Here is a 144,179-nt window from a genome sequence, read left to right on the forward strand (position 1 = left end):
CAGTGATAGGTGACCCCCATCTCCCCTCCTGCAGTGATAGGTGACCCCCATCTCCCCTCCTGCAGTGATAGGTGACCCCCATCTCCCCTCCTGCAGTGATAGGTGACCCCCATCTCCCCTCCTGCAGTGATAGGTGACCCCCATCTCCCTCCTGCAGTGATAGGTGACTCCCATCTCCCCTCCTGCAGTGATAGGTGACCCCCATCTCCCCTCCTGCAGTGATAGGTGACCCCCATCTCCCCTCCTGCAGTGATAGGTGACCCCAGAGTGTACGTTACTGGTGGTGGTGGTGGGGGGGGACTCCACTAAAGGTCTCATTTCATATTCCTACATCTTATCCACAAAAGATATTGCGGGTGTGTGGTGCGGAGCCCAGGATGCGGGTGTGCGGTGCGGAGCCCAGGATGCGGGTGTGCGGTGCGGAGCCCAGGATGCGGGTGTGTGGTGCGGAGCCCAGGATGCGGGTGTGTGGTGCGGAGCCCAGGATGCGGGTGTGTGTGCGGAGCCCAGGATGCGGGTGTGCGGTGTGGAGCCCAGGATGCGGGTGTGTGATGTGGAGCCCAGGATGCGGGTGTGTGGTGCGGAGCCCAGATGCGGGTGTGTGGTGCGGAGCCCAGGATGCGGGTGTGTGGTGCGGAGCCCAGGATGCGGGTGTGTGGTGCGGAGCCCAGGATGCGGGTGTGTGGTGCGGAGCCCAGGATGCGGGTGTGTGGTGCGGAGCCCAGGATGCGGGTGTGTGGTGCGGAGCCCAGGATGCGGGTGTGTGGTGCGGAGCCCAGGATGCGGGTGTGTGGTGCGGAGCCCAGGATGCGGGTGTGCGGTGTGGAGCCCAGGATGCGGGTGTGTGATGTGGAGCCCAGGATGCGGGTGTGTGGTGCGGAGCCCAGGATGCGGGTGTGTGGTGCGGAGCCCAGGATGCGGGTGTGTGGTGCGGAGCCCAGGATGCGGGTGTGTGGTGCGGAGCCCAGGATGCGGGTGTGTGGTGCGGAGCCCAGGATGCGGGTGTGTGGTGCGGAGCCCAGGATGCGGGTGTGTGGTGCGGAGCCCAGGATGCGGGGGTGTGGTGCGGAGCCCAGGATGCGGGGGTGTGGTGCGGAGCCCAGGATGCGGGTGTGTGGTGCGGAGCCCAGGATGCGGGTGTGTGTGGCGGAGCCCAGGATGCGGGTGTGTGGTGCGGAGCCCAGGATGCGGGTGTGTGGTGCGGAGCCCAGATGCGGGTGTGTGGTGCGGAGCCCAGGATGCGGGTGTGTGGTGCGGAGCCCAGGATGCGGGTGTGTGGTGCGGAGCCCAGGATGCGGGTGTGTGGTGCGGAGCCCAGGATGCGGGTGTGTGGTGCGGAGCCCAGGATGCGGGTGTGTGGTGCGGAGCCCAGGATGCGGGTGTGTGGTGCGGAGCCCAGGATGCGGGTGTGTGGTGCGGAGCCCAGGATGCGGGTGTGTGGTGCGGAGCCCAGGATGCGGGTGTGTGGTGCGGAGCCCAGGATGCGGGTGTGTGGTGCGGAGCCCAGGATGCGGGTGTGTGGTGCGGAGCCCAGGATGCGGGTGTGTGGTGCGGAGCCCAGGATGCGGGTGTGTGGTGCGGAGCCCAGGGATGCGGGTGTGTGGTGCGGAGCCCAGGATGCGGGTGTGTGGTGCGGAGCCCAGGATGCGGGTGTGCGGTGCGGAGCCCAGGATGCGGGTGTGCGGTGCGGAGCCCAGGATGCGGGTGTGCGGTGCGGAGCCCAGGATGCGGGTGTGCGGTGCGGAGCCCAGGATGCGGGTGTGTGGTGCGGAGCCCAGGATGCGGGTGTGTGGTGCGGAGCCCAGGATGCGGGTGTGTGGTGCGGAGCCCAGGATGCGGGTGTGTGGTGCGGAGCCCAGGATGCGGGTGTGTGGTGCGGAGCCCAGGATGCGGGTGTGCGGTGCGGAGCCCAGGATGCGGGTGTGCGGTGCGGAGCCCAGGATGCGGGTGTGCGGTGCGGAGCCCAGGATGCGGGTGTGCGGTGCGGAGCCCAGGATGCGGGTGTGCGGTGCGGAGCCCAGGATGCGGGTGTGCGGTGCGGAGCCCAGGATGCGGGTGTGTGGTGCGGAGCCCAGGATGCGGGTGTGTGGTGCGGAGCCCAGGATGCGGGTGTGTGGTGCGGAGCCCAGGATGCGGGTGTGTGGTGCGGAGCCCAGGATGCGGGTGTGTGGTGCGGAGCCCAGGATGCGGGTGTGCGGTGCGGAGCCCAGGATGCGGGTGTGCGGTGCGGAGCCCAGGATGCGGGTGTGTGATGTGGAGCCTAGGATGCGGGTGTGTGGTGCGGAGCCCAGGATGCGGGTGTGTGGTGCGGAGCCCAGGATGCGGGTGTGTGGTGCGGAGCCCAGGATGCGGGTGTGTGGTGCGGAGCCCAGGATGCGGGTGTGTGGTGCGGAGCCCAGGATGCGGGTGTGTGATGTGGAGCCCAGGATGCGGGTGTGTGGTGCGGAGCCCAGGATGCGGGTGTGTGGTGCGGAGCCCAGGATGCGGGTGTGTGGTGCGGAGCCCAGGATGCGGGTGTGTGGTGCGGAGCCCAGGATGCGGGTGTGTGGTGCGGAGCCCAGGATGCGGGTGTGTGGTGCGGGGCCCAGGATGCGGGTGTGTGGTGCGGGGCCCAGGATGCGGGTGTGTGGTGCGGGGCCCAGGATGCGGGTGTGCGGCGCGGGGCCCAGGATGCCCCCTGCCCCTGGTTCCCCCTGCTATGACCTTTCCCTAGTGCAGGGTATTTATACATTGTATCTCCTTGTGATTATGAGGTTTATGGATCTTGACCTCGCGTGACCTCTGTATATTAACCACTTCTGTCACTTAGCTAAAGATTTCGGAACGGAAGCAAAACGATCGCTTCTCTCACCGAATCTGATGGAAATCCAGCTTGAAGTGCCATTAGTCCTCCTCCTCGCAGGGGCTCCGCCTGCTGATTAGTCCTCCTCACAGGGGCTCCGCCTGCTGATTAGTCCTCCTCCTCGCAGGGGCTCCGCCTGCTGATTAGTCCTCCTCACAGGGGCTCCGCCTGCTGATTAGTCCTCCTCCTCACAGGGGCTCTGCCTGCTGATTAGTCCTCCTCCTCACAGGGGCTCCGCCTGCTGATTAGTCCTCCTCCTCACAGGGGCTCCGCCTGCTGATTAGTCCTCCTCCTCGCAGGGGCTCCGCCTGCTGATTAGTCCTCCTCACAGGGGCTCCGCCTGCTGATTAGTCCTCCTCCTCACAGGGGCTCTGCCTGCTGATTAGTCCTCCTCCTCACAGGGGCTCCGCCTGCTGATTAGTCCTCCTCCTCACAGGGGCTCTGCCTGCTGATTAGTCCTCCTCCTCACAGGGGCTCCGCCTGCTGATTAGTCCTCCTCACAGGGGCTCCGCCTGCTGATTAGTCCTCCTCCTCACAGGGGCTCCGCCTGCTGATTAGTCCTCCTCCTCACAGGGGCTCCGCCTGCTGATTAGTCCTCCTCCTCACAGGGGCTCCGCCTGCTGATTAGTCCTCCTCACAGGAGCTCCACCTGCTTATTAGTCCTCCTCACAGGGGCTCCGCCTGCTGATTAGTCCTCCTCACAGGGGCTCCACCTGCTGATTAGTCCTCCTCCTCACAGGGGCTCCGCCTGCTGATTAGTCCTCCTCCTCACAGGGGCTCCGCCTGCTGATTAGTCCTCCTCCTCACAGGGGCTCCGCCTGCTGATTAGTCCTCCTCACAGGAGCTCCACCTGCTTATTAGTCCTCCTCACAGGGGCTCCGCCTGCTGATTAGTCCTCCTCCTCACAGGGGCTCCGCCTGCTGATTAGTCCTCCTCCTCACAGGGGCTCCGCCTGCTGATTAGTCCTCCTCCTCACAGGGGCTCCACCTGCTGATTAGTCCTCCTCCTCACAGGGGCTCCGCCTGCTGATTAGTCCTCCTCCTCGCAGGGGCTCCGCCTGCTGATTAGTCCTCCTCCTCGCAGGGGCTCCACCTGTGATTAGTCCTCCTCCTCACAGGGGCTCCGCCTGCTGATTAGTCCTCCTCCTCACAGGGGCTCCACCTGCTGATTAGTCCTCCTACTCGCAGGGGCTCCGCCTGCTGATTAGTCCTCCTCCTCGCAGGGGCTCCGCCTGCTGATTAGTCCTCCTCCTCGCAGGGGCTCCACCTGTGATTAGTCCTCCTACTCGCAGGGGCTTCACCTGTGATTAGTCCTCCTACTCGCAGGGGCTCCGCCTGCTGATTAGTCCTCCTCACAGGGGCTCCGCCTGCTGATTAGTCCTCCTCACAGGGGCTCCGCCTGCTGATTAGTCCTCCTCACAGGGGCTTCGCCTGCTGATTAGTCCTCCTCCTCGCAGGGGCTCCTCCTGTGATTAGTCCTCCTCGCAGGGGCTCCGCCTGCTGATTAGTCCTCCTCACAGGGGCTTCACCTGCTGATTAGTCCTCCTCCTCACAGGGGCTCCGCCTGCTGATTAGTCCTCCTCCTCGCAGGGGCTCCGCCTGCTGATTAGTCCTCCTCACAGGGGCTCCGCCTGCTGATTAGTCCTCCTCACAGGGGCTTCACCTGCTGATTAGTCCTCCTCCTCGCAGGGGCTCCGCCTGCTGATTAGTCCTCCTCCTCGCAGGGGCTCCGCCTGCTGATTAGTCCTCCTCCTCGCAGGGGCTCCGCCTGCTGATTAGTCCTCCTCCTCGCAGGGGCTCCGCCTGCTGATTAGTCCTCCTCCTCGCAGGGGCTCCGCCTGCTGATTAGTCCTCCTCCTCGCAGGGGCTCCGCCTGCTGATTAGTCCTCCTCCTCGCAGGGGCTCCGCCTGCTGATTAGTCCTCCTCCTCGCAGGGGCTCCACCTGTGATTGGTCCTCCTCCTCACAGGGGCTCCGCCTGCTGATTAGTCCTCCTCACAGGGGCTCCGCCTGCTGATTAGTCCTCCTCACAGGGGCTTCGCCTGCCGATTAGTCCTCCTCCTCACAGGGGCTTCACCTGCTGATTAGTCCTCCTCCTCGCAGGGGCTCCGCCTGCTGATTAGTCCTCCTCCTCGCAGGGGCTCCGCCTGCTGATTAGTCCTCCTCCTCGCAGGGGCTCCGCCTGCTGATTGGTCCTCCTCCTCGCAGGGGCTCCGCCTGCTGATTAGTCCTCCTCCTCGCAGGGGCTCCGCCTGCTGATTAGTCCTCCTCACAGGGGCTTCACCTGCTGATTAGTCCTCCTCCTCGCAGGGGCTCCGCCTGCTGATTAGTCCTCCTCCTCGCAGGGGCTCCGCCTGCTGATTAGTCCTCCTCCTCGCAGGGGCTCCGCCTGCTGATTAGTCCTCCTCCTCACAGGGGCTCCGCCTGCTGATTAGTCCTCCTCCTCGCAGGGGCTCCGCCTGCTGATTAGTCCTCCTCCTCGCAGGGGCTCCGCCTGCTGATTAGTCCTCCTCACAGGGGCTTCACCTGCTGATTAGTCCTCCTCACAGGGGCTCCGCCTGCTGATTAGTCCTCCTCCTCGCAGGGGCTCCGCCTGCTGATTAGTCCTCCTCCTCGCAGGGGCTCCGCCTGCTGATTGGTCCTCCTCCTCGCAGGGGCTCCGCCTGCTGATTGGTCCTCCTCCTCGCAGGGGCTCCGCCTGCTGATTAGTCCTCCTCCTCGCAGGGGCTCCGCCTGCTGATTAGTCCTCCTCACAGGGGCTTCACCTGCTGATTAGTCCTCCTCCTCGCAGGGGCTCCGCCTGCTGATTAGTCCTCCTCCTCGCAGGGGCTCCGCCTGTGATTGGTCCTCCTCCTCGCAGGGGCTCCACCTGTGGTCTTGTGGTAGGATTCCCCTGCCCCGGGCCGCTGGTCGTACGTCTGATGGGATGTTGATTCTGTGGGGGATGGTGGATCACTCTCATCCTCTTCTTCATCCTCTCCTTCTAGATGCCATCAGTGCCACCAATCCCCGTGTCATCGATGACTCCCGGGCACGGAAACTCTCCAATGACCTGAAGCGCTGCACCTACTACGAGACGTGTGCCACGTATGGGCTGAACGTGGAGCGCGTCTTCCAGGACGGTGAGCGGAGGAGTCGTGGGTCATCAGACCCCCCATCCCTGGTGTGCAGTCTCATTAACATATTTCTCCTCCCCTTCCATGTCATTGGCTGTTCAGTGGCCCAGAAGGTGGTGGCGATCCGCAAGAAGCAGCAGCTTTCCATTGGTCCATGCAAGTCTCTGCCCAATTCTCCGAGCCATTCCTCCGTCTCTGCTGCCACCATCCCGTCCATGCACGTAAATCAGGTAAGTCACCTAGTACAGTATAGAGCATGGTGCACAGGCTGTGTAGTAGTACAGTATAGAGCATGGTGCACAGGCTGTGTAGTAGTAGTACAGTATAGAGCATGGTGCACAGGCTGTGTAGTAGTACAGTATAGAGCACGGTGCACAGGCTGTGTAGTAGCAGTACAGTATAGAGCATGGTGCACAGGCTGTGTAGTAGTAGTACAGTATAGAGCACGGTGCACAGGCTGTGTAGTAGTAGTAGTAGTACAGTATAGAGCATGGTGCACAGGCTGTGTAGTAGTAGTAGTACAGTATAGAGCATGGTGCACAGGCTGTGTAGTAGTAGTAGTACAGTATAGAGCATGGTGCACAGGCTGTGTAGTAGCAGTACAGTATAGAGCATGGTGCACAGGCTGTGTAGTAGTAGTACAGTATAGAGCACGGTGCACAGGCTGTGTAGTAGTAGTAGTAGTACAGTATAGAGCATGGTGCACAGGCTGTGTAGTAGTAGTAGTACAGTATAGAGCATGGTGCACAGGCTGTGTAGTAGTAGTAGTACAGTATAGAGCATGGTGCACAGGCTGTGTAGTAGTAGTACAGTATAGAGCATGGTGCACAGGCTGTGTAGTAGTACAGTATAGAGCATGGTGCACAGGCTGTGTAGTAGTAGTACAGTATAGAGCATGGTGCACAGGCTGTGTAGTAGTAGTACAGTGTAGAGCATGGTGCACAGGCTGTGTAGTAGTAGTACAGTGTAGAGCATGGTGCACAGGCTGTGTAGTAGTAGTAGTAGTACAGTATAGAGCATGGTGCACAGGCTGTGTAGTAGTAGTACAGTGTAGAGCATGGTGCACAGGCTGTGTAGTAGTAGTAGTACAGTATAGAGCATGGTGCACAGGCTGTGTAGTAGTAGTACAGTATAGAGCATGGTGCACAGGCTGTGTAGTAGTAGTACAGTATAGAGCATGGTGCACAGGCTGTGTAGTAGTAGTACAGTATAGAGCATGGTGCACAGGCTGTGTAGTAGTAGCAGTGCAGTGTAGAGCATGGTGCACAGGCTGTGTAGTAGTAGTAGTAGTACAGTATAGAGCATGGTGCACAGGCTGTGTAGTAGTAGTACAGTGTAGAGCATGGTGCACAGGCTGTGTAGTAGTAGTAGTACAGTATAGAGCATGGTGCACAGGCTGTGTAGTAGTACAGTATAGAGCATGGTGCACAGGCTGTGTAGTAGTACAGTATAGAGCATGGTGCACAGGCTGTGTAGTAGCAGTGCAGTGTAGAGCATGGTGCACAGGCTGTGTAGTAGTAGTACAGTATAGAGCATGGTGCACAGGCTGTGTAGTAGTAGTAGTACAGTATAGAGCATGGTGCACAGGCTGTGTAGTAGCAGTACAGTATAGAGCATGGTGCACAGGCTGTGTAGTAGTAGTAGTAGTAGTACAGTATAGAGCATGGTGCACAGGCTGTGTAGTAGTAGTAGTACAGTATAGAGCATGGTGCACAGGCTGTGTAGTAGTAGTACAGTATAGAGCATGGTGCACAGGCTGTGTAGTAGTACAGTATAGAGCATGGTGCACAGGCTGTGTAGTAGTAGTACAGTATAGAGCATGGTGCACAGGCTGTGTAGTAGTAGTACAGTGTAGAGCATGGTGCACAGGCTGTGTAGTAGTAGTACAGTGTAGAGCATGGTGCACAGGCTGTGTAGTAGTAGTAGTAGTACAGTATAGAGCATGGTGCACAGGCTGTGTAGTAGTAGTACAGTGTAGAGCATGGTGCACAGGCTGTGTAGTAGTAGTAGTACAGTATAGAGCATGGTGCACAGGCTGTGTAGTAGTAGTACAGTATAGAGCATGGTGCACAGGCTGTGTAGTAGTAGTACAGTATAGAGCATGGTGCACAGGCTGTGTAGTAGTAGTACAGTATAGAGCATGGTGCACAGGCTGTGTAGTAGTAGCAGTGCAGTGTAGAGCATGGTGCACAGGCTGTGTAGTAGTAGTAGTAGTACAGTATAGAGCATGGTGCACAGGCTGTGTAGTAGTAGTACAGTGTAGAGCATGGTGCACAGGCTGTGTAGTAGTAGTAGTACAGTATAGAGCATGGTGCACAGGCTGTGTAGTAGTACAGTATAGAGCATGGTGCACAGGCTGTGTAGTAGTACAGTATAGAGCATGGTGCACAGGCTGTGTAGTAGCAGTACAGTATAGAGCATGGTGCACAGGCTGTGTAGTAGTACAGTATAGAGCATGGTGCACAGGCTGTGTAGTAGTAGTACAGTATAGAGCATGGTGCACAGGCTGTGTAGTCGTAGTAGTACAGTATAGAGCATGGTGCACAGGCCGTGTAGTAGTACAGTATAGAGCATGGTGCACAGGCTGTGTAGTAGTAGTACAGTATAGACCATGGTGCACAGGCTGTGTAGTAGTAGTAGTACAGTATAGAGCATGGTGCACAGGCTGTGTAGTAGTAGTAGTACAGTATAGAGCATGGTGCACAGGCTGTGTAGTAGTAGTAGTACAGTATAGAGCATGGTGCACAGGCTGTGTAGTAGTAGTAGTACAGTATAGAGCATGGTGCACAGGCTGTGTAGTAGTACAGTATAGAGCATGGTGCACAGGCTGTGTAGTAGTAGTAGTACAGTATAGAGCATGGTGCACAGGCTGTGTAGTAGTAGTAGTACAGTATAGAGCATGGTGCACAGGCTGCGTAGTAGTACAGTATAGAGCATGGTGCACAGGCTGTGTAGTAGTAGTAGTACAGTATAGAGCATGGTGCACAGGCTGTGTAGTAGTAGTAGTACAGTATAGAGCATGGTGCACAGGCTGTGTAGTAGTAGTACAGTATAGAGCATGGTGCACAGGCTGTGTAGTAGTAGTACAGTATAGAGCATGGTGCACAGGCTGTGTAGTAGTAGCAGTGCAGTATAGAGCATGGTGCACAGGCTGTGTAGTAGTAGTACAGTATAGAGCATGGTGCACAGGCTGTGTAGTAGTACAGTATAGAGCATGGTGCACAGGCTGTGTAGTAGTAGTAGTACAGTATAGAGCATGGTGCACAGGCTGTGTAGTAGTAGTACAGTATAGAGCATGGTGCACAGGCTGTGTAGTAGTAGTAGTACAGTATAGAGCATGGTGCACAGGCTGTGTAGTAGTACAGTATAGATCATGGTGCACAGGCTGTGTAGTAGTAGTACAGTATAGAGCATGGTGCACAGGCTGTGTAGTAGCAGTACAGTATAGAGCATGGTGCACAGGCTGTGTAGTAGTAGTAGTACAGTATAGAGCATGGTGCACAGGCTGTGTAGTAGTAGTAGTACAGTATAGAGCACGGTGCACAGGCTGTGTAGTAGTAGTAGTACAGTATAGACCATGGTGCACAGGCTGTGTAGTAGTAGCAGTGCAGTATAGAGCATGGTGCACAGGCTGTGTAGTAGTAGTACAGTATAGAGCATGGTGCACAGGCCGTGTAGTAGTACAGTATAGAGCATGGTGCACAGGCTGTGTAGTAGTACAGTATAGAGCATGGTGCACAGGCTGTGTAGTAGTAGTAGTACAGTATAGAGCATGGTGCACAGGCTGTGTAGTAGTAGTAGTACAGTATAGAGCATGGTGCACAGGCTGTGTAGTAGTAGTACAGTATAGAGCACGGTGCACAGGCTGTGTAGTAGTAGTACAGTATAGAGCATGGTGCACAGGCTGTGTAGTAGTAGTAGTACAGTATAGAGCATGGTGCACAGGCTGTGTAGTAGTTGTACAGTATAGAGCATGGTGCACAGGCTGTGTAGTAGTAGTACAGTATAGAGCATGGTGCACAGGCTGTGTAGTAGTACAGTATAGAGCATGGTGCACAGGCTGTGTAGTAGTAGTACAGTATAGAGCATGGTGCACAGGCTGTGTAGTAGTAGTACAGTATAGAGCATGGTGCACAGGCTGTGTAGTAGTAGTAGTACAGTATAGAGCATGGTGCACAGGCTGTGTAGTAGTAGTAGTACAGTATAGAGCATGGTGCACAGGCTGTGTAGTAGTAGTACAGTATAGAGCATGGTGCACAGGCTGTGTAGTAGTAGTAGTACAGTATAGAGCATGGTGCACAGGCTGTGTAGTAGTAGTACAGTATAGAGCATGGTGCACAGGCTGTGTAGTAGTAGTACAGTATAGAGCATGGTGCACAGGCTGTGTAGTAGTAGTACAGTATAGAGCATGGTGCACAGGCTGTGTAGTAGTAGTAGTACAGTGTAGAGCATGGTGCACAGGCTGTGTAGTAGTAGTAGTACAGTGTAGAGCATGGTGCACAGGCTGTGTAGTAGTAGTAGTACAGTATAGAGCATGGTGCACAGGCTGTGTAGTAGTAGTACAGTATAGAGCATGGTGCACAGGCTGTGTAGTAGTAGTACAGTATAGAGCATGGTGCACAGGCTGTGTAGTAGTAGTAGTAGTACAGTATAGAGCATGGTGCACAGGCTGTGTAGTAGTAGTAGTAGTACAGTATAGAGCATGGTGCACAGGCTGTGTAGTAGTACAGTATAGAGCATGGTGCACAGGCTGTGTAGTAGTAGTAGTAGTACAGTATAGAGCATGGTGCACAGGCTGTGTAGTATTGGTAGTACAGTATAGAGCATGGTGCACAGGCTGTGTAGTAGTAGTAGTACAGTATAGAGCATGGTGCACAGGCTGTGTAGTAGTACAGTATAGAGCATGGTGCACAGGCTGTGTAGTAGTAGTAGTACAGTATAGAGCATGGTGCACAGGCTGTGTAGTAGTAGTACAGTATAGAGCATGGTGCACAGGCTGTGTAGTAGTAGTAGTACAGTATAGAGCATGGTGCACAGGCTGTGTAGTAGTAGTAGTACAGTATAGAGCATGGTGCACAGGCTGTGTAGTAGTACAGTATAGAGCATGGTGCACAGGCTGTGTAGTAGTACAGTATAGAGCATGGTGCACAGGCTGTGTAGTAGTAGTACAGTATAGAGCATGGTGCACAGGCTGTGTAGTAGTAGTAGTACAGTATAGAGCATGGTGCACAGGCTGTGTAGTAGTAGTAGTACAGTATAGAGCATGGTGCACAGGCTGTGTAGTAGTAGTACAGTATAGAGCATGGTGCACAGGCTGTGTAGTAGTAGTACAGTATAGAGCATGGTGCACAGGCTGTGTAGTAGTAGTACAGTATAGAGCACGGTGCACAGGCTGTGTAGTAGTAGTAGTAGTACAGTATAGAGCATGGTGCACAGGCTGTGTAGTAGTAGTAGTACAGTATAGAGCATGGTGCACAGGCTGTGTAGTAGTAGTAGTACAGTATAGAGCATGGTGCACAGGCTGTGTAGTAGTAGTACAGTATAGAGCATGGTGCACAGGCTGTGTAGTAGTAGTAGTACAGTATAGAGCATGGTGCACAGGCTGTGTAGTAGTAGTACAGTATAGAGCATGGTGCACAGGCTGTGTAGTAGTAGTAGTACAGTATAGAGCATGGTGCACAGGCTGTGTAGTAGTAGTACAGTATAGAGCATGGTGCACAGGCTATGTAGTAGTAGTAGTACAGTATAGAGCATGGTGCACAGGCTGTGTAGTAGTAGTAGTACAGTATAGAGCATGGTGCACAGGCTGTGTAGTAGTAGTACAGTATAGAGGATGGTGCACAGGCTGTGTAGTAGTACAGTATAGAGCATGGTGCACAGGCTGTGTAGTAGTAGTAGTAGTAGTACAGTATAGAGCATGGTGCACAGGCTGTGTAGCAGTAGTACAGTATAGAGCATGGTGCACAGGCTGTGTAGTAGTACAGTATAGAGCATGGTGCACAGGCTGTGTAGTAGTAGTACAGTATAGAGCATGGTGCACAGGCTGTGTAGTAGTAGTACAGTATAGAGCATGGTGCACAGGCTGTGTAGTAGTACAGTATAGAGCATGGTGCACAGGCTGTGTAGTAGTAGTAGTACAGTATAGAGCATGGTGCACAGGCTGTGTAGTAGTACAGTATAGAGCATGGTGCACAGGCTGTGTAGTAGTAGTAGTACAGTATAGAGCATGGTGCACAGGCTGTGTAGTAGTAGTACAATATAGAGCATGGTGCACAGGCTGTGTAGTAGTAGTAGTAGTACAGTATAGAGCATGGTGCACAGGCTGTGTAGTAGTAGTAGTACAGTATAGAGCACGGTGCACAGGCTGTGTAGTAGTAGTAGTACAGTATAGAGCATGGTGCACAGGCTGTGTAGTAGTAGTAGTAGTACAGTATAGAGCATGGTGCACAGGCTGTGTAGTAGTAGTAGTACAGTATAGAGCATGGTGCACAGGCTGTGTAGTAGTAGTAGTACAGTATAGAGCATGGTGCACAGGCTGTGTAGTAGTAGTAGTACAGTATAGAGCATGGTGCACAGGCTGTGTAGTAGTAGTACAGTATAGAGCATGGTGCACAGGCTGTGTAGTAGTAGTAGTACAGTATAGAGCATGGTGCACAGGCTGTGTAGTAGTAGTAGTACAGTATAGAGCATGGTGCACAGGCTGTGTAGTAGTACAGTATAGAGCATGGTGCACAGGCTTTGTAGTAGTAGCAGTACAGTATAGAGCATGGTGCACAGGCTGTGTAGTAGTAGTACAGTATAGAGCACGGTGCACAGGCTGTGTAGTAGTAGTAGTACAGTATAGAGCATGGTGCACAGGCTGTGTAGTAGTAGTACAGTATAGAGCATGGTGCACAGGCTGTGTAGTAGTAGTAGTACAGTATAGAGCATGGTGCACAGGCTGTGTAGTAGTAGTACAGTATAGAGCATGGTGCACAGGCTGTGTAGTAGTAGTAGTACAGTATAGAGCATGGTGCACAGGCTGTGTAGTAGTAGCAGTGCAGTGTAGAGCATGGTGCACAGGCTGTGTAGTAGTACAGTATAGAGCATGGTGCACAGGCTGTGTAGTAGTAGTACAGTATAGAGCATGGTGCACAGGCTGTGTAGTAGTAGTACAGTATAGAGCATGGTGCACAGGCTGTGTAGTAGTAGTAGTACAGTATAGAGCATGGTGCACAGGCTGTGTAGTAGTAGTACAGTATAGAGCATGGTGCACAGGCTGTGTAGTAGTAGTAGTACAGTATAGAGCATGGTGCACAGGCTGTGTAGTAGTAGTACAGTATAGAGCATGGTGCACAGGCTGTGTAGTAGTAGTACAATATAGAGCATGGTGCACAGGCTGTGTAGTAGTAGTACAGTATAGAGCATGGTGCACAGGCTGTGTAGTAGTAGCAGTACAGTATAGAGCATGGTGCACAGGCTGTGTAGTAGTAGTAGTACAGTATAGAGCATGGTGCACAGGCTGTGTAGTAGTAGTAGTACTACAGTATAGAGCATGGTGCACAGGCTGTGTAGTAGTAGTACAGTATAGAGCATGGTGCACAGGCTGTGTAGTAGTACAGTATAGAGCATGGTGCACAGGCTGTGTAGTAGTACAGTATAGAGCATGGTGCACAGGCTGTGTAGTAGTACAGTATAGAGCATGGTGCACAGGCTGTGTAGTAGTACAGTATAGAGCATGGTGCACAGGCTGTGTAGTAGTAGTACAGTATAGAGCATGGTGCACAGGCTGTGTAGTAGTAGCAGTGCAGTGTAGAGCATGGTGCACAGGCTGTGTAGTAGTAGTACAGTATAGAGCATGGTGCACAGGCTGTGTAGTAGTAGCAGTGCAGTGTAGAGCATGGTGCACAGGCTGTGTAGTAGTAGTACAGTATAGAGCATGGTGCACAGGCTGTGTAGTAGTAGTAGTACAGTATAGAGCATGGTGCACAGGCTGTGTAGTAGTAGTACAGTATAGACCATGGTGCACAGGCTGTGTAGTAGTAGTAGTAGTACAGTATAGACCATGGTGCACAGGCTGTGTAGTAGTAGTAGTACAGTATAGAGCATGGTGCACAGGCTGTGTAGTAGTAGTAGTACAGTATAGAGCACGGTGCACAGGCTGTGTAGTAGTAGTACAGTATAGAGCATGGTGCACAGGCTGTGTAGTAGTAGTACAGTATAGAGCATGGTGCACAGGCTGTGTAGTAGTAGTAGTACAGTATAGAGCATGGTGCACAGGCTGTGTAGTAGTAGTAGTACAGTATAGAGCATGGTGCACAGGCTGTGTAGTAGTAGTACAGTATAGAGCATGGTGCACAGGCTGTGTAGTAGTAGTAGTAGTAGTACAGTATAGAGCATGGTGCACAGGCTGTGTAGTAGTAGTACAGTATAGAGCACGGTGCACAGGCTGTGTAGTAGTAGTACAGTATAGAGCATGGTGCACAGGCTGTGTAGTAGTAGTAGTACAGTATAGAGCATGGTGCACAGGCTGTGTAGTAGTAGTAGTAGTACAGTATAGAGCATGGTGCACAGGCTGTGTAGTAGTAGTAGTACAGTATAGAGCATGGTGCACAGGCTGTGTAGTAGTAGTAGTACAGTATAGAGCATGGTGCACAGGCTGTGTAGTAGTACAGTATAGAGCATGGTGCACAGGCTGTGTAGTAGTAGTAGTACAGTATAGAGCATGGTGCACAGGCTGTGTAGTAGTAGTACAGTATAGAGCATGGTGCACAGGCTGTGTAGTAGTAGTAGTACAGTATAGAGCATGGTGCACAGGCTGTGTAGTAGTAGTAGTACAGTATAGAGCATGGTGCACAGGCTGTGTAGTAGTAGTACAGTATAGAGCATGGTGCACAGGCTGTGTAGTAGTAGTAGTACAGTATAGAGCACGGTGCACAGGCTGTGTAGTAGTAGTAGTAGTACAGTATAGAGCATGGTGCACAGGCTGTGTAGTAGTAGTAGTAGTACAGTATAGAGCATGGTGCACAGGCTGTGTAGTAGTAGTAGTAGTAGTAGTACAGTATAGAGCACGGTGCACAGGCTGTGTAGTAGTAGTACAGTATAGAGCACGATGCACAGGCTGTGTAGTAGTAGTAGTACAGTATAGAGCATGGTGCACAGGCTGTGTAGTAGTAGTAGTAGTACAGTATAGAGCATGGTGCACAGGCTGTGTAGTAGTAGTAGTAGTAGTACAGTATAGAGCACGGTGCACAGGCTGTGTAGTAGTAGTAGTACAGTATAGAGCATGGTGCACAGGCTGTGTAGTAGTAGTACAGTATAGAGCATGGTGCACAGGCTGTGTAGTAGTAGTACAGTATAGAGCATGGTGCACAGGCTGTGTAGTAGTAGTACAGTATAGAGCATGGTGCACAGGCTGTGTAGTAGTAGTAGTACAGTATAGAGCATGGTGCACAGGCTGTGTAGTAGTAGTACAGTGTAGAGCATGGTGCACAGGCTGTGTAGTAGTAGTAGTACAGTATAGAGCACGGTGCACAGGCTGTGTAGTAGTAGTAGTAGTACAGTATAGAGCATGGTGCACAGGCTGTGTAGTAGTAGTAGTAGTACAGTATAGAGCACGGTGCACAGGCTGTGTAGTAGTAGTAGTAGTAGTACAGTATAGAGCATGGTGCACAGGCTGTGTAGTAGTAGTACAATATAGAGCATGGTGCACAGGCTGTGTAGTAGTAGTAGTAGTACAGTATAGAGCATGGTGCACAGGCTGTGTAGTAGTAGTAGTACAGTATAGAGCATGGTGCACAGGCTGTGTAGTAGTAGTAGTACAGTATAGAGCATGGTGCACAGGCTGTGTAGTAGTACAGTATAGAGCATGGTGCACAGGCTGTGTAGTAGTAGTAGTACAGTATAGAGCATGGTGCACAGGCTGTGTAGTAGTAGTACAGTATAGAGCATGGTGCACAGGCTGTGTAGTAGTAGTAGTACAGTATAGAGCATGGTGCACAGGCTGTGTAGTAGTAGTAGTACAGTATAGAGCATGGTGCACAGGCTGTGTAGTAGTAGTACAGTATAGAGCATGGTGCACAGGCTGTGTAGTAGTAGTAGTACAGTATAGAGCACGGTGCACAGGCTGTGTAGTAGTAGTAGTAGTACAGTATAGAGCATGGTGCACAGGCTGTGTAGTAGTAGTAGTAGTACAGTATAGAGCATGGTGCACAGGCTGTGTAGTAGTAGTAGTAGTAGTAGTACAGTATAGAGCACGGTGCACAGGCTGTGTAGTAGTAGTACAGTATAGAGCACGATGCACAGGCTGTGTAGTAGTAGTAGTACAGTATAGAGCATGGTGCACAGGCTGTGTAGTAGTAGTAGTAGTACAGTATAGAGCATGGTGCACAGGCTGTGTAGTAGTAGTAGTAGTAGTACAGTATAGAGCACGGTGCACAGGCTGTGTAGTAGTAGTAGTACAGTATAGAGCATGGTGCACAGGCTGTGTAGTAGTAGTACAATATAGAGCATGGTGCACAGGCTGTGTAGTAGTAGTAGTAGTACAGTATAGAGCATGGTGCACAGGCTGTGTAGTAGTAGTAGTACAGTATAGAGCACGGTGCACAGGCTGTGTAGTAGTAGTAGTACAGTATAGAGCATGGTGCACAGGCTGTGTAGTAGTAGTAGTAGTACAGTATAGAGCATGGTGCACAGGCTGTGTAGTAGTAGTAGTAGTAGTACAGTATAGAGCATGGTGCACAGGCTGTGTAGTAGTAGTAGTACAGTATAGAGCATGGTGCACAGGCTGTGTAGTAGTAGTAGTACAGTATAGAGCATGGTGCACAGGCTGTGTAGTAGTAGTACAGTATAGAGCATGGTGCACAGGCTGTGTAGTAGTAGTAGTACAGTATAGAGCATGGTGCACAGGCTGTGTAGTAGTAGTACAGTATAGAGCATGGTGCACAGGCTGTGTAGTAGTAGTAGTACAGTATAGAGCATGGTGCACAGGCTGTGTAGTAGTAGTACAGTATAGAGCATGGTGCACAGGCTGTGTAGTAGTAGTAGTACAGTATAGAGCATGGTGCACAGGCTGTGTAGTAGTAGTACAGTATAGAGCATGGTGCACAGGCTGTGTAGTAGTAGTACAATATAGAGCATGGTGCACAGGCTGTGTAGTAGTAGTACAGTATAGAGCATGGTGCACAGGCTGTGTAGTAGTAGCAGTACAGTATAGAGCATGGTGCACAGGCTGTGTAGTAGTAGTAGTACAGTATAGAGCATGGTGCACAGGCTGTGTAGTAGTAGTAGTACTACAGTATAGAGCATGGTGCACAGGCTGTGTAGTAGTAGTACAGTATAGAGCATGGTGCACAGGCTGTGTAGTAGTACAGTATAGAGCATGGTGCACAGGCTGTGTAGTAGTACAGTATAGAGCATGGTGCACAGGCTGTGTAGTAGTACAGTATAGAGCATGGTGCACAGGCTGTGTAGTAGTACAGTATAGAGCATGGTGCACAGGCTGTGTAGTAGTACAGTATAGAGCATGGTGCACAGGCTGTGTAGTAGTAGTACAGTATAGAGCATGGTGCACAGGCTGTGTAGTAGTAGCAGTGCAGTGTAGAGCATGGTGCACAGGCTGTGTAGTAGTAGTAGTACAGTATAGAGCATGGTGCACAGGCTGTGTAGTAGTAGCAGTGCAGTGTAGAGCATGGTGCACAGGCTGTGTAGTAGTAGTACAGTATAGAGCATGGTGCACAGGCTGTGTAGTAGTAGTAGTAGTACAGTATAGAGCATGGTGCACAGGCTGTGTAGTAGTAGTAGTAGTACAGTATAGAGCATGGTGCACAGGCTGTGTAGTAGTAGTAGTAGTACAGTATAGAGCATGGTGCACAGGCTGTGTAGTAGTAGTACAGTATAGAGCATGGTGCACAGGCTGTGTAGTAGTAGTAGTACAGTATAGACCATGGTGCACAGGCTGTGTAGTAGTAGTAGTAGTACAGTATAGACCATGGTGCACAGGCTGTGTAGTAGTAGTAGTACAGTATAGAGCATGGTGCACAGGCTGTGTAGTAGTAGTAGTAGTACAGTATAGACCATGGTGCACAGGCTGTGTAGTAGTAGTAGTACAGTATAGAGCATGGTGCACAGGCTGTGTAGTAGTAGTAGTACAGTATAGAGCACGGTGCACAGGCTGTGTAGTAGTAGTACAGTATAGAGCATGGTGCACAGGCTGTGTAGTAGTAGTACAGTATAGAGCATGGTGCACAGGCTGTGTAGTAGTAGTAGTACAGTATAGAGCATGGTGCACAGGCTGTGTAGTAGTAGTACAGTATAGAGCATGGTGCACAGGCTGTGTAGTAGTAGTACAGTATAGAGCATGGTGCACAGGCTGTGTAGTAGTAGTACAGTATAGAGCATGGTGCACAGGCTGTGTAGTAGTAGTAGTAGTACAGTATAGACCATGGTGCACAGGCTGTGTAGTAGTAGTAGTACAGTATAGAGCATGGTGCACAGGCTGTGTAGTAGTAGTAGTACAGTATAGAGCACGGTGCACAGGCTGTGTAGTAGTAGTACAGTATAGAGCATGGTGCACAGGCTGTGTAGTAGTAGTACAGTATAGAGCATGGTGCACAGGCTGTGTAGTAGTAGTAGTACAGTATAGAGCATGGTGCACAGGCTGTGTAGTAGTAGTAGTACAGTATAGAGCATGGTGCACAGGCTGTGTAGTAGTAGTAGTACAGTATAGAGCATGGTGCACAGGCTGTGTAGTAGTAGTAGTAGTACAGTATAGAGCATGGTGCACAGGCTGTGTAGTAGTAGTAGTACAGTATAGAGCATGGTGCACAGGCTGTGTAGTAGTAGTAGTACAGTATAGAGCATGGTGCACAGGCTGTGTAGTAGTACAGTATAGAGCATGGTGCACAGGCTGTGTAGTAGTAGTAGTACAGTATAGAGCATGGTGCACAGGCTGTGTAGTAGTAGTACAGTATAGAGCATGGTGCACAGGCTGTGTAGTAGTACAGTATAGAGCATGGTGCACAGGCCGTGTAGTAGTACAGTATAGAGCATGGTGCACAGGCTGTGTAGTAGTAGTACAGTATAGAGCATGGTGCACAGGCTGTGTAGTAGTAGTAGTACAGTATAGAGCATGGTGCACAGGCTGTGTAGTAGTAGTACAGTATAGAGCATGGTGCACAGGCTGTGTAGTAGTAGTAGTACAGTATAGAGCACGGTGCACAGGCTGTGTAGTAGTAGTAGTAGTACAGTATAGAGCATGGTGCACAGGCTGTGTAGTAGTAGTAGTAGTACAGTATAGAGCATGGTGCACAGGCTGTGTAGTAGTAGTAGTAGTAGTAGTACAGTATAGAGCACGGTGCACAGGCTGTGTAGTAGTAGTAGTAGTAGTAGTACAGTATAGAGCACGGTGCACAGGCTGTGTAGTAGTAGCAGTACAGTATAGAGCATGGTGCACAGGCTGTGTAGTAGTAGCAGTACAGTATAGAGCATGGTGCACAGGCTGTGTAGTAGTAGTACAGTATAGAGCATGGTGCACAGGCTGTGTAGTAGTAGCAGTACAGTATAGAGCATGGTGCACAGGCTGTGTAGTAGTAGTACAGTATAGAGCACGATGCACAGGCTGTGTAGTAGTAGTAGTACAGTATAGAGCATGGTGCACAGGCTGTGTAGTAGTAGTAGTAGTACAGTATAGAGCATGGTGCACAGGCTGTGTAGTAGTAGTAGTAGTAGTACAGTATAGAGCACGGTGCACAGGCTGTGTAGTAGTAGTAGTACAGTATAGAGCATGGTGCACAGGCTGTGTAGTAGTAGTACAATATAGAGCATGGTGCACAGGCTGTGTAGTAGTAGTAGTAGTACAGTATAGAGCATGGTGCACAGGCTGTGTAGTAGTAGTAGTACAGTATAGAGCACGGTGCACAGGCTGTGTAGTAGTAGTAGTACAGTATAGAGCATGGTGCACAGGCTGTGTAGTAGTAGTAGTAGTACAGTATAGAGCATGGTGCACAGGCTGTGTAGTAGTAGTAGTAGTAGTACAGTATAGAGCATGGTGCACAGGCTGTGTAGTAGTAGTAGTACAGTATAGAGCATGGTGCACAGGCTGTGTAGTAGTAGTAGTACAGTATAGAGCATGGTGCACAGGCTGTGTAGTAGTAGTACAGTATAGAGCATGGTGCACAGGCTGTGTAGTAGTAGTAGTACAGTATAGAGCATGGTGCACAGGCTGTGTAGTAGTAGTACAGTATAGAGCATGGTGCACAGGCTGTGTAGTAGTAGTAGTACAGTATAGAGCATGGTGCACAGGCTGTGTAGTAGTAGTACAGTATAGAGCATGGTGCACAGGCTGTGTAGTAGTACAGTATAGAGCATGGTGCACAGGCTGTGTAGTAGTACAGTATAGAGCATGGTGCACAGGCTGTGTAGTAGTACAGTATAGAGCATGGTGCACAGGCTGTGTAGTAGTAGTACAGTATAGAGCATGGTGCACAGGCTGTGTAGTAGTAGCAGTGCAGTGTAGAGCATGGTGCACAGGCTGTGTAGTAGTAGTAGTACAGTATAGAGCATGGTGCACAGGCTGTGTAGTAGTAGCAGTGCAGTGTAGAGCATGGTGCACAGGCTGTGTAGTAGTAGTACAGTATAGAGCATGGTGCACAGGCTGTGTAGTAGTAGTAGTAGTACAGTATAGAGCATGGTGCACAGGCTGTGTAGTAGTAGTAGTAGTACAGTATAGAGCATGGTGCACAGGCTGTGTAGTAGTAGTAGTAGTACAGTATAGAGCATGGTGCACAGGCTGTGTAGTAGTAGTACAGTATAGAGCATGGTGCACAGGCTGTGTAGTAGTAGTAGTACAGTATAGACCATGGTGCACAGGCTGTGTAGTAGTAGTAGTAGTACAGTATAGACCATGGTGCACAGGCTGTGTAGTAGTAGTAGTACAGTATAGAGCATGGTGCACAGGCTGTGTAGTAGTAGTAGTAGTACAGTATAGACCATGGTGCACAGGCTGTGTAGTAGTAGTAGTACAGTATAGAGCATGGTGCACAGGCTGTGTAGTAGTAGTAGTACAGTATAGAGCACGGTGCACAGGCTGTGTAGTAGTAGTACAGTATAGAGCATGGTGCACAGGCTGTGTAGTAGTAGTACAGTATAGAGCATGGTGCACAGGCTGTGTAGTAGTAGTAGTACAGTATAGAGCATGGTGCACAGGCTGTGTAGTAGTAGTACAGTATAGAGCATGGTGCACAGGCTGTGTAGTAGTAGTACAGTATAGAGCATGGTGCACAGGCTGTGTAGTAGTAGTACAGTATAGAGCATGGTGCACAGGCTGTGTAGTAGTAGTAGTAGTACAGTATAGACCATGGTGCACAGGCTGTGTAGTAGTAGTAGTACAGTATAGAGCATGGTGCACAGGCTGTGTAGTAGTAGTAGTACAGTATAGAGCACGGTGCACAGGCTGTGTAGTAGTAGTACAGTATAGAGCATGGTGCACAGGCTGTGTAGTAGTAGTACAGTATAGAGCATGGTGCACAGGCTGTGTAGTAGTAGTAGTACAGTATAGAGCATGGTGCACAGGCTGTGTAGTAGTAGTAGTACAGTATAGAGCATGGTGCACAGGCTGTGTAGTAGTAGTAGTACAGTATAGAGCATGGTGCACAGGCTGTGTAGTAGTAGTAGTAGTACAGTATAGAGCATGGTGCACAGGCTGTGTAGTAGTAGTAGTACAGTATAGAGCATGGTGCACAGGCTGTGTAGTAGTAGTAGTACAGTATAGAGCATGGTGCACAGGCTGTGTAGTAGTACAGTATAGAGCATGGTGCACAGGCTGTGTAGTAGTAGTAGTACAGTATAGAGCATGGTGCACAGGCTGTGTAGTAGTAGTACAGTATAGAGCATGGTGCACAGGCTGTGTAGTAGTACAGTATAGAGCATGGTGCACAGGCCGTGTAGTAGTACAGTATAGAGCATGGTGCACAGGCTGTGTAGTAGTAGTACAGTATAGAGCATGGTGCACAGGCTGTGTAGTAGTAGTAGTACAGTATAGAGCATGGTGCACAGGCTGTGTAGTAGTAGTACAGTATAGAGCATGGTGCACAGGCTGTGTAGTAGTAGTAGTACAGTATAGAGCACGGTGCACAGGCTGTGTAGTAGTAGTAGTAGTACAGTATAGAGCATGGTGCACAGGCTGTGTAGTAGTAGTAGTAGTACAGTATAGAGCATGGTGCACAGGCTGTGTAGTAGTAGTAGTAGTAGTAGTACAGTATAGAGCACGGTGCACAGGCTGTGTAGTAGTAGTAGTAGTAGTAGTACAGTATAGAGCACGGTGCACAGGCTGTGTAGTAGTAGCAGTACAGTATAGAGCATGGTGCACAGGCTGTGTAGTAGTAGCAGTACAGTATAGAGCATGGTGCACAGGCTGTGTAGTAGTAGTACAGTATAGAGCATGGTGCACAGGCTGTGTAGTAGTAGCAGTACAGTATAGAGCATGGTGCACAGGCTGTGTAGTAGTAGTACAGTATAGAGCACGATGCACAGGCTGTGTAGTAGTAGTAGTACAGTATAGAGCATGGTGCACAGGCTGTGTAGTAGTAGTAGTAGTACAGTATAGAGCATGGTGCACAGGCTGTGTAGTAGTAGTAGTAGTAGTACAGTATAGAGCACGGTGCACAGGCTGTGTAGTAGTAGTAGTACAGTATAGAGCATGGTGCACAGGCTGTGTAGTAGTAGTACAATATAGAGCATGGTGCACAGGCTGTGTAGTAGTAGTAGTAGTACAGTATAGAGCATGGTGCACAGGCTGTGTAGTAGTAGTAGTACAGTATAGAGCACGGTGCACAGGCTGTGTAGTAGTAGTAGTACAGTATAGAGCATGGTGCACAGGCTGTGTAGTAGTAGTAGTAGTACAGTATAGAGCATGGTGCACAGGCTGTGTAGTAGTAGTAGTAGTAGTACAGTATAGAGCATGGTGCACAGGCTGTGTAGTAGTAGTAGTACAGTATAGAGCATGGTGCACAGGCTGTGTAGTAGTAGTAGTACAGTATAGAGCATGGTGCACAGGCTGTGTAGTAGTAGTACAGTATAGAGCATGGTGCACAGGCTGTGTAGTAGTAGTAGTACAGTATAGAGCATGGTGCACAGGCTGTGTAGTAGTAGTACAGTATAGAGCATGGTGCACAGGCTGTGTAGTAGTAGTAGTACAGTATAGAGCATGGTGCACAGGCTGTGTAGTAGTAGTACAGTATAGAGCATGGTGCACAGGCTGTGTAGTAGTAGTAGTACAGTATAGAGCATGGTGCACAGGCTGTGTAGTAGTAGTACAGTATAGAGCATGGTGCACAGGCTGTGTAGTAGTAGTACAATATAGAGCATGGTGCACAGGCTGTGTAGTAGTAGTACAGTATAGAGCATGGTGCACAGGCTGTGTAGTAGTAGCAGTACAGTATAGAGCATGGTGCACAGGCTGTGTAGTAGTAGTAGTACAGTATAGAGCATGGTGCACAGGCTGTGTAGTAGTAGTAGTACTACAGTATAGAGCATGGTGCACAGGCTGTGTAGTAGTAGTACAGTATAGAGCATGGTGCACAGGCTGTGTAGTAGTACAGTATAGAGCATGGTGCACAGGCTGTGTAGTAGTACAGTATAGAGCATGGTGCACAGGCTGTGTAGTAGTACAGTATAGAGCATGGTGCACAGGCTGTGTAGTAGTACAGTATAGAGCATGGTGCACAGGCTGTGTAGTAGTACAGTATAGAGCATGGTGCACAGGCTGTGTAGTAGTAGTACAGTATAGAGCATGGTGCACAGGCTGTGTAGTAGTAGCAGTGCAGTGTAGAGCATGGTGCACAGGCTGTGTAGTAGTAGTAGTACAGTATAGAGCATGGTGCACAGGCTGTGTAGTAGTAGCAGTGCAGTGTAGAGCATGGTGCACAGGCTGTGTAGTAGTAGTACAGTATAGAGCATGGTGCACAGGCTGTGTAGTAGTAGTAGTACAGTATAGAGCATGGTGCACAGGCTGTGTAGTAGTAGTAGTAGTACAGTATAGAGCATGGTGCACAGGCTGTGTAGTAGTAGTAGTAGTACAGTATAGAGCATGGTGCACAGGCTGTGTAGTAGTAGTACAGTATAGAGCATGGTGCACAGGCTGTGTAGTAGTAGTAGTACAGTATAGACCATGGTGCACAGGCTGTGTAGTAGTAGTAGTAGTACAGTATAGACCATGGTGCACAGGCTGTGTAGTAGTAGTAGTACAGTATAGAGCATGGTGCACAGGCTGTGTAGTAGTAGTAGTACAGTATAGACCATGGTGCACAGGCTGTGTAGTAGTAGTAGTAGTAGTAGTACAGTATAGACCATGGTGCACAGGCTGTGTAGTAGTAGTAGTACAGTATAGAGCATGGTGCACAGGCTGTGTAGTAGTAGTAGTACAGTATAGAGCACGGTGCACAGGCTGTGTAGTAGTAGTACAGTATAGAGCATGGTGCACAGGCTGTGTAGTAGTAGTACAGTATAGAGCATGGTGCACAGGCTGTGTAGTAGTAGTAGTACAGTATAGAGCATGGTGCACAGGCTGTGTAGTAGTAGTACAGTATAGAGCATGGTGCACAGGCTGTGTAGTAGTAGTACAGTATAGAGCATGGTGCACAGGCTGTGTAGTAGTAGTACAGTATAGAGCATGGTGCACAGGCTGTGTAGTAGTAGTAGTAGTACAGTATAGACCATGGTGCACAGGCTGTGTAGTAGTAGTAGTACAGTATAGAGCATGGTGCACAGGCTGTGTAGTAGTAGTAGTACAGTATAGAGCACGGTGCACAGGCTGTGTAGTAGTAGTACAGTATAGAGCATGGTGCACAGGCTGTGTAGTAGTAGTACAGTATAGAGCATGGTGCACAGGCTGTGTAGTAGTAGTAGTACAGTATAGAGCATGGTGCACAGGCTGTGTAGTAGTAGTAGTACAGTATAGAGCATGGTGCACAGGCTGTGTAGTAGTAGTAGTACAGTATAGAGCATGGTGCACAGGCTGTGTAGTAGTAGTAGTAGTACAGTATAGAGCATGGTGCACAGGCTGTGTAGTAGTAGTAGTACAGTATAGAGCATGGTGCACAGGCTGTGTAGTAGTAGTAGTACAGTATAGAGCATGGTGCACAGGCTGTGTAGTAGTACAGTATAGAGCATGGTGCACAGGCTGTGTAGTAGTAGTAGTACAGTATAGAGCATGGTGCACAGGCTGTGTAGTAGTAGTACAGTATAGAGCATGGTGCACAGGCTGTGTAGTAGTACAGTATAGAGCATGGTGCACAGGCCGTGTAGTAGTACAGTATAGAGCATGGTGCACAGGCTGTGTAGTAGTAGTACAGTATAGAGCATGGTGCACAGGCTGTGTAGTAGTAGTAGTACAGTATAGAGCATGGTGCACAGGCTGTGTAGTAGTAGTACAGTATAGAGCATGGTGCACAGGCTGTGTAGTAGTAGTAGTACAGTATAGAGCACGGTGCACAGGCTGTGTAGTAGTAGTAGTAGTAGTACAGTATAGAGCATGGTGCACAGGCTGTGTAGTAGTAGTAGTAGTACAGTATAGAGCATGGTGCACAGGCTGTGTAGTAGTAGTAGTAGTAGTAGTACAGTATAGAGCACGGTGCACAGGCTGTGTAGTAGTAGTACAGTATAGAGCACGGTGCACAGGCTGTGTAGTAGTAGTAGTACAGTATAGAGCATGGTGCACAGGCTGTGTAGTAGTAGTAGTAGTACAGTATAGAGCATGGTGCACAGGCTGTGTAGTAGTAGTAGTAGTAGTACAGTATAGAGCACGGTGCACAGGCTGTGTAGTAGTAGTAGTACAGTATAGAGCATGGTGCACAGGCTGTGTAGTAGTAGCAGTGCAGTGTAGAGCATGGTGCACAGGCTGTGTAGTAGTAGTACAGTATAGAGCATGGTGCACAGGCTGTGTAGTAGTAGCAGTACAGTATAGAGCATGGTGCACAGGCTGTGTAGTAGTAGTAGTACAGTATAGAGCATGGTGCACAGGCTGTGTAGTAGTAGCAGTACAGTATAGAGCATGGTGCACAGGCTGTGTAGTAGTAGTAGTACAGTATAGAGCATGGTGCACAGGCTGTGTAGTAGTAGTAGTACAGTATAGAGCATGGTGCACAGGCTGTGTAGTAGTAGTACAGTATAGAGCATGGTGCACAGGCTGTGTAGTAGTACAGTATAGAGCATGGTGCACAGGCTGTGTAGTAGTAGCAGTGCAGTGTAGAGCATGGTGCACAGGCTGTGTAGTAGTAGTAGTACAGTATAGAGCATGGTGCACAGGCTGTGTAGTATTGGTAGTACAGTATAGAGCATGGTGCACAGGCTGTGTAGTAGTAGTAGTACAGTATAGAGCATGGTGCACAGGCTGTGTAGTAGTAGTACAGTATAGAGCATGGTGCACAGGCTGTGTAGTAGTAGTACAGTATAGAGCATGGTGCACAGGCTGTGTAGTAGTAGTACAGTATAGACCATGGTGCACAGGCTGTGTAGTAGTAGTAGTACAGTATAGACCATGGTGCACAGGCTGTGTAGTAGTAGTAGTACAGTATAGAGCATGGTGCACAGGCTGTGTATTAGTAGTACAGTATAGAGCATGGTGCACAGGCTGTGTAGTAGTAGTACAGTATAGAGCATGGTGCACAGGCTGTGTAGTAGTACAGTATAGAGCATGGTGCACAGGCTGTGTAGTAGTAGTAGTACAGTATAGAGCATGGTGCACAGGCTGTGTAGTAGCAGTACAGTATAGAGCACGGTGCACAGGCTGTGTAGTAGTAGTACAGTATAGAGCATGGTGCACAGGCTGTGTAGTAGTAGTACAGTATAGAGCATGGTACACAGGCTGTGTAGTAGTAGTAGTACAGTTTAGAGCATGGTGCACAGGCCGTGTAGTAGCAGTACAGTATAGAGCATGGTGCACAGGCTGTGTAGTAGTAGTAGTACAGTATAGAGCATGGTGCACAGGCTGTGTAGTAGTAGTAGTACAGTATAGAGCATGGTGCACAGGCTGTGTAGTAGTAGTAGTACAGTATAGAGCATGGTGCACAGGCTGTGTAGTAGCAGTACAGTATAGAGCATGGTGCACAGGCTGTGTAGTAGTAGTAGTACAGTATAGAGCATGGTGCACAGGCTGTGTAGTAGTAGTACAGTATAGAGCATGGTGCACAGGCTGTGTAGTAGTAGTACAGTATAGAGCATGGTGCACAGGCTGTGTAGTAGTAGTACAGTATAGAGCATGGTGCACAGGCTGTGTAGTAGTAGTACAGTATAGAGCATGGTGCACAGGCTGTGTAGTAGTAGTACAGTATAGAGCATGGTGCACAGGCTGTGTAGTAGTAGTACAGTATAGAGCATGGTGCACAGGCTGTGTAGTAGTAGTACAGTATAGAGCATGGTGCACAGGCTGTGTAGTAGTAGTAGTACAGTATAGAGCATGGTGCACAGGCTGTGTAGTAGTAGTAGTACAGTATAGAGCATGGTGCACAGGCTGTGTAGTAGTAGTACAGTATAGAGCATGGTGCACAGGCTGTGTAGTAGTAGTAGTACAGTATAGAGCATGGTGCACAGGCTGTGTAGTAGTAGTAGTACAGTATAGAGCAGTGATGGCTAACCTATGGCACTGGTGCCAGAGGTGGCACTCGGAGCCCTTTCTGTGGGCACTCAGGCCATCACCAGAGATGACTCCAGGTACCTTCCTGCAGTCCCAGACAGCCCAGGACTTGCTGTGCACAGAGCTATTTTAAAGTGACAGCTGTACCTGGGACTATTTTCTGCTATATTGGTGTCCTCAGGAGCTGGTATCAATGAAAACTGTGACAGAGAAGGGAGTATAAATCACAAATTAAATTTCTGTGTTGGCACTTTGCGATAAATAAGTGGGTCTTTGTTGTAGTTTGGGCACTCAGTCTCTAAAAGGTTCGCCATCACTGGTATAGAGCATGGTGCACAGGCTGTGTAGTAGTAGTACAGTATAGAGCATGGTGCACAGGCTGTGTAGTAGTAGTAGTACAGTATAGAGCACGGTGCACAGGCTGTGTAGTAGTAGTACAGTATAGAGCATGGTGCACAGGCTGTGTAGTAGTAGTACAGTATAGAGCATGGTGCACAGGCTGTGTAGTAGTAGTAGTACAGTATAGAGCATGGTGCACAGGCTGTGTAGTAGTAGCAGTACAGTATAGAGCATGGTGCACAGGCTGTGTAGTAGTAGTAGTACAGTATAGAGCATGGTGCACAGGCTGTGTAGTAGTAGTAGTACAGTATAGAGCATGGTGCACAGGCTGTGTAGTAGTAGTAGTACAGTATAGAGCATGGTGCACAGGCTGTGTAGTAGTAGTAGTACAGTATAGAGCATGGTGCACAGGCTGTGTAGTAGTAGTACAGTATAGAGCATGGTGCACAGGCTGTGTAGTAGTAGTAGTACAGTATAGAGCATGGTGCACAGGCTGTGTAGTAGTAGTACAGTATAGAGCATGGTGCACAGGCTGTGTAGTAGTAGTACAGTATAGAGCATGGTGCACAGGCTGTGTAGTAGTAGTACAGTATAGAGCATGGTGCACAGGCTGTGTAGTAGTAGTACAGTATAGAGCATGGTGCACAGGCTGTGTAGTAGTAGTAGTACAGTATAGAGCATGGTGCACAGGCTGTGTAGTAGTACAGTATAGATCATGGTGCACAGGCTGTGTAGTAGTAGTACAGTATAGAGCATGGTGCACAGGCTGTGTAGTAGTAGCAGTGCAGTGTAGAGCATGGTGCACAGGCTGTGTAGTAGTAGTAGTACAGTATAGAGCATGGTGCACAGGCTGTGTAGTAGTAGTAGTAGTACAGTATAGAGCATGGTGCACAGGCTGTGTAGTAGTAGTACAGTGTAGAGCATGGTGCACAGGCTGTGTAGTAGTAGTAGTACAGTATAGAGCATGGTGCACAGGCTGTGTAGTAGTACAGTATAGAGCATGGTGCACAGGCTGTGTAGTAGTAGTACAGTATAGAGCATGGTGCACAGGCTGTGTAGTAGTAGTAGTACAGTATAGAGCATGGTGCACAGGCTGTGTAGTAGTAGTACAGTATAGAGCATGGTGCACAGGCTGTGTAGTAGTAGTAGTACAGTATAGAGCATGGTGCACAGGCTGTGTAGTAGTAGTACAGTATAGAGCATGGTGCACAGGCTGTGTAGTAGTAGTACAGTATAGAGCATGGTGCACAGGCTGTGTAGTAGTAGTAGTACAGTATAGAGCATGGTGCACAGGCTGTGTAGTAGTAGTAGTACAGTATAGAGCATGGTGCACAGGCTGTGTAGTAGTACAGTATAGAGCATGGTGCACAGGCTGTGTAGTAGTAGTAGTACAGTATAGAGCATGGTGCACAGGCTGTGTAGTAGCAGTACAGTATAGAGCATGGTGCACAGGCTGTGTAGTAGTAGTACAGTATAGAGCATGGTGCACAGGCTGTGTAGTAGTAGTACAGTATAGAGCATGGTGCACAGGCTGTGTAGTAGTAGTACAGTATAGAGCATGGTGCTCAGGCTGTGTAGTAGTAGTACAGTATAGAGCATGGTGCACAGGCTGTGTAGTAGTACAGTACAGAGCATGGTGCACAGGCTGTGTAGTAGTAGTAGTACAGTATAGAGCATGGTGCACAGGCTGTGTAGTAGTAGTACAGTATAGAGCATAGTGCACAGGCTGTGTAGTAGTACAGTATAGAGCATGGTGCACAGGCTGTGTAGTAGTAGTAGTACAGTATAGAGCATGGTGCACAGGCTGTGTAGTAGTAGTAGTACAGTATAGAGCATGGTGCACAGGCTGTGTAGTAGTAGTAGTACAGTATAGAGCATGGTGCACAGGCTGTGTAGTAGTAGTAGTACAGTATAGAGCATGGTGCACAGGCTGTGTAGTAGTAGTACAGTATAGAGCATGGTGCACAGGCTGTGTAGTAGTAGTACAGTATAGAGCATGGTGCACAGGCTGTGTAGTAGTAGTAGTACAGTATAGAGCATGGTGCACAGGCTGTGTAGTAGTAGTAGTACAGTATAGAGCATGGTGCACAGGCTGTGTAGTAGTAGTAGTACAGTATAGAGCATGGTGCACAGGCTGTGTAGTAGTAGTAGTACAGTATAGAGCATGGTGCACAGGCTGTGTAGTAGTAGTACAGTATAGAGCATGGTGCACAGGCTGTGTAGTAGTAGTACAGTATAGAGCATGGTGCACAGGCTGTGTAGTAGTAGTACAGTATAGAGCATGGTGAACAGGCTGTGTAGTAGTAGTACAGTATAGAGCATGGTGCACAGGCTGTGTAGTAGTAGTAGTACAGTATAGAGCATGGTGCACAGGCTGTGTAGTAGTAGTAGTACAGTATAGAGCATGGTGCACAGGCTGTGTAGTAGTAGTAGTACAGTATAGAGCATGGTGCACAGGCTGTGTAGTAGTAGTAGTAGTACAGTATAGAGCATGGTGCACAGGCTGTGTAGTAGTAGTACAGTATAGAGCATGGTGCACAGGCTGTGTAGTAGTACAGTATAGAGCATGGTGCACAGGCTGTGTAGTAGTAGCAGTGCAGTGTAGAGCATGGTGCACAGGCTGTGTAGTAGTAGTACAGTATAGAGCATGGTGCACAGGCTGTGTAGTAGTAGTACAGTATAGAGCATGGTGCACAGGCTGTGTAGTAGTACAGTATAGAGCATGGTGCACAGGCTGTGTAGTAGTAGCAGTGCAGTATAGAGCATGGTGCACAGGCTGTGTAGTAGTAGTACAGTATAGAGCATGGTGCACAGGCTGTGTAGTAGTAGTAGTACAGTATAGAGCATGGTACACAGGCTGTGTAGTAGTAGTACAGTATAGAGCATGGTGCACAGGCTGTGTAGTAGTAGTAGTACAGTATAGAGCATGGTGCACAGGCTGTGTAGTAGTAGTACAGTATAGAGCATGGTGCACAGGCTGTGTAGTAGTAGTAGTACAGTATAGAGCATGGTGCACAGGCTGTGTAGTAGTAGTAGTACAGTATAGAGCATGGTACACAGGCTGTGTAGTAGTAGTACAGTATAGAGCATGGTGCACAGGCTGTGTAGTAGTAGTAGTACAGTATAGAGCATGGTGCACAGGCTGTGTAGTAGTAGTACAGTATAGAGCATGGTGCACAGGCTGTGTAGTAGTAGTAGTAGTACAGTATAGAGCATGGTGCACAGGCTGTGTAGTAGTAGTACAGTATAGAGCATGGTGCACAGGCTGTGTAGTAGTAGCAGTGCAGTATAGAGCATGGTGCACAGGCCGTGTAGTAGTAGCAGTACAGTATAGAGCATGGTGCACAGGCTGTGTAGTAGTACAGTATAGAGCATGGTGCACAGGCTGTGTAGTAGTAGTACAGTATAGAGCATGGTGCACAGGCTGTGTAGTAGTAGTACAGTATAGAGCATGGTGCACAGGCTGTGTAGTAGTAGCAGTACAGTATAGAGCATGGTGCACAGGCTGTGTAGTAGTAGTACAGTATAGAGCATGGTGCACAGGCTGTGTAGTAGTAGCAGTGCAGTATAGAGCATGGTGCACAGGCTGTGTAGTAGTAGTAGCAGTACAGTATAGAGCATGGTGCACAGGCTGTGTAGTAGTAGTAGTAGTAGTACAGTATAGAGCATGGTGCACAGGCTGTGTAGTAGTAGTAGTACAGTATAGAGCATGGTGCACAGGCTGTGTAGTAGTAGTACAGTATAGAGCATGGTGCACAGGCTGTGTAGTAGTAGTACAGTATAGAGCATGGTGCACAGGCTGTGTAGTAGCAGTACCGTATAGAGCATGGTGCACAGGCTGTGTAGTCGTAGTCGGAGGGCCCTGTTCTCACACGTCTTGTCTCCCCCTGCAGGCCAGTAATGGGGGGACGTTCAGTGACTACTCCTCCTCCGTCCCCTCCACTCCCAGTATCAGTCAGCGTGAATTGCGTATTGAGACCATCGCAGCGTCCAGCACCCCGACCCCGATCCGAAAGCAAAGCAAGCGCCGCTCCAACATCTTTACAGTGAGTACTATGGAAAGATGGGGCAGATCGCACCCGCTGCTGCTTGAGCAGGCAGAATATGTGAGGTTCAAGCCTTGAAATAAGACGCAGGAAAGAGGCGGAATCCAGGTAAATCCGCAGCATCTGAATGCGACCATTGCAATGTTGTGCCGGGGGCGGGGGAGGAGCTACAGGTAGTGCTGAGGGGGGAGGGAGGCTACAGGTAGTGCTGGGGGGGGAGGGAGGAGCTACAGGTAGTGCTGAGGGGGGAGGGAGGAGCTACAGGTAGTGCTGGGGGGGGAGGGAGGAGCTACAGGTAGTGCTGAGGGGGGAGGGAGGAGCTACAGGTAGTGCTGAGGAGGGAGGGAGGAGCTACAGGTAGTGCTGAGGGGGGAGGGAGGAGCTACAGGTAGTGCTGAGGGGGGAGGGAGGAGCTACAGATAGTGCTGGGGGGGAGGGAGGAGCTACAGGTAGTGCTGGGGGGGGAGGGAGGAGCTACAGGTAGTGCTGAGGGGGGAGGGAGGAGCTACAGGTAGTGCTGAGGAGGGAGGGAGGAGCTACAGGTAGTGCTGAGGGGGGAGGGAGGAGCTACAGGTAGTGCTGAGGGGGGGAGGGAGGAGCTACAGATAGTGCTGGGGGGGAGGGAGGAGCTACAGGTAGTGCTGGGGGGGGAGGGAGGAGCTACAGGTAGTGCTGAGGGGGGAGGGAGGAGCTACAGGTAGTGCTGAGGAGGGAGGGAGGAGCTACAGGTAGTGCTGAGGGGGGAGGAAGGAGCTACAGGTAGTGCTGAGGGGGGAGGGAGGAGCTACAGGTAGTGCTGAGGAGGGAGGGAGGAGCTACAGATAGTGCTGAGGAGGGAGGGGGGACTACAGGTAGTGCTGAGGGGGGAGGGAGGAGCTACAGGTAGTGCTGAGGGGGGGAGGGAGGAGCTACAGGTAGTGCTGAGGAGGGAGGGGGGACTACAGGTAGTGCTGAGGGGGGAGGGAGGAGCTACAGGTAGTGCTGAGGGGGGAGGGAGGAGCTACAGGTAGTGCTGAGGGGGGAGGGGGGACTACAGGTAGTGCTGAGGGGGGACTACAGGTAGTGCTGAGGGGGGAGGGAGGAGCTACAGGTAGTGCTGAGGGGGGAGGGGGGACTACAGGTAGTGCTGAGGGGGGAGGGGGGACTACAGGTAGTGCTGAGGGGGGAGGGGGGACTACAGGTAGTGCTGAGGGGGGAGGGAGGAGCTACAGGTAGTGCTCAGGGCGGGGGAGGAGCTACAGGCAGTGGGAAGGGGGGACTACAGGTAGTGCTGAGGGGGGAGGGAGGAGCTACAGGTAGTGCTGAGGGGGGAGGGAGGAGCTACAGGTAGTGCTGAGGGGGGGAGGGAGGAGCTACAGGTAGTGCTGAGGGGGGAGGGAGGAGCTACAGGCAGTGCTGAGGGGGGAGGGAGGAGCTACAGGCAGTGCTGAGGGGGGAGGGAGGAGCTACAGGCAGTGCTGAGGGGGGACTACAGGTAGTGCTGAGGGGGGACTACAGGTAGTGCTGAGGGGGGACTACAGGTAGTGCTGAGGGGGGACTACAGGTAGTGCTGAGGGGGGACTACAGGTAGTGCTGAGGGGGGACTACAGGTAGTGCTGAGGGGGGACTACAGGTAGTGCTGAGGGGGGACTACAGGTAGTGCTGAGGGGGGGACTACAGGTAGTGCTGCGGGGGGAGGGAGGAGCTACAGGTAGTGCTGAGGGGGGAGGGAGGAGCTACAGGTAGTGCTGAGGGGGAGGGGGGACTACAGGTAGTGCTGAGGGGGGAGGGAGGAGCTACAGGTAGTGCTGAGGGGGGGACTACAGGTAGTGCTGCGGGGGGAGGGAGGAGCTACAGGTAGTGCTGAGGGGGGAGGGAGGAGCTACAGGCAGTGCTGAGGGGGGAGGGAGGAGCTACAGGTAGTGCTGAGGGGGGACTACAGGTAGTGCTGAGGGGGGACTACAGGTAGTGCTGAGGGGGGACTACAGGTAGTGCTGAGGGGGGACTACAGGTAGTGCTGAGGGGGGACTACAGGTAGTGCTGAGGGGGGACTACAGGTAGTGCTGAGGGGGGACTACAGGTAGTGCTGAGGGGGGGACTACAGGTAGTGCTGCGGGGGGAGGGAGGAGCTACAGGTAGTGCTGCGGGGGGAGGGAGGAGCTACAGGTAGTGCTGAGGGGGGAGGGGGGACTACAGGTAGTGCTGAGGGGGGAGGGAGGAGCTACAGGTAGTGCTGAGGGGGGGACTACAGGTAGTGCTGCGGGGGGAGGGAGGAGCTACAGGTAGTGCTGAGGGGGGAGGGAGGAGCTACAGGTAGTGCTGAGGGGGGGGGGGAGCTACAGGCAGTGCTGAGGGGGGACTACAGGTAGTGCTGAGGGGGGACTACAGGTAGTGCTGAGGGGGGACTACAGGTAGTGCTGAGGGGGGACTACAGGTAGTGCTGAGGGGGGACTACAGGTAGTGCTGAGGGGGGACTACAGGTAGTGCTGAGGGGGGGACTACAGGTAGTGCTGCGGGGGGAGGGAGGAGCTACAGGTAGTGCTGAGGGGGGAGGGAGGAGCTACAGGTAGTGCTGAGGGGGGAGGGGGGACTACAGGTAGTGCTGAGGGGGGAGGGAGGAGCTACAGGTAGTGCTGAGGGGGGGACTACAGGTAGTGCTGCGGGGGGAGGGAGGAGCTACAGGTAGTGCTGAGGGGGGAGGGAGGAGCTACAGGTAGTGCTGAGGGGGGAGGGGGGACTACAGGTAGTGCTGAGGGGGGAGGGAGGAGCTACAAGTAGTGCTGAGGGGGGAGGGAGGAGCTACAGGTAGTGCTGAGGGGGAGGGAGGAGCTACAGGTAGTGCTGAGGAGGAAGGGGGGACTACAGGTAGTGCTGAGGGGGAGGGAGGGAGGGAGGAGCTACAGATAGTGCTGAGGGAGGAGGGGGGACTACAGGTAGTGGGGAGGGGGGACTACAGGTAGTGCTGAGGGGGAGGGAGGGAGGAGCTACAGGTAGTGCTGAGGGGGGAGGGGGGACTACAGGTAGTGCTGAGGGGGGAGGGAGGAGCTACAGGTTGTGCTGAGGGAGGAGCTACAGGTAGTGCTGAGGGGGGAGGGGGGACTACAGGTAGTGCTGAGGGGGGAGGGAGGAGCTACAGGTAGTGCTGAGGGGGGAGGGGGGACTACAGGTAGTGCTGAGGGGGGAGGGAGGAGCTACAGGTAGTGCTGAGGGGGGAGGGGGACTACAGGTAGTGCTGAGGGGGGAGGGAGTAGCTACAGGTAGTGCTGAGGGGGGAGGGGGGACTACAGGTAGTGCTGAGGGGGGAGGGGGGACTACAGGTAGTGCTGAGGGGGGAGGGAGGAGCTACAGGTAGTGCTGAGGGGGGAGGGGCGCTACAGGTAGTGCTGAGGGGGGAGGGGCGCTACAGGTAGTGCTGAGGGGGGAGGGGGGACTACAGGTAGTGCTGAGGAGGGAGGGAGGAGCTACAGGTAGTGCTGAGGGCGGGGGAGGAGCTACAGGCAGTGGGAAGGGGGGACTACAGGTAGTGCTGAGGGGGGAGGGAGGAGCTACAGGTAGTGCTGAGGGGGGAGGGAGGAGCTACAGGTAGTGCTGAGGGGGGAGGGAGGAGCTACAGGTAGTGCTGAGGGGGGAGGGAGGAGCTACAGGTAGTGCTGAGGGGGGAGGGAGGAGCTACAGGTAGTGCTGAGGGGGGAGGGAGGAGCTACAGGTAGTGCTGAGGGGGGAGGGAGGAGCTACAGGTAGTGCTGAGGGGGGAGGGAGGAGCTACAGGTAGTGCTGAGGGGGGAGGGAGGAGCTACAGGCAGTGCTGAGGGGGGGAGGGAGGAGCTACAGGCAGTGCTGAGGGGGGAGGGAGGAGCTACAGGCAGTGCTGAGGGGGGAGGGAGGAGCTACAGGCAGTGCTGAGGGGGGAGGGGGGACTACAGGTAGTGCTGAGGGGGGAGGGGGGACTACAGGTAGTGCTGAGGGGGGACTACAGGTAGTGCTGAGGGGGGAGGGAGGAGCTACAGGTAGTGCTGAGGGGGGAGGGGGGACTACAGGTAGTGCTGAGGGGGGGACTACAGGTAGTGCTGCGGGGGGAGGGAGGAGCTACAGGTAGTGCTGAGGGGGGAGGGAGGAGCTACAGGTAGTGCTGAGGGGGGAGGGGGGACTACAGGTAGTGCTGAGGGGGGAGGGAGGAGCTACAGGTAGTGCTGAGGGGGGAGCGGGGACTACAGGTAGTGCTGAGGGGGGAGGGGGGACTACAGGTAGTGCTGAGGGGGGAGGGAGGAGCTACAGGTTGTGCTGAGGGAGGAGCTACAGGTGCTGAGGGAGGAGCTACAGGTAGTGCTGAGAGGGGAAGGGAGGAGCTACAGGTAGTGCTGAGGGGGGAGGGGGGACTACAGGTAGTGCTGAGGGGGGAGGGAGGAGCTACAGGTAGTGCTGAGGGGGGAGGGGGGACTACAGGTAGTGCTGAGGGGGGGACTACAGGTAGTGCTGCGGGGGGAGGGAGGAGCTACAGGTAGTGCTGAGGGGGGAGGGAGGAGCTACAGGTAGTGCTGAGGGGGGAGGGGGGACTACAGGTAGTGCTGAGGGGGAGGGAGGAGCTACAGGTAGTGCTGAGGGGGTAGGGGGGACTACAGGTAGTGCTGAGGGGGGAGGGAGGAGCTACAGGTAGTGCTGAGGGGGGAGGGAGGAGCTACAGGTAGTGCTGAGGGGGGAGGGGGGACTACAGGTAGTGCTGAGGGGGGAGGGAGGAGCTACAGGTAGTGCTGAGGGGGGAGGGAGGAGCTACAGGTAGTGCTGAGGGGGGAGGCAGGAGCTACAGGTAGTGCTGAGGGGGGAGGGAGGAGCTACAGGTAGTGCTGAGGGGGGGAGGGGAGGAGCTACGGGGAGGGGGAGGAGCTACAGGTAGTGCTGAGGGGGGAGTGAGCAGCTACAGGTAGTGCTGAGGGGGGAGGGAGGAGCTACAGGTAGTGCTGAGGGGGGAGGGAGGAACTACAGGTAGTGCTGAGGGGGGAGGGAGGAGCTACAGGTAGTGCTGAGGGGGGGAGGGAGGAGCTACAGGTAGTGGGGAGGGGGGACTACAGGTAGTGCTGAGGGAGGAGGGGGGACTACAGGTAGTGCTGAGGGAGGAGGGGGGACTACAGGTAGTGCTGAGGGAGGAGGGGGGACTACAGGTAGTGCTGAGGGGGGAGGGAGGAGCTACAGGTAGTGCTGAGGGGGGAGGGGGGACTACAGGTAGTGGGGAGGGGGGACTACAGGTAGTGGGGAGGGGGGACTACAGGTAGTGGGGAGGGGGGACTACAGGTAGTGGGGAGGGGGGACTACAGGTAGTGGGGAGGGGGGACTACAGGTAGTGGGGAGGGGGGACTACAGGTAGTGCTGAGGGAGGAGGGGGGACTACAGGTAGTGCTGAGGGAGGAGGGGGGACTACAGGTAGTGCTGAGGGGGGAGGGAGGAGCTACAGGTAGTGCTGAGGGGGGAGGGGGGACTACAGGTAGTGGGGAGGGGGGACTACAGGTAGTGGGGAGGGGGGACTACAGGTAGTGGGGAGGGGGGACTACAGGTAGTGGGGAGGGGGGACTACAGGTAGTGGGGAGGGGGGACTACAGGTAGTGGGGAGGGGGGACTACAGGTAGTGGGGAGGGGGGACTACAGGTAGTGGGGAGGGGGGACTACAGGTAGTGCTGAGGGGGGAGGTGGGACCTTCCACCCACAGAGAGAGAGACGGTCAGACTAGACCTTCCACCCACAGAGCGAGAGAGAGAGACTGTCAGACTAGACCTTCCACCCACAGAGCGAGAGAGAGAGACTGTCAGACTAGACCTTCCACCCACAGAGCGAGAGAGAGAGACGGTCAGACTAGACCTTCCACCCACAGAGCGAGAGAGAGAGACTGTCAGACTAGACCTTCCACCCACAGAGCGAGAGAGAGAGACGGTCAGACTAGATCTTCCACCCACAGAGCGAGCGAGAGAGACGGTCAGACTAGACCTTCCACCCACAGAGCGAGCGAGAGAGACGGTCAGACTAGACCTTCCACCCACAGAGCGAGCGAGAGAGACGTCAGACTAGACCTTCCACCCACAGAGCGAGCGAGACGGTCAGACTAGACCTTCCACCCACAGAGCGAGAGAGAGAGACGGTCAGACTAGACCTTCCACCCACAGAGCGAGAGAGAGAGACGGTCAGACTAGACCTTCCACCCACAGAGCGAGCGAGAGAGACGGTCAGACTAGACCTTCCACCCACAGAGCGAGAGAGAGAGACGGTCAGACTAGACCTTCCACCCACAGAGCGAGAGAGAGAGACGTCAGACTAGACCTTCCACCCACAGAGCGAGCGAGAGAGACGGTCAGACTAGACCTTCCACCCACAGAGCGAGCGAGAGAGACGGTCAGACTAGACCTTCCACCCACAGAGCGAGCGAGAGAGACGTCAGACTAGACCTTCCACCCACAGAGCGAGCGAGAGAGACGGTCAGACTAGATCTTCCACCCACAGAGCGAGAGAGAGAGACGGTCAGACTAGACCTTCCACCCACAGAGCGAGAGAGACGGTCAGACTAGATCTTCCACCCACAGAGCGAGAGAGAGAGACGGTCAGACTAGACCTTCCACCCACAGAGCGAGAGAGACGGTCAGACTAGACCTTCCACCCACAGAGCGAGAGAGACGGTCAGACTAGACCTTCCACCCACAGAGCGAGAGAGACGGTCAGACTAGACCTTCCACCCACAGAGCGAGAGAGACGGTCAGACTAGACCTTCCACCCACAGAGCGAGCGAGAGAGACGGTCAGACTAGACCTTCCACCCACAGAGCGAGCGAGAGAGACGGTCAGACTAGACCTTCCACCCACAGAGCGAGCGAGAGAGACGGTCAGACTAGACCTTCCACCCACAGAGCGAGCGAGAGAGACGGTCAGACTAGACCTTCCACCCACAGAGCGAGAGAGACGGTCAGACTAGACCTTCCACCCACAGAGCGAGCGAGACGGTCAGACTAGACCTTCCACCCACAGAGCGAGCGAGCGAGACGGTCAGACTAGACCTTCCACCCACAGAGCGAGCGAGAGAGACGGTCAGACTAGACCTTCCACCCACAGAGCGAGCGAGACGGTCAGACTAGACCTTCCACCCACAGAGCGAGCGAGCGAGACGGTCAGACTAGACCTTCCACCCACAGAGCGAGCGAGACGGTCAGACTAGACCTTCCACCCACAGAGCGAGCGAGCGAGACGGTCAGACTAGACCTTCCACCCACAGAGCGAGCGAGAGAGACGGTCAGACTAGACCTTCCACCCACAGAGCGAGCGAGAGAGACGGTCAGACTAGACCTTCCACCCACAGAGCGAGCGAGACGGTCAGACTAGACCTTCCACCCACAGAGCGAGCGAGAGAGACGGTCAGACTAGACCTTCCACCCACAGAGCGAGCGAGAGAGACGGTCAGACTAGACCTTCCACCCACAGAGCGAGCGAGAGAGACGGTCAGACTAGACCTTCCACCCACAGAGCGAGCGAGAGAGACGGTCAGACTAGACCTTCCACCCACAGAGCGAGCGAGAGAGACGTCAGACTAGACCTTCCACCCACAGAGCGAGCGAGAGAGACGGTCAGACTAGACCTTCCACCCACAGAGCGAGCGAGAGAGACGGTCAGACTAGACCTTCCACCCACAGAGCGAGAGAGACGGTCAGACTAGACCTTCCACCCACAGAGTGAGCGAGCGAGACTGTCAGACTAGACCTTCCACCCACAGAGCGAGCGAGAGAGACGGTCAGACTAGACCTTCCACCCACAGAGCGAGCGAGACGCTCAGACACCTCACAGATTGAATGACGGTCATGACAGTAAGACTTCTTGAATTGTCCTGGGACTACAAGTCCTTCGGGGGTCGGAGCTTCCTATTTACAAGATCTTCCATCACTGCCGAGTCCTGGTGATCTGTGTAATGGGCTGGGATTTGTGGGACCTTACCGGAACTAGAGGTCCCTGGATGGATACTGCCAAGACTCCTAAATTACCAGGACTTACCCAAATTACCCAACCACCAGTGTATGATCGCTGCCCAGATCTGGCCATGAAATCACCCCGGGACAAGAAGGTGTCAGGTTTAGTCTTTGAGTAGTGAAAGTAAGACCACAGAGGGACGTAGACCACTACAAGGGACTCTGCAGCGCTCCTGGGGGGTCTCTCCTGACCCCGGAGGGGCAGACTCCTGGACGACGGAAGATCTGGGAGCTGCAGGACCTGCTTCCATGGCGATGCTTGGCTGACGGGTACAGACTGGCCTGATATATGGGACCTGGACACAAGACAGGGACATAGGGGCAGGGTAGGCCGTAGAGGGTCTCGCGATGACTGAGCGGGGTAGATTGAGGAATGGGTTTTGTCTTCATAACAATATGTTTTCACCTGAGAACATCGTTCCCCAAATCTCCTGGTCTCTTCATGATGACGGAGAGAGAGAGAATACGGAGAAGCCTCAACATTGTCCTTGTCCCTTTTTCACTTCCTGAGCTGTGGCCCGGCCTGACCTCCGCTCCTGGCCTGATATATGATAGAGCGCAGGGTATTCGGACGACGATTACCTGGTAGATGGAGGAACGAGGGTACTGGGGCGCGGAGTAGCAGCGACTAGTAGCCTCATGTCCGGCTACTCCACGCCCCAGTAGCCACTTAAAAAAATTATCATATACAGGCATTAAAGTTTACAAAAGGATAGCCGGGACATGAGGATTAGCCCAAACAAGTCCCATTCATTCACCTACCACCCCTTCTACCTTTATAGGTTCCCTTTAAGACTTGGAGACGTCCTGCCCTGCTGTGCTTTCCTAACATGGAGCACATAATCTTTCTTGTTCCTTCCCATTTTCAAGTTTTTAATGTCCAAGCAGTTTGTCGATGTTTCTCTCCTTGGTTCCTCATGTTTTCAGGGTTATCCTGGGGAGATTATCAGGATCTTTACCTGAATGGTCTCTGTAGACTGCCCTGGTATGTGGTCTGTGGCAAGAATTTCCTCCTCTGTCTTTTATTAACCAGACAGAGGGGCCACCATCGCGGGCTATAACCTCCTTTGGCTAACCACTTTTACTTCTGATCCCCATATACACTCGTAAGAGAAGACGATACCCGGCTCCCTCGCCCTCCCTGTCCGACGACGCCCGCTCCCTGTCCGACGACGCCCGGCTCCCTGTCCGGCGGCGCCCGGCTCCCTGTCCGGCGACGCCCGGCTCCCTGTCCGACGACGCCCGGCTCCCTCGCCCTCCCTGTCCGACGACGCCCGGCTCCCTCGCCCTCCCTGTCCGACGACGCCCGGCTCCCTCGCCCTCCCTGTCCGACGACGCCCGGCTCCCTCGCCCTCCCTGTCCGACGACGCCCGGCTCCCTCGCCCTCCCTGTCCGACGACGCCCGGCTCCCTCGCCCTCCCTGTCCGACGACGCCCGGCTCCCTCGCCCTCCCTGTCCGACGACGCCCGGCTCCCTCGCCCTCCCTGTCCGACGACGCCCGGCTCCCTCGCCCTCCCTGTCCGCCGGCGCCCGGCTCCCTGTCCACCGGCGCCCGGCTCCCTCGCCCCCCACCCTTTACGCTCTCTTTACTAGACCAGTAGTCATGAAACGGAGATGAATGCATTGCCCAAAAATGGCCAAATTCTCATTTGTAGCTGTAAGAATTAGTGATGAGTAGCTGAGGTCAGGCTGTAGTGCCACGCCATGTAATGCCCTTGTGTATAGATGCTCTCGGCCTCGTCTTCTTATCCTCTCTACCTCTCGCCTCCTCTCATCTGTCCTGTGTGTTGTCTTGGTTGTACATGATGTTCTAGCATCTCTCCAGGTGTGTTTGGTTCCTCATGAGTCTTCTCGTCCTCCCCATGTGCATTTTGACATTGTGTACATGACCGATCAGTGTGAGAGTCTCCTCACTTGGTCCTTTTCTCTACCGGAACCTTTCACCTTTTCTAGACTGGGACGTTTCAGAGGCTTCCGCTGGCTCCCCTGCCGCCTCCTCAGAGTCGTGTGTCTGTTCTCCGCAAGTATCTGACTGCTCACTCTACCAACTGCCCCTGAGTGGTGGCCTTACGCCCATTCTTCCTCCCTGTTGTGGGGTAGTGACTGAACGGAAATATACGGGACACCCCTCTTCCTCCTTTCCCTCCGTGCCTGGGCAGGGGGCCGCTGAGTGCTGGGGACCTTCTCAGTTGGACAGCCGCTTTCCACCCTGCAGCCTGCACGGACCTGCCTCTTCCTGGATAAGACATTGAGATTTGGATGTGGGGTTCCTCATGGGAACCCCCAGCCTCCCCTCCCCCATTGACATGCTGCTGTTTTTTCCTGTCTGAATGTAACCCTTGTGCTGTGTACCTCCATGGGAAGCACCTTTCTGGAGCCAGCGTTTTGCGGATTGTACATGTACTTCTTTCTTTGCTCTCAGAACTCGCCCTGTACATATAGAGCTCCATGGCGGACCACCAAGTGTCGATAATGCTGTTTTGTACCAGATTCCTTCTTTTCTTTTCTGGGTTTTGTTCTGGTGACAGTCTGTAACTTAATAAACTGGTTGGAATGAGCCGTTTGCCTGTGTTGTCCCCTTCATGCATGTTGACATTTCACGCCTGTCTCCATGCAGGATTCCTGCTGCCGCACAGGATAGGTGGGGGGGTGGGGGGGGGTACTGAGGATCTGGGGGGTGGGGGCGGGAGGTGTGTGTGGATCCCTACCCCCCTGTCTGAGTGCATGACCTCTACGACTCTTCCTTGTCCTGCAGTGATCCTGTTGTCACCCCCTTCACCGAGCAGCAGCCCCTAAAGTCCTCCCTTGGTTACACCTTGTATTTTGATTGTGTGTGCCCCCCTCACAGAGCATGATGGCCTGTTGTGCGCTGATGGCGTCTGCGCATGCGCTGTTCTCCCTCCTGTACCATTGTAATGTGCGCCTGTATCTTGTTCTCTTCCAGTCTCGGAGGGGCGCAGAGGTGGACAGAGAGAAGAGGGCCCCGGAATGTAAATCTGAGAGTGTTGGCAGTGGAAGAGCCATTCCTATCAAACAGGTGGGGCGCCCCCTGAGCTGAGAGCTTGTATGACGTGTGCTGTGCATGTTCTGGGGGAGGTAGTAGAGAGGGGCAGGTAGCTCATTGCTATCCCGCGGCGCCAGCCGGAATCCCGTCTGTCACTGTGCACTCGCTGTGTGTGTCGCTCCGTGTGCTCAATGCTTTCTACATCACCTCGCTGCTTTCTGTGTCACTATTGCTCATGCTCTATGTGTGTGAGAGGAAAGTATAACTCTCATCGTCTAATGTACAGTATAGATGATGACTTCTCCTATAGTCTATCATCTGCCATGTGTAGCTGCCGGGCTCGTGCTCAGCGCTTTGATTCGTACAGAAGTGACACCCTTCATTCACAACAACGTAGGATGGGACCTCAATCAACCCATGAAGTCACAACACGCTGGATCTTGAACCCACTTTTGGATTTTTGATGTAATTGATGGGGAAACTCTGGTGAAAGTGTCATCACAGAACATACCATGCAAAAAGCAGCCAGTGATGTCAGGGCGTACGACTCTCTGCTATAGACCATGGAGTTCCGCACTATAGATTATTTTGGATTTTAACCAAGCTAACACAGCCCACAGCCCCTGGCGAAGGGTTAGTTTTAAGCCTTCATGTTCCCAGCTACATATTGGTTCCCCCGTTTCGCATTCCAGGGCCGGACAGCGATGGACTCTAAGTGTGGGTGGCCGGATGGCGGTGGTCTCTAGCCTCAGGGGCCATTGCACTCCAAGCTCAGGCCGGGGGGTGGCACACTCTAGGTGCATCCTGGGTAACAGCGTTCTCTAGGCTCAGACGGCATTGCACTCGAAGTGTGGGCCAGGCAGCAGCACTCTCTGGGCTCAGACGACAGTGGTCTCTAGGCTCGGGCGGCATTGCACTCTAGGCTCAGGCCAGGCGGCGCACTCTAGGCGTGGGCCACGCAGTGACACTGTGAGTGTGCTCGGGCGGCAGCGAAGGCTGGGCGACGGCGGTCTCTAGATGTGGGCAGCATTGCATTCTAGGCGCGGTCTGGGCGGTGGTCTCTTGGCTCGGGCGGCATTGCCCTCTTGGTGGCGGCAGTCTTTTGGCTCGGACAGCATTGCACTCTAGGCATGGGCTGGGCGGCGGCAGTCTCTTGGCTCGGGTGGCAATGCACTCTGGGCGGCGGCGGTCTCTTGGCTTGGGCGGCATGGCATTCTAGGCACGGGGTGGCCGGCGGCGGTCTCTAGGCTTAGGCGGCTTTGCACTCTAGGCATCTGCTGGGTGGCAGCGGCGGCGGTCTCTTGGCTCGGGCGGCGGTCTCTTGGCTCGGGCGGCATTGCACTCTGGGCGGCGGCGGTCTCTTGGCTCGGGCGGCATTGCACTCTGGGCGGCGACGGTCTCTTGGCTCGGGCGGCATCGCACTGTAGACGTGGTCCCAGACTTATGAGGATCAGAATTATACGTTTTGCCCTAAAGATTGTCGTCCTGACCATACACTGTAGGTGAGGAGAAGCCTCTTAAATGGGTTGAGCGTAATATTGGAATCCCCAATTACATTCGAAGTATTCAGGATGAACAATAGATGAACTATTCAGGGCTTCCAGACCTAAACCGCTTTGAAGGAAAATCTAGAATAAACTCTGTAAGCTGGTGACCCAGACGAGACAAGAGCTGGAGTGCCGGAGCTGGCCCTGTCTAAGGCGCATCTCAAGCGAGATTAGTCTATCAATCAACAGTTACCTCCAGGTAAGAACTACAGCAACTTCTACATTCATAACTTTTATTGGCGCTCTAAATAATCACAAGGCTTAAGTTATTGATAAGTAAAAACTTTGTGAATATCAGCACACAGGGGTTTACTAACACCTGGAAGATCTTCAAATTGTTGAAGGTTATTGGCCAGAAATGGACCTGAAGTACTAAAGTAGGTGAATGAAGAGCTGGGAAGTGTGAACAGCTACCCAATCACCTTCACCAATCAATCACTTAACCCTTGAGATTATTTTAAATATTGTCAATAAGAATTTTGTTTTGATAAATGAACAGTCTAGTTCTCAGCCCAGATTGTAACAGCAGGGAGCATGTGCTTCCCACCACCCTAGGGCAAGATCACATGTCAGCCCAGCAGTCGCCCCTCCGTGTCGAATATGTAAAAGTAGCGAAAAGGTCTGAAGGTGTTGATGTAATGAAGATATTCCTTTTTTAAAACCAGATGAGTGGCATGGGATTTGTGTCTGCTTTCCTTTCCGGCTCCGTGTCCACCACCATCATTCCTGCCCCGTCCTCTTTGTTTTGTGTTTTCGGTGGTGCACATCTGGGTGAGAAGGATAATTCTGTTAACCCTAAGTCTCAAAAACCTCCACACCCCTAGACTCAAGTGGAGATGACCCACTAGACACAAGTGGAGAACTGGTGAATGACCCTCTAGACACAAGTGTAGAAGTGGTGGAGACACAAGTGGAGAACTGGTGAGATGACCCACTAGACACAAGTGTAGAAGTGGTGGAGACACAAGTGGAGAACTGGTGAGATGACCCACTAGACACAAGTGTAGAAGTGGTGGAGACACAAGTGGAGATGACCCACTTGACACAAGTGTAGAAGTGGTGGAGACACAAGTGGAGATGACCCACTAGACACAAGTGGAGAAGTGGTGGAGACACAAGTGAAGGTGACCCACTAGACACAAGTGTAGAAGTGGTGGAGACACAAGTGGAGATGACCCACTCGACACAAGTGTAGAACTGGTGGAGATGACCCACTAGACACAAGTGTAGAAGTGGTGGAGACACAAGTGGAGATGACCCACTTGACACAAGTGTAGAAGTGGTGGAGACACAAGTGGAGATGACCCACTAGACACAAGTGGAGAACTGGTGAGATGCCCCTCTAGACACAAGTGTAGAAGTGGTGGAGACACAAGTGGAGAACTGGTGAGATGACCCACTAGACACAAGTGTAGAAGTAGTGGAGACACAAGTGGAGATGACCCACTTGACACAAGTGTAGAAGTGGTGGAGACACAAGTGGAGATGACCCACTTGACACAAGTGTAGAAGTGGTGGAGACACAAGTGGAGATGACCCACTAGACACAAGTGTAGAAGTGGTGGAGACACAAGTGAAGGTGACCCACTAGACACAAGTGTAGAAGTGGTGGAGACACAAGTGGAGATGACCCACTCGACACAAGTGTAGAAGTGGTGGAGACACAAGTGGAGATGACCCACTAGACACAAGTGGAGATGACCCACTAGACACAAGTGTAGAAGTGGTGGAGACGCAAGTGGAGATGACCCACTTGACACAAGTGTAGAAGTGGTGGAGACACAAGTGGAGATGACCCACTAGACACAAGTGGAGAACTGGTGAGATGACCCTCTAGACACAAGTGTAGAAGTGGTGGAGACACAAGTGGAGAACTGGTGAGATGACCCACTAGACACAAGTGTAGAAGTAGTGGAGATGACCCACTTGACACAAGTGTAGAAGTGGTGGAGACACAAGTGGAGATGACCCACTAGACACAAGTGTAGAAGTGGTGGAGACACAAGTGGAGATGACCCACTAGACACAAGTGTAGAAGTGGTGGAGACACAAGTGGAGATGACCCACTCGACACAAGTGTAGAACTGGTGGAGACACAAGTGGAGATGACCCACTAGACACAAGTGGAGAACTGGTGAGATGACCCACTAGACACAAGTGGAGAAGTGGTGGAGACACAAGTGGAGATGACCCACTAGACACAAGTGGAGATGACCCACTAGACACAAGTGGAGATGACCCACTAGACACAAGTGTAGAAGTGGTGGAGACGCAAGTGGAGATGACCCACTAGACACAAGTGGAGATGACCCACTAGAGACAAGTGTAGAACTGGTGGAGACACAAGTGGAGATGACCCACTAGACACAAGTGGAGAAGTGGTGGAGACACAAGTGGAGATGACCCACTAGACACAAGTGGAGAAGTGGTGGAGACACAAGTGGAGATGACCCACTAGACACAAGTGGAGAAGTGGTGGAGACACTAGTGTAGAAGTGGTGGAGATGACCCACTAGACACAAGTGTAGAAGTGGTGGAGACGCAAGTGGAGATGACCCACTAGACACAAGTGTAGAAGTGGTGGAGACACAAGTGGAGATGACCCACTAGACAAAAGTGGAGAAGTGGTGGAGACACAAGTGGAGATGACCCACTAGACACAAGTGGAGAAGTGGTGGAGACACAAGTGGAGATGACCCACTAGACACAAGTGGAGAAGTGGTGGAGACACAAGTGGAGATGACCCACTAGACACAAGTGGAGAAGTGGTGGAGACACAAGTGGAGATGACCCACTAGACACAAGTGGAGAAGTGGTGGAGACACAAGTGGAGATGACCCACTAGACACAAGTGGAGATGACCCACTAGACACAAGTGTAGAAGTGGTGGAGACACAAGTGGAGATGACCCACTAGACACAAGTGGAGAAGTGGTGGAGACACTAGTGTAGAAGTGGTGGAGATGACCCACTAGACACAAGTGTAGAAGTGGTGGAGACACAAGTGGAGATGACCCACTAGACAAAAGTGGAGAAGTGGTGGAGACACAAGTGGAGATGACCCACTAGACACAAGTGGAGAAGTGGTGGAGACACAAGTGGAGATGACCCACTAGACACAAGTGGAGATGACCCACTAGACACAAGTGGAGATGACCCACTAGACACAAGTGGAGATGACCCACTAGACACAAGTGGAGATGACCCACTAGACACAAGTGGAGATGACCCACTAGACACAAGTGGAGATGACCCACTAGACACAAGTGGAGATGACCCACTAGACACAAGTGGAGATGACCCACTAGACACAAGTGGAGATGACCCACTAGACACAAGTGTAGAAGTGGTGGAGACACAAGTGGAGATGTGGTGGAGACACAAGTGGAGATGACCCACTAGACACAAGTGGAGATGACCCACTAGACACAAGTGGAGATGACCCACTAGACACAAGTGGAGATGACCCACTAGACACAAGTGGAGATGACCCACTAGACACAAGTGTAGAAGTGGTGGAGACACAAGTGGAGATGACCCACTAGACACAAGTGTAGAAGTGGTGGAGACGCAAGTGGAGATGACCCACTAGACACAAGTGTAGAAGTGGTGGAGACACAAGTGGAGATGACCCACTAGACTAGACACAAGTGTAGCGCTTGTGGAGACATAAGTGGAGATGACCCACTAGACACAAGTGTAGAAGTGGTGGAGACAAGTGGAGATGACCCACTAGACACAAGTGTAGAAGTGGTGGAGACACAAGGTGAGATGACCCACTAGACACAGTTGGAGATGACCCACTAGACACAAGTGTAGAAGTGGTGGAGACACAAGTGGAGATGACCCACTAGACACAAGTGGAGATGACCCACTAGACACAAGTGGAGATGACCCACTAGACACAAGTGGAGATGACCCACTAGACACAAGTGTAGAAGTGGTGGAGACGCAAGTGGAGATGACCCACTAGACACAAGTGTAGAAGTGGTGGAGACGCAAGTGGAGATGACCCACTAGACACAAGTGTAGAAGTGGTGGAGACACAAGTGGAGATGACCCACTAGACACAAGTGTAGAAGTGGTGGAGACACAAGTGGAGATGACCCACTAGACACAAGTGTAGAAGTGGTGGAGACAAGTGGAGATGACCCACTAGACACAAGTGTAGAAGTGGTGGAGACACAAGTGGAGATGACCCACTAGACACAAGTGGAGATGACCCACTAGACACAAGTGTAGAAGTGGTGGAGACACAAGGTGAGATGACCCACTAGACACAAGTGGAGATGACCCTAATGTAAAACCAGGTTTATTCAAAGCGTTTACAAATTTTTATCAATCACAAAGCTCAACTGGGCAGATTTATCAAGTGTCGTAGAGTTGGACTAGACAGATTTATTGCTTTGTCTGATGATGAATGCTAAATCTGGCGTAGTTTTAGAAATACCGTATATACTCGTGTGTCGCGGCTCCCCCTGTCTCCTCTTCAGTCTTCTATCTTCTCTAACCGGCAGAGTTGCGTCCATGTGATCTGCCGGCCGTCGCACACTGTGATGCAGCGCACAGTGTGCGATGGCCAGCAGATCACTTGGAAGCAACTCGGCCGGCTAGAGAAGATAGAAGAGTGAAGAAGCCGCCGGGAGCCGCAATGGGGATCGGGAGCCGCAACGAACATCGGGAACACCGTAGGGTGAGTATTACGTTTTTTTTGGGTTTTTTTTTTAGCTGCCTGCATGCTACACGGGGGCAGGCTGGCTGCATGCTACACGGGGGCAGGCTGGCTGGCTGCATGCTACACGGGGGCAGGCTGGCTGGCTGCATGCTACATGGGGGCAGGCTGGCTGGCTGCATGCTACACGGGGGCAGGCTGGCTGGCTGCATGCTACACGGGGGCAGGCTGGCTGGCTGCATGCTACACGGGGGCAGGCTGGCTGGCTGCATGCTACACGGGGGCAGGCTGGCTGGCTGCATGCTACACGGGGGCAGGCTGGCTGGCTGCATGCTACACGGGGGCAGGCTGGCTGGCTGCATGCTACACGGGGGCAGGCTGGCTGGCTGCATGCTACACGGGGGCAGGCTGGCTGGCTGCATGCTACACGGGGGCAGGCTGGCTGGCTGCATGCTACACGGGGGCAGGCTGGCTGGCTGCATGCTACACGGGGGCAGGCTGGCTGGCTGCATGCTACACGGGGGCAGGCTGGTTGGCTGCATGCTACACGGGGGCAGGCTGGCTGGCTGCATGCTACACGGGGGCAGGCTGGCTGGCTGCATGCTACACGGGGGCAGGCTGGTTGGCTGCATGCTACACGGGGGCAGGCTGGCTGGCTGCATGCTACACGGGGGCAGGCTGGCTGGCTGCATGCTACACGGGGGCAGGCTGGCTGGCTGCATGCTACACGGGGGCAGGCTGGCTGGCTGCATGCTACACGGGGGCAGGCTGGCTGGCTGCATGCTACACGGGGGCAGGCTGGCTGGCTGCATGCTACACGGGGGCAGGCTGGCTGGCTGCATGCTACACGGGGGCAGGCTGGCTGGCTGCATGCTACACGGGGGCAGGCTGGCTGGCTGCATGCTACACGGGGGCAGGCTGGCTGGCTGCATGCTACACGGCAGGCTGGCTGGCTGCATACTACACGGGGGCAGGCTGGCTGGCTGCATACTACACCCTCGATTTATACTCGAGTCAATAGGTTTTCCCAGTTTTCTGTGGTAAAATTAGGGGTGTCGGCTTATACTCGGGTCGGCTTATACTTGAGTATATATGGTATACCATACAAATCCATGATAAACCAGGGACGGTGCTCATAGATGCAGACGCCATTGCCTCCTTCCTTCTAAAATCAGCTTTTAAAATAATGCTGGGTTCCAGATGTAAGAATTGTCCCTGTGGAGCCTTATAGGCGTGTGGAAACCTGTAGCCATTGATGCTTCCCTGGGGGATTCTGGGAAATATGCAAATACATTTTCCAAGGTAAGGAAAACATTGCTCCTTTGTAAGGCAGCTCTATTACCATCAAGCATGACTTTAAGGAAGCCTAATGACATGATGAGGATTTAAAGCAGATTCCAAGCTACAGACGGCGCCAGGAGGTGCTCCAGTTGGCACGCGAGGTGCTCCAGTTGGCACGCGAGGGGCTCCAGTTGGCACGCGAGGGGCTCCAGTTGGCACGCGAGGGGCTCCAGTTGGCACGCGAGGGGCTCCAGTTGGCACGCGAGGGGCTCCAGTTGGCACGCGAGGGGCTCCAGTTGGCACGCGAGGGGCTCCAGTTGGCACGCGAGGGGCTCCAGTTGGCACGCGAGGGGCTCCAGTTGGCGCGGTAGAGCCTCGTCTATTCTTGACTGCTACCAACACAAGAAGATAAAAGAATTGGAATCCTCGGCGCTGTCCACAGCTGGGAATCTGTTCCTTCTGGAGTAGATATCCTGGTTCTGCATCGTGTCATTAGGCTTCTAGAAAGTCATGCTTGATGTATTGGGTCTTACAAGGAAGCTAAGAGGCAATGTTTTCCTTGTCCCATCCTGGGAATCGTACATAAATGATCACAAGTCATCAAGTACAAATGGAAAACCATCTGGATTAAATACATAAAAAACTAAATTTTATGAAAAACCTGACCAATATCCAAAAAATGGCCACAAGCGGTTTTGTATCTCCACATTGTACGAACCCCGGCAAATTATAATAGTGCCAGGAGAAAGTCGTATTAAAGGGATTAAAGGGGTCTCCTCCTCTCGTCTGGGCAGTCACATTCAGTGTCATTAATCTGCCATGTACAAACATTTCTTCAATTGGATGTTATTAAAAAAAAATGTTCCTGTGTGAAGATAATTTCACATAAATGTAGTCATGATGTCCCTTAGAAACAAGATGATACCCTTGGATACAACCACCTCTGCTAGAGGGATTGCACAAAGAAACAGAAGGTTTTTGTATATGAAATGTCCGGGAGTTACTGCAGGTCCTACAGCCGTCCTGAGGTAATGATCGCTGAGTCCTGGGGGTCAGGCAGGACCCAATACCGCATGTCTGGCCACCGCTGCCAGAGTGTGAGGTGGTCGTATCCAAGGAAGCCATCTCGTTTCTAAGGGACAACATGACTACATTTATTAAAAAAATGTTCCTGTGTGAAGATAATTTCTTATAACATCCAATTGAAGAAATTTAATTAAATGTGACTGTCCAGATGGGAAAAGTCCTCCAAATGAAAACTACAGGTGTTCACACAAAAAAGCACGCCCTCACACGGCTACATTGATGAAAAATGGCAAAGTCATGGGACCCAAAAGAGGATTTCTTAAATAAACGAATAAAATTGAACGCTTGTGGTTTGGCCTCCGGGCGTTATGTGCTGCACGCTAAATGAAGGTTTTACCAGGAATAGCAGAAGAGGTAATAAAAGTTCATCTGTTGGAAATCTGAAGCCCAAAACTATTAAAAGTTACTAATTGTCCCGCAAAACCCAAGACCCCATAGATCTGTAATGAGCGATATAAACAGTTCTATCTAGAAGGCGCAGAGCCGGAGCCGTGTCTATTGGTTGCTCCCAGTCTGGGGCTCGGCCAGTGGGATCCATAACCTGCACCACGCGTTTCGCATTGGTTACCACAGCCTTACTGACAGGGTGGTCCCGCGGCCTTACTGACAGGGGGGTCCCGCGGCCTTACTGACAGGGGGGACCCGCGGCCTTACTGACAGGGGGGACCCGCGGCCTTACTGACAGGGGGGTCCCGCGGCCTTACTGACAGGGGGGTCCCGCGGCCTTACTGACAGGGGGGACCCGCGGCCTTACTGACAGGGGGGTCCCGCGGCCTTACTGACAGGGTGGTCCCGCGGCCTTACTGACAGGGGGGTCCCGCGGCCTTACTGACAGGGGGGACCCGCGGCCTTACTGACAGGGGGGTCCCACGGCCTTACTGACAGGGGGGTCATGCGGCCTTACTGACAGGGGGAACCCGCGGCCTTACTGACAGGGGGTCCCGCGGCCTTACTGACAGGGGGGACCCGCGGCCTTACTGACAGAGGGGTCCGTCGGCCTTACTGACAGGGGGGTCCCGCGGCCTTACTGACAGGGGGAACCCGCGGCCTTACTGACAGGGGGGTCCCGCGGCCTTACTGACAGGGGGGACCCGCGGCCTTACTGACAGGGGGGACCCGCGGCCTTACTGACAGGGGGGACCCGCGGCCTTACTGACAGGGGGGACCCGCGGCCTTACTGACAGGGGGGACCCGCGGCCTTACTGACAGGGGGGACCCGCGGCCTTACTGACAGGGGGGACCCGCGGCCTTACTGACAGGGGGGACCCGCGGCCTTACTGACAGGGGGGACCCGCGGCCTTACTGACAGGGGGTCCCGCGGCCTTACTGACAGGGGGGACCCGCGGCCTTACTGACAGGGGGGACCCGCGGCCTTACTGACAGGGGGGACCCGCGGCCTTACTGACAGGGGGGACCCGCGGCCTTACTGACAGGGGGGACCCGCGGCCTTACTGACAGGGGGGTCCCGCGGCCTTACTGACAGGGGGGTCCCGCGGCCTTACTGACAGGGGGGTCCCGCGGCCTTACTGACAGGGGGGTCCCGCGGCCTTACTGACAGGGGGGTCCCGCGGCCTTACTGACAGGGGGGACCCGCGGCCTTACTGACAGGGGGGTCATGCGGCCTTACTGACAGGGGGGTCATGCGGCCTTACTGACAGGGGGAACCCGCGGCCTTACTGACAGGGGGTCCCGCGGCCTTACTGACAGGGGGGACCCGCGGCCTTACTGACAGAGGGGTCCGTCGGCCTTACTGACAGGGGGGTCCCGCGGCCTTACTGACAGGGGGAACCCGCGGCCTTACTGACAGGGGGGTCCCGCGGCCTTACTGACAGGGGGGACCCGCGGCCTTACTGACAGGGGGGACCCGCGGCCTTACTGACAGGGGGGACCCGCGGCCTTACTGACAGGGGGGACCCGCGGCCTTACTGACAGGGGGGACCCGCGGCCTTACTGACAGGGGGGACCCGCGGCCTTACTGACAGGGGGTCCCGCGGCCTTACTGACAGGGGGGACCCGCGGCCTTACTGACAGGGGGGACCCGCGGCCTTACTGACAGGGGGGACCCGCGGCCTTACTGACAGGGGGGACCCGCGGCCTTACTGACAGGGGGGTCCCGCGGCCTTACTGACAGGGGGGTCCCGCGGCCTTACTGACAGGGGGGTCCCGCGGCCTTACTGACAGGGGGGTCCCGCGGCCTTACTGACAGGGGGGTCCCGCGGCCTTACTGACAGAGGGGACCCGCGGCCTTACTGACAGAGGGGTCCGGCGGCCTTACTGACAGAGGGGTCCTGTGGCCAAGTCACTATCCTCCCCAATGTCGTAGTTTAACTATACCCCCCCCCCCCAAAGTGTTGGCTGCCACTACCCTATCTTCCCAAGTGTCAGTGTGTCGCTGTCCTGTTCGAACCTCCCCCTCCCCCCCAATTGTCACCGTCCCCCCAAGCGCCGGCATGTCGCTGTCCTGTCCTACTCCCCTCCAAACCTCCCCCGCCCAGTGTCGTTTTCCTGACCACCTGTCCCCCCCCCCCCCCCAGGGTCGCTGCCCCCCCAAGCGTCGGCATGTCGCTGTCCTGTCCTCCTCCCCCGCCCAGTGTTGTTTTCCTGACCGCCCCCCAGGGTGGCTGTCCCTCCAAGCGCCGGTGTGTGGCTGTCCCGTCCTCCTCTACCACTTGTGCTGACAGATATGAGTTGACTGATCACTAAGGTAATGTATGTTACTTCCCTCAGGACGATAGAGAGCTGGACTTCGGCGGGGGTTACATAGTCATATAGTGCCTTGGGCAGTGTCCCATGTGACAAATATGGCTGAAATGCCGATTTTACAAGGAATACACCTGTTTTCTGGAAACCCAATGTTGAGTGTCAATCTGCTGGGTGCACTTGAGCTCTCTCCCTCTAGGTGGCGCTCCTGGTGTGTGTGAGCTTGTACCTGCTGTGCAGGTACCTTGGATTAGAGGAACAAGTGTGTAGATCCTGCACTCCAAAACGGTTTGTTTTTTTAGTTTCTAAAATGTCAAAATATTTATTCCATGTATTTAAGAAAAGGCTTAGGATCCATAATACAGGAGGCGAGCTGCGCGCCCGAAATATCAAGTTCTTAATCGTTGTGTTTCTAAGCCTCTCAGTGCTGCACTTCCACCATTACATTGAGCCGAGTGTAGCCTCTGCCGAGTGCAGCCTCTGTATGAGCCGAGTGTAGCCTCTGCCGAGTGCAGCCTCTGTATGAGCCGAGTGCAGCCTCTGTATGAGCCGAGTGCAGCCTCTGTATGAGCCGAGTGCAGCCTCTGTATGAGCCGAGTGCAGCCTCTGTATGAGCCGAGTGTAGCCTCTGTATGAGCCGAGTGCAGCCTCTGTATGAGCCGAGTGCAGCCTCTGTATGAGCCGAGTGCAGCCTCTGTATGAGCCGAGTGCAGCCTCTGCATGAGCCGAGTGCAGCCTCTGTATGAGCCGAGTGTAGCCTCTGCCGAGTGCAGCCTCTGTATGAGCCGAGTGTAGCCTCTGTATGAGCCGAGTGTAGCCTCTGTATGAGCCGAGTGCAGCCTCTGTATGAGCCGAGTGCAGCCTCTGTATGAGCCGAGTGCAGCCTCTGTATGAGCCGAGTGCAGCCTCTGTATGAGCCGAGTGCAGCCTCTGTATGAGCCGAGTGCAGCCTCTGTATGAGCCGAGTGCAGCCTCTGTATGAGCCGAGTGCAGCCTCTGTATGAGCCGAGTGTAGCCTCTGTATGAGCCGAGTGCAGCCTCTGTATGAGCCGAGTGCAGCCTCTGTATGAGCCGAGTGTAGCCTCTGCCGAGTGTAGCCTCTGTATGAGCCGAGTGTAGCCTCTGTATGAGCCGAGTGTAGCCTCTGTATGAGCCGAGTGCAGCCTCTGTATGAGCCGAGTGCAGCCTCTGTATGAGCCGAGTGCAGCCTCTGTATGAGCCGAGTGCAGCCTCTGTATGAGCCGAGTGCAGCCTCTGTATGAGCCGAGTGCAGCCTCTGTATGAGCCGAGTGCAGCCTCTGTATGAGCCGAGTGCAGCCTCTGTATGAGCCGAGTGCAGCCTCTGTATGAGCCGAGTGCAGCCTCTGTATGAGCCGAGTGCAGCCTCTGTATGAGCCGAGTGCAGCCTCTGTATGAGCCGAGTGCAGCCTCTGTATGAGCCGAGTGCAGCCTCTGTATGAGCCGAGTGCAGCCTCTGTATGAGCCGAGTGCAGCCTCTGTATGAGCCGAGTGCAGCCTCTGTATGAGCCGAGTGCAGCCTCTGTATGAGCCGAGTGCAGCCTCTGTATGAGCCGAGTGCAGCCTCTGTATGAGCCGAGTGCAGCCTCTGTATGAGCCGAGTGCAGCCTCTGTATGAGCCGAGTGTAGCCTCTGTATGAGCCGAGTGTAGCCTCTGCCGAGTGCAGCCTCTGTATGAGCCGAGTGCAGCCTCTGCCGAGTGCAGCCTCTGTATGAGCCGAGTGCAGCCTCTGCATGAGCCGAGTGCAGCCTCTGCATGAGCCGAGTGCAGCCTCTGCATGAGCCGAGTGCAGCCTCTGCATGAGCCGAGTGCAGCCTCTGCATGAGCCGAGTGCAGCCTCTGCATGAGCCGAGTGCAGCCTCTGCATGAGCCGAGTGCAGCCTCTGCATGAGCCGAGTGCAGCCTCTGCATGAGCCGAGTGCAGCCTCTGCATGAGCCGAGTGCAGCCTCTGCATGAGCCGAGTGCAGCCTCTGCATGAGCCGAGTGCAGCCTCTGCATGAGCCGAGTGCAGCCTCTGCATGAGCCGAGTGCAGCCTCTGCATGAGCCGAGTGCAGCCTCTGCATGAGCCGAGTGCAGCCTCTGCATGAGCCGAGTGCAGCCTCTGCATGAGCCGAGTGCAGCCTCTGCATGAGCCGAGTGCAGCCTCTGCATGAGCCGAGTGCAGCCTCTGCATGAGCCGAGTGCAGCCTCTGCATGAGCCGAGTGCAGCCTCTGCATGAGCCGAGTGCAGCCTCTGCATGAGCCGAGTGCAGCCTCTGCATGAGCCGAGTGCAGCCTCTGTATAGTTCATTCTGACAGGTTACACTGGGTTGGAAGCCTCCTGGTGATACATCCTTCAAGCCTCGCTACCATGTCCCATACTGTCCTTACTGTGTCGTCTTCTCGTTTTTGCTGTGTAATACCTAAATCTAAAGATGAATAAAGGTGTGAATAAGTTTCATTCATAGACTGGTAAGTGCAGCGTGCATTACCTGTATAGAACTTGGTAAATGTGCAAAGATGGCCACTGGTTTCACACTGACCGAGGATGAAAGGTGGCGTCACGTTTAGCGATGTCGGATGGTGGGTTCACACTGACCGAGGATGAAAGGTGGCGTCACGTTTAGCGATGTCGGATGGTGGGTTTATGCTGACCGAGGATGAAAGGTGGCGTCACGTTTAGCGATGTCGGATGGTGGGTTCACACTGACCGAGGATGAAAGGTGGCGTCACATTTAGCGATGTCGGATGGTGGGTTCACACTGACCGAGGATGAAAGGTGGCGTCACGTTTAGCGATGTCGGATGGTGGGTTCACACTGACCGAGGATGAAAGGTGGCGTCACGTTTAGCGATGTCGGATGGTGGGTTCACGCTGACCGAGGATGAAAGGTGGCGTCACGTTTAGCGATGTCGGATGGTGGGTTTATGCTGACCGAGGATGAAAGGTGGCGTCACGTTTAGCGATGTCGGATGGTGGGTTCACGCTGACCGAGGATGAAAGGTGGCGTCACGTTTAGCGATGTCGGATGGTGGGTTCACACTGACCGAGGATGAAAGGTGGCGTCACGTTTAGCGATGTCGGATGGTGGGTTTACGCTGACCGAGGATGAAAGGTGGCGTCACGTTTAGCGATGTATAGTGAGATATCAGAAAGTTCTCTCTCTGATGTTGGGAGATCTGTGGGGCAGAAGTCATATAGGGGTTGGCTGATCAAGGGATAATTTGGATGGTGATTTTTATGTACCGGTGAGCTTATGTTGATGACAAATGGGTAAGATGTGTGTTGGGTTGACGTTGAGATGGTTGGGTTGCTGGATGATGAGTTGATGTAGAAGACATTGAACAGAAGAAATAATTTGGTGGCCTCAGGTAGTCAGTCGTTGAGGTAATGGAGCCTTGGATAGAGGGATGGTGGGCGGATGCATGGAGGGCTTCTGGATGAGGAGAAGGCTCGGCTGGCTGCATGGCGAGATTGCATAGTCGCTGGGAGCATTGGATGTGAGCGGAGGAAAGGTTTCGGGATGGTTTGACCACTTTCTGGGGGAGTCTCCAGGAGAAGATGTCTCATTGTTTTTGTTTTTGCTGTCGGATGGTGGGTTCACGGTGACCGAGGATGAAAGGTGGCGTCACGTTTAGCGATGTCGGATGGTGGGTTCACGGTGACCGAGGATGAAAGGTGGCATCACGTTTAGCGATGTCGGATGGTGGGTTCACAGTGACCGAGGATGAAAGGTGGCGTCACGTTTAGCGATGTGCGTGGGTTCACAGTGACCGAGGATGAAAGGTGGCGTCACGTTTGGCGATGTCGGATGTTGGGTTCACACTGACCGAGGATGAAAGGTGGCGTCACGTTTGGCGATGTCGGATGGTGGGTTCACACTGACCGAGGATGAAAGGTGGCGTCACGTTTGGCGATGTCGGGTGGTGGGTTCACGGTGACCGAGGATGAAAGGTGGCGTCACATTTAGCGATGTCGGATGGTGGGTTCACACTGACCGAGGATGAAAGGTGGCGTCACATTTAGCGATGTCGGATGGTGGGTTCACACTGACCGAGGATGAAAGGTGGCGTCACATTTAGCGATGTCGGATGGTGGGTTCACGCTGACCGAGGATGAAAGGTGGCGTCACGTTTGGCGATGTCGGATGGTGGGTTCACGCTGACCGAGGATGAAAGGTGGCGTCATGTTTAGCGATGTCGGATGGTGGGTTCACAGTGACCGAGGATGAAAGGTGGCGTCACGTTTAGCGATGTCGGATGGTGGGTTCACAGTGACCGAGGATGAAAGGTGGCGTCACGTTTGGCGATGTCGGATGGTGGGTTCACACTGACCGAGGATGAAAGGTGGCGTCACGTTTAGCGATGTCGGATGGTGGGTTCACGCTGACCGAGGATGAAAGGTGGCGTCACGTTTGGCGATGTCGGATGGTGGGTTCACGCTGACCGAGGATGAAAGGTGGCGTCATGTTTAGCGATGTCGGATGGTGGGTTCACAGTGACCGAGGATGAAAGGTGGCGTCACGTTTAGCGATGTCGGATGGTGGGTTCACGCTGACCGAGGATGAAAGGTGGCGTCACGTTTAGCGATGTCGGATGGTGGGTTCACGCTGACCGAGGATGAAAGGTGGCGTCATGTTTAGCGATGTCGGATGGTGGGTTCACAGTGACCGAGGATGAAAGGTGGCGTCACGTTTAGCGATGTCGGATGGTGGGTTCACGCTGACCGAGGATGAAAGGTGGCGTCACGTTTAGCGATGTCGGATGGTGGGTTCACGCTGACCGAGGATGAAAGGTGGCGTCACGTTTAGCGATGTCGGATGGTGGGTTCACGCTGACCGAGGATGAAAGGTGGCGTCACGTTTAGCGATGTATAGTGAGATATCAGAAAGTTCTCTCTCTGATGTTGGGAGATCTGTGGGGCAGAAGTCATATAGGGGTTGGCTGATCAAGGGATAATTTGGATGGTGATTTTTATGTACCGGTGAGCTTATGTTGATGACAAATGGATAAGATGTGTGTTGGGTTGACGTTGAGATGGTTGGGTTGCTGGATGATGAGTTGATGTAGAAGACATTGAACAGAAGAAATAATTTGGTGGCCTCAGGTAGTCAGTCGTTGAGGTAATGGAGCCTTGGATAGAGGGATGGTGTGCGGATGCATGGAGGGCTTCTGGATGAGGAGAAGGCTCGGCTGGCTGCATGGCGAGATTGCATAGTCGCTGGGAGCATTGGATGTGAGCGGAGGAAAGGTTTCGGGATGGTTTGACCACTTTCTGGGGGAGTCTCCAGGAGAAGATGTCTCATTGTTTTTGTTTTTGCAGGGTGTTCTGCTGAAGAGAAGTGGAAAGTCTCTGAACAAAGAGTGGAAGAAGAAATACGTTACGCTGTGCGATAACGGGGTACTTACCTACCACCCCAGTCTCCATGTGAGTACCCACCTTATTTCTGTTCCTTCTCTCCCAAATTCAATCAAACTGAGCAGGTAAATCATTGAGTAGTAGAAAGATTGAAAGGGTCAGAATTTAGGATTGTTACAGCTTTTACCCAATCCAGATGTTATTGCTGAGCGCGGCTCCTGATGCTCCTGGCGAGTGTCCGTATCATCACTCCAGCACTGAGTATATACACTCTCCGGCCACTTTATTAGGTACACCATGCTAGTAACGGGTTGGACCCCCTTTTGCCTTCAGAACTGCCTCAATTCTTCGTGGCATAGATACAACAAGGTGCTGGAAGCTCCTCAGAGATTTTGCTCCATATTGACATGATGGCATCACACAGTTGCCGCAGATTTGTCGGCTGCACATCCATGATGCCAATCTCCCGTTCCACCACATCCCAAAGATGCTCTATTGGATTGAGATCTGGTGACTGTAGAGGCCATTTGTGTCCAGTGACCTCATTGTCATGTTCAAGAAACCAGTCTGAGATGATTCCAGCTTTATGACATGGCGCATTATCCTGCTGAAAGTAGCCATCAGATGTTACAGGGTACATTGTGCTCATAAAGGGATGGACATGGTCAGCAACAATACTCAGGTAGGCTGTGGCGTTGTACCAAGGGGCCCAAAGACACCATGACACCAGCACCACCAGCCTGAGCCGCTGATACAAGGCAGGATGGATCCATGACACCAGCACCACCAGCCTGAGCCGCTGATACAAGGCAGGATGGATCCATGACACCAGCACCACCAGCCTGAGCCGCTGATACAAGGCAGGATGGATCCATGACACCACCACCACCAGCCTGACCCGCTGATACAAGGCAGGATGGATCCATGACACCAGCACCACCAGCCTGAGCCGCTGATACAAGGCAGGATGGATCCATGACACCACCACCACCAGCCTGAGCCGCTGATACAAGGCAGGATGGATCCATGACACCACCACCACCAGCCTGAGCCGCTGATACAAGGCAGGATGGATCCATGACACCACCACCACCAGCCTGAGCCGCTGATACTAGGCAGGATGGATCCATGACACCAGCACCACCAGCCTGACCCGCTGATACAAGGCAGGATGGATCCATGACACCACCACCACCAGCCTGACCCGCTGATACAAGGCAGGATGGATCCATGATACCAGCACCACCAGCCTGAGCCGCTGATACTAGGCAGGATGGATCCATGACACCACCAGCCTGAGCCGCTGATACAAGGCAGGATGGATCCATGACACCACCAGCACCAGCCTGAGCCGCTGATACAAGGCAGGATGGATCCATGACACCACCACCACCAGCCTGAGCCGCTGATACAAGGCAGGATGGATCCATGACACCACCAGCACCAGCCTGAGCCGCTGATACAAGGCAGGATGGATCCATGACACCACCACCACCAGCCTGAGCCGCTGATACAAGGCAGGATGGATCCATGACACCACCAGCACCAGCCTGACCCGCTGATACAAGGCAGGATGGATCCATGACACCACCAGCACCAGCCTGACCCGCTGATACAAGGCAGGATGGATCCATGACACCACCACCACCAGCCTGAGCCGCTGATACAAGGCAGGATGGATCCATGACACCAGCACCACCAGCCTGACCCGCTGATACAAGGCAGGATGGATCCATGACACCACCACCACCAGCCTGACCCGCTGATACAAGGCAGGATGGATCCATGACACCAGCACCACCAGCCTGACCCGCTGATACAAGGCAGGATGGATCCATGACACCAGCACCACCAGCCTGAGCCGCTGATACAAGGCAGGATGGATCCATGACACCAGCACCACCAGCCTGAGCCGCTGATACAAGGCAGGATGGATCCATGGCACCAGCACCACCAGCCTGAGCCGCTGATACAAGGCAGGATGGATCCATGACACCACCACCACCAGCCTGACCCGCTGATACAAGGCAGGATGGATCCATGACACCACCACCACCAGCCTGACCCGCTGATACAAGGCAGGATGGATCCATGACACCACCACCACCAGCCTGACCCGCTGATACAAGGCAGGATGGATCCATGACACCACCAGCACCAGCCTGAGCCGCTGATACAAGGCAGGATGGATCCATGACACCACCACCACCAGCCTGAGCCGCTGATACAAGGCAGGATGGATCCATGACACCACCACCACCAGCCTGAGCCGCTGATACAAGGCAGGATGGATCCATGACACCACCACCACCAGCCTGAGCCGCTGATACAAGGCAGGATGGATCCATGACACCACCACCACCAGCCTGACCCGCTGATACAAGGCAGGATGGATCCATGACACCAGCACCACCAGCCTGAGCCGCTGATACAAGGCAGGATGGATCCATGACACCAGCACCACCAGCCTGACCCGCTGATACAAGGCAGGATGGATCCATGACACCACCACCACCAGCCTGACCCGCTGATACAAGGCAGGATGGATCCATGACACCACCACCACCAGCCTGACCCGCTGATACAAGGCAGGATGGATCCATGACACCACCACCACCAGCCTGAGCCGCTGATACAAGGCAGGATGGATCCATGACACCACCACCACCAGCCTGAGCCGCTGATACAAGGCAGGATGGATCCATGACACCACCACCACCAGCCTGACCCGCTGATACAAGGCAGGATGGATCCATGACACCACCACCACCAGCCTGAGCCGCTGATACAGGGCAGGATGGATCCATGACACCACCACCACCAGCCTGACCCGCTGATACAAGGCAGGATGGATCCATGACACCACCACCACCAGCCTGACCCGCTGATACAAGGCAGGATGGATCCAGGACACCACCACCACCAGCCTGACCCACTGATACAAGGCAGGATGGATCCATGACACCACCACCACCAGCCTGAGCCGCTGATACAAGGCAGGATGGATCCATGACACCACCACCACCAGCCTGACCCGCTGATACAAGGCAGGATGGATCCATGACACCACCACCACCAGCCTGAGCCGCTGATACAAGGCAGGATGGATCCATGACACCACCACCACCAGCCTGAGCCGCTGATACAAGGCAGGATGGATCCATGACACCACCACCACCAGCCTGAGCCGCTGATACAAGGCAGGATGGATCCATGACACCACCACCACCAGCCTGACCCGCTGATACAAGGCAGGATAGATCCATGACAACACCACCACCAGCCTGACCCGCTGATACAAGGCAGGATGGATCCATGACACCACCACCACCAGCCTGAGCCGCTGATACAAGGCAGGATGGATCCATGACACCAGCACCACCAGCCTGACCCGCTGATACAAGGCAGGATGGATCCATGACACCACCACCACCAGCCTGACCCGCTGATACAAGGCAGGATGGATCCATGACACCACCACCACCAGCCTGACCCGCTGATACAAGGCAGGATGGATCCATGACACCACCACCACCAGCCTGACCCGCTGATACAAGGCAGGATGGATCCATGACACCACCACCACCAGCCTGAGCCGCTGATACAGGGCAGGATGGATCCATGACACCACCACCACCAGCCTGACCCGCTGATACAAGGCAGGATGGATCCATGACACCACCACCACCAGCCTGAGCCGCTGATACAAGGCAGGATGGATCCATGACACCACCACCACCAGCCTGACCCGCTGATACAAGGCAGGATGGATCCAGGACACCACCACCACCAGCCTGACCCACTGATACAAGGCAGGATGGATCCATGACACCACCACCACCAGCCTGAGCCGCTGATACAAGGCAGGATGGATCCATGACACCACCACCACCAGCCTGACCCGCTGATACAAGGCAGGATGGATCCATGACACCACCACCACCAGCCTGAGCCGCTGATACAAGGCAGGATGGATCCATGACACCACCACCACCAGCCTGAGCCGCTGATACAAGGCAGGATGGATCCATGACACCACCACCACCAGCCTGAGCCGCTGATACAAGGCAGGATGGATCCATGACACCACCACCACCAGCCTGACCCGCTGATACAAGGCAGGATGGATCCATGACACCACCAGCACCAGCCTGAGCCGCTGATACAAGGCAGGATGGATCCATGACACCACCACCACCAGCCTGACCCGCTGATACAAGGCAGGATGGATCCATGACACCAGCACCACCAGCCTGAGCCGCTGATACAAGGCAGGATGGATCCATGACACCACCACCACCAGCCTGAGCCGCTGATACAAGGCAGGATGGATCCATGACACCAGCACCGCCAGCCTGACCCACTGATACAAGGCAGGATGGATCCATGACACCACCACCACCAGCCTGAGCCGCTGATACAAGGCAGGATGGATCCATGACACCACCACCACCAGCCTGACCCGCTGATACAAGGCAGGATGGATCCATGACACCACCACCACCAGCCTGAGCCGCTGATACAAGGCAGGATGGATCCATGACACCAGCACCACCAGCCTGAGCCGCTGATACAAGGCAGGATGGATCCATGACACCACCACCACCAGCCTGAGCCGCTGATACAAGGCAGGATGGATCCATGACACCACCACCACCAGCCTGACCCGCTGATACAAGGCAGGATGGATCCATGACACCAGCACCACCAGCCTGAGCCGCTGATACAAGGCAGGATGGATCCATGACACCGCCACCACCAGCCTGACCCGCTGATACAAGGCAGGATGGATCCATGACACCAGCACCACCAGCCTGACCCGCTGACACAAGGCAGGATGGATCCATGACACCAGCACCACCAGCCTGAGCCGCTGATACAAGGCAGGATGGATCCATGACACCACCAGCACCAGCCTGACCCGCTGATACAAGGCAGGATGGATCCATGACACCACCACCACCAGCCTGAGCCGCTGATACAAGGCAGGATGGATCCATGACACCACCACCACCAGCCTGAGCCGCTGATACAAGGCAGGATGGATCCATGACACCACCACCACCAGCCTGAACCGCTGATACAAGGCAGGATGGATCCATGACACCACCACCACCAGCCTGACCCGCTGATACAAGGCAGGATGGATCCATGACACCACCACCACCAGCCTGAGCCGCTGATACAAGGCAGGATGGATCCATGACACCACCACCACCAGCCTGAGCCACTGATACAAGGCAGGATGGATCCATGACACCACCACCACCAGCCTGAGCCGCTGATACAAGGCAGGATGGATCCATGACACCACCACCACCAGCCTGAGCCGCTGATACAAGGCAGGATGGATCCATGACACCACCACCACCAGCCTGACCCGCTGATACAAGGCAGGATGGATCCATGACACCAGCACCACCAGCCTGAGCCGCTGATACAAGGCAGGATGGATCCATGACACCACCACCACCAGCCTGAGCCGCTGATACAAGGCAGGATGGATCCATGACACCACCACCACCAGCCTGAGCCGCTGATACAAGGCAGGATGGATCCATGACACCACCAGCACCAGCCTGAGCCGCTGATACAAGGCAGGATGGATCCATGACACCACCACCACCAGCCTGACCCGCTGATACAAGGCAGGATGGATCCATGACACCACCACCACCAGCCTGACCCGCTGATACAAGGCAGGATGGATCCATGACACCACCACCACCAGCCTGACCCGCTGATACAAGGCAGGATGGATCCATGACACCAGCACCACCAGCCTGAGCCGCTGATACAAGGCAGGATGGATCCATGACACCACCACCACCAGCCTGAGCCGCTGATACAAGGCAGGATGGATCCATGACACCACCACCACCAGCCTGACCCGCTGATACAAGGCAGGATGGATCCATGACACCAGCACCACCAGCCTGAGCCGCTGATACAAGGCAGGATGGATCCATGACACCAGCACCACCAGCCTGACCCGCTGATACAAGACAGGATGGATCCATGACACCACCACCACCAGCCTGACCCGCTGATACAAGGCAGGATGGATCCATGACACCACCACCACCAGCCTGACCCGCTGATACAAGGCAGGATGGATCCATGACACCACCACCACCAGCCTGAGCCGCTGATACAAGGCAGGATGGATCCATGACACCACCACCACCAGCCTGAGCCGCTGATACAAGGCAGGATGGATCCATGACACCACCACCACCAGCCTGACCCGCTGATACAAGGCAGGATGGATCCATGACACCACCACCACCAGCCTGAGCCGCTGATACAAGGCAGGATGGATCCATGACACCCCCACCACCAGCCTGAGCCGCTGATACAAGGCAGGATGGATCCATGACACCACCACCACCAGCCTGACCCGCTGATACAAGGCAGGATGGATCCATGACACCAGCACCACCAGCCTGACCCGCTGATACAAGGCAGGATGGATCCATGACACCAGCACCAGCCTGAGCCGCTGATACAAGGCAGGATGGATCCATGACACCACCACCACCAGCCTGAGCCGCTGATACAAGGCAGGATGGATCCATGACACCACCACCACCAGCCTGAGCCGCTGATACAAGGCAAGATGGATCCATGACACCACCACCACCAGCCTGACCCGCTGATACAAGGCAGGATGGATCCATGACACCACCACCACCAGCCTGAGCCGCTGATACAAGGCAGGATGGATCCATGACACCACCACCACCAGCCTGAGCCGCTGATACAAGGCAGGATGGATCCATGACACCAGCACCAGCCTGAGCCGCTGATACAAGGCAGGATGGATCCATGACACCACCACCACCAGCCTGAGCCGCTGATACAAGGCAGGATGGATCCATGACACCACCAGCACCAGCCTGAGCCGCTGATACAAGGCAGGATGGATCCATGACACCACCAGCACCAGCCTGAGCCGCTGATACAAGGCAGGATGGATCCATGACACCAGCACCACCAGCCTGAGCCGCTGATACAAGGCAGGATGGATCCATGACACCACCACCACCAGCCTGACCCCCTGATACAAGGCAGGATGGATCCATGACACCACCACCACCAGCCTGAGCCGCTGATACAAGGCAGGATGGATCCATGACACCACCAGCACCAGCCTGAGCCGCTGATACAAGGCAGGATGGATCCATGACACCAGCACCACCAGCCTGAGCCGCTGATACAAGGCAGGATGGATCCATGACACCACCACCACCAGCCTGACCCGCTGATACAAGGCAGGATGGATCCATGACACCACCACCACCAGCCTGAGCCGCTGATACAAGGCAGGATGGATCCATGACACTACCACCACCAGCCTGACCCGCTGATACCAGGCAGGATGGATCCATGACACCACCACCACCAGCCTGAGCCGCTGATACAAGGCAGGATGGATCCATGACACCACCACCACCAGCCTGAGCCGCTGATACAAGGCAGGATGGATCCATGACACCACCACCACCAGCCTGAGCCGCTGATACAAGGCAGGATGGATCCATGACACCACCACCACCAGCCTGACCCGCTGATACAAGGCAGGATGGATCCATGACAACACCACCACCAGCCTGACCCGCTGATACAAGGCAGGATGGATCCATGACACCACCACCACCAGCCTGAGCCGCTGATACAAGGCAGGATGGATCCATGACACCACCACCACCAGCCTGACCCGCTGATACAAGGCAGGATGGATCCATGACACCACCACCACCAGCCTGAGCCGCTGATACAAGGCAGGATGGATCCATGACACCACCACCACCAGCCTGAGCCGCTGATACAAGGCAGGATGGATCCATGACACCAGCACCACCAGCCTGAGCCGCTGATACAAGGCAGGATGGATCCATGACACCAGCACCACCAGCCTGACCCGCTGATACAAGGCAGGATGGATCCATGACACCACCACCAGCCTGACCCGCTGATACAAGGCAGGATGGATCCATGACACCACCACCACCAGCCTGAGCCGCTGATACAAGGCAGGATGGATCCATGCTTTCATGTTGTTGTACCAAATTCTGACCCTACCATCCGAATGTCGCAGCAGAAATCGAGACTCATCAGACCAGGCAACGTTTTTCCAATCTTCTACTGTCCAATTTCGATGAGCTTGTGCAAATTGTAGCCTCAGTTTCCTGTTCTTAGCTGAAAGGAGTGGCACCCGGTGTGGTCTTCTGCTGCTGTAGCCCATCTGCCTGGGACGTACTGTGCGTTCAGAGATGCTCTTCTGCCTACCTTGGTTGTAACGGGTGGCGATTTGAGTCACTGTTGCCTTTCTATCAGCTGGAACCAGTCTGCCCATTCTCCTCTGACCTCTGGCATCAACAAGGCATTTCCGCCCACAGAACTGCCGCTCACTGGATGTTTTTTCTTTTTCGGACCATTCTCTGTAAACCCTAGAGATGGTTGTGCGTGAAAATCCCAGTAGATCAGCAGTTTCTGAAATACTTAGACCAGCCCTTCTGGCACCAACAACCATGCCACGTTCATAGGCCACAAATCACCTTTCTTCCCCATACTGATGCTCGGGAGAACTGCAGGAGATTGTCTGGACCATGTCTACATGCCTAAATGCACTGCCGCCATGTGATTGGCTGATTAGAAATTAAGTGTTAACGAGCAGTTAGACAGGTGTACCTAATAAAGTGGCCGGTGAGTGTATATATATGGAGGATGAGGAGTCCTGTGTGTGTGTATGTATATATATATATATATATATATAATGTACCTTCACTGCTCCTAATAAGCGAGTCCAGAAACCCATCGCACACCCTCAGGTCTCGCCCTCCGCCGCCTCTCGTGTTCTGTTACAAACTTCATGACAAGTGAATAACGTTCTGTAGAGTAATAATGTAACAGACAACCTGACGACGCTCCCTCTAGGTTTTTCCTCTGTGTTCTGGTGTTTATATCCAGGATCCAGTAGATCCACCAGATCTCACGTATGTGTAACCTCACCTGTATCTCACCTGTCACAGTGTATTATACCGTATACTGGATGTTACACCTCACCTGTATCTCACCTGTCACCGTGTATTATACCGTATACTGGATATTACACCTCACCTGTATCTCACCTGTCACCGTGTATTATACCGTATACTGGATGTTACACCTCACCTGTATCTCACCTGTCACCGTGTATTATACCGTATACTGGATATTACACCTCACCTGTATCTTACCTGTCACCGTGTATTATACCGTATACTGGATGTTACACCTCACCTGTATCTCACCTGTCACCCTGTATTATACCGTATACTGGATGTTACACCTCACCTGTATCTCACCTGTCACCGTGTATTATACTGTATACTGGATATTACACCTCACCTGTATCTTACCTGTCACCCTGTATTATACCGTATACTGGATATTACACCTCACCTGTATCTCACCTGTCACCGTGTATTATACCGTATACTGGATATTACACCTCACCTGTATCTCACCTGTCACCTTGTATTATACCGTATACTGGATGTTACACCTCACCTGTATCTTACCTGTCACCGTGTATTATACCGTATACTGGATATTACACCTCACCTGTATCTCACCTGTCACAGTGTATTATACCGTATACTGGATGTTACACCTCACCTGTATCTCACCTGTCACCGTGTATTATACCGTATACTGGATATTACACCTCACCTGTATCTCACCTGTCACCGTGTATTATACTGTATACTGGATATTACACCTCACCTGTATCTCACCTGTCACCTTGTATTATACCGTATACTGGATGTTACACCTCACCTGTATCTTACCTGTCACCGTGTATTATACCGTATACTGGATATTACACCTCACCTGTATCTCACCTGTCACAGTGTATTATACCGTATACTGGATGTTACACCTCACCTGTATCTCACCTGTCACCGTGTATTATACCGTATACTGGATATTACACCTCACCTGTATCTCACCTGTCACCTTGTATTATACCGTATACTGGATGTTACACCTCACCTGTATCTTACCTGTCACCGTGTATTATACCGTATACTGGATATTACACCTCACCTGTATCTCACCTGTCACCGTGTATTATACTGTATACTGGATATTACACCTCACCTGTATCTCACCTGTCACCGTGTATTATACCGTATACTGGATATTACACCTCACCTGTATCTCACCTGTCACCGTGTATTATACTGTATACTGGATATTACACCTCACCTGTATCTCACCTGTCACCGTGTATTATACCGTATACTGGATGTTACACCTCACCTGTATCTCACCTGTCACCGTGTATTATACCGTATACTGGATATTACACCTCACCTGTATCTCACCTGTCACCGTGTATTATACCGTATACTGGATATTACACCTCACCTGTATCTCACCTGTCACCGTGTATTATACTGTATACTGGATATTACACCTCACCTGTATCTCACCTGTCACCGTGTATTATACTGTATACTGGATATTACACCTCACCTGTATCTCACCTGTCACCGTGTATTATACCGTATACTGGATGTTATACCTCACCTGTATCTCACCTGTCACCGTGTATTATACCGTATACTGGATATTACACCTCACCTGTATCTCACCTGTCTCCCTGTATTATACCGTATACTGGATATTACACCTCACCTGTATCCCACCTGTCACCGTGTATTATACTGGATATTACACCTTGCCTGTATCTCACCTGTCACCTTGTATTATACCGTATACTGGATGTTACACCTCACCTGTATCTCACCTGTCACCCTGTATTATACTGTATACTGGATGTTACACCTCACCTGTATCTCACCTGTCACAATGTATTATACTGTATACTGGATATTACACCTCACCTGTATCTCACCTGTCACCCTGTATTATACTGTATACTGGATATTACACCTCACCTGTATCTTACCTGTCACCCTGTATTATACCGTATAGTGGATATTGCACCTCACCTGTATCTCACCTGTCACCCTGTATTATACCGTATACTGGATATTACACCTCACCTGTATCTCACCTGTCACTGTGTGTTATACCGTATACTGGATGTTACACCTCACCTGTATCTCACCTGTCACCCTGTATTATACCGTATACTGGATGTTACACCTCACCTGTATCTCACCTGTCACCGTGTATTATACTGTATACTGGATATTACACCTCACCTGTATCTCACCTGTCACCCTGTATTATACTGTATACTGGATATTACACCTCACCTGTATCTTACCTGTCACCCTGTATTATACCGTATACTGGATATTGCACCTCACCTGTATCTCACCTGTCACCCTGTATTATACCGTATACTGGATATTACACCTCACCTGTATCTCACCTGTCACCGTGTATTATACTGTATACTGGATATTACACCTCACCTGTATCTCACCTGTCACCCTGTATTATACTGTATACTGGATATTACACTTCACCTGTATCTCACCTGTCACCGTGTATTATACTGTATACTGTACATTACACCTCACCTGTATCTCACCTGTCACCGTGTATTATACCGTGTACTGGATGTTACACCTCACCTGTATCTCACCTGTCACCGTGTATTATACTGTATATTGGATACTACACCTCACCTGTATCTCACCTGTCACCGTGTATTATACTGTATACTGGATATTACACCTCACCTGTATCTCACCTGTCACCGTGTATTATACTGTATACTGGATGTTACACCTCACCTGTATCTCACCTGTCACCTTGTATTATACCGTATACTGGATATTACACCTCACCTGTATTTCACCTGTCACCCTGTATTATACCGTATTCTGGATATTACACCTCACCTGTATCTCACCTGTCACCGTGTATTATACCGTATACTGGATATTACACCTCACCTGTATCTCACCTGTCACCGTGTATTATACTGTATACTGGATATTACACCTCATCCGTATCTCACCTGTCACCGTGTATTATACCGTATACTGGATGTTACACCTCACCTGTATCTCACCTGTCACCGTGTATTATACTGTATACTGGATATTACACCTCACCCGTATCTCACCTGTCACCATGTATTATACTGTATACTGGATGTTACACCTCACCTGTATCTCACCTGTCTCCCTGTATTATACCGTATACTGGATGTTACACCTCACCTGTATCTCACCTGTCACTGTGTATTATACTGTATACTGGATATTACACCTCACCCGTATCTCACCTGTCACCGTGTATTATACCGTATACTGGATGTTACACCTCACCTGTATCTCACCTGTCACCGTGTATTATACCGTATACTGGATGTTACACCTCACCTGTATCTCACCTGTCACCGTGTATTATACTGTATACTGGATATTACACCTCACCTGTATCTCACCTGTCACCCTGTATTATACCGTATACTGGATATTACACCTCACCTGTATCTCGCCTGTCACCCTGTATTATACCGTATACTGGATATTACACCTCACCTGTATCTCACCTGTCACCGTGTATTATACCGTATACTGGATATTACACCTCACCTGTATCTCACCTGTCACCCTGTATTATACCGTATACTGGATATTACACCTCACCTGTATCTCACCTGTCACCGTGTATTATACCGTATACTGGATATTACACCTCACCTGTATCTCACCTGTCACCATGTATTATACTGTATACTGGATATTACACCTCATCCGTATCTCACCTGTCACCCTGTATTATACCGTATACTGGATGTTACACCTCACCTGTATCTCACCTGTCACTGTGTATTATACTGTATACTGGATATTACACCTCACCCGTATCTCACCTGTCACCGTGTATTATACCGTATACTGGATATTACACCTCACCTGTATCTCACCTGTCACTGTGTATTATACTGTATACTGGATATTACACCTCACCCATATCTCACCTGTCACCCTGTATTATACCGTATACTGGATGTTACACCTCACCTGTATCTCACCTGTCACCCTGTATTATACCGTATACTGGATATAACACCTCACCTGTCACCCTGTATTATACCGTATACTGGATATTACACCTCACCTGTATCTCACCTGTCACCCTGTATTATACCGTATACTGGATATTACACCTCACCTGTATCTCACCTGTCACCCTGTATTATACCGTATACTGGATGTTACACCTCACCTGTATCTCACCTGTCACTGTGTATTATACTGTATACTGGATATTACACCTCACCTGTATCTCACCTGTCACCTTGTATTATACCGTATACTGGATGTTACACCTCACCTGTATCTCACCTGTCACCCTGTATTATACCGTATACTGGATATAACACCTCACCTGTCACCCTGTATTATACCGTATACTGGATGTTACACCTCACCTGTATCTCACCTGTCACCGTGTATTATACTGTATACTGGATATTACACCTCACCTGTATCTCACCTGTCACCGTGTATTATACTGTATACTGGATGTTACACCTCACCTGTATCTCACCTGTCACCGTGTATTATACTGTATACTGGATATTACACCTCACCTGTATCTCACCTGTTACTGTGTATTATACTGTATACTGGATATTACACCTCACCTGTATCTCACCTGTCACCGTGTATTATACCGTATACTGGATGTTACACCTCACCTGTATCTCACCTGTCACCGTGTATTATACCGTATACTGGATGTTACACCTCACCTGTATCTCACCTGTCACCGTGTATTATACCGTGTAATAGCGTTTTCCGCTCTCTCCTGGTAATTATCGGTTCGGTATCAATTAGCTTGTTTAGAGATGGTAATTGAATGTGTAACTGATGAGGGGGCGTGTCTCTGGTACTGGTCCTGGTTTTTTCCTCCCTGTAGCACCCGGACCCGGTGTCACCTCGTGTTCTGTGTGTTCCAGGACTATATGCAGAACATCCACGGCAAACAGATCGACCTCCTGCGGACAACGGTAAAGGTTCCTGGGAAGAGACCACCGAGAGCCACCAGCGGAACCGGCCCGGGTCACACCGGTGAGAACTGGACTCCTCTTATAGGGCCCCTGGTACCGGTCCGGTCCTGTGTATATATAACCCTAGGACACACCTGGGGTGTGAGGGTCTGGGTTATGTCACCCGGGGTGTAGGGCTCGTGACATCCCCTCCCCGTTGCCTGGTGCAGGATGTTGGCAGCTCGTTATGTCTCTCTGTAATTACATTAGCCGCCACTTTATGCAGAATTATTCTCCCAGGACTAATTGATGTCGATGTTTAATTCATTAATCATTAGCATCAAATTCGACAATTACCCTGCGCTGATTGTACAACCTGTAGTATAATGAGCCCCCTCCCCGCAGGGCGCTGTATATAGCCCGGACCCCCGATTAACCCTCTAAGTGGGTGTATACACCTCCCCCTCCTCATGTTACCCCGTATACACCTCCCTTTCCATTTCCCCTCTATATAGATTGTGTCCTCACCTCGTGTCTCCATCTATCCTCCATATAGATTGTGTCCTCACCTCGTGTCTCCATCTCCCCACCATATAGATTGTGTCCTCACCTCCTGTCTCCATCTACCCTCCATATAGATTGTATCCTCACCTCCTGTCTCCATCTACCCTCCATATAGATTGTGTCCTCACCTCGTGTCTCCATCTACTCTCCATATAGATTGTGTCCTCACCTCGTGTCTCCATCTCCCCTCCATATAGATTGTGTCCTCACCTCCTGTCTCCATCTACCCCTCCATATAGATTGTGTCCTCACCTCGTGTCTCCATCTATCCTCCATATAGATTGTGTCCTCACCTCCTGTCTCCATCTACCCCTCCATATAGATTGTGTCCTCACCTCGTGTCTCCCTCTACCCTCCATATAGATTGTGTCCTCACCTCGTGTCTCCATCTCCCCTCCATATAGATTGTGTCCTCACCTCGTGTCTCCATCTCCCCTCCATATAGATTGTGACCCCTCACCTCGTGTCTCCATCTCCCCTCCCTATAGATGGAGACACGAGGTGAGGGGTCACAATCTATATGGAGGGGAGATGGAGACACGAGGTGAGGGGTCACAATCTATATGGAGGGGCGATGGAGACACGAGGTGAGGACACAATCTATATGGAGGGTAGATGGAGACACGAGGTGAGGGGTCACAATCTACCCTCCGTATAGACTGTGTCCTCACCTCGTGTCTCCATCTACCCTCCGTATAGATTGTGTCCTCACCTCGTGTCTCCATCTCCCCCCATATAGATTGTGTCCTCACCTCGTGTCTCCATCTACCCTCCATATAGATTGTGTCCTCACCTCGTGTCCCCATCTACCCTCCATATAGATTGTGTCCTCACCTCGTGTCTCCATCTACCCTCCATATAGATTGTGTCCTCACCTCGTGTCTCCATCTACCCTCCATATAGATTGTGTCCTCACCTCGTGTCTCCATCTTCCCTCCATATAGATTGTGTCCTCACCTCGTGTCTCCATCTTCCCTCCATATAGATTGTGTCCTCACCTCGTGTCTCCATCTACCCTCCATATAGATTGTGTCCTCACCTCGTGTCCCCATCTACCCTCCATATAGATTGTGTCCTCACCTCGTGTCTCCATCTACCCTCCATATAGATTGTGTCCTCACCTCGTGTCTCCATCTACCCTCCATATAGATTGTGTCCTCACCTCGTGTCTCCATCTTCCCTCCATATAGATTGTGTCCTCACCTCGTGTCTCCATCTTCCCTCCATATAGATTGTGTCCTCACCTCGTGTCTCCATCTACCCTCCATATAGATTGTGTCCTCACCTCGTGTCTCCATCTACCCTCCATATAGATTGTGTCCTCACCTCGTGTCTCCATCTACCCTCCATATAGATTGTGTCCTCACCTCGTGTCTCCATCTACCCTCCATATAGATTGTGTCCTCACCTCGTGTCTCCATCTACCCTCCATATAGATTGTGTCCTCACCTCGTGTCTCCATCTACCCTCCATATAGATTGTGTCCTCACCTCAAGTCTCCATCTACCCTCCATATAGATTGTGTCCTCACCTCGTGTCTCCATCTACCCTCCGTATAGATTGTGTCCTCACCTCAAGTCTCCATCTACCCCCCCTATAGATTGTGTCCTCACCTCGTGTCTCCATCTACCCTCCGTATAGATTGTGTCCTCACCTCGTGTCTCCATCTACCCTCCGTATAGATTGTGTCCTCACCTCGGACTTAATGGTGCTCCTGTAATAATGATGAGCTCTGTCCTCCACTGACCCAATGTGTTGGTCCCGTTGCCTGTAGGCCAGTAGGTTGATGTTGCTGAGATGCATAATACACTTTTGATTATTTCTTTATTGCTCTCCTGATGGTGGACTCTTCACAGCGGTTGGATCCCACCATAGACCTCCTCTGTCTGTGCTTTGCCTTCTAGGAGCGGCCCTCTCCTCCGGCTCCCTCTCCTCTGAGCGCTCAGTGAGTGGCCTCAGCCTGTCAACGTTTAGTGGAAAGAGTGATGGGGTCAGCTTGGCCCAGAGATCTTATTCTGTCTGTAGTGGTGAGCAGTGGGGTGACACATCAACAGGTGAGAGGCCAAAAGTTGTGTCACGTGTGTGTTTTACGTCTCTCACTCTTCACACTTTCTGACATCACGTGGTCTCATTCTTACTTTTAGGGGTGTTACCTAGTGACTCTTCAAGTATTGGGGGCACTGCAAGCCCAAAATTAGATCCTCCACCTTCTCCTCATGCTAACCGTAAGAAACACCGCAGGAAAAAGAGCAGTGGTCCTCAGCGTCCAGAGGGAGGTGTGCCAGCCACGGGGGAAGGTATGATCAATAGACCACCATTGTGAAGGTTGGAGTTGTTGATGGTTCTAGGTTATCGTTCACTTCTTGTCCACACAGAACCTGAGGAGTCGTACGGCTTTGTGATTGTCTCTCTGAGTGGTCAGAGTTGGCATTTTGAGGCGTCTCTCTATGAGGACCGAGAGCTTTGGGTTCAGGCCATCGAGAGTCAGATCTTGGCCAGTCTGCAGGGCTGCGAGAGCATAAAAAATAAGGTAGAGAAGAAGATGAGTCAGTGACTGGATGTGACAACTCTGCCACTCTAACCTTTCTCTTCTTCCAGACACGTCTCGGCAGCCAGAGTGATGCTCTCGCTATCCAGTCTATCCGAAGCGTAAGGGGGAACAGCCTTTGTGTAGACTGTGACACTGCCAGTAAGTGCATTCCCCAACTTCACTACCACACTCTACGTCTCTGTGTATCCTAAATGTTTTCATGAGAGGTGTCCACCCTGTATCGGTCTCCTCAGAGGAGGTGTCCACCCTGTATCGGTCTCCTCAGAGGAGGTGTCCACCCTGTATCGGTCTCCTCGGAGGAGGTGTCCACCCTGTATCGGTCTCCTCGGAGGAGGTGTCCACCCTGTATCGGTCTCCTCGGAGGAGGTGTCCGCGCTGTATCGGTCTCCTCGGAGGAGGTGTCCGCGCTGTATCGGTCTCCTCGGAGGAGGTGTCCGCGCTGTATCGGTCTCCTCGGAGGAGGTGTCCACCCTGTATCGGTCTCCTCGGAGGAGGTGTCCGCGCTGTATCGGTCTCCTCGGAGGAGGTGTCCGCGCTGTATCGGTCTCCTCGGAGGAGGTGTCCGCGCTGTATCGCTCTCCTCGGAGGAGGTGTCCGCGCTGTATCGCTCTCCTCGGAGGAGGTGTCCGCGCTGTATCGCTCTCCTCGGAGGAGGTGTCCGCGCTGTATCGCTCTCCTCGGAGGAGGTGTCCGCGCTGTATCGCTCTCCTCGGAGGAGGTGTCCGCGCTGTATCGCTCTCCTCGGAGGAGGTGTCCGCGCTGTATCGCTCTCCTCGGAGGAGGTGTCCGCGCTGTATCGCTCTCCTCGGAGGAGGTGTCCGCGCTGTATCGCTCTCCTCGGAGGAGGTGTCCGCGCTGTATCGCTCTCCTCGGAGGAGGTGTCCGCCCTGTATCGGTCTCCTCGGAGGAGGTGTCCGCCCTGTATCGGTCTCCTCGGAGGAGGTGTCCGCCCTGTATCGGTCTCCTCGGAGGAGGTGTCCGCCCTGTATCGGTCTCCTCGGAGGAGGTGTCCGCCCTGTATCGGTCTCCTCGGAGGAGGTGTCCACCCTGTATCGGTCTCCTCGGAGGAGGTGTCCGCGCTGTATCGGTCTCCTCGGAGGAGGTGTCCGCGCTGTATCGGTCTCCTCGGAGGAGGTGTCCGCCCTGTATCGGTCTCCTCGGAGGAGGTGTCCGCCCTGTATCGGTCTCCTCGGAGGAGGTGTCCGCCCTGTATCGGTCTCCTCGGAGGAGGTGTCCACCCTGTATCGGTCTCCTCGGAGGAGGTGTCCACCCTGTATCGGTCTCCTCGGAGGAGGTGTCCACCCTGTATCGGATACTTATCGTACTTATTGTCTAATCTCCTGGGAGCTGGTTATAATAATCTGTATTTCTCCTCCCCCCTCCCCCCCCATATTCCAGAGCTTCACAAATCATAGGAGGGAGGGCCCTGATCACAAGAGCTTACTTCACTACCACACTCTACGTCTCTGTGTATCCTAAATGTTTTCATGAGAGGTGTCCACCCTGTATCGGTCTCCTCGGAGGAGGTGTCCGCGCTGTATCGGTCTCCTGAGAGGGAGGGCCCTGATCACAAGAGCTTACAGTCTATGAGGATGAGGGGAGGACACAAGAGCTTACAGTCTATGAGGATGAGGGGAGGACACAAGAGCTTACAGTCTATGAGGATGAGGGGTGACACAAGAGCTTACAGTCTATGAGGATGAGGGGGGGACACAAGAGCTTACAGTCTATGAGGATGAGGGAGGACACAAGAGCTTACAGTCTATGAGGATGAGGAGGGACACAAGAGCTTACAGTCTATGAGGATGAGGGGGACACAAGAGCTTACAGTCTATGAGGATGAGGGGAGGACACAAGAGCTTACAGTCTATGAGGATGAGGGGGGGACACAAGAGCTTACAGTCTATGAGGATGAGGGGGACACAAGAGCTTACAGTCTATGAGGATGAGGGGGGGACACAAGAGCTTACAGTCTATGAGGATGAGGGGAGGACACAAGAGCTTACAGTCTATGAGGATGAGGGGTGACACAAGAGCTTACAGTCTATGAGGATGAGGGGGGACACAAGAGCTTACAGTCTATGAGGATGAGGGGGGACACAAGAGCTTACAGTCTATGAGGATGAGGGGGTGACATGAGAGCTTACAGTCTATGAGGATGAGGGGGGACACAAGAGCTTACAGTCTATGAGGATGAGGGGGACACAAGAGCTTACAGTCTATGAGGATGAGGAGATGACACAAGAGCTTACAGTCTATGAGGATGAGGAGATGACACAAGAGCTTACAGTCTATGAGGATGAGGGGAGACACAAGAGCTTACAGTCTATGAGGATGAGGGTGACACAAGAGCTTACAGTCTATGAGGATGAGGGTGACACAAGAGCTTACAGTCTATGAGGATGAGGTGGACACAAGAGCTTATAGTCTATGAGGATGAGGAGGACACAAGAGCTTACAGTCTATGAGGATGAGGGTGACACAAGAGCTTACAGTCTATGAGGATGAGGGGGACACAAGAGATTACAGTCTATGAGGATGAGGGGGGGACACAAGAGCTTACAGTCTATGAGGATGAGGGGAGGACACAAGAGCTTACAGTCTATGAGGATGAGGGGAGACACAAGAGCTTACAGTCTGAGGATGAGGGGGACACAAGAGCTTACAGTCTATGAGGATGAGGAGGTGACACAAAAGCTTACAGTCTATGAGGATGAGGGGGGACACAAGAGCTTACAGTCTATGAGGATGAGGGGAGGACACAAGAGCTTACAGTCTATGAGGATGAGGGGTGACACAAGAGCTTACAGTCTATGAGGATGAGGGGAGACACAAGAGCTTACAGTCTATGAGGATGAGGGGTGACACAAGAGCTTACAGTCTATGAGGATGAGGGGGGACACAAGAGCTTACAGTCTATGAGGATGAGGGGGGGACACAAGAGCTTACAGTCTATGAGGATGAGGGGGGACACAAGAGCTTACAGTCTATGAGGATGAGGGGGGGACACAAGAGCTTACAGTCTATGAGGATGAGGGGGACACAAGAGCTTACAGTCTATGAGGATGAGGGGGGGACACAAGAGCTTACAGTCTATGAGTATGAGGGGGGGACACGAGCTTACAGTCTATGAGGATGAGGGGGGGACACAAGAGCTTACAGTCTATGAGGATGAGGGGAGACACAAGAGCTTACAGTCTATGAGGATGAGGGGAGACACAAGAGCTTACAGTCTATGAGGATGAGGGGAGACACAAGAGCTTACAGTCTACGAGGATGAGGGGGGGGGACACAAGAGCTTACAGTCTATGAGGATGAGGGGGGGGACACAAGAGCTTACAGTCTATGAGGATGAGGGGGGGGGACACAAGAGCTTACAGTCTACGAGGATGAGGGGGGGGGACACAAGAGCTTACAGTCTATGAGGGGGGGGGGGGACACAAGAGCTTACAGTCTATGAGGATGAGGGGAGACACAAGAGCTTACAGTCTATGAGGATGAGGGGGTGACACAAGAGCTTACAGTCTATGAGGATGAGGGGGACACAAGAGCTTACAGTCTATGAGGATGAGGGGGACACAAGAGCTTACAGTCTATGAGGATGAGGGGGTGACACAAGAGCTTACAGTCTATGAGGATGAGGGGGACACAAGAGCTTACAGTCTACGAGGATGAGGGGGGGGACACAAGAGCTTACAGTCTATGAGGATGAGGGGAGGACACAAGAGCTTACAGTCTATGAGGATGAGGGGGACACAAGAGCTTACAGTCTATGAGGATGAGGGGGTGACACAAGAGCTTACAGTCTATGAGGATGAGGGGGACACAAGAGCTTACAGTCTACGAGGATGAGGGGGGGGGGACAAGAGCTTACAGTCTATGAGGATGAGGGGAGGACACAAGAGCTTACAGTCTATGAGGATGAGGGGAGGACACAAGAGCTTACAGTCTATGAGGATGAGGGGGTGACACAAGAGCTTACAGTCTATGAGGATGAGGGGGTGACACAAGAGCTTACAGTCTATGAGGATGAGGGGAGACATAAGAGATTGTATTATGGTCCAGCCATTATTTATAAGAGAACAGTACAAAATGATGGGGTCACTGATGCAGGTGGTGGGGCGAGGGGATGGGGTCACTGATGCAGGTGGTGGGGCGAGGGGATGGGGTCACTGATGCAGGTGGTGGGGCGAGGGGATGGGGTCACTGATGCAGGTGGTGGGGCGAGGGGATGGGGTCACTGATGCAGGTGGTGGGGCGAGGGGATGGGGTCACTGATGCAGGTGGTGGGGCGAGGGGATGGGATCACTGATGCAGGTAGTGGGGTGAGCAACGAATGTAGCCTGAACACTTCTTCCTCTGAGAGCGAGCAGGGTGCGGTACCGGAGGAAAGGGGGTTGGTGGATTGAGAAATTATTTCATGGTGATTACAATCATTTTTATCCTTGCAGTAGGTGCCGGATCTTCAGCCCCGAGGTCAGTGACCGGTGGCTGCTCCTTTGGTCTTCGTAAAGCCTTCCGGTTTATGGTGGAGACGTCTGTGGACTCGTATCTGGTCTCTATTCAACATTGACCTTCTTTTTCTTCCTTCCTTGTAGACCCAGACTGGGCGAGTCTGAACCTCGGGGCCCTGATGTGTATAGAATGTTCTGGGATACATCGTAACCTTGGGACTCACTTATCTCGAGTTCGCTCTCTGGATTTGGATGACTGGCCGGTGGAACTTACAATGGTCATGATGGCAATTGGGAACAGCCTGGCCAATGCTGTCTGGGAGCATAGTACAGAGGGTTATACCAAGCCGGGCCCAGAGAGCTCCAGGTCAGTGCCCAATGCTGTGCACGTGATGATGGGGCCATGCACCATGGAGGAGATGTCACCGCATGCGCTGGTGGCTCAGATGGTTAATTAATAGGTTGTTGTAAGCAGAATTTCTATAGTTGGGGATACGGAACCACAGGGACAAAGGGGCTTTCCTTAATATGTCACACTTTTTGGGTTAGAGGGAGTAATAGTTGGACCATGCAGATGCTGGGGTCTTCTATGCCCCTGTCCTCGGGGACCTCACTGCTGCCCCCTGCTGTATTTGTGACCATCTCTTGCCTTCATGAAGCCTTGTTCCGTTCTTCACCACCTCTTCTTCATGTCTTTACCCCCCTCTGTACCTTCCCGCTTATGATGTGATGCAGGGAAGAGAAGGAACGTTGGATCCGGGCAAAATATGAGCAGAAATTGTTTTTGTGCCCCCTGCCAGCGTCTGATGTGCCTCTTGGACAGCAGCTGTTACGGGCAGTGGTGGAGGATGATCTACGCATGGTGGTTACACTACTTGCACATGGGGCCAAGGAGGAGGTGAATGAAACATACGGTGATGGGGACGGTCGATCTGCTCTTCACCTGTCCGCCGCCATGGCCAATGTGGTCTGCACACAGCTGCTGATCTGGGTAAGGGGACGCCGAGGTGTGGGCCGGCAGGGGAAGCATTGTCCTCTCTTATTGATTGGTCTTCTCTTTTCCTAGTATGGGGTGGATGTCAAGTGTTGTGATGCTCGGGGGCTCTCACCGCTGGCATATGCCCACCGGGCAGGCAGCACGGAGTGTGCGGAAATACTCCTCCAGTACGGCTGCCCCACTGACCACTGCAGTCCCACCCCAGCTCTTTGATCTCCAGACTGGAGGACATCCTCACCTGGGACCTCCACGGGGACTTGACTCTGGCAGCCATCTTGATTCTGATCCTTTTCGATACTCAGGAGATGGGATGTTACCTCTCAAGACCCTGGATTCTACCTTCCCACGTGTTGAAGCTGCAGGATTTCTGTCATGGACCTTGAAGGGCGTCTCTCTAATGAAGCTGCATATTTAATATTATAAATACTTGTACGGTACGAATATTTAATACAGTCCTAGCTCCCGACTCGCGGCACCTTCCACCTCAGCTGGATCATGGATTTCGAGGTCGGAGGATAACTGCTGATGGATGGGTCTGTGTCCCCCATGTGGGGGTTGTGGCTTATCCATTGTATGTAGTCCCCTGGTGTCTGCCACTGCTGCTCGTGACTTGGAGTGTCCATAGGCGTCTGTTTTTTGATGGAGATATATATATATGTAAATATGTAACATATGTACAAGAATTTGATTGTTTGGGAATGTAACTGAAAGATCCATAGAAGTGGAACTTACATCATGTACGAGGTCAGCAGGTAAGTACATCTGAGACAGGAAACTGGGAACCCTACTAAAATCATAATTACTCATGTATGCACCTAAGGCCCTGAATAGCCTCGCTTTGTGGAACTGGACCTCTATGCTCGTGGGATTGGGCCAGATGGCAGTTGACGAGAGTGCTTGCATCATTGGGAGAGTCCTTACATCATCGGGACCCATATAGAGAGCCCTTGCCTCATCGGGACCCATATAGAGAGCCCTTGCCTCATCGGGACCCATATAGAGAGTCCCTTCCCTCATCGGGACCCATGTAGCGAGTCCTTCCATCATTGGGACCCATGTAGAGAGTCCTTACATCATTGGGACCCATGTAGCGAGTCCTTCCCTCATTGGGACCCATGTAGCGAGTCCTTACATCATTGGGACCCATGTAGAGAGTCCTTACATCATTGGGACCCATGTAGAGAGTCCTTACATCATTGGGACCCACATAGAGAGTCCCTTCCCTCTGGCCAACCATCTTATATCATACGGCTATAATTATATATAAACCCAACGATTGTCCCATGTAATGACCCAAGGCTGGTGCAGTCACACGTGAGGCCATGTAGTCCTCTGTCTCATCATTACACATCTCCTGTGGGAAGGATTGTGCCATTATAGCTGAGGTGGAGGCGGCTCGCGGAGTCACTGGACCTCACTGAGGTCTTACGTTGTTGTCATGTCTAGGACCACCAGCGTGTTCTCAGTGTTTGAGTGTTAATGGTCTGTATCTCTGCCATGTCTCCAGCCCACTCCAGATGGATCCATGTGTGACATATCTGAGGGTAGTAGAAGATGAGTCTTGGGCGTGTGATGGAAGTATTTGGCTTAGATACACACATTGGGCGTGTGATGGAAGTATTTGGCTTAGATACACACATTGGGCGTGTGATGGAAGTATTTGGCTTAGATACACACATTGGGCGTGTGATGGAAGGATTTAGCTTAGATACACACATTGGGCGTGTGATGGAAGGATTTAGCTTAGATACACACATTGGGCGTGTGATGGAAGGATTTAGCTTAGATACACACATTGGGCGTGTGATGGAAGGATTTGGCTTAGATACACACATTGCGGGTGTGATAGAAGTATTTGGCTTAGATACACACAAGGGAAGCTAATACTTTATTCCACATGGCACATCCATTGCCTATAAAAGTAAAGCGCGTCGCACTCACAGGCCACGAGGATCTCCTGCGTCTCGAAGTGTAGTCTATGAAGGGTGGGATGTGGTGGAGACTTCATAAGTGACCCATAAATGGAGAGCCATGGGCCGTGAGATCTGTGCCAGAATACGTCTGGATGTAGAGAAGAACCTGAAGAGGTGCGTGGCCCAAACCAACAATATGGCGATAGCTACACCAGAGGGGCGAAGGCCCGGGAACAGCCGCCATATTTGTTGTGTACAAAACCTGCGTCCTTAACCCCAAACCATGAGCCTCGCCCGTACAGACCGTCTGTGGAGGATGATTGAGGTTCTTGGTGTATACGCCTCTGCTGTGTATACGCCTCTGCTGTGTATACGCCTCTGCTGTGTATACGCCTCTGCTGTGTATACGCCTCTGCTGTGTATACGTCTCTGCTGTGTATACTCTGTACAGTATATATATATATATGTATAGGTAGATATTTATATCTGTACATACAATCTCTTGTCTTGTGTGTGTGATGTGAAATAAACCTTGACCTTGTCTATTGCTTGGATGCAGATCACTTTGACTCGTCTTCAGAGACTTGGTGTCATCTCCACCTATACGCTCAGATATCTTCTGTATGTATATAGCGCACACACATTCCGCAGCGCTGCACAGAGCTCCCCAGATCACCCCTGCCTCCAATAGGGCTGACAATCTTATCTATAGACTAGTACGTTTTCTGGGAGTGGGAGGACCCAAAGGAGAACATAAGAGAACATACAAACTCTGCAGATGTTGAATTGGATGGGACTTGAACCCAGGACCCAAACGCTGTAAGGCTGTAGTGCCAACCACTGAGACACTGTGCTGCCCTCACACAAATATTACCTACCTTCAGGTCATTCTTCCTCCATCCTCACCTACACCCAGATGTGCGATCCCCCATCCTCGCCTGCTCCCAGATGTGCGATCCCCCATCCTCGCCTGCTCCCAGATGTGCGATCCCCCATCCTCACCTGCTCCTAGATGTGTGATCCCCCATCCTCGCCTGCTCCCAGATGTGCGACCCTCCATCCTCGCCTGCTCCCAGATGTGCGATCCTCCATCCTCGCCTGCTCCCAGATGTGCGATCCTCCATCCTCGCCTGCTCCCAGATGTGCGATCCCCCATCCTCGCCTGCTCCCAGATGTGCGACCCTCCATCCTCGCCTGCTCCCGGATGTGCGACCCTCCATCCTCGCCTGCTCCCGGATGTGCGACCCTCCATCCTCGCCTGCTCCCGGATGTGCGATCCTCCATCCTCGCCTGCTCCCGGATGTGCGATCCCCCATCCTCGCCTGCTCCCAGATGTGCGATCCCCCATCCTCGCCTACTCCCAGATGTGCGATCCCCCATCCTCGCCTACTCCCAGAAGTATCATCCTCCATCCTCGCCTGCTCCCAGATGTGCGACCCTCCACCCTCGCCTGCTCCCAGATGTGCGATCCTCCATCCTCACCTGCTCCCAGATGTGCGATCCTCCATCCTCACCTGCTCCCAGATGTGCGATCCTCCATCCTCGCCTGCTCCCAGATGTGCGATTCCCCCATCCTCGCCTGCTCCCAGATGTGCGATCCCCCATCCTCGCCTGCTCCCAGATGTGCGATCCCCCATCCTCGCCTGCTCCCAGATGTGCGATCCTCCATCCTCGCCTGCTCCCAGATGTGCGACCCTCCACCCTCGCCTGCTCCCAGATGTGCGACCCCCCATCCTCACCTGCTCCCAGATGTGCGATCCCCCATCCTCGCCTGCTCCCAGATGTGCGATCCCCCATCCTCGCCTACTCCCAGATGTATCATCCTCCATCCTCGCCTGCTCCCAGATGTGCGATCCCCCATCCTCACCTGCTCCCAGATGTGCGATCCCCCATCCTCGCCTACTCCCAGATGTGCGATCCCCCATCCTCGCCTACTCCCAGATGTGCGATCCCCCATCCTCGCCTGCTCCCAGATGTGCGATCCCCCATCCTCGCCTACTCCCAGATGTGCGATCCCCCATCCTCACCTACTCCCAGATGTGCGATCCCCCATCCTCGCCTACTCCCAGATGTGCGATCCCCCATCCTCGCCTGCTCCCAGATGTGCGATCCCCCATCCTCGCCTGCTCCCAGATGTGCGATCCCCCATCCTCACCTGCTCCCAGATGTGCGATCCCCCATCCTCGCCTACTCCCAGATGTGCGATCCCCCATCCTCGCCTGCTCCCAGATGTGCGATCCCCCATCCTCGCCTGCTCCCAGATGTGCGATCCCCCATCCTCACCTGCTCCCAGATGTGCGATCCCCCATCCTCACCTACTCCCAGATGTGCGACCCTCCACCCTCGCCTGCTCCCAGATGTGCGATCCCCCATCCTCGCCTGCTCCCAGATGTGCGATCCCCCATCCTCGCCTGCTCCCAGATGTGCGATCCCCCATCCTCGCCTACTCCCAGATGTGCGATCCCCCATCCTCACCTGCTCCCAGATGTGCGATCCCCCATCCTCACCTGCTCCCAGATGTGCGATCCCCCATCCTCACCTACTCCCAGATGTGCGATCCCCCATCCTCGCCTGCTCCCAGATGTGCGATCCCCCATCCTCGCCTGCTCCCAGATGTGCGATCCCCCATCCTCGCCTGCTCCCAGATGTGCGATCCCCCATCCTCGCCTACTCCCAGATGTGCGATCCCCCATCCTCACCTGCTCCCAGATGTGCGATCCCCCATCCTCACCTACTCCCAGATGTGCGACCCTCCACCCTCGCCTGCTCCCAGATGTGCGATCCCCCATCCTCGCCTGCTCCCAGATGTGCGATCCCCCATCCTCACCTGCTCCCAGATGTGCGATCCCCCATCCTCGCCTACTCCCAGATGTGCGATCCCCCATCCTCGCCTACTCCCAGATGTGCGATCCCCCATCCTCGCCTGCTCCCAGATGTGCGATCCCCCATCCTCACCTGCTCCCAGATGTGCGATCCTCCATCCTCGCCTGCTCCCAGATGTGCGATCCCCCATCCTCACCTACTCCCAGATGTGCGACCCTCCACCCTCGCCTGCTCCCAGATGTGCGATCCCCCATCCTCGCCTGCTCCCAGATGTGCGATCCCCCATCCTCACCTGCTCCCAGATGTGCGATCCCCCATCCTCGCCTGCTCCCAGATGTGCGATCCCCCATCCTCGCCTGCTCCCAGATGTGCGATCCCCCATCCTCGCCTGCTCCCAGATGTGCGATCCTCCATCCTCGCCTGCTCCCAGATGTGCGATCCCCCATCCTCGCCTGCTCCCAGATGTGCGATCCCCCATCCTCGCCTGCTCCCAGATGTGCGATCCCCCATCCTCGCCTGCTCCCAGATGTGCGATCCCCCATCCTCGCCTACTCCCAGATGTATCATCCTCCATCCTCGCCTGCTCCCAGATGTGCGATCCCCCATCCTCGCCTACTCCCAGATGTGCGATTCCCCCATCCTCGCCTGCTCCCAGATGTGCGATCCCCCATCCTCGCCTGCTCCCAGATGTGCGATCCCCCATCCTCGCCTGCTCCCAGATGTGCGATCCCCCATCCTCGCCTGCTCCCAGATGTGCGATCCCCCATCCTCGCCTGCTCCCAGATGTGCGACCCTCCATCCTCGCCTGCTCCCAGATGTGCGACCCTCCATCCTCGCCTGCTCCCAGATGTGCGACCCTCCACCCTCGCCTGCTCCCAGATGTGCGACCCTCCACCCTCGCCTGCTCCCAGATGTGCGACCCTCCACCCTCGCCTGCTCCCAGATGTGCGACCCTCCACCCTCGCCTGCTCCCAGATGTGCGACCCTCCACCCTCGCCTGCTCCCAGATGTGCGACCCTCCACCCTCGCCTGCTCCCAGATGTGCGACCCTCCACCCTCGCCTGCTCCCAGATGTGCGACCCTCCATCCTCGCCTGCTCCCAGATGTGCGACCCTCCACCCTCGCCTGCTCCCAGATGTGCGACCCTCCACCCTCGCCTGCTCCCAGATGTGCGACCCTCCACCCTCGCCTGCTCCCAGATGTGCGACCCTCCACCCTCGCCTGCTCCCAGATGTGCGACCCTCCACCCTCGCCTGCTCCCAGATGTGCGACCCTCCACCCTCGCCTGCTCCCAGATGTGCGACCCTCCACCCTCGCCTGCTCCCAGATGTGCGACCCTCCACCCTCGCCTGCTCCCAGATGTGCGACCCTCCACCCTCGCCTGCTCCCAGATGTGCGACCCTCCACCCTCGCCTGCTCCCAGATGTGCGACCCTCCACCCTCGCCTGCTCCCAGATGTGCGACCCTCCACCCTCGCCTGCTCCCAGATGTGCGACCCTCCACCCTCGCCTGCTCCCAGATGTGCGACCCTCCACCCTCGCCTGCTCCCAGATGTGCGACCCTCCACCCTCGCCTGCTCCCAGATGTGCGACCCTCCACCCTCACCTGCTCCCAGATGTGCGACCCTCCTCCCTCACCTGCTCCCAGATGTGCGACCCTCCATCCTCACCTGCTCCCAGATGTGCGATCCTCCATCCTCCTACACGTCTACTCTGATAACCTTCTTTCTTGTTCCCTAGTAGTTTAGGTTTGTACTTTATCTTTTTTCTGTTATTTGTTTTTCAGATTTCTTTACAGATTTTTTTTCTCTCCCTTGTTGGTTCTGTGCAGGTATGGAAAGAGAAGGAAATGGAAGGGAACCCCCTAGGGGGCTTCTTAATCACCCTCCAGACAGGCCGCCTTGATTATAAGTACCATGAAATTCATTAACACCTTCAGCTATGACAAGTGGCAGCAGCAGTGAGATGGGAGTCATTAGGCTTCCACATGAGTATTCCCCCCCCCACCACCACCCAAAGATTTCCTCATTCCCTCGGCTTGTGAGCCACAGAGATTCTACTCCTAAAGCTCTGAGACCCCTACATGAAGCGAGAGGAACGTGTAGACCAAGGTCCAGAACAAGCCCGAGCCTTGTGTAGTCTCTACGACACTCGTATGGCTCTGGTCACCAACAACCCTACTGATGATGGTGAGGGTCACTACCTGCCGGATACCCGCGGTGCACTGGAGACTGTTCTGTGGGATCCTCATCCACATTTATACGGATCTCCATGGGATCCCACGGCTGCTGAGGTGACCATCTATCGTCACGGTGTCTTTAGGAATAAAATTTTGATTCTACAATAACACGAAATGAAGAGATAATTTTATTTCTGAGAGCCGGATCCTACAGGATGTTCTTCACGCATGGAGCTCCACATGGTTAGAGCCGCCTGTTCCTCACCGATACATCTGCTGCCTATCCCAGATCCTATGGAAGACCATGTGAAGGTCCACAGCAGCCCTGGACTTGTGTATGGTGTTTATATAACTAGTGGTCAGAAGAAGGACCTCGCATGTGACTCTTCAGCAGAAGATCAGTTACATTACAAGACCCATCCCGAGTGCTATCGTTTGGTCCTTGTGTGGGAGTCTCTAGATTTTGAAATTTCCATGATCTAACTTTATGGATGATGGTTAAAGTGATTGATTAATGGAGTGAAGGTGGACATCAAGGGACAAGGTCGCAGCATATTTCTACAGGTTGACCAAGAGTCTGGTAGCAATATGTCCAGGGGCTCCTCTAAGGCTTTTCCCATTGGTCTGAAGAATCATTTTCTGGCCAAACCTGTCTGAATCCCATGAACAGATGTGTTCTCCTTCCTGCTGAGATATTCCCATTGGGTACACGTGTCATTACATGTCCCTTCCTCCCTTGTCCCTTATCTGGGACCTAAAACAACTCAATGGCCTCCACAGACCAGATAAGACATATTCACACTGGACATGTCAAAAGACGTTTGTCTGATTGTCACAGCATTCACGTCCTACATTTCTATCAGTTCTGCATTATCTGCAGGGAAGACTGCACCTCGCGGGGGTCAGAGGTGAAGATCGTAGTCCTGCTGATGATAATAGTGGTAAGGGAGGAGCCCATTGTCCTTGCTTGTTTTGCCGTCCAGTCTTCTCTATGGTTGCCCACCATCCATCTGTTGGGTCCTTATAGTAAAGCGGTTGACATGCACAGGGATGGGCACCACGATTTTTGGGTTCCGGACAGGCTCACCTGCACGGTTGTTAATGTTTCCAGCTTTGATGCGTTTCCATTTTGCTCTTCGATTCTGAAACCATATTTTTACTTGCACCTCGCTGAGTTTGAGGGTGTGGGCGATCTGAGATCTCTCTGTCAGGGACAGGTATTTCTTACAGTGGAACTCCTTTTCCAGTTCTAGGAGCTGCTCGCTAGTGAAAGCTGTCCTGCGTCTTCGGCTTTTTCCAGGAGTCCCAGCTCCTTCTCTGCCCGAGTCCTGAGGGGCGCTCTTTACCTTAATCCGGGGCCGGGTTGAGCTGTGCCCTTGTTCTGGGAGGTTCTCATCGCAGCTCTCTTCAGAGGTTTCCTCTTCATCTTGGTCACTGCAGCCCAGATCCGGGGTCTTTCCTCCCATCTTCTCTTCATCTGAGCTGTACAATTTGGAGTCTCCTGTAAAACAAAGTCATAAAGGATTAAATGTAGCAAAGTACATAAAAAAGCATCAGAGGCGGCAGTGTCTGGTGGATGAAGCTCACCACAGACCTATGACTGACGTAACATCTCCTCTACCTTCTGCAGATATTCCTAGACACAAGTCCATAACAGAAAGATGATGAATGGTGCTCACCCTTGGAAGTCAATCAGGATGCTCATTTATTCGACTTACTCCCTCCCATGTTTATTATTTGAGTATTTTGCAACGATCCGCTTCCATTGATCATATAGACTAGGCCAGAAGCTTTTATGCTGCCTCCAGGGGCCACCAATAACTGCCCCTTGGTCACTTAGGAGGCAGTCGCTATGTGGGAAATAAAGAAGGAGCTAATCTTAAGGTACAATAAATAGCCCAGGAAATTCAAATAAAAAGTATACATTGTGCATGATCATGGATGGAATGGAATCTTCTTACCTGGCCAAGTCCTATACATCCAGAGTAGAGATGGGCGAATTTGTTGAAATTCGTTTCGTCCCGATTCGCCAAATTTTTCGTAAAAATTCGTTTCGACCCGAATTGCATCATGCCAAATCACGTTAAAAACCAGGCATTTCCTGGCTGCAGAGAGCCTGAAGGGTGTTGTAGAACGTTGTGCTATGCTTAAATATGCATAGGGAGCGTGGTTTGGTCTTCAAACAATGCTGTGTTTTAGTATGACATGCACATGACAGCCGCCGCTCTTAGAATCGCTTCACTCTTCACTTCCATGTGCACTTACAGAGGCCAACTTCACCAAATAAGCGAAGCGGGAACGCAGCCTGACAAGGTAACGTCTGTGCCGGCTCGAAAGGCCCGAGCTGAGGGCCAAGATCCCACTATAACATCACAGAGTGCACTCTTTACACTGACATCAGATGATTCCATAGATTACGGCAGAACCTGTTCTGTTACACGCGGATACATGAGGAAACCCCCCAAAAGAGTGCAGAGGGTGTCACCAGTAATTCTGCATTGACGTCACTGATCATTTTGCCCTTCTTTTCACGCGTCAGTGTCCTCTTTCAATCGGCCAATAATCCATCAGTATTGCTAAAGCCAAAAACAAACAGGAGTGGATCCTGAACAGAGATGAGCAGTAAATGAGATACTTGCATGTCCTGTATGTTCTGTATCCACTCCTGCTTTTGGCTATCAATCCTGAAGCTTTTCATCTTTCTGACAGATGAAATGAAGGGGAAAACCAAACATAGTGGCAACGCCATAGAGCGATGGAGGGTGAAAACAGCATTATGGAAATCACAGGGTGTTCCATGGAGACAGCGGTCAGTTGGCAGCAGAATAATTAGGCCGCAGAGGGGCACAATGACAAATTATGGAGGTGGCGTAAACATGGTAGGCCACAGAGTGGCACAATGATAGGGTGTGGAGGTGGCGGCAGCAGGAGCCCATATAGCCAACAGCAGAGGAAGCCACATTGTGGCACAATAAGGAAGTTTTGAATTTGACGTTGAAATTTTCCATCTAAATTTGAAGATTAGATACGCCACATCCATAATACATTACAGTTTTCCTGAAAATATCGGGTCTTTGCCAAAAAAGAACTGCAAAGGTGGCACCAGCCGCATGAGGTCAGAGGCGTGGAGGTGGCGGCAACATGTTAGGCCACAGAGTGGCACAATGATATAGTGTGGAGGTGGCATCAGCAGCAGCAGGAGCCCACAGAGTGGCACAATGATATAGTGTGAAAGTAGCAGCAGGAGACCACAGAGTGGCACAATGATTTAGTGTGGAGGTGGCATCAGCAGCAGGAGCCTGCAGAGTGGCACAATGATATAGTGTGGAGGTGGCGTCAGCAGCAGCAGGAGCCCACAGAGTGGTACAATGATATAGTGTGGAGGTGTCAGCAGCAGGAGCCCACGGAGTGGCACCATGATATAGTGTGAATGTGGCAGGAGCCGGAGCCCACAGAGTGGCCCAATGATATAGTGAGAAAGGAAAAAGGCAGACGGGCAGCACTCCGTGGAACAAAGGTTCTTTTATTTCACAAGTGGATACAGCGACGTTTCGGCTGACCCTATGCAGCCATTCTCAAGCATGGAGCATAGAGTCAGCCGAAACGTTGCAGTATCCACTTGTGAAATAAAAGAACCTTTGTTCCACGGAGTGCTGCCCGTCTGCCTTTTTCCTTTGAAACTTCCAGGGTCCCTGAATCAGACCCTTCGAGCCTGCACCCACTTTGGATCTTAATCCGTTGTCTCACTGTGCCGCCCTTCCCTGACCTGTGTTTGTTCTATGATATAGCGAGAAGGTGGCAGCAGCAGGAGCTCACACAGTGTGCACAATGACATAGTGTGGAGGTGGCGTCAGCAGGAGCTCACAGAGAGGTACCATGATATAGTGTGGAGGTGGCGTCAGCAGCAGGAGCCCACAGAGGGGCACAATGATATAGTGTGGAGGTGGCGTCAGCAGCAGGAGCCCACAGAGTGGCACAATGATATAGTGTGGAGGTGGCGTCAGCAGCAGGAGCCCAAAGAGTGGCACAATGATATAGTGTGGAGGTGTCGTCAGCAGCAGCAGGAGCCCACAGAGTGGCACAATGATATAGTGTGGAGGTGGCATCAGTAGCAGCAGCAGGAGCCCACAGAGTGGCACAATGATATAGTGTGGAGGTGGCGTCAGCAGCAGCAGGAGCCCACAGAGAGAAACAATGATATAGTGTGGAGGTGGCAGCAGCAGGAGCCCACAGAGTGGCACAATGATATAGTGTGGAGGTGGCATCAGCAGCAGCAGGAGGAGCCCACAGAGTGGCACCATGATATAGTGTGGAGGTGGCATCAGCAGGAGCCCACATAGTGGCACAATGATATAGTGTGAATGTGGCATCAGCAGCAGCAGGAGTCCAAAGAGTGGCACAATGATATAGTGTGGAGGTGGCGTCAGCAGCAGCAGGAGCCCACAGAGTGGTACAATGACATAGTGTGGAGGTGGCGTCAGCAGGAGCTCACAGAGAGGTACCATGATATAGTGTGGAGGTGGCGTCAGCAGCAGGAGCCCACAGAGGGGCACAATGATATAGTGTGGAGGTGGGGTCAGCAGCAGGAGCCCACAGAGGGGCACAATGATATAGTGTGGAGGTGGCGTCAGCAGCAGGAGCCCGCAGAGTGGCACAATGATATAGTGTGGAGGTTTTGTCAGCAGCAGCAGCAGCAGGAGCCCACAGAGTGGCACCATGATATAGTGTGAAGGTGACATCAGAAGCAGGAGCCCACAGAGTGGCACAATGATATAGTGTGAAGGTGGCATCAGCAGCAGAAGCCCACATAGTGGCACCATGATATAGTGGGGAGGTGGCATCAGCAGCAGGAGCCCACAGTGTGGCACAATGATATAGAGTGGAGGTGGCGTCAGCAGGAGCCCAAAGAGTGGCACAATGATATAGTGGGGAGGTGGCATCAGTAGCAGCAGGAGCCTGCAGAGTGGTACAATGATATAGTGTGGAGGTGGCATCAGCAGCAGCAGGAGCCCGGAGAGTGGCACAATGATATAGTGTGTTGGTGGCATCAGTAGCAGCAGGAGGAGCCCACAGAGTGGCACAATGATATAGTGTGGAAGTGGCATCAGCAGCAGGAGCCCACAGAGTGGCACAATGATATAGTGTGGAGGTGGCATCAGCAGCAGCAGGAGCAGGAGCCCGCAGGGTGGCACAATGATATAGTGTGGAGGTGGCATCAGCAGCAGGAGCCCACAGAGTGGCACAATGATATAGTGTGAAGGTGGCATCAGCAGCAGGAGCCCACAGAGTGGCACAATGATATAATGCGGAGTAGGCATCAGCAGCAGGAGCCCGCAGAGTGGCACAATGATATAGTGTGGAGGTGGCATCAGCAGCAGGAGCCCACAGAGTGGCACAATGATATAGTGTGAAGGTGGCATCAGCAGGAGCCCACAGAGTGGCACCATGATATAGTGTGGAGGTGGCAGCAGCAGGAGCCCACAGAGTGGCACAATGGTATAGTGTGAAGATGGCATCAGCAGCAGCCCGCAGAATGGCACGATGATTGTGAAGGTGGCATCAGTAGCAGCAGGAGCCCACAGAGTGGCACAATGATATAGTGTGAAGGTGGCATCAGTAGCAGCAGGAGCCCACAGAATGGCACAATGATATAGTGTGGAGGTGGCATCAGCAGCAGCAGGAGCCCACAGAGTGGCACAGTGATATAGTGTGGAGGTTGCAGCAGCAGGAGCCCACAGAGAGGAAGAATCATATAGTGTGAAGGTGGCATCAGTAGCAGCAGGAGCCCACAGAGTGGCACAATGATATAGTGTGAAGGTGGCATCAGTAGCAGCAGGAGGAGCCCACAGAGTGGCACAATGATATAGTGTGAAGGTGGCATCAGTAGCAGCAGTAGCCTGCAGAGTGGTACAATGATATAGTGTGAAGGTGGCATCAGTAGCAGCAGGAGGAGCCCACAGAGTGGCACAATGATATAGTGTGAAGGTGGCATCAGTAGCAGGAGGAGCCCACAGAGTGGCACAATGATATAGTGTGGAGGTGGCGTCAGTAGCAGCAGGAGCCCACAGAGTGGCACAATGATATAGTGTGGAGGTGGCATCAGAAGCAGCAGGAGCTTGCAGAGTGGCACAATGATATAGTGTGAAGGTGGCATCAGTAGCAGCAGGAGGAGCCCACAGAGTGGCACAATGATATAGTGTGAAGGTGGCATCAGAAGCAGGAGTCAGCAGAGTGGCACAATGATATAGTGTGGAGGTGGCAGCAGCAGGAGCCCACAGAGTGGCACAATGATATAGTGTGGAGGTGGCGTCAGTAGCAGCAGGAGCCCACAGAGTAGCACAATGATATAGTGTGAAGGTGGCAGCAGTAGCATCGGGAGCCCACAGAATGGCACAATGATATAGTGTGGAGGTGGCGTCAGTAGCAGCAGGAGCCCACAGAGTAGCACAATGATATAGTGTGAAGGTGGCAGCAGTAGCATCGGGAGCCCACAGAATGGCACAATGATATAGTGTGGAGGTGGCGTCAGTAGCAGCAGGAGCCCGCAGAGTGGCACAATGATATAGTGTGAAGGTGGCATCAGCAGCAGCAGGAGCCCACAGAGAGGAACAATCATATAGGTTGAAGGTAGCATCAGTAGCAGCAGGAGCCCACAGAGTGGCACAATGATATAGTGTGAAGGTGGCATCAGCAGCAGCAGGAGCCCACAGAGTGGCACAATGATATAGTGTGAAGGTGGCAGCAGTAGCATCGGGAGCCCACAGAGTAGCACAATGATGTAGTGTGAAGGTGGCAGCAGTAGCATCGGGAGCCCACAGAGTAGCACAATGATATAGAGTGGAGGAGGCGTCAGCAGCAGCAGGAGCCCACAGAGTGGCACAATGATATAGTGTGGAGGTGGCGTCAGTAGCAGCAGGAGCCCGCAGAGTGGCACAATGATATAGTGTGGAGGTGGCGTCAGTAGCAGCAGGAGCCCGCAGAGTGGCACAATGATATAGTGTGAAGGTGGCGTCAGCAGCAGCAGGAGCCCACAGAGAGGAACAATCATATAGGTTGAAGGTAGCATCAGTAGCAGCAGGAGCCCACAGAGTGGCACAATGATATAGTGTGAAGGTGGCATCAGCAGCAGCAGGAGCCCACAGAGTGGCACAATGATATAGTGTGAAGGTGGCAGCAGTAGCATCGGGAGCCCACAGAGTGGCACAATGATGTAGTGTGAAGGTGGCAGCAGTAGCAGCGGGAGTCCACAGAGTGGCACAATGATATATTGTGGAGGTGGCAGCAGCAGAAGCAGGAGTCAGCAGAGTGGCACAATGATATAGTGTGAAGGTGGCAGCAGCAGCAGGAGCCCACAGAGTGGCAGAATGAGGAGGAGGTGGGTGACAATTCCAGACCCTGGTAAAGATGGTGTGAGGCAGATGGAGCAACTGGCAGCAGATGTGTGGCATCAGGCGGGTGGCAGCATCAGAATAGTGGCTGATAGCAGTTAGAACCCAAACTCATTTCTCAACGTTTGGAGGAGGCATCATGGCTGATCTAATCTGATGCATTAGGCATTGGCGAGTTGAAATCCTGGCTGATCCAATCCTGGGGGTTCTCCTTGGGGTAACGATGGCCCCCGCCACACTGAACACCCGCTCTGATGCCACACTAATGGCCGGGCAGGACATCTTCTCTACTGCAAACTCCGCAAGTTGCGGCCATGCATCAAGCTTGGCTGCCCAGTAGTCCATGGGATCCTCTACCTCAGGTGGTAAAGTGCTGTCCAAGTAGGCCACCACCTGCTGGTGCAGGATCTGCTCCATGTCCTGCTGCTGCTGGTGGCGGCTACCCTCCTCACTAGGCGGGTGATGGAAATTGCTCAATAAGGAATCCAGACTTAAGCGACTGTTGATGGAGCTGCTACTGCTCCTACCCCCCCCCCCAGCTTCCCATAGCAGCCATGGCAGTAGTACGTGAGTGATGACCAAGAATCCCCCGGTCAGACCTGACAGAGGATGGAAAATGGAGCACATAGGCAGCAGCCAACTATGTGCACAGTATTTCTCTATAGTATGCCAGTTGTTCCTTCCTCTCATCAGCAGGAAACAATTCACCCATTTTGGCCCGGTAGCGAGGGTCCAAGAGGGTGGAGAGACAAAACTCATCCCTATGGCGGATGTTGACTATTCGGCTGTCACTAGTTAGGCAAAGCAGCATGCTGCAGGCCATCTGCGCAAGTGACTCTGAGGACTCCCGGCCTCCATCTCCACAGTATACTGCAATGGTGCTTCTGGGTCATCTGCCTCGTCTTCTACCTCCTCCGGATGCTCCTGCTCCTCCTCTCCTGTCACCTGAGTAGAAAAACCACAAATTGCACCAGACTCTGCTTGTGCTCCAATCTCCTCCTCCTCCAGTTCAGCCCCCACCGGAATCATGTGGCCATGAGATGTAGTCTCCACTTCTCCAGTGCCCTGACCAGACAGATTTTGCAGCATGAGTTCCAGGACATGAAGCAGTGGTATGACATTATTCATCCAGCAGTCCTGGTGACTGACAAATAACGTGGTCTCTTCAAAGGGCCTGAGCAAACGGCAGGTGTCACGCATGACATCAAAGTTACACAAGGAAGTACTACGGTCCGCTTGCATCATCAAAAAAATCATTAATGGCTTTTCTCTGTTCATACAGGTGGTCTAACATATGGAGTTTGGAATTCCAACGTTTGGAAACATCGCATATCAGACTATGCTGGCGGAGGTCGTTCTGACCCTGCAACTCAAGGAGGATGTGCTTGGCTTTGTAAGAATGGCTGAAGTGCGTGCTCAGTGTCCTGGCCATTTTAATAATGTCTTGCCGATGGGTGTAAGACTTCAGGAACTTGTTGACTACCAGATTGAACACGTGCGCCATGCAGGGCGCATGGACCATCCCTCCTCGGTGCAGCGTGGACACCATGTTCCTGCCATTGTCTGTCACCATGGTTCCGATTTTTAGTTGTTGCAGAGAAAGCCACACATTGATTTCTTCTTGCATGACGCAGAGCAGTTCCTCCCCTGTGTGACTTCATTCGCCCAGGCAAACCAGGTGTAGAACTGTGTGACACCGCTGTGCCCTGCACATGTGGTATGATGGAGCAGCACTTGTGGAGGCTGAGGTGGTGGTGGAGAAGGAGGCGGACACTGGCGCAGGAGCAGCAGTTTGACAACGTAGAGGAGAAAGCGCCGTCTCTTGTTGAAGTTGTTGGTGCGGCTGGCGGGAAGCACATTCACCCAGTGGGCCGTAAAGGACATATACTGGCCCTGACCATAATTACAGCTCCACACATCCGCGCTGCCGTGCACCTTGGAAGAAACTGATAAGCTCAAGGACTGGCCCACCTTCTGTTGTACATATTGGTGAAGGGCTGGCACAGCCTTTTTGGAAAAAAATTGCGGCTTGGAACTCTCCACCTCGGTTTGGCACAAGCCATTAGTTCGCTGAAGGGTGCAGAGTCCACGACTTGGAAAGGGAGAGACTGCAGTACCAACAACTTGGACAGGAGCACGGTCAGCTTCTGAACCTTAGGATGGCTGGACGCATAGAGTTGTCTTTTTGTAATCGCCTCGCTCAACAACTGCTGGCGCCATGCGTAGCGAGGAGCAGGAGCATCCAGACCGGGAGATGATGTCAAAGACAAACAGCTCCCTTCGGCAGAGGTGCTGGAGCCTTCACTTGCTGAAAAACAGTATGTGTGCCACTAGGTGCTGCTGCTGCGCCTGCAGGATGGACCGTATCTGACACCCGTTTCTCCCAGGCCTTTGGATGGTGACGCTGCATGTGTTGGCGCAGGGCCATGGTGCCAAGGTTAGCTCCCTGGCCACGCTTCACTTTCTGCCCACAGATACGACATATACCCACACTCGGCTCCTCTGGTGTCTTTACAAAAAACTGCCACACCGCTGAGGTGGTAATTTTACCGCCAACACTCTACACTGAGCGACTACTACCGCCGTTGCGTCGCTGAGCCCCTGTGCCACTGCTTATTTGGGCCTGCAAATAGGGATTTGTACCCTGCGGACGTTTGGCTCCCGTCCTCGCACTGCTGCCACCCTGCTGACTCACAGCCACAGTAGCGACTTGCTGCCTGCTCCGCAAGCTGACACTCTATTCGCCTGATGATGATGAATCCCCTGCTACACCCGGCTCCCAAGTGCGATCGGCTACATCATCGTCAATTTGCGTTTCCCGGTCACTGCTACTCTCCTCACCGATGTCAGTATGCACAGCCTGCCTACTGCAGGAAGCAGCGGAAGTCTGCCCCACCTCTTCACTGCCAAGCAGCTGCTGACTGTCCTCAAACACTTCGTCCTCGCTGAATAGTGGCGCTGAGCCCAGACCACCTAGTAGTTCTCTGGCTGCGGGAAAGGAATAGAACAGAGCCTGGTTGAGGACAAGTGAGGGTCTCTGACCTGCTCCTGGGCCATGCCAACTAATTGTTGTATCTGAGGAACCCACGGACTCTTGGCTGGGGTTATCTTTTTAAATGGGTGTGGGCACAATCAAAAACGGTTTCAGATGTACAGAAGTAACACGTTTTTTTAATTTATAATAGTTTCTAAAATATGACAGATATTGAGTAATAATTAAAATGAATAATGTAAACACATCTGCGTACAAATCATGTAAAGATCTTAATATAGATATAGGAACTTAGTTCGACCTTAATTGTATGTGTATCTTGTTAACAGGATTCCTTTAGAGCTTTGTAAACAATTTTGTAAACAATTTTGTAAACAATTTCGTAAACAATTTCGTAAACAATTTCGTAAACAATTTCGTAAACAATTTCTATTCCTTCTGATAGCGGTTGATTCTCTAGATATAGTAATATTAGTAGTCCCGTACACAGTGGGGAGTCCTATGTCCCAATAGAAAGATTCATAAAGATGAAAAAATTCGTAGAGCTGAAAAATTCATGGGGATGAAAAAGTTCATAAAAAAGAAAATTGCATGCATTAAAAATAAAAATAAAAAATGGATAGTTAAAAACAAATTTGTCTGAGAGTAAATTGGTATCCAGGAGGTTTTTATGTTGCACAGAGTGTAGGGCCCTGCACTTGTGTAGACTCTTACAGCTATTTGCCAAAATATATAGGATGTTTACAATCTAATCACTCACAGTTGGTTGATCATATGCGTCTTTCTCTCTGTTCGAGCTGGAAACGTTCACTATTGTGGAGGTTTTGGTAGTCGTTTTTAGTATGTGATGGCGTCCTCCACGTGCAGCGGCATCTGTGTATGTCCTCCGGGAGCGCTTCCACGGGAAACAAGTTCGTACGTTTCACACTCCTCACTCTCCTCCCTTCACGGTGTGGACTCCGTGCCTGCCAGATGCCGCGGGGGATGTCACACCCGAGAACATGCAACGTTCCAAACGATAGGCTCGAGCCCACCCACGACTCGTAGGTGAAAGTTTTCTTGTATTTGTATCGAGGGTGGTGTAATGGATCAAATTGTGAGGATGTTTAGGTTCTGTAAGAGTCCAGTAATTTGTGGATAATGGCTAGACGCGTTTCACAATTTGATCCATTACACCACCCTCGATACAAATACAAGAAAACTTTCACCTACGAGTCGTGGGTGGGCTCGAGCCTATTGTTTGGAACGTTGCATGTTCTCGGGTGTGACATCCTCCGCGGCATCTAACAGACACAGAATCCACACCGTGAAGGGAGGAGAGTGAGGAGTGTGAAACGTACGAACTTGTTTCCCGTGGAAGCGCTCCCGGAGGACATACACAGATGCCGCTGCACGTGGAGGACGCCATCACATACTAAAAACGATCACCAAAACCTCCACAATAGTGAACGCTTCCAGCTCGAACAGAGAGAAAGACGCATACGATCAACCAACTGTGAGTGATTAGACTGTAAACATCCTATATATTTTGGCAAATAGCTGTAAGAGTCTACACAAGTGCAGGGCCCTACACTATGTGCAACATAAAAGCCTCCTGGATACCAATTTACTCCTAAACAAATTTGTTTTTAACTATCCATTTTTTATTTTTATTTTTAATGCATGCAATTTTCTTTTTTATGAACTTTTTCATCCCCATGAATTTTTCAGCTCTACGAATTTTTTCATCTTTATGAATCTTTCTATTGGGACATAGGACTCCCCACTGTGTACAGGACTACTAATATTACTATATCTAGAGAATCAACCGCTATCAGAAGGAATAGAAATTGTTTACGAAATTGTTTACGAAATTGTTTACGAAATTGTTTACCAGATTGTTTACAAAATTGTTTACAAAGCTCTAAAGGAATCCTGTTAACAAGATACACATACAATTAAGGTCGAACTAAGTTCCTATATCTATACTAAGATCTTTACATGATTTGTACGCAGATGTGTTTACATTATTCATTTTAATTTTACTCAATGTCTGTCATATTTTAGAAACTATTATAAATTAAAAAAACGTGTTACTTCTGTACATCTGAAACCGTTTTTGATTGTGCCCACACCCATTTAAAAAGATTGCTCTATTTTCCTGGTCTCATTTGGTGTTGAGACCTCCTGTGGATGCACTCAGACTCGGCACAGCAGAGATTGATAAGTGCCACCATAACCTTGATTTTATCTTGGCTGGGGTTGTCAGATGTTATATTAGAGGAATTGGATGACCTAGTCAACCATTCAACAACATTTGGGTTGTTAATCAACACACTGCCGCTAGATGACACCGGCAGTTCTGGCCTCACAGAGTCACCCCTGCTGCGACGTCCCCTTACTGTCTGACATAATGGTTAATCAACTATGTGGATTTGACACGTAAATCTGGCTGTAAACTGTAGGCCCAAAAAGATATGGCAATGTGCGTTATACAGATCTCCTACAACTGACCCCCAGAGAGAGGTCCACAAATCACTACTGCAGATGCATGAATGTGAAACAGATTTCTTCCTATTCCATTTTGTCACTAAATAGAACTGCTATTTGGGGTATACAGATCCCCCTTAAAGAACATCCAGGGATTGGAGCAGGAATCGCTACAGCACAGTACAGTAGCTGGACGCTACAGACAGCACATGAAGTTTAAAATGCCAGGATTGCAAATGGCCGACAGTTTTTATAGGGCTGTGAGCCTGTGTGACATCACATAAGCCTGCCGGTCGCTGATTGGCTTACAGGTCTGCAGATGTCATCGGGGGTGTTCCTTTCTCCTTCCCAGAGTTCTCTGCCCCATGTATCATGTTGTTACTTTGTTCCCACGAATCACCGTAAACTTTGTCTTCGTAACTAATCAAATTTTTAGTGAAATTTGTATCGAATTCCACTTTGTTAGAATCTCTAATCCAGAGTCACCAGAATGCCCATGGCGGGGGCAGAAGTGCCGATCCCATGATGGTGCTGGCTCGTACATGCATGCACAGTTGATGGAGATGGCTGGTGCTGGGATGTGGCTTGGAGATGACCACCACAGGCACATACAAGCATGGTAACATATGGGGCAGTAATTTACCATGTAGATTAGGCAGAAGACTAGGGCAGGGGGTCAGAGGAGTAAACACTGAATTACAAATATACACAAAATAGTGCGGAACTAGTCGCCTCTCCCGGTGACACATGTTCAGCTCAATGCACACAACGAGGAGGGCTTCTTCAGCACTAAAGGTTTACAACAAAATACTCATCAAGTTTATCATTTAGGTTCATTGCACGCAGAGCTTTGGCCCTTAGGATCCACCTCTCTTGCTCTTGGAGAAGTAGGCACTTGCTGTAAGGTAGGTACTTGCTCAACTGCAGCGCAACGAAGGACCCAGGGTTGGCCCCATGTTCCTTCCTTATGTGCTATACCAAGCAGGGTGATCCCATCTCACTTTTTACAAACCTTGTTCCTTAAACCTCACACTGGGGTCTCCAGTGGCTGAGATAACAAATTTAGAGCTTCAAGAACTTTGTCTGTATGATTGCCACCACTATGGTTACTTTGGGGAAACTAGGTCCATGAGCCGACTGTGCGGTTGTGTACTAGATGCATTGGTGATTTATTGGGATGTGGATCTGGCTCTACAACACGGCACCAGGGGTCCTTCTGTGGCCGTTTCTTCCCATCACTGATCATGTGCTCATATTTATTGGGAAACCTTATTGTGTCAGAATCTGGTGAATAATTAAATGAAAAGCTAAAGATCTTCTCTTTTCTCTAAATCCTATTCCTAAGACATGGCAATCCTCCATGACATGAGGAGATGAGTACAGGAGATGGCTACACGGGGAGATGAGTACACGAGGAGATGAGTACACGAGGAAATGGCTAAATGGGGAGATGGGTACACGAGGAAATGGCTAAATGGGGAGATGGGTACACGGCGAGATGGCTACACGGCGAGATGGCTACACGGCGAGATGGCTACACGGGGAGATGGCTACACGGGGAGATGGCTACACGAGTAGATGGGGAGATGGCTACACGAGGAGATGGCTACACGAGGAGATGAGTACACGAGGAGATGAGTACACGAGGAGATGGCTACATGAGGAGATGAGTACAGTAGGAGATGAGTACACGGGGAGATGAGTACACAAGGAGATGGCTACACGGGGAGATGAGTACACGGGGAGATGAGTACACGGGGAGATGAGTACACGGGGAGATGAGTACACGGGGAGATGAGTACACGGGGAGATGAGTACACCAGGAGATGGCTACACAAGGAAATGAGTACACGAGGAGATGGCTAAATGGGGAGATGGGTACACGGCGAGATGGCTACACGGGGAGATGGCTACACGAGGAGATGGGGAGATGGCTACACGAGGAGATGGCTACACGAGGAGATGGCTACACGAGGAGATGGCTACACGAGGAGATGGCTACACGAGGAGATGGCTACACGAGGAGATGAGTACATGGGGTGATGAGTACAGAAAGAGATGGCTACATGAGGAGATTAGTACACGGGAAGATGGGTACACGAGGAGATGAGTACACGAGGAGGTGAGTACACAAGGAGATGAGTACATGGGGAGATGAGTACACGGGGAGATGAGTACACGGGGAGATGTGTACACGAGGAGATGAGTACAGGAGGAGATGGCTACACGGTGAGATGGCTACACGAGGAGATGGCTACACGAGGAGATGAGTACATGGGGAGATGGCTACACGGGGAGATGAGTACATGGGGAGATGAGTACACGGGGAGATGAGTACACGGGGAGATGAGTACACGGGGAGATGAGTACACGAGGAGATGGCTACACGGGGAGATGAGTACACAAGGAGATGAGTACACGGGGAGATGAGTACACAAGGAGATGAGTACACGAGGAGATGAGTACACGGGGAGATGTGTACAGGAAGAGATGAGTACACGGGGAGATGGGTACACGAGGAGATGAGTACACGAGGAGATGAGTACACGGGGAGATGAGTACACGGGGAGATGAGTACACGGGGAGATGAGTACACGGGGAGATGAGTACACGAGGAGATGAGTACACGAGGAGATGAGTACACGAGGAGATGAGTACACGAGGAGATGAGTACACGGGGAGATGAGTACAGGAGGAGATGAGTACAGGAAGAGATGGCTACACAAGGAGATGGCTACACAAGGAGATGAGTACACGGGGAGAGGAGTACACGAGGAGATGGCTACATGGGGAGATGAGTACACGGGGAGATGAGTACACGAGGAGATGGGTACACGGGGAAATGGCTACATGAGGAGATGAGTACACGGGGAGATGAGTACAGGAGGAGATGGCTACACGGGGAGATGAGTACACGAGGAGATGAGTACACGGGGAGATGAGTACACGAGGAGATGAGTACACGAGGAGATGGGTACACGAGGAGATGGGGAGATGGCTACACGAGGAGATGAGTACAGGAGGAGATGGCTACACGAGGAGATGGGGAGATGGCTACACGAGATGAGTACACGGGGAGATGGCTACACGAAAAGATGAGTACATGGGGAGATGGCTACACGAGGAGATGGCTACACGGGGAGATGGGTACACAAGGAGATGGCTACACGGGGAGATGGCTACACGGGGAGATGGCTACACGAGGAGATGGCTACACGAGGAGATGAGTACAGGAGGAGATGAGAACACGAGGAGATGGCTACACGAGGAGATGGCTACACGAGGAGATGAGTACACGAGGAGATGAGTACACGAGGAGATGGCTACATGAGGAGATGAGTACAGTAGGAGATGAGTACACGGGGAGATGAGTACACAAGGAGATGGCTACACGGGGAGATGAGTACACGGGGAGATGGCTACACAAGGAGATGAGTACACGAGGAGATGGCTAAATGGGGAGATGGGTACACGGCGAGATGGCTACACAAGGAGATGGGGAGATGGCTACACGAGGAGATGAGTACACGAGGAAATGAGTATATGAGGAGATGAGTACACGAGATGAGTACACGAGGAGATGAGTACACGAGGAGATGAGTACACGAGGAGATGAGTACACGGGGAGATGAGTACACGGGGAGATGAGTACACGGGGAGATGAGTACACGGGGAGATGAGTACACGAGGAGATGGCTACATGGGGAGATGGCTACATGAGGAGATGAGTACAGGAGGAGATGAGTACACGAGGAGATGAGTGCACGAGGAGATGAGTGCACGAGGAGATGGGTACACGAGGAGATGGCTACACGGGGAGATGGCTACACGAGGAGATGAGTACACGGGGAGATGAGTACACGGGGAGATGAGTACACGGGGAGATGAGTACAGGAAGAGATGGCTACATGAGGAGATTAGTACACGGGAAGATGGGTACACGAGGAGGTGAGTACACAAGGAGATGAGTACATGGGGAGATGAGTACACGGGGAGATGAGTACTCGGGGAGATGAGTACACGGGGAGATGAGTACACGGGAGATGTGTACATGAGGAGATGAGTACACGGGGAGATGTGTACATGAGGAGATGAGTACACGAGGAGATGGGTACAGGAGGAGATGAGTACACGAGGAGATGGCTACACGGGGAGATGGCTACACGAGGAGATGAGTACACGGGGAGATGAGTACACGGGGAGATGAGTACAGGAAGAGATAGCTACACGAGGAGATGAGTACACGAGGAGATGGCTACACGGGGAGATGGGTACACAAGGAGATGATTACACTGGGAGTTGAGTACACGGGGAGATGAGTACACGAGGAGATGGCTACACATGGAGATGAGTAAAGGAAGAGACGGCTACACGGGGAGTTGAGTACACGGGGAGATGAGTACACGGGGAGATAAGTACACGAGGAGATGAGTACACAGGGAGATGTGTACATGGGGAGATGGCTACATGAGGAGATGAGTACACGAGGAGATGAGTACACGGGGAGATGAGTACAGGAGGAGATGAGTACAGGAAGAGATGGCTACACAAGGAGATGGCTACACAAGGAGATGAGTACACGGGGAGAGGAGTACACGAGGAGATGGCTACACGGGGAGATGAGTACACGGGGAGATGAGTACACGGGGAAATGAGTACACGAGGAGATGAGTACACGGGGAGATGGCTACACGAGGAGATGAGTACACGGGGAGATGAGTACAGGAGGAGATGAGTACACGGGGAGATGAGTACACGGGGAGATGAGTACAGGAGGAGATGAGTACACGAGGAGATGAGTACACGAGGAGATGAGTACATGGGGAGATGAATACAGGAGGAGATGAGTACACGAGGAGATGGCTACGCGAGGAGATGAGTACACGGGGAGATGAGTACAGGAGGAGATGAGTACACGGGGAGATGGCTACACGAGGAGATGAGTACAGGAGGAGATGAGTACACGGGGAGATGGCTACACGGGGAGATGAGTACACGGGGGGATGAGTACACGGGGAGATGGCTACACGGGGAGATGTGTACACGGGGAGATAAGTACACGAGGAGATGGGTACACGGGGAGATGAGTACACGGGGAGATGACTACAGGAGGAGATGGCTACACGGGGAGATGAGTACACGGGGAGATGGCTACACGGGGAGATGAGTGCAGGGGGAGATGAGTACACGAGGGGATGGCTACACAGGGAGATGAGTACACGAGGGGATGGCTACACAGGGAGATGAGTACACGAGGAGATTGCTACACGGGGAGATTGCTACACGGGGAGATTGCTACACGGGGAGATGAGTACAGGAGGAGATGGCTACATGAGGAGATGGCTACATGAGGAGATGAGTACACGAGGAGATGGCTACATGAGGAGATGGGGAGATGGCTACACGAGGAGATGAGTACAGGAGGAGATGGCTACACGAGGAGATGAGTACACGAGGAGATGAGTACAGGAGGAGATGGCTACATGAGGAGATGGGGAGATGGCTACACGGGGAGATGAGTACACAGGGAGATGGCTACATGAGGAGATGGGGAGATGGCTACACGGGGAGATGAGTACACAGGGAGATGGCTACACGAGGAGATGAGTACACGAGGAGATGGCTACATGAAGAGATGGGGAGATGGCTACACGGGGAGATGAGTACACGGGGAGATGGCTACATGATGGCTCCAATAACATCGGAGGCACAAACGAAGGTATTGGCTTTGAAAGAAAAAAAGGTTTCTGCTGGACGGAAATGGATCTGGAAGTTGAAGCGAGAGATGAAGAGGGGCCAATGAGCCTGTCGTGGATTGAGGCTTTGAACTGTCTGAAGATACAGGAGAAGTGAGAATTCAGCCCTTTCTGGGTTAAAATGGCTCCACCTCCTACAGAGGAGGCGTCAAATTCAAGCAGGAACGGTTTTTCTGTATTAAATTAAGATTGGAGGTTTTTTTGGTCGGCTCCACAATGGGAGACACAAGGGAGGAAAAATGTGGTATGAATTGCAGGTAGTAATTAGCAAAGCCCAGGAATCTCTGGATGGCACAAAGTCACACTGGGCGAGGCCACTGAAGGGCCACAGACAATTTTGTGGGATCCATCTGTTGTCCCTTGCCATAGATGATATACCCGAGGGAAGGATGGCCCTTTTAATGGAATAGGCACTTCTCGAGCTTGGCATTCAGGCGATTGGCCCTTAGACACTGGAGTACTAGACGTACTTGAGCCTTATGTGACTCGAGGTCCACAAAGAGCACCAGGATATAGTCCAGGTAGACCACGGCACTAGTATATAGCAAGTCTCTGAAAATGTCATTGATGAATTCTTGGAATATGGATGGTGCGAAGCAGAGTCCAAAAGTATAATGAGATACTGGAAGTGTCTATCACGAGTATTGAAGGTGGTCTTCCATTTATTGCCTTCGCGGATGAGATTATACGCCCCACGTAGGTCTTATTTGGTGAAGACCTTGGCTCCACATAAGCGGTCAAAGAGTTCTGTGATCCGAGGTAGAGGGTAGCGATTCACCTTAATTTTGTTGCAACCATTAATTTGCATGGAGTAAACCGTCCTTCTTGGCCACAAAGAAGAACCCAGCACCGGCAGGGGAAGAACTCCTTCTGCAGATTCTCCTTCACATAGGTTGACATAGCTGCAGTTCCAGGCACAGATAGTGGGTACACCCGGCCCCGTGTAGGAGATGTACCCGGCAACAGGTCTATAGGGAAATAGTAGGGACGTTGCAGTGGCAGAATCTCTGCTTGCTTCTCTGAGAAGATGATGCTGGGAGACCAGGGCAGCATCCACAAAGTTTCCTGCAGAGACGGAATTAAGGAAGGCGGAGGCTTGAAACTTGCTACCTGTCCCAGAGCTGAGCAGGACAGGGATATTCAGACATGGAGAAGCTTTGCTCTCACCTAAGGACTCTTCTCCCAGCAACCCTTGGTGCGTGCGTTTCCCGAACGCTGTGGACAGGCCTTGAGAAAGTGCTCCGGGTTGGCACAGTAGAGACACAGATTCTCCTGTTGACGTCTTGAGTGCACTTGGGGTGTCAGACAAGCTTATCCACCTGCATGGCCTCCACTGCAGCAGACAATGAGGACGACTGTGGTGGTGAAGCCAGATGGGGCAGTCGTCAGCTCTTCATCTGTACTTGTTCAAGACGCTGCTTCTAAAGACGCTCTGAGAACCGGATGTCGATCTGAGTTGTTAAGGTGATGAGGTCACTCAGCGATGACGGCAGTTCCTGTGCAGACAAAGTGGGGGTCATTTACGAAGGGCCCGATACACGTTTTCCCGACGTGTTACCCGAATATTTCCGATTTGTGCAGATTTTTCCTGTATTGCCCCGGGATTTTGGCGCACGTGATCGGATTTTGGCGCATTGGCACCAGCATGCACGCGACGGAAATCGGGGTTGTGGCCGAACGTAAACCCGACGGATTCGGAAAAACCGCCGCATTTAAAAAAAAAAAAGTGTCCCGAAAATTGCACTTACCTTCACCAGGTATAGGCCGGTGAATTTCAGGGCATTCCAGCGGGCCACGGCGGACTTCAGCGCAGCAGCGACATCTGGTGGACGTCGGAGGAACTGCCTTAGTGAATCGCCGGAAGACCCGAATCCACCGCAGAGAATGCGCAGCTGGATCGCGAATGGGCCAGGTAAGTAAATCTGCCCCACTATCTTTAATACGACAGACCAAACCATTCTTAAAGGTGGCGACCATGGCCGGTTTATTCCAAGAAAGATTGGGGGCAAGAGTGCAGAATTGAACTGCGTAGTCACCAACTTGATGTAGATTGAGTCAAGCAGTTTCAGCTGAAGATGCCCAGGCTGGTTCCTCAAAGACCGACCGGAATTCAGTGAGGAATATAGTGAGATTAGCTGTGACCGGGTCGTTCCTGTCCCAGAGAGGGGTAGCCCATGCCAGGGCCTTCCCGGAGAGAAGACTGATCACGAATGCCATCTTAGACCGTTCTGTGGCGAAATGTGTAGGGATCAATTCGATGTGCAGGGAACATGTGTTGATGCCCCTGCACAACTCGGCATCACCTTCATGGATAACAGGGCATGGATAATCGCAGACAGAGTAGCCCCTGTAGTGGAAGGTGCCGCAGGAACTGCTGCACAATGACAGCGAGCTGGCAATCTGCTGGGAATGCAGAGCCACGATGATGGTGAGATCAGCCGGTTCAGGTTGCAGAACCTTGATGGGATCCATGGCCGGATCTGTCTGTCAGGGTCGGTGGTGTTGGACCCACTGAACCACCGTGAGCGAAGACGTAAATCGACACCTGGGAGCGGAGTCTAAGTGCCACCCGGTATTCACCAGATACCTTGCGGTGATGGCCAAGGCAAGGTACAGAATTGGCAAGCAAAGTGGAGGTCATGGTCAGGCAGAAGGTCAGGACAGGCAACACAGGATCAGAATCGGGGACGTAGAAGGTCACACGTGCTGCTGTTCCAGTTCACATAAAAAACCCAGAGTTGATTTAGACAAAGTTCCTCCGTGTGATCCCTGTGCCCGCAACGTGTGACCACACTGTATGAGATATATACAGTATGGTATAGCATCATACATCACATACAGTACACCATAAGGACACCAGAGACTGAGTATTATTACAGTATATATCCCACACCTGAGACTGAGTATTATTACAGTATATATCCCACACCTGAGACTGAGTATTATTACAGTACATATCCCACACCAGAGACTGAGTATTATTACAGTACATATCCCACACCAGAGACTGAGTATTATTACAGTACATATCCCACACCAGAGACTGAGTATTATTACTGTATATATCCCACACCAGAGACTGAGTATTATTACAGTATATATCCCACACCTGACACTGAGTATTATTACAGTATATATCCCACACCTGAGACTGAGTATTATTACAGTATATATCCCACACCAGAGACTGAGTATTATTACAGTATATATCCCACACCTGACACTGAGTATTATTACAGTATATATCCCACACCAGAGACTGAGTATTATTACAGTATATATCCCACACCTGAGACTGAGTATTATTACAGTATATATCCCACACCTGACACTGAGTATTATTACAGTATATATCCCACACCTGAGACTGAGTATTATTACAGTATATATCCCACACCAGAGACTGAGTATTATTACAGTACATATCCCACACCAGAGACTGAGTATTATTACAGTATATATCCCACACCAGAGACTGAGTATTATTACAGTACATATCCCACACCTGATACTGAGTATTATTACAGTACATATCCCACACCAGAGACTGAGTATTATTACAGTACATATCCAACACCAGAGACTGAGTATTATTACTGTATATATCCCACACCTGAGACTGAGTATTATTACTGTATATATCCCACACCAGAGACTGAGTATTATTACAGTATATATCCCACACCTGACACTGAGTATTATTACAGTATATATCCCACACCTGACACTGAGTATTATTACAGTATATATCCCACACCTGATACTGAGTATTATTACAGTATATATCCCACACCTGATACTGAGTATTATTACAGTATATATCCCACACCTGATACTGAGTATTATTACAGTACATATCCCACACCAGAGACTGAGTATTATTACTGTATATATCCCACACCAGAGACTGAGTATTATTACAGTATATATCCCACACCTGACACTGAGTATTATTACAGTATATATCCCACACCTGAGACTGAGTATTATTACAGTATATATCCCACACCAGAGACTGAGTATTATTACAGTATATATCCCACACCTGACACTGAGTATTATTACAGTATATATCCCACACCAGAGACTGAGTATTATTACAGTATATATCCCACACCTGAGACTGAGTATTATTACAGTATATATCCCACACCTGACACTGAGTATTATTACAGTATATATCCCACACCTGAGACTGAGTATTATTACAGTATATATCCCACACCAGAGACTGAGTATTATTACAGTACATATCCCACACCAGAGACTGAGTATTATTACAGTATATATCCCACACCAGAGACTGAGTATTATTACAGTACATATCCCACACCTGATACTGAGTATTATTACAGTACATATCCCACACCAGAGACTGAGTATTATTACAGTACATATCCAACACCAGAGACTGAGTATTATTACTGTATATATCCCACACCTGAGACTGAGTATTATTACTGTATATATCCCACACCAGAGACTGAGTATTATTACAGTATATATCCCACACCTGACACTGAGTATTATTACAGTATATATCCCACACCTGACACTGAGTATTATTACAGTATATATCCCACACCTGATACTGAGTATTATTACAGTATATATCCCACACCTGATACTGAGTATTATTACAGTATATATCCCACACCTGATACTGAGTATTATTACAGTACATATCCCACACCAGAGACTGAGTATTATTACATTACATATCCCACACCAGAGACTGAGTATTATTACAGTATATATCCCACACCAGAGACTGAGTATTATTACAGTATATATCCCACACCAGAGACTGAGTATTATTACAGTACATATCCCACACCTGATACTGAGTATTATTACAGTACATATCCCACACCAGAGACTGAGGATTATTACATTACATATCCCACACCAGAGACTGAGTATTATTACAGTATATATCCCACACCAGAGACTGAGTATTATTACAGTATATATCCCACACCAGAGACTGAGTATTATTACAGTATATATCCCACACCTGATACTGAGTATTATTACAGTACATATCCCACACCAGAGACTGAGTATTATTACAGTACATATCCCACACCTGACACTGAGTATTATTACAGTATATATCCCACACCAGAGACTGAGTATTATTACAGTACATATCCCACACCTGATACTGAGTATTTTTACAGTACATATCCCACACCAGAGACTGAGTATTATTACAGTACATATCCCACACCAGAGACTGAGTATTATTACTGTATATATCCCACACCTGAGACTGAGTATTATTACTGTATATATCCCACACCAGAGACTGAGTATTATTACAGTATATATCCCACACCTGACACTGAGTATTATTACAGTATATATCCCACACCTGACACTGAGTATTATTACAGTATATATCCCACACCTGATACTGAGTATTATTACAGTATATATCCCACACCTGATACTGAGTATTATTACAGTATATATCCCACACCAGAGACTGAGTATTATTACAGTATATATCCCACACCTGATACTGAGTATTATTACAGTACATATCCCACACCAGAGACTGAGTATTATTACATTACATATCCCACACCACAGACTGAGTATTATTACAGTATATATCCCACACCAGAGACTGAGTATTATTACAGTATATATCCCACACCAGAGACTGAGTATTATTACAGTATATATCCCACACCTGATACTGAGTATTATTACAGTACATATCCCACACCAGAGACTGAGTATTATTACATTACATATCCCACACCAGAGACTGAGTATTATTACAGTATATATCCCACACCAGAGACTGAGTATTATTACAGTATATATCCCACACCAGAGACTGAGTATTATTACAGTATATATCCCACACCTGATACTGAGTATTATTACAGTACATATCCCACACCAGAGACTGAGTATTATTACAGTATATATCCCACACCAGAGACTGAGTATTATTACAGTATATATCCCACACCTGACACTGAGTATTATTACACTATATATCCCACACCAGAGACTGAGTATTATTACAGTACATATCCCACACCTGAGACTGAGTATTATTACAGTATATATCCCACACCAGAGACTGAGTATTATTACAGTATATATCCCACACCTGACACTGAGTATTATTACACTATATATCCCACACCAGAGACTGAGTATTATTACAGTACATATCCCACACCTGAGACTGAGTATTATTACAGTATATATCCCACACCAGAGACTGAGTATTATTACAGTATATATCCCACACCAGAGACTGAGTATTATTACAGTACATATCCCACACCTGAGACTGAGTATTATTACAGTATATATCCCACACCAGAGACTGAGTATTATTACAGTATATATCCCACACCAGAGACTGAGTATTATTACAGTACATATCCCACACCTGAGACTGAGTATTATTACAGTACATATCCCACACCAGAGGCTGAGTATTATTACAGTACATATCCCACACCAGAGACTGAGTATTATTACAGTATATATCCCACACCAGAGACTGAGTATTATTACAGTACATATCCCACACCAGAGACTGAGTATTATTACAGTACATATCCCACACCAGAGACTGAGTATTATTACAGTACATATCCCACACCAGAGACTGAGTATTATTACAGTATATATCCCACACCAGAGACTGAGTATTATTACAGTATATATCCCACACCTGACACTGAGTATTATTACAGTACATATCCCACACCAGAGACTGAGTATTATTACAGTATATATCCCACACCTGAGACTGAGTATTATTACAGTACATATCCCACACCAGAGACTGAGTATTATTACAGTACATATCCCACACCAGAGACTGAGTATTATTACAGTACATATCCCACACCAGAGACTGAGAATTATTACAGTATATATCCCACACCTGATACTGAGTATTATTACAGTATATATCCCACACCAGAGACTGAGTATTATTACAGTATATATCCCACACCAGAGACTGAGTATTATTACAGTATATATCCCACACCTGACACTGAGTATTATTACAGTATATATCCCACACCTGACACTGAGTATTATTACAGTATATATCCCACACCAGAGACTGAGTATTATTACAGTATATATCCCACACCAGAGACTGAGTATTATTACAGTATATATCCCACACCAGAGACTGAGTATTATTACAGTACATATCCCACACCTGAGACTGAGTATTATTACAGTATATATCCCACACCAGAGACTGAGTATTATTACAGTATATATCCCACACCAGAGACTGAGTATTATTACAGTACATATCCCACACCTGAGACTGAGTATTATTACAGTACATATCCCACACCAGAGGCTGAGTATTATTACAGTACATATCCCACACCAGAGACTGAGTATTATTACAGTATATATCCCACACCAGAGACTGAGTATTATTACAGTACATATCCCACACCAGAGACTGAGTATTATTACAGTACATATCCCACACCAGAGACTGAGTATTATTACAGTACATATCCCACACCAGAGACTGAGTATTATTACAGTATATATCCCACACCAGAGACTGAGTATTATTACAGTATATATCCCACACCTGATACTGAGTATTATTACAGTACATATCCCACACCAGAGACTGAGTATTATTACAGTATATATCCCACACCAGAGACTGAGTATTATTACAGTATATATCCCACACCAGAGACTGAGTATTATTACACTATATATCCCACACCTGAGACTGAGTATTATTACAGTACATATCCCACACCAGAGACTGAGTATTATTACAGTACATATCCCACACCAGAGACTGAGTATTATTACAGTATATATCCCACACCTGACACTGAGTATTATTACAGTATATATCCCACACCAGAGACTGAGTATTATTACAGTATATATCCCACACCTGAGACTGAGTATTATTACAGTACATATCCCACACCAGAGACTGAGTATTATTACAGTATATATCCCACACCTGACACTGAGTATTATTACAGTATATATCCCACACCTGACACTGAGTATTATTACAGTATATATCCCACACCAGAGACTGAGTATTATTACAGTACATATCCCACACCAGAGACGGAGTATTATTACAGTACATATCCCACACCAGAGACTGAGTATTATTACAGTATATATCCCACACCAGAGACTGAGTATTATTACAGTATATATCCCACACCTGAGACTGAGTATTATTACAGTACATATCCCACACCAGAGACTGAGTATTATTACAGTATATATCCCACACCTGATACTGAGTATTATTACAGTACATATCCCACACCAGAGACTGAGTATTATTACAGTATATATCCCACACCAGAGACTGAGTATTATTACAGTATATATCCCACACCAGAGACTGAGTATTATTACTGTATATATCCCACACCTGAGACTGAGTATTATTACAGTATATATCCCACACCAGAGACTGAGTATTATTACAGTATATATCCCACACCAGAGACTGAGTATTATTACAGTATATATCCCACACCAGAGACTGAGTATTATTACAGTATATATCCCACACCTGACACTAAGTATTATTACAGTATATATCCCACACCTGATACTGAGTATTATTACAGTACATATCCCACACCAGAGACTGAGTATTATTACAGTATATATCCCACACCAGAGACTGAGTATTATTACAGTATATATCCCACACCAGAGACTGAGTATTATTACAGTACATATCCCACACCAGAGACTGAGTATTATTACAGTATATATCCCACACCAGAGACTGAGTATTATTACAGTATATATCCCACACCTGATACTGAGTATTATTACAGTACATATCCCACACCAGAGACTGAGTATTATTACATTACATATCCCACACCAGAGACTGAGTATTATTACAGTATATATCCCACACCAGAGACTGAGTATTATTACAGTATATATCCCACACCAGAGACTGAGTATTATTACAGTATATATCCCACACCTGATACTGAGTATTATTACAGTACATATCCCAAACCAGAGACTGAGAATTATTGCAGTATATATCCCACACCAGAGACTGAGTATTATTACAGTATATATCCCACACCTGACACTGAGTATTATTACAGTACATATCCCACACCAGAGACTGAGTATTATTACAGTATATATCCCACACCAGAGACTGAGTATTATTACAGTACATATCCCACACCAGAGACTGAGTATTATTACAGTATATATCCCACACCAGAGACTGAGTATTATTACAGTATATATCCCACACCAGAGACTGAGTATTATTACAGTATATATCCCACACCAGAGACTGAGTATTATTACAGTATATATCCCACACCAGAGACTGAGTATTATTACAGTATATATCCCACACCAGAGACTGAGTATTATTACAGTATATATCCCACACCTGACACTGAGAATTATTACAGTACATATCCCACACCAGAGACTGAGTATTATTACAGTATATATCCCAAACCTGATACTGAGTAGTATTACCGTATATATCCCACACCTGAGACTGAGTATTATTACAGTATATATCCCAGACCTGATACTGAGTATTATTACAGTATATATCCCACACCTGACACTGAGTATTATTACAGTACATATCCCACACCAGAGACTGAGGATTATTACAGTATATATCCCACACCAGAGACTGAGTATTATTACAGTATATATCCCACACCTGAGACTGAGTATTATTACAGGATATATCCCACACCAGAGACTGAGTATTATTACAGTATATATCCCACACCAGAGACTGAGGATTATTACATTACATATCCCACACCAGAGACTGAGTATTATTACAGTACATATCCCACACCTGAGACTGAGTATTATTACAGGATATATCCCACACCAGAGACTGAGTATTATTACAGTATATATCCCACACCAGAGACTGAGGATTATTACATTACATATCCCACACCAGAGACTGAGTATTATTACAGTACATATCCCACACCAGAGACTGAGGATTATTACATTACATATCCCACACCAGAGACTGAGTATTATTACAGTATATATCCCACACCTGACACTGAGTATTATTACAGTACATATCCCACACCAGAGACTGAGTATTATTACAGTATATATCCCACTCCTGATACTGAGTAGTATTACATTATATATCCCACACCTGACACTGAGTATTATTACAGTATATATCCCACACCAGAGACTGAGAATTATCACAGTATATATCCCACACCAGAGACTGAGTATTATTACAGTATATATCCCACACCTGATACTGAGTATTATTACAGTATATATCCCACACCTGAGACTGAGTATTATTACAGTATATATCCCACACCAGAGACTGAGTATTATCCCAGTATATATCCCACACCAGAGACTGAGTATTATTACAGTATATATCCCACACCAGAGACTGAGTATTATTACAGTATATATCCCACACCAGAGACTGAGTATTATTACAGTATATATCCCACACCAGAGACTGAGTATTATTACAGTATATATCCCACACCAGAGACTGAGTATTATTACAGTACATATCCCACACCAGAGACTGAGTATTATTACAGTATATATCCCACACCAGAGACTGAGTATTATTACAGTATATATCCCACACCAGAGACTGAGTATTATTACAGTATATATCCCACACCAGAGACTGAGTATTATTACAGTATATATCCCACACCAGAGACTGAGGATTATTACATTACATATCCCACACCAGAGACTGAGTATTATTACAGTATATATCCCACACCAGAGACTGAGTATTATTACAGTATATATCCCACACCTGACACTGAGTATTATTACAGTACATATCCCACACCAGAGACTGAGTATTATTACAGTATATATCCCAAACCTGATACTGAGTAGTATTACCGTATATATCCCACACCTGAGACTGAGTATTATTACAGTATATATCCCACACCAGAGACTGAGTATTATTACAGTACATATCCCAGACCTGATACTGAGTATTATTACAGTATATATCCCACACCAGAGACTGAGTATTATTACAGTACATATCCCACACCAGAGACTGAGTATTATTACAGTATATATCCCACACCAGAGACTGAGTATTATTACAGTATATATCCCACACCAGAGACTGAGTATTATTACAGTATATATCCTACACCTGAAACTGAGTATTATTACAGTACATATCCCACACCAGAGACTGAGTATTATTACAGTATATATCCCACACCAGAGACTGAGTATTATTACAGTATATATCCCACACCTGATACTGAGTATTATTACAGTACATATTCCACACCAGAGACTGAGTATTATTACAGTATATATCCCACACCAGAGACTGAGTATTATTACAGTATATATCCCACACCTGAGACTGAGTATTATTACAGTACATATCCCACACCAGAGACTGAGTATTATTACAGTACATATCCCACACCAGAGACTGAGTATTATTACAGTACATATCCCACACCAGAGACTGAGAATTATTACAGTATATATCCCACACCTGATACTGAGTATTATTACAGTACATATCCCACACCAGAGACTGAGTATTATTACAGTATATATCCCACACCAGAGACTGAGTATTATTACAGTATATATCCCACACCAGAGACTGAGTATTATTACAGTATATATCCCACACCAGAGACTGAGTATTATTACAGTATATATCCCACACCAGAGACTGAGTATTATTACAGTATATATCCCACACCTGACACTGAGTATTATTACAGTACATATCCCACACCAGAGACTGAGTATTATTACAGTATATATCCCACACCAGAGACTGAGTATTATTACAGTATATATCCCACACCAGAGACTGAGTATTATTACAGTACATATCCCACACCAGAGACTGAGTATTATTACAGTATATATCCCACACCAGAGACTGAGTATTATTACAGTATATATCCCACACCAGAGACTGAGTATTATTACAGTATATATCCCACACCAGAGACTGAGTATTATTACAGTATATATCCCACACCAGAGACTGAGTATTATTACAGTATATATCCCACACCAGAGACTGAGTATTATTACAGTACATATCCCACACCAGAGACTGAGTATTATTACAGTATATATCCCACACCAGAGACTGAGTATTATTACAGTATATATCCCACACCTGAGACTGAGTATTATTACAGTACATATCCCACACCAGAGACTGAGTATTATTACAGTACATATCCCACACCAGAGACTGAGTATTATTACAGTATATATCCCACACCAGAGACTGAGTATTATTACAGTACATATCCCACACCAGAGACTGAGAATTATTACAGTATATATCCCACACCTGATACTGAGTGTTATTACAGTACATATCCCACACCAGAGACTGAGTATTATTACAGTATATATCCCACACCAGAGACTGAGTATTATTACAGTATATATCCCACACCTGAGACTGAGTATTATTACAGTACATATCCCACACCAGAGACTGAGTATTATTACAGTACATATCCCACACCAGAGACTGAGTATTATTACAGTATATATCCCACACCAGAGACTGAGTATTATTACAGTACATATCCCACACCAGAGACTGAGAATTATTACAGTATATATCCCACACCTGATACTGAGTATTATTACAGTACATATCCCACACCAGAGACTGAGTATTATTACAGTATATATCCCACACCAGAGACTGAGCATTATTACAGTATATATCCCACACCAGAGACTGAGTATTATTACAGTATATATCCCACACCAGAGACTGAGTATTATTACAGTATATATCCCACACCAGAGACTGAGTATTATTACAGTATATATCCCACACCAGAGACTGAGGATTATTACATTACATATCCCACACCAGAGACTGAGTATTATTACAGTATATATCCCACACCTGACACTGAGTATTATTACAGTACATATCCCACACCAGAGACTGAGTATTATTACAGTATATATCCCACTCCTGATACTGAGTAGTATTACATTATATATCCCACACCTGACACTGAGTATTATTACAGTATATATCCCACACCAGAGACTGAGAATTATCACAGTATATATCCCACACCAGAGACTGAGTATTATTACAGTATATATCCCACACCTGACACTGAGTATTATTACAGTATATATCCCACACCTGATACTGAGTATTATTACAGTATATATCCCACACCTGAGACTGAGTATTATTACAGTATATATCCCACACCAGAGACTGAGTATTATCCCAGTATATATCCCACACCAGAGACTGAGTATTATTACAGTATATATCCCACACCAGAGACTGAGTATTATTACAGTATATATCCCACACCAGAGACTGAGTATTATTACAGTATATATCCCACACCTGATACTGAGTATTATTACAGTACATATCCCACACCTGATACTGAGTATTATTACAGTACATATCCCACACCAGAGACTGAGTATTATTACATTACATATCCCACACCAGAGACTGAGTATTATTACAGTATATATCCCACACCAGAGACTGAGTATTATTACAGTATATATCCCACACCAGAGACTGAGTATTATTACAGTATATATCCCACACCTGATACTGAGTATTATTACAGTACATATCCCACACCAGAGACTGAGTATTATTACAGTACATATCCCACACCAGAGACTGAGTATTATTACAGTATATATCCCACACCAGAGACTGAGTATTATTACAGTATATATCCCACACCAGAGACTGAGTATTATTACAGTATATATCCCACACCTGAGACTGAGTATTATTACAGTACATATCCCACACCTGAGACTGAGTATTATTACAGTATATATCCCACACCAGAGACTGAGTATTATTACAGTACATATCCCACACCAGAGACTGAGTATTATTACAGTATATATCCCACACCTGATACTGAGTATTATTACAGTACATATCCCACACCAGAGACTGAGTATTATTACAGTATATATCCCACACCAGAGACTGAGTATTATTACAGTATATATCCCACACCAGAGACTGAGTATTATTACAGTATATATCCCACACCTGATACTGAGTATAATTACAGTACATATCCCACACCAGAGACTGAGTATTATTACAGTATATATCCCACACCAGAGACTGAGTATTATTACAGTATATATCCCACACCAGAGACTGAGTATTATTACACTATATATCCCACACCTGAGACTGAGTATTATTACAGTACATATCCCACACCAGAGACTGAGTATTATTACAGTATATATCCCACACCTGACACTGAGTATTATTACAGTATATATCCCACACCAGAGACTGAGTATTATTACAGTATATATCCCACACCTGAGACTGAGTATTATTACAGTACATATCCCACACCAGAGACTGAGAATTATTACAGTATATATCCCACACCTGATACTGAGTATTATTACAGTATATATCCCACACCAGAGACTGAGTATTATTACAGGATATATCCCACACCAGAGACTGAGTATTATTACAGTATATATCCCACACCAGAGACTGAGTATTATTACAGTATATATCCCACACCTGATACTGAGTATAATTACAGTACATATCCCACACCAGAGACTGAGTATTATTACAGTATATATCCCACACCAGAGACTGAGTATTATTACAGTATATATCCCACACCAGAGACTGAGTATTATTACACTATATATCCCACACCTGAGACTGAGTATTATTACAGTACATATCCCACACCAGAGACTGAGTATTATTACAGTATATATCCCACACCTGACACTGAGTATTATTACAGTATATATCCCACACCAGAGACTGAGTATTATTACAGTATATATCCCACACCTGAGACTGAGTATTATTACAGTACATATCCCACACCAGAGACTGAGAATTATTACAGTATATATCCCACACCTGATACTGAGTATTATTACAGTATATATCCCACACCAGAGACTGAGTATTATTACAGGATATATCCCACACCAGAGACTGAGTATTATTACAGTATATATCCCACACCAGAGACTGAGTATTATTACAGTATATATCCCACACCAGAGACTGAGTATTATTACAGTACATATCCCACACCATAGACTGAGTATTATTACAGTATATATCCCACACCAGAGACTGAGTATTATTACAGTATATATCCCACACCAGAGACTGAGTATTATTACAGTATATATCCTACACCTGAAACTGAGTATTATTACAGTACATATCCCACACCAGAGACTGAGTATTATTACAGTATATATCCCACACCAGAGACTGAGTATTATTACAGTATATATCCCACACCAGAGACTGAGTATTATTACAGTACATATCCCACACCATAGACTGAGTATTATTACAGTATATATCCCACACCAGAGACTGAGTATTATTACAGTATATATCCCACACCAGAGACTGAGTATTATTACAGTATATATCCTACACCTGAAACTGAGTATTATTACAGTACATATCCCACACCAGAGACTGAGTATTATTACAGTATATATCCCACACCAGAGACTGAGTATTATTACAGTATATATCCCACACCTGATACTGAGTATTATTACAGTACATATCCCACACCAGAGACTGAGTATTATTACAGTATATATCCCACACCAGAGACTGAGTATTATTACAGTATATATCCCACACCTGAGACTGAGTATTATTACAGTACATATCCCACACCAGAGACTGAGTATTATTACAGTACATATCCCACACCAGAGACTGAGTATTATTACAGTATATATCCCACACCAGAGACTGAGTATTATTACAGTACATATCCCACACCAGAGACTGAGTATTATTACAGTATATATCCCACACCAGAGACTGAGTATTATTACAGTATATATCCCACACCAGAGACTGAGTATTATTACAGTATATATCCCACACCAGAGACTGAGTATTATTACAGTATATATCCCACACCAGAGACTGAGTATTATTACAGTATATATCCCACACCAGAGACTGAGTATTATTACAGTATATATCCCACACCTGACACTGAGTATTATTACAGTACATATCCCACACCAGAGACTGAGTATTATTACAGTATATATCCCACACCTGACACTGAGTATTATTACAGTATATATCCCACACCAGAGACTGAGTATTATTACAGTATATATCCCACACCAGAGACTGAGTATTATTACAGTATATATCCCACACCTGAGACTGAGTATTATTACAGTACATATCCCACACCAGAGACTGAGTATTATTACAGTACATATCCCACACCAGAGACTGAGTATTATTACAGTACATATCCCACACCAGAGACTGAGAATTATTACAGTATATATCCCACACCTGATACTGAGTATTATTACAGTATATATCCCACACCAGAGACTGAGTATTATTACAGTATATATCCCACACCAGAGACTGAGTATTATTACAGTATATATCCCACACTTGACACTGAGTATTATTACAGTATATATCCCACACCAGAGACTGAGTATTATTACAGTACATATCCCACACCAGAGACTGAGTATTATTACTGTATATATCCCACACCTGAGACTGAGTATTATTACTGTATATATCCCACACCAGAGACTGAGTATTATTACAGTACATATCCCACACCAGAGACTGAGTATTATTACAGTACATATCCCACACCAGAGACTGAGTATTATTACAGTACATATCCCACACCAGAGACTGAGAATTATTACAGTATATATCCCACACCTGATACTGAGTATTATTACAGTATATATCCCACACCAGAGACTGAGTATTATTACAGTATATATCCCACACCAGAGACTGAGTATTATTACAGTATATATCCCACACTTGACACTGAGTATTATTACAGTATATATCCCACACCAGAGACTGAGTATTATTACAGTACATATCCCACACCAGAGACTGAGTATTATTACAGTGTATATCCCACACCTGAGACTGAGTATTATTACTGTATATATCCCACACCAGAGACTGAGTATTATTACAGGATATATCCCACACCAGAGACTGAGTATTATTACAGTATATATCCCACACCAGAGACTGAGTATTATTACTGTATATATCCCACACCTGAGACTGAGTATTATTACTGTATATATCCCACACCAGAGACTGAGTATTATTACAGTATATATCCCACACCAGAGACTGAGTATTATTACAGTATATATCCCACACCTGACACTGAGTATTATTACAGTATATATCCCACACCTGACACTGAGTATTATTACAGTATATATCCCACACCTGATACTGAGTATTATTACAGTATATATCCCACACCTGATACTGAGTATTATTACAGTACATATCCCACACCAGAGACTGAGTATTATTACATTACATATCCCACACCAGAGACTGAGTATTATTACAGTATATATCCCACACCAGAGACTGAGTATTATTACAGTATATATCCCACACCAGAGACTGAGTATTATTACAGTATATATCCCACACCTGATACTGAGTATTATTACATTACATATCCCACACCAGAGACTGAGTATTATTACAGTATATATCCCACACCAGAGACTGAGTATTATTACAGTATATATCCCACACCAGAGACTGAGTATTATTACAGTATATATCCCACACCTGATACTGAGTATTATTACAGTACATATCCCACACCAGAGACTGAGTATTATTACATTACATATCCCACACCAGAGACTGAGTATTATTACAGTATATATCCCACACCAGAGACTGAGTATTATTACAGTATATATCCCACACCAGAGACTGAGTATTATTACAGTATATATCCCACACCAGAGACTGAGTATTATTACAGTATATATCCCACACCAGAGACTGAGTATTATTACAGTACATATCCCACACCAGAGACTGAGAATTATTGCAGTATATATCCCACACCAGAGACTGAGTATTATTACAGTATATATCCCACACCTGACACTGAGTATTATTACAGTACATATCCCACACCAGAGACTGATTATTATTACAGTATATATCCCACACCAGAGACTGAGTATTATTACAGTACATATCCCACACCAGAGACTGAGTATTATTACAGTATATATCCCACACCAGAGACTGAGTATTATTACAGTATATATCCCACACCTGATACTGAGTATTATTACAGTACATATCCCACACCAGAGACTGAGTATTATTACAGTACATACCCCACACCAGAGACTGAGTATTATTACAGTACATATCCCACACCTGAGACTGAGTATTATTACAGTACATATCCCACACCAGAGACTGAGTATTATTACAGTACATATCCCACACCAGAGACTGAGTATTATTACAGTATATATCCCACACCAGAGACTGAGTATTATTAAAGTACATATCCCACACCAGAGACTGAGTATTATTACAGTACATATCCCACACCAGAGACTGAGTATTATTACAGTATATATCCCACACCAGAGACTGTGTATTATTACAGTATATATCCCACACCTGATACTGAGTATTATTACAGTACATATCCCACACCAGAGACTGAGTATTATTACAGTACATATCCCACACCAGAGACTGAGTATTATTACAGTATATATCCCAAACCAGAGACTGAGTATTATTACAGTACATATCCCACACCAGAGACTGAGTATTATTACAGTATATATCCCACACCTGACACTGAGTATTATTACAGTATATATCCCACACCAGAGACTGAGAATTATCACAGTATATATCCCACACCTGAGACTGAGTATTATTACAGTACATATCCCACACCAGAGACTGAGTATTATTACAGTACATATCCCACACCAGAGACTGAGTATTATTACAGTACATATCCCACACCAGAGACTGAGAATTATTACAGTATATATCCCACACCTGATACTGAGTATTATTACAGTATATATCCCACACCAGAGACTGAGTATTATTACAGTATATATCCCACACCAGAGACTGAGAATTATTACAGTATATATCCCACACCTGACACTGAGTATTATTACAGTACATATCCCACACCTGATACTGAGTATTATTACAGTACATATCCCACACCAGAGACTGAGTATTATTACAGTACATATCCCACACCAGAGACTGAGTATTATTACTGTATATATCCCACACCAGAGACTGAGTATTATTACAGTATATATCCCACACCAGAGACTGAGTATTATTACAGTATATATCCCACACCTGACACTGAGTATTATTACAGTATATATCCCACACCTGACACTGAGTATTATTACAGTATATATCCCACACCTGATACTGAGTATTATTACAGTATATATCCCACACCTGATACTGAGTATTATTACAGTACATATCCCACACCAGAGACTGAGTATTATTACATTACATATCCCACACCAGAGACTGAGTATTATTACAGTATATATCCCACACCAGAGACTGAGTATTATTACAGTATATATCCCACCCCAGAGACTGAGTATTATTACAGTATATATCCCACACCTGATACTGAGTATTATTACAGTACATATCCCACACCAGAGACTGAGTATTATTACAGTACATATCCCACACCAGAGACTGAGTATTATTACAGTATATATCCCACACCAGAGACTGAGTATTATTACAGTATATATCCCACACCAGAGACTGAGTATTATTACAGTATATATCCCACACCTGAGACTGAGTATTATTACAGTACATATCCCACACCAGAGACTGAGTATTATTACAGTACATATCCCACACCAGAGACTGAGTATTATTACAGTACATATCCCACACCAGAGACTGAGAATTATTACAGTATATATCCCACACCTGATACTGAGTATTATTACAGTATATATCCCACACCAGAGACTGAGTATTATTACAGTATATATCCCACACCAGAGACTGAGTATTATTACAGTATATATCCCACACCAGAGACTGAGTATTATTACAGTATATATCCCACACCAGAGACTGAGTATTATTACAGTATATATCCCACACCTGAGACTGAGTATTATTACTGTATATATCCCACACCAGAGACTGAGTATTATTACAGTATATATCCCACACCTGACACTGAGTATTATTACAGTATATATCCCACACCTGAGACTGAGTATTATTACAGTACATATCCCACACCAGAGACTGAGTATTATTACAGTATATATCCCACACCAGAGACTGAGTATTATTACAGTACATATCCCACACCAGAGACTGAGAATTATTACAGTATATATCCCACACCTGAGACTGAGTATTATTACAGTATATTTCCCACACCAGAGACTGAGTATTATTACAGTATATATCCCACACCTGACACTGAGTATTATTACAGTATATATCCCACACCAGAGACTGAGTATTATTACAGTACATATCCCACACCAGAGACTGAGTATTATTACAGTATATATCCCACACCTGATACTGAGTATTATTACAGTATATATCCCACACCAGAGACTGAGTATTATTACAGTATATATCCCACACCAGAGACTGAGTATTATTACAGTATATATCCCACACCTGATACTGAGTATTATTACAGTACATATCCCACACCAGAGACTGAGTATTATTACAGTATATATCCCACACCAGAGACTGAGTATTATTACAGTATATATCCCACACCTGAGACTGAGTATTATTACAGTATATATCCCACACCAGAGACTGAGTATTATTACAGTACATATCCCACACCAGAGACTGAGTATTATTACAGTATATATCCCACACCAGAGACTGAGTATTATTACAGTATATATCCCACACCAGAGACTGAGTATTATTACAGTACATATCCCACACCTGAGACTGAGTATTATTACAGTACATATCCCACACCAGAGACTGAGTATTATTACAGTACATATCCCACACCAGAGACTGAGTATTATTACAGTATATATCCCACACCAGAGACTGAGTATTATTACAGTATATATCCCACACCTGACACTGAGTATTATTACAGTATATATCCCACACCAGAGACTGAGTATTATTACAGTATATATCCCACACCAGAGACTGAGTATTATTACAGTACATATCCCACACCAGAGACTGAGTATTATTACAGTACATATCCCACACCAGAGACTGAGTATTATTACAGTATATATCCCACACCAGAGACTGAGTATTATTACAGTATATATCCCACACCAGAGACTGAGCATTATTACAGTATATATCCCACACCTGACACTGAGTATTATTACAGTATATATCCCACACCTGAGACTGAGTATTATTACAGTATATATCCCACACCTGACACTGAGTATTATTACAGTATATATCCCACACCAGAGAATGAGTATTATTACAGTATATATCCCACACCAGAGACTGAGTATTATTACAGTATATATCCCACACCTGAGACTGAGTATTATTACAGTATATATCCCACACCAGAGACTGAGTATTATTACAGTATATATCCCACACCAGAGACTGAGTATTATTACAGTATATATCCCACACCAGAGACTGTGTATTATTACAGTATATATCCCACACCTGACACTGAGTATTATTACAGTATATATCCCACACCAGAGACTGAGTATTATTACAGTATATTTCCCACACCAGAGACTGAGTATTATTACAGTACATATCCCACACCAGAGACTGAGTATTATTACAGTACATATCCCACACCAGAGACTGAGTATTATTACAGTATATATCCCACACCAGAGACTGAGTATTATTACAGTATATATCCCACACCAGAGACTGAGCATTATTACAGTATATATCCCACACCTGACACTGAGTATTATTACAGTATATATCCCACACCTGAGACTGAGTATTATTACAGTATATATCCCACACCTGACACTGAGTATTATTACAGTATATATCCCACACCAGAGAATGAGTATTATTACAGTATATATCCCACACCAGAGACTGAGTATTATTACAGTATATATCCCACACCTGAGACTGAGTATTATTACAGTATATATCCCACACCAGAGACTGAGTATTATTACAGTATATATCCCACACCAGAGACTGAGTATTATTACAGTATATATCCCACACCAGAGACTGAGTATTATTACAGTATATATCCCACACCTGACACTGAGTATTATTACAGTATATATCCCACACCAGAGACTGAGTATTATTACAGTATATATCCCACACCTGAGACTGAGTATTATTACAGTATATATCCCACACCTGAGACTGAGTATTATTACAGTATATATCCCACACCAGAGAATGAGTATTATTACAGTATATATCCCACACCAGAGACTGAGTATTATTACAGTATATATCCCACACCTGACACTGAGTATTATTACAGTATATATCCCACACCAGAGACTGAGTATTATTACAGTATATATCCCACACCTGAGACTGAGTATTATTACAGTATATATCCCACACCTGAGACTGAGTATTATTACAGTATATATCCCACACCAGAGACTGAGAATTATTACAGTATATATCCCACACCAGAGACTGAGTATTATTACAGTACATATCCCACACCAGAGACTGAGTATTATTACAGTACATATCCTACACCTGAGACTGAGTATTATTACAGTGTATATGTATTATGAGAGTGTTGTGTGAGAGAACCGTTGTTTGTCCTATGGGCAGATAAGGCTGTGGTCACACGTTCCGCTAGGCGTCCGTTTATAAGGCGCTGGTAGCGCACAGGGGGCGGTCCTCGGCCTGAACGCACATGTGTTTCCAGGGAAACGGGTATGATTGATAAGCCGATTGCATGCGTTTATATATGGAAACATATGAGCGTTTTGGCCAAGGACCGCCCCCTGTGTGCCAGCGTTGCGTTAAGAATGCACGCCTAGCGGAGCGTGTGACGACGGCCTGAAAGGTACTTGGTAAAAGCCTCGGATGTGTCTGCAGTAACTCCAGGAGTAATACAGACATGTGGCAGCAGGAGGAATCTGCTGTGGCCTCGCTAGACCCCTCTGTAATGTCCGTACTGGGCGGCTTATTATGGAGTAGGGGGTAGGCTGGTAGTGGGACTCCTACTCCACCCGGGCTTCAGTCCTGGGCTTTTGTATAGCCCACAGGTGCAGGTCACAGGGGCAGGGCACAGGTGCAGGTCACAGGGGCAGGGCACAGGTGCGGGGCACAGGGGCGGGGCACAGGGGCAGGGCACAGGGGCGGGGCACAGGTGTGGGGCACAGGGGCGGGGCACAGGGGCGGGGCACAGGGGCAGGGCACAGGGGCAGGGCACAGGGGCAGGGCACAGGTGAGGGGCACAGGGGCGGGTCACAGGGGCGGGGCACAGGTGTGGGGCACAGGGGCGGGGCACAGGGGCAGGGCACAGGTGTGGGGCACAGGGGCAGGGCACAGGTGTGGGGCACAGGGGCAGGGAACAGGTGTGGGGCACAGGAGCGGGTCACAGGGGAAGGGCACAGGTGTGGGTCACAGGGGCAGGGCACAGGTGTGCGGCACAGGGGCGGGGCACAGGTGCAGGTCACAGGGGCAGGGCACAGGTGTGGGGCACAGGGGCAGGGGCACAGGGGCGGGGCACAGGTGCGGGTCACGGGGGGGCGGAGCACAGGTGCGTGACACAGGGGCAGGGTCACAGACCTTGTTAGAGCCTGATTTAGTCTGCAGGCCAGAAGCAGTAGGAGCAGGCCTGGAGAGCTGAAGGCGAGATTGCATTCTGACAGCAAAGGTAACTGAGCGCCTCCTGATATTCTGCTGGCCAAGAGCGTGTGCCCGGCAGCCAGGTGCAGGTATAGTCAGGTGCTGTTGCTGTATTAGGCAGTGCCCGGCCGGGTGCAGGTATAGTCAGGTGCTGTTGCTGTATTGGGCAGTGCCCGGCAGCCGGGTGCAGGTATAGTCAGGTGCTGTTGCTGTATTAGGCAGTGCCCGGCCGGGTGCAGGTATAGTCAGGTGCTGTTGCTGTATTAGGCAGTGCCCGGCCGGGTGCAGGTATAGTCAGGTGCTGTTGCTGTATTAGGCAGTGCCCGGCCGGGTGCAGGTATAGTCAGGTGCTGTTGCTGTATCAGGCAGTGCCCGGCCGGGTGCAGGTATAGTCAGGTGCTGTTGCTGTATTGGGCAGTGTCCGGCCGGGTGCAGGTATAGCCAGGTGCTGTTGCTGTATCGGGCAGTGCTCGGCCGGGTGCAGGTATAGCCAGGTGCTGTTGCTGTATTAGGCAGTGCTCGGCCGGGTGCAGGTATAGTCAGGTGCTGTTGCTGAATTAGGCAGTGCCCGGCCGGGTGCAGGTATAGTCAGGTGCTGTTGCTGTATTAGGCAGTGCCCGGCCGGGTGCAGGTATAGTCAGGTGCTGTTGCTGTATCAGGCAGTGCCCGGCCGGGTGCAGGTATAGTCAGGTGCTGTTGCTGTATTGGGCAGTGTCCGGCCGGGTGCAGGTATAGCCAGGTGCTGTTGCTGTATCGGGCAGTGCTCGGCCGGGTGCAGGTATAGCCAGGTGCTGTTGCTGTATTAGGCAGTGCTCGGCCGGGTGCAGGTACAGTCAGGTGCTGTTGCTGTATCGGGCAGTGCTCGGCCGGGTGCAGGTATAGTCAGGTGCTGTTGCTGTATTAGGCAGTGCTCGGCCGGGTGCAGGTATAGTCAGGTGCTGTTGCTGAATCGGGCAGTGCTCGGCTGGGTGCAGGTATAGTCAGGTGCTGTTGCTGTATTAGGCAGTGCTCGGCCGGGTGCAGGTATAGTCAGGTGCTGTTGCTGTATTAGGCAGTGCTCGGCCGGGTGCAGGTATAGTCAGGTGCTGTTGCTGTATTAGGCAGTGCTTGGCCGGGTGCAGGTATAGTCAGGTGCTGTTGCTGTATTAGGCAGTGCCCGGCCGGGTGCAGGTATAGTCAGGTGATGTTGCTGTATCGGGCAGTGCTCGGCCGGGTGCAGGTATAGTCAGGTGCTGTTGCTGTATTAGGCAGTGCTCGGCCGGGTGCAGGTATAGCCAGGTGCTGTTGCTGTATTAGGCAGCGCCCGGCCGGGTGCAGGTATAGTCAGGTGCTGTTGCTGTATTAGGCAGTGCTCGGCCGGGTGCAGGTATAGTCAGGTGCTGTTGCTGTATTAGGCAGTGCCCGGCCGGGTGCAGGTATAGTCAGGTGATGTTGCTGTATCGGGCAGTGCTCGGCCGGGTGCAGGTATAGTCAGGTGCTGTTGCTGTATTAGGCAGTGCTCGGCCGGGTGCAGGTATAGCCAGGTGCTGTTGCTGTATCGGGCAGTGCTCGGCCGGGTGCAGGTATAGTCAGGTGTTGTTGCTGTATTAGGCAGTGCTCGGCCGGGTGCAGGTATAGTCAGGTGCTGTTGCTGTATTAGGCAGTGCCCGGCCGGGAGCAGGTATAGACAGGTGCTGTTGCTGTATTAGGCAGTGCTCGGCCGGGTGCAGGTATAGTCAGGTGCTGTTGCTGTATTAGGCAGTGCCCGGCCGGGTGCAGGTATAGTCAGGTGCTGTTGCTGTATCAGGCAGTGCCCGGCCGGGTGCAGGTATAGTCAGGTGCTGTTGCTGTATTGGGCAGTGTCCGGCCGGGTGCAGGTATAGCCAGGTGCTGTTGCTGTATCGGGCAGTGCTCGGCCGGGTGCAGGTATAGCCAGGTGCTGTTGCTGTATTAGGCAGTGCTCGGCCGGGTGCAGGTACAGTCAGGTGCTGTTGCTGTATCGGGCAGTGCTCGGCCGGGTGCAGGTATAGTCAGGTGCTGTTGCTGTATTAGGCAGTGCTCGGCCGGGTGCAGGTATAGTCAGGTGCTGTTGCTGAATCGGGCAGTGCTCGGCTGGGTGCAGGTATAGTCAGGTGCTGTTGCTGTATTAGGCAGTGCTCGGCCGGGTGCAGGTATAGTCAGGTGCTGTTGCTATATTAGGCAGTGCTCGGCCGGGTGCAGGTATAGTCAGGTGCTGTTGCTGTATTAGGCAGTGCTCGGCCGGGTGCAGGTATAGTCAGGTGCTGTTGCTGTATTAGGCAGTGCCCGGCCGGGTGCAGGTATAGTCAGGTGCTGTTGCTGTATTAGGCAGTGCTCGGCCGGGTGCAGGTACAGTCAGGTGCTGTTGCTGTATTAGGCAGTGCCCGGCCGGGTGTAGGTATAGTCAGGTGCTGTTGCTGTATTGGGCAGTGCCCGGCAGCCGGGTGCAGGTATAGTCAGGTGCTGTTGCTGTATTAGGCAGTGCCCGGCCGGGTGCAGGTATAGTCAGGTGCTGTTGCTGTATTAGGCAGTGCCCGGCCGGGTGCAGGTATAGTCAGGTGCTGTTGCTGTATTAGGCAGTGCCCGGCCGGGTGCAGGTATAGTCAGGTGCTGTTGCTGTATCAGGCAGTGCCCGGCCGGGTGCAGGTATAGTCAGGTGCTGTTGCTGTATTGGGCAGTGTCCGGCCGGGTGCAGGTATAGCCAGGTGCTGTTGCTGTATCGGGCAGTGCTCGGCCGGGTGCAGGTATAGCCAGGTGCTGTTGCTGTATTAGGCAGTGCTCGGCCGGGTGCAGGTATAGTCAGGTGCTGTTGCTGAATTAGGCAGTGCCCGGCCGGGTGCAGGTATAGTCAGGTGCTGTTGCTGTATTAGGCAGTGCCCGGCCGGGTGCAGGTATAGTCAGGTGCTGTTGCTGTATCAGGCAGTGCCCGGCCGGGTGCAGGTATAGTCAGGTGCTGTTGCTGTATTGGGCAGTGTCCGGCCGGGTGCAGGTATAGCCAGGTGCTGTTGCTGTATCGGGCAGTGCTCGGCCGGGTGCAGGTATAGCCAGGTGCTGTTGCTGTATTAGGCAGTGCTCGGCCGGGTGCAGGTACAGTCAGGTGCTGTTGCTGTATCGGGCAGTGCTCGGCCGGGTGCAGGTATAGTCAGGTGCTGTTGCTGTATTAGGCAGTGCTCGGCCGGGTGCAGGTATAGTCAGGTGCTGTTGCTGAATCGGGCAGTGCTCGGCTGGGTGCAGGTATAGTCAGGTGCTGTTGCTGTATTAGGCAGTGCTCGGCCGGGTGCAGGTATAGTCAGGTGCTGTTGCTGTATTAGGCAGTGCTCGGCCGGGTGCAGGTATAGTCAGGTGCTGTTGCTGTATTAGGCAGTGCTTGGCCGGGTGCAGGTATAGTCAGGTGCTGTTGCTGTATTAGGCAGTGCCCGGCCGGGTGCAGGTATAGTCAGGTGATGTTGCTGTATCGGGCAGTGCTCGGCCGGGTGCAGGTATAGTCAGGTGCTGTTGCTGTATTAGGCAGTGCTCGGCCGGGTGCAGGTATAGCCAGGTGCTGTTGCTGTATTAGGCAGCGCCCGGCCGGGTGCAGGTATAGTCAGGTGCTGTTGCTGTATTAGGCAGTGCTCGGCCGGGTGCAGGTATAGTCAGGTGCTGTTGCTGTATTAGGCAGTGCCCGGCCGGGTGCAGGTATAGTCAGGTGATGTTGCTGTATCGGGCAGTGCTCGGCCGGGTGCAGGTATAGTCAGGTGCTGTTGCTGTATTAGGCAGTGCTCGGCCGGGTGCAGGTATAGCCAGGTGCTGTTGCTGTATCGGGCAGTGCTCGGCCGGGTGCAGGTATAGTCAGGTGTTGTTGCTGTATTAGGCAGTGCTCGGCCGGGTGCAGGTATAGTCAGGTGCTGTTGCTGTATTAGGCAGTGCCCGGCCGGGAGCAGGTATAGACAGGTGCTGTTGCTGTATTAGGCAGTGCTCGGCCGGGTGCAGGTATAGTCAGGTGCTGTTGCTGTATTAGGCAGTGCCCGGCCGGGTGCAGGTATAGTCAGGTGCTGTTGCTGTATCAGGCAGTGCCCGGCCGGGTGCAGGTATAGTCAGGTGCTGTTGCTGTATTGGGCAGTGTCCGGCCGGGTGCAGGTATAGCCAGGTGCTGTTGCTGTATCGGGCAGTGCTCGGCCGGGTGCAGGTATAGCCAGGTGCTGTTGCTGTATTAGGCAGTGCTCGGCCGGGTGCAGGTACAGTCAGGTGCTGTTGCTGTATCGGGCAGTGCTCGGCCGGGTGCAGGTATAGTCAGGTGCTGTTGCTGTATTAGGCAGTGCTCGGCCGGGTGCAGGTATAGTCAGGTGCTGTTGCTGAATCGGGCAGTGCTCGGCTGGGTGCAGGTATAGTCAGGTGCTGTTGCTGTATTAGGCAGTGCTCGGCCGGGTGCAGGTATAGTCAGGTGCTGTTGCTATATTAGGCAGTGCTCGGCCGGGTGCAGGTATAGTCAGGTGCTGTTGCTGTATTAGGCAGTGCTCGGCCGGGTGCAGGTATAGTCAGGTGCTGTTGCTGTATTAGGCAGTGCCCGGCCGGGTGCAGGTATAGTCAGGTGATGTTGCTGTATCGGGCAGTGCTCGGCCGGGTGCAGGTATAGTCAGGTGCTGTTGCTGTATTAGGCAGTGCTCGGCCGGGTGCAGGTATAGCCAGGTGCTGTTGCTGTATTAGGCAGCGCCCGGCCGGGTGCAGGTATAGTCAGGTGCTGTTGCTGTATTAGGCAGTGCTCGGCCGGGTGCAGGTATAGTCAGGTGCTGTTGCTGTATTAGGCAGTGCCCGGCCGGGTGCAGGTATAGTCAGGTGATGTTGCTGTATCGGGCAGTGCTCGGCCGGGTGCAGGTATAGTCAGGTGCTGTTGCTGTATTAGGCAGTGCTCGGCCGGGTGCAGGTATAGCCAGGTGCTGTTGCTGTATCGGGCAGTGCTCGGCCGGGTGCAGGTATAGTCAGGTGTTGTTGCTGTATTAGGCAGTGCTCGGCCGGGTGCAGGTATAGTCAGGTGCTGTTGCTGTATTAGGCAGTGCTCGGCCGGGTGCAGGTATAGTCAGGTGCTGTTGCTGTATTAGGCAGTGCTCGGCCGGGTGCAGGTATAGCCAGGTGCTGTTGCTGTACTAGGCAGTGCTCGGCCGGGTGCAGGTATAGCCAGGTGCTGTTGCTGTATTAGGCAGTGCTCGGCCGGGTGCAGGTATAGTCAGGTGCTGTTGCTGTATTAGGCAGTGCTTGGCCGGGTGCAGGTATAGTCAGGTGCTGTTGCTGTATTAGGCAGTGCTTGGCAGGGTGCAGGTATAGTCAGGTGCTGTTGCTGTATTAGGCAGTGCCCGGCCGGGTGCAGGTATAGTCAGGTGCTGTTGCTGTATTGGGCAGTGCTCGGCAGCCGGGTGCAGGTATAGTCAGGTGCTGTTGCTGTACTAGGCAGTGCTCGGCCGGGTGCAGGTATAGTCAGGTGCTGTTGCTGTATTAGGCAGTGTTCGGCCGGGTGCAGGTATAGTCAGGTGCTGTTGCTGTATTAGGCAGTGCTCGGCCGGGTGCAGGTATAGTCAGGTGCTGTTGCTGTGTTAGGCAGTGCTCGGCCGGGTGCAGGTACAGTCAGGTGCTGTTGCTGTATTGGGCAGTGCCCGGCAGTTGGCTGCAGGTATAGTCAGGTGCTGTTGCTGTATCAGGCAGTGCTCGGCCGGGTGCAGGTATAGTCAGGTGCTGTTGCTGTATCAGGCAGTGCTCGGTCGGGTGCAGGTATAGTCAGGTGCTGTTGCTGTATCGGGCAGTGCTCGGCCGGGTGCAGGTATAGTCAGGTGCTGTTGCTGTATCAGGCAGTGCCCGGCCGGGTGCAGGTATAGTCAGGTGCTGTTGCTGTATTGGGCAGTGCCCGGCAGTTGGCTGCAGGTATAGTCAGGTGCTGTTGCTGTATCAGGCAGTGCTCGGCCGGGTGCAGGTATAGTCAGGTGCTGTTGCTGTATCAGGAAGTGCTCGGTCGGGTGCAGGTATAGTCAGGTGCTGTTGCTGTATCGGGCAGTGCTCGGCCGGGTGCAGGTATAGTCAGGTGCTGTTGCTGTATCAGGCAGTGCCCGGCCGGGTGCAGGTATAGTCAGGTGCTGTTGCTGTATTAGGCAGTGCTCGGCCGGGTGCAGGTATAGTCAGGTGCTGTTGCTGTATCGGGCAGTGCTCGGCCGGGTGCAGGTATAGTCAGGTGCTGTTGCTGTATTAGGCAGTGCTCGGCCAGGTGCAGGTATAGCCAGGTGCTGTTGCTGTATTAGGCAGTGCTCGGCCGGGTGCAGGTATAGCCAGGTGCTGTTGCTGTATTAGGCAGTGCTCGGCCGGGTGCAGGTATAGTCAGGTGCTGTTGCTGTATTAGGCAGTGCTCGGCCGGGTGCAGGTATAGTCAGGTGCTGTTGCTGTATTAGGCAGTGCTCGGCCGGGTGCAGGTATAGTCAGGTGCTGTTGCTGTATTAGGCAGTGTCCGGCCGGGTGCAGGTATAGTCAGGTGCTGTGGCTGTATTAGGCAGTGCCCGGCCGGGTGCAGGTATAGTCAGGTGCTGTTGCTGTATCAGGCAGTGCCCGGCCGGGTGCAGGTATAATCAGGTGCTGTTGCTGTATCAGGCAGTGCTCGGCCGGGTGCAGGTATAGCCAGGTGCTGTTGCTGTATTAGGCAGTGCTCGGCCGGGTGCAGGTATAGTCAGGTGCTGTTGCTGTATTAGGCAGTGCTCGGCCGGGTGCAGGTATAGTCAGGTGCTGTTGCTGTATTAGGCACTGCCCGGCCGGGTGCAGGTATAGTCAGGTGCTGTTGCTGTATTAGGCAGTGCCCGGCCGGGTGAAGGTATAGTCAGGTGCTGTTGCTGTATTAGGCAGTGCCCGGCCGGGTGCAGTTATAGTCAGGTGCTGTTGCTGTATTAGGCAGTGCTCGGCCGGGTGCAGGTATAGTCAGGTGCTGTTGCTGTATTAGGCAGTGCTCGGCCGGGTGCAGGTATAGTCAGGTGCTGTTGCTGTATTAGGCAGTGCTCGGCCGGGTGCAGGTATAGCCAGGTGCTGTTGCTGTATTAGGCAGTGCTTGGCCGGGTGCAGGTATAGTCAGGTGCTGTTGCTGTATTAGGCAGTGCCCGGCCGGGTGCAGGTATAGTCAGGTGCTGTTGCTGTATTAGGCAGTGCTCGGCCGGGTGCAGGTATAGTCAGGTGCTGTTGCTGTATTAGGCAGTGCTCGGCCGGGTGCAGGTATAGTCAGGTGCTGTTGCTGTATTAGGCAGTGCCCGGCCGGGTGCAGTTATAGTCAGGTGCTGTTGCTGTATTAGGCAGTGCTCGGCCGGGTGCAGGTATAGTCAGGTGCTGTTGCTGTATTGGGCAGTGCCCGGCAGCCGGGTGCAGGTATAGTCAGGTGCTGTTGCTGTATTAGGCAGTGCTCGGCCGGGTGCAGGTATAGTCAGGTGCTGTTGCTGTATTAGGCAGTGCTCGGCCGGGTGCAGGTATAGTCAGGTGCCGTTGCTGTATTGGGCAGTGCCCGGCAGCCGGGTGCAGGTATAGTCAGGTGCTGTTGCTGTATTAGGCAGTGCTCGGCCGGGTGCAGGTATAGTCAGGTGCTGTTGCTGTATTAGGCAGTGCCCGGCCGGGTGCAGGTATAGTCAGGTGCTGTTGCTGTATTAGGCAGTGCCCGGCCGGGTGCAGGTATAGTCAGGTGCTGTTGCTGTATTAGGCAGTGTCCGGCCGGGTGCAGGTATAGTCAGGTGCTGTTGCTGTATTAGGCAGTGTCCGGCCGGGTGCAGGTATAGTCAGGTGCTGTTGCTGTATTAGGCAGTGCCCGGCCGGGTGCAGGTATAGTCAGGTGCTGTTGCTGTATTGGGCAGTGCTCGGCCGGGTGCAGGTATAGTCAGGTGCTGTTGCTGTATTGGGCAGTGCTCGGCCGGGTGCAGGTATAGTCAGGTGCTGTATCGGGCAATGCCCGGCCGGGTGCAGGTATAGTCAGGTGCTGTTGCTGTATTAGGCAGTGCTCGGCCAGGTGCAGGTATAGTCAGGTGATGTTGCTGTATCGGGCAGTGCTCGGCCGGGTGCAGGTATAGTCAGGTGCTGTTGCTGTATTAGGCAGTGTCCGGCCGGGTGCAGGTATAGTCAGGTGCTGTTGCTGTATTGGGCAGTGCTCGGCCGGGTGCAGGTAGAGTCAGGTGCTGTTGCTGTATTAGGTGTCCGGCCGGGTGCAGGTATAGTCAGGTGCTGTTGCTGTATTAGGCAGTGCCCGGCCGGGTGCAGGTATAGTCAGGTGCTGTTGCTGTATTAGGCAGTGTCCGGCCGGGTGCAGGTATAGTCAGGTGCTGTTGCTGTATTAGGCAGTGTCCGGCCGGGTGCAGGTATAGTCAGGTGCTGTTGCTGTATTAGGCAGTGCCCGGCCGGGTGTAGGTATAGTCAGGTGCTGTTGCTGTATTAGGCAGTGTCCGGCCGGGTGCAGGTATAGTCAGGTGCTGTTGCTGTATTAGGCAGTGCCCGGCCGGGTGCAGGTATAGTCAGGTGCTGTGGCTGTATTGGGCAGTGCCCGGCAGCCGGGTGCAGGTATAGTAAGGTGCTGTTGCTGTATTAGGCAGTGCCCGGCCGGGTGCAGGTATACTCAGGTGCTGTTGCTGTATTAGGCAGTGCCCGGCCGGGTGCAGGTATAGTCAGGTGCTGTTGCTGTATTAGGCAGTGTCCGGCCGGGTGCAGGTATAGTCAGGTGCTGTTGCTGTATTAGGCAGTGCCCGGCCGGGTGCAGGTATAGTCAGGTGCTGTTGCTGTATTAGGCAGTGTCCGGCCGGGTGCAGGTATACTCAGGTGCTGTTGCTGTATTAGGCAGTGCCCGGCCGGGTGCAGGTATTGCCAGGTGCTGTTGCTGTATTAGGCAGTGCCCGGCCGGGTGCAGGTATAGTCAGGTGCTGTTGCTGTATTAGGCAGTGCCCGGCCGGGTGCAGGTATACTCAGGTGCTGTTGCTGTATTAGGCAGTGCCCGGCCGGGTGCAGGTATAGTCAGGTGCTGTTGCTTTATTACGTGTCTTTTAGCATCCAATATAAGGTCGCGTTTTTTTCCTCCCCGATTTTGGAACGCTGAAAAGTGGCGCTAGCGTCCTCCCGGCTCCTCCCAGCTACTATCTACCCCGGGGTCACTGATACCGGACACACCCAGAGTGTCCCAGGGAGAACTTTCCACCAGACCATGACTTCTCCCTGCCATCCACCTTCCAGACCCCAGCCCGGCGTGGAGAAGGCCCTTTGGGATCCAGCTAGACATACGTTCTGCATGCAATGCGACCAGAGCGGGGGGGGGCTGTGGTCATACGTTCTGCATGCAATGCGACCAGAGCGGGGGGGGGCTGTGGTCATACGTTCTGCATGCAATGCGACCAGAGCGCGTGGGTGGGGCTGTGGTCATACATTATGCATGCAATGCGACCAGAGCGCAGGGCGGGGGCCTGTGGTCATACATTATGCATGCAATGCGACCAGAGCGCGTGGGTGGTGCTGTCGTCATACATTCTGCATGCAATGCGACCAGAGCGTGGGGGGGGCTGTCGTCATACTTTATGCATGCAATGCGACAAGAGCACGGAGGGGGGCCTGTGGTCATACTTTCTGCATGCAATGCGACCAGAGCGTGCGGGGGGGCTGTCGTCATACTTCATGCATGCAATGTGACCAGAGCACGGAGGGGGGGCTGTGGTAATACGTTCTGCATGCAATGCGACCAGGTTGTGCGGGGGGGGGGGCTGTCGCCATACTTTATGCATGCAATGCGACCAGAGCGCAGGGGGGGCCTGTGGTCATACATTATGCATGCAATGCGACCAGAGCGCAGGGCGGGGGCCTGTGGTCATACATTATGCATGCAATGCGACCAGAGCGCGTGGGTGGTGCTGTCGTCATACATTCTGCATGCAATGCGACCAGAGCGTGGGGGGGGCTGTGGTCATACGTTCTGCATGCAATGCGACCAGAGCGGGGGGGGCTGTGGTCATACATTATGCATGCAATGCGACCAGAGCGCAGGGGGGGCTGTGGTCATACATTATGCATGCAATGCGACCAGAGTACGGAGGGGGGGCCTGTGGTGATACATTCTGCATGCAATGCGACCAGAGCTGGGGGGGCCTGTGGTCATACATTCTGCATGCAATGCGACCAGAGCGCGCGGGGGGGCTGTCGTCATACTTTATGCATGCAATGCGACAAGAGCACGGAGGGGGGCCTGTGGTCATACATTCTGCATGCAATGCGACCAGAGCGTGCGGGGGGGGGGGGGCTGTCGTCATACTTCATGCATGCAATGTGACCAGAGCACGGAGGGGGGGCTGTGGTAATATGTTCTGCATGCAATGCGACCAGGTTGTGCGGGGGGGGGGGCTGTCGCCATACTTTATGCATGCAATGCGACCAGAGCGCAGGGGGGGGGCCTGTGGTCATACATTATGCATGCAATGCGACCAGAGCGCAGGGCGGGGGCCTGTGGTCATACATTATGCATGCAATGCGACCAGAGCGCAGAGGGGGGGGGGGCCTGTGGTCATACATTATGCATGCAATGCGACCAGAGCGCAGGGCGGGGGCCTGTGGTCATACATTATGCATGCAATGCGACCAGAGCGCAGAGGGGGGGGGGGCCTGTGGTCATACATTATGCATGCAATGCGACCAGAGCGCAGGGGGGGCCTGTGGTCATACATTATGCATGCAATGCGACCAGAGCACAGAGGGGGGGGGGCCTGTGGTCATACATTATGCATGCAATGCGACCAGAGTGCGGGGGTCTTGTGGTCATACATTCTGCATGCAATGCGACCAGAGAGCAGGGCGGCTGTGGCCATACATTCTGCATGCAATGCGACCAGAGAGCAGGGCGGCTGTGGCCATACATTCTGCATGCAATGCGACCAGAGAGCAGGGCGGCTGTGGCCATACGTTCTGCATGCAATGCGACCAGAGGGGGGCTTGTATCCATCACATCAGGTAACCATGTAAACCACATGGAGCTGTGGAGCCTCTCGGTGAGCCCTTACCGCTAGTGCACACACACTCGCCTCTCCAATGGGAACATATAGAGCAGCAAGGAGCCATTACCTGTCTGGCCAAATGTCTGAGATCATGAGGGATGAGCCCCAGGGCGCACGGGCTCAGCTGCACCAGTGTTAGCCCTCGGTGCGGGGTGTCGGGCTTTGGGGGTAACTTAGGTAGAAGCTTCTGGACCTCGCAGGCGACTATTGTGCTGCTGAGCGCCAAAGCAATAACGTAGGCGCTTGTAGCAATCCAAAGGAACAAAGCTTTATTCAGCTTTACTATTATTACAGGAACAAAAACTAACAACCAGCTTGGCCCCTCCACAGGGCACGACCTCACTCCTGCACCCGCGACCCCCCAGCCTCCTGGGCTCCGGGAGCTCCAGAGACCGACCACCGGTCTGTGGCTGACTGCAGGACACACAGCGCTGGCCGGCCGCGATCAGACTGCTCAACCCTGGTTGGGGGTCGCTCTCCAGCGCCCTCTAGGCTCACACTCTCCCAATTAGATCCACAGTCACCCTCCGGTAAATCAGAGAGTCTTTAGGGCTTTGCCCTTCTTGCCCCGCGCTCGGGCAGGTTCACACCCTCTGCCACAGACCCTGCGCTCCTGCCCGGGAGGAGAAGGGTGACGCCAGCCCTAAATATGCCCAAATTCTTTGGTAAAGAAGCCAAGTGCAGATGGTGATGGTGTGTGGGGGGCCACCCCAAACCTGGGTACTCCAGAGGAAGGGAAAGCAGGCACCGTCATCCTCCACCCCTGCAGGTGTCTTGGCCTCTGGAGCCCTGCGCCCCCCACCCTGCGCCCCCACCCTGCGCCACTGCCCCCACCCTGCGCCCCGCACCCTGCGTCCCCACCCTGCGTCCCCACCCTGCTGCGCCCCGCACCCTGCGCCCCCACCCTGCTGCGCCCCGCACCCTGCGTCCCCGACCCTGCTGCAAAACACACCCTGCGCCCCCCACCCTGCGTCCCCACCCTGCTGCGTCCCGCACCCTGCGCCCCCACCCTGCTGCGCCCCGCACCCTGCGCCCCCACCCTGCTGCGCCCCGCACCCTGCATCTCCCACCCTGCTGCGCCCCGCACCCTGCGCCGCTGCCCCCACCCTGCGTCCCCACCCTGCTGCGCCCCGCACCCTGCGCCCCCACCCTGCTGTGCCCCGCACCCTGCGTCCCCGACCCTGCGCCCCGCACCCTGCGTCCCCACCCTGCTGCGCCCCGCACCCTGCTGTGCCCCGCACCCTGCATCCCCCACCCTGCTGCGCCCCGCACCCTGCGCCACTGCCCCCACCCTGCGCCCCGCACCCTGCGTCCCCACCCTGCTGCGCCCCGCACCCTGCGTCCCCGACCCTGCTGCAAAACACACCCTGCGCCCCCCACCCTGCGTCCCCACCCTGCTGCGTCCCGCACCCTGCGCCCCCACCCTGCTGCGCCCCGCACCCTGCATCCCCCACCCTGCTGCGCCCCGCACCCTGCGCCGCTGCCCCCACCCTGCGCCCGCACCCTGCGTCCCCACCCTGCGTCCCCACCCTGCTGCGCCCCGCACCCTGCGCCCCCACCCTGCTGCGCCCCGCACCCTGCGTCCCCGACCCTGCGCCCCGCACCCTGCGTCCCCGACCCTGCGTCCCCACCCTGCTGCGCCCCGCACCCTGCGCCCCCACCCTGCATCCCCCACCCTGCTGCGCCCCCACCCTGCGTCCCCCACCCTGCTGCGAAACACACCCTGCGCCCCCCACCCTGCTGCGAAACACACCGTTTCGT

General features: G+C 51.1%; 2 protein-coding genes across 3 annotated transcripts in view; one reads left to right on the forward strand and one right to left on the reverse strand.

The window, feature by feature from the left end:
* The first annotated feature begins 5,831 nt into the window (after positions 1–5,831).
* LOC140109580 (arf-GAP with GTPase, ANK repeat and PH domain-containing protein 3-like) lies at positions 5,832–84,566 on the forward strand. The gene is made up of 13 exons (XM_072132087.1): positions 5,832–5,962; positions 6,059–6,186; positions 31,796–31,948; positions 42,862–42,954; positions 59,529–59,633; positions 73,510–73,621; positions 76,008–76,157; positions 76,248–76,400; positions 76,479–76,633; positions 76,702–76,792; positions 81,253–81,475; positions 81,844–82,099; positions 82,175–84,566. The coding sequence occupies exons 2-13, from the start codon at positions 6,172–6,174 to the stop codon at positions 82,316–82,318; spliced, it is 1,650 nt and encodes a 549-aa protein (XP_071988188.1). The 5' UTR covers positions 5,832–5,962; positions 6,059–6,171; the 3' UTR covers positions 82,319–84,566.
* A 3,977-nt stretch (positions 84,567–88,543) lies between these two features.
* The window catches only part of LOC140109579 (homeobox protein GBX-2-like), a 56,302-nt gene continuing 666 nt past the window's right edge, over positions 88,544–144,179 (reverse strand). For both annotated transcript variants that reach the window (XM_072132085.1, XM_072132086.1), the window contains exon 2: positions 88,544–90,520. In XM_072132085.1, coding sequence (XP_071988186.1) covers positions 90,009–90,520 — 512 coding nt within the window. In that variant the 3' untranslated portion in view covers positions 88,544–90,008. The remainder of the gene's footprint in view (positions 90,521–144,179) is intronic.

Source organism: Engystomops pustulosus, unplaced genomic scaffold (genome assembly GCF_040894005.1).
Source record: "Engystomops pustulosus unplaced genomic scaffold, aEngPut4.maternal MAT_SCAFFOLD_221, whole genome shotgun sequence".
Classification (NCBI taxonomy): domain Eukaryota; kingdom Metazoa; phylum Chordata; class Amphibia; order Anura; family Leptodactylidae; genus Engystomops; species Engystomops pustulosus.

Excerpts from the sequence above, each read along its gene's own strand:
- LOC140109580 (XM_072132087.1), top strand. Across the intron at positions 31,949-42,861 it reads GCCGCTCCAACATCTTTACA|TCTCGGAGGGGCGCAGAGGT; the intron begins GTGAGTACTATG and ends GTTCTCTTCCAG. Across the intron at positions 73,622-76,007 it reads AACCGGCCCGGGTCACACCG|GAGCGGCCCTCTCCTCCGGC; the intron begins GTGAGAACTGGA and ends TTTGCCTTCTAG.